Source organism: Rhinoraja longicauda, chromosome 1, assembly GCF_053455715.1.
Source record: "Rhinoraja longicauda isolate Sanriku21f chromosome 1, sRhiLon1.1, whole genome shotgun sequence".
Classification (NCBI taxonomy): Eukaryota; Metazoa; Chordata; class Chondrichthyes; order Rajiformes; family Arhynchobatidae; genus Rhinoraja; species Rhinoraja longicauda.
Window position 1 is genome coordinate 49,574,197 of NC_135953.1, and position 144,179 is coordinate 49,718,375.

The window sequence follows — 144,179 nt, forward strand, 5'->3', positions numbered from 1 at the left end:
TAGGCAGAGTCATTGTGCGGAGGAATTTCCAATTATGAAGCCAATGGTGTGGGAGGTGTAGGCTTTTGCAGACTCAGTCAGATGGGTGTGTGTGCACAGCTTAGCCCGAACCCGCACCAGAGCTCGGTTTCGCATAGATGAATGAACAACTTCTGTTCCAAAGTAGATTCAAGGTCAGGAATTCATGGAATGTTTGGATCTTCAAGGTGGATGATACTGTGGTTTAAAAAAAAAAGAACCTTCAAAATATATTCTGCCATTTTAAAGAGTAAATTGTAAAGTGTACTTTGCACGGGGAGGGGAACAATAAAAAGATGCAACCTTGACTCGAGTTTGAATTCCATGCTTTAAAATCTCCAAGACATATAAAATCTTTCAAAAATATCCTCAGTTGTTAGAACCAAGGTCGGCTTGACTTTGTGGCCTGGGGCACAACGATTGATTGAAACTGAACTGAAATAAAGAGAAAATGTCGACTATCATTGCAGACTGGAGTGAAGTGATTGCAACAGAAAGGAGTACCTGTCTCCTCTGATACGGGCTGATTTGAGGAATGTATAATTATACTCAGCATTTGACATCAGAAAAAGCAAAGAGTTGAACAAAGGAAGCCAGTGCTGTCATAAGGATGGGAAATGCTACCAGACAGTGATTTACTTTAGCCTTAAGATATTCTTACTTTTTAGGCTTCTGTGAAAATACTGACCAGAGCAATCTGAACCAATGGTTGCCTTTATCGATACCTCAAACTAAAGGGGCCATTCTGTTAAATGAATTAGTAACAAGGGGCATAGTTTCGACTGAATGTCATCAGCTTCTTAATGAAGAACTATGCACAATAAGCATCAGTACTCTCTTTGAATTACAAGAACCTGGCAAAGGCTATCCAGTGCGACTTGCCAAGTGATGCAGGTGTTGGGGAACTGTTTACTGAAAGTATCACAGCCATCACTACACTGCATCTCTTCAGCTGTTTTCATGGACAACAGCTATTGCAGGCAAAAGCATTCTCGAAGCCTTAATGAAAACTTTATCCGTTACTGCTATAAATAGAACCGTGTCTGGGCCTGGTGAGATAAAGAATAAAAGGAAGAGGAATTTATGGAAATGACAGGAAGTCAAACTAGCCAGCAATTTAATTCTGCCTTTGGGCTTTTTTTTTGGTGAATGCACATTTTTGTCATCAACTGTAGCAATTATCGTGCAGACTGAGACACATTTACTTGCAAAGATGAACTCTGCCACAGTGCCCATTGTACAAACGTTTTAGTGGATAGACATTTTTAGTTAGCAGGATGATACTTCACTTAAACAACCAAAAAACTGGTGAAAGAAAATTTTGGTTTCATCAAACTGAGGAGTATATTTGTTTAGGTTCAATATACTGAGATAATGTTTGAAAAGTCAATTAAATGAAGAAATGAACAACAGTATTACCAGTGAGAGTTCAGTCAGAACTTACCGCATGCCGTCACATTACCCTTTTAATAGTTTCCATACTGTAGGCTTGGGAATACAATCGCTCACACTGAGAAAATGATTGGTGATGAAATAGCATATATCTCCTCAGTGTAATGGTGCAAACTTCCTCACATGTTCTCAGTTACCTTGCATTATTATCATGTGGAAACAAGAAACTGCAGGTACTATAAGAAAATAACTGCAGATGCTGGTACAAATCGATTTATTCACAAAATGCTGGAGTAACTCAGCAGGTCAGGCAGCATCTCGGGAGAGAAGGAATGGGTGACGTTTCGGGTCGAGACCCTTCTTCAGACTGATGTCGGGGGTGGGACAAAGGAAGGATATAGGTGGAGACAGGAAGGTAGAGGGAGATCTGGGAAGGAGGAGGGGAAGGGAGGGACAGAGGAGCTATCTGAAGTTGGAGAAGTCGACGTTCATACCACCGGGCTGCAAACTGCCCAGGCGAAATATGAGGTGCTGCTCCTCCAATTGCTCCCCCTCCCCCCACTCGCAACAAGGACAGGATCCCCCTCGTTCTCACCTTCCACCCCACCAGCCAGCGGATCCAACATATCATCCACCAACATTTCCGTCACCTACAACGGGACCCCACCACTGGCCATATCTTCCGATCCCCTCCCCTCTCTGCGTTCCGCAGAGGCCGTTCCCTCCGTGACTCCCTGGTCCACTCGTCCCTTCCTACCCAAACCACCCCAACCCCGGGCACTTTCCCCTGCAACCGCACGAGATGCAACACCTGTCCCTTTACGTGCCCCCTCAACTCCATCCAAGGACCCAAACAGTCTTTCCAGGCGAGACAGAGGTTCACCTGCACCTCCTCCAACCACATCTATTGCATCCGCTGCTCTAGATGTCAACTTATTTATATCGGCGAAACCAAGCGCAGGCTCGGCGATCGCTTCGCTGAACACCTGCGCTCGGTCCGCATTAACAAAACTGATCTCCCGGTGGCCCAGCACATTAACTCCCCCTCCCATTCCCAGTCTGACCTCTCTGTCATGGGCCTCCTCCAGTGCCATAGTGAGGCCCGCCGGAAATTGGAGGAGCAGCACCTCATATTTCGCCTGGGCAGTTTGCAGCCCGGTGGTATGAACGTCGACTTCTCCAACTTCAGATAGCTCCTCTGTCCCTCCCTTCCCCTCCTCCTTCCCAGATCTCCCTCTATCTTCCTGTCTCCACCTATATCCTTCCTTTGTCCCGCCCCCCTGACATCAGTCTGAAGAAGGGTCTCGACCCGAAACGTCACCCATTCCTTCTCTCCCGAGATGCTGCCTGACCTGCTGAGTTACTCCAGCATTTTGTGAATAAACTGCAGGTACTAGTTTACACAAAAGGACAGAAAGGAACCTAAGTAACTCAGCAGATCAGGCAGCATTTTCTGGAAACTGATGACAAATCAGTCGGAAAAAGAGTCCAGACCCAAAATATCACCTATCCATGTTCTCCAGAGATGCTGAGTGACTCACTGAGTTACTCCAGCACTTTGTGTCTTTTTGTATTATTACAACACAGGTTAAAGCAGTGACTATACTTTGGAAATCAGCTTTTTCCCAACAACAATCAGCCTCTTGAACACTATTCAACACTAGGGCGGCACTGTGGCGCAGCAGTAGTGTTGCTGCCTTACAGCGCCAAAGACCAGGGTTCAGTACTGACTAAGGGTGCTGGCCTATGCAGTTTGTATATTCTTCCCATGACCACGTGGGTTTTTCTCTGTGAGTTCCAGTTTCCTCCCACATTCCAAAGACGTACTGGTTTGTAGGTTAATTGGCTTAGGTAAAAATTGTAAATTGTCCCAAGTGTGTAGAATAGTGCTAGTGCACAAAGATTGCTGGTTGGCACAGACCCAGTGGGCCAAAGAGCCTGTTTCCACACTGAATCACTAAACTAAACTAAACTAAACTAAACTAAACTAAACTAAACTAAACTAAACTAAACTAAACTAAACTAAACTAAACTAAACTAAACTAAACTAAACTAAACTAAACTAAACTAAACTAAACTAAACTAAACTAAACTAAACTAAACACTAACCTCAACTATTAACCATGGAATGTTTTTTGAAAAACTAAAAGACTTCAGACTATTTTGCAATAGTATTGGGGTTATTAATTAATTGATTTTTTTGTTTATTATATTTTATCTGTGCGTGTTGTGTTTACAGTTACAGTATGTTATGTTGCTGGGTAGCTTACACCCCAGCGGTATGAACATAGAATTCTCTAACTTCAAGTAGCCCTTGCTTTCCCTCTCTCTCCATACCCTCCCCATTCCCAGTTCTCCGACCAGTCTTACTGTCTCCGACTACATTTTATCTCTGTTTGCATTGTTGTTACCTTCTCCCAACTAACAATGATCTATTCTACATTTTCCTTGATCTCCATTCCCTTGGTTCAGTTTTCACACCTTACTCTTCCTTATCTAACACGTCCTTAACTATGTACCGCCCACTCCCCTGACATCAGTCTGAAGAAGGGTCTCGACCTGAAACATCACCCATTCCTTCTCCAGAGATGTCGCCTGTCCCGCTGAGTTACTCCAGAATTTTGTGTCTATTGTATCTTCGATTTAAACCAGCATCTGCAGTTCTTTCCTACGCATTGGAATGTGAACAATCCATATAATAAAATGACAGTGCCTCTCATACTCTTCTAGTAGCAACCAAAGAGAACCAATTCAAGATTTTATCTCCATTCCTGGCTGGCATTATTCATCGATGACTCCAGGGAAAATGTTAAATGCCTTCAGAATAGACTGGAAGCCTCAAGAGGTTAGTTAAATGTTGGCAGTGGAGTTTTATCAGATGTTATTAAATTCAAAAAAAGACACGATGTACTGGAATAATTAAATGAATCAGGCAGCATCTCTGGAGAACATAGATAGGTGATGCTTTTGGTCCCGACCTGAAACATCACTCAACCAAGTTCCCCAGAGATGCTGCCTGACCCACTCCAGCACTTTGTGTCTTCTTTTGCAAACCAGTTTCAGTTTAGTTTATTGTCACGTATACTGAGGTACAGAGAAAAGCTTTTGTTGTGTGCTAACCAGCCAGCGGAAAGACGATACATGATTACAACAGAGCCATTCACAGTGTACAGACACATGATAAGGAAATAACGTTTAGTGCGAGGTAAAGCCAGTAAAGTACAATCAAGGGTAGTCCAAGGGTCCCCGATGATGTAGATAGTAGTTCAGGATTGCTCTCCGGTTGCGGTAGGGTGGTTCAGTTGCCTGATAACTGCTGGGAAGAAATAGTCCCTGAATCTGGAGAAGCCAACAACTGCAGTTCCTTGTTTCTATATTATTACATTGAAATTAGGAAAAATCTCAAAACATGCAGTTATACACACAAGGAACTGCAGATGCTGGTTTACAAAAAAAGACACAAAGTGCTGCAGTAACTCAGCAGTTGTTTAGCTTAGATTGTTAATTACAGAAAAACATTCAGGTCATAGTAATTTAAATAAGAAAACCTTCTGGTTTTAACAAATTCTCCTAATGTGATGCTTAGTTGGAACATCCCATTATCAAAAGAAATGTATACATCTGTTTTGCTATTTATTCGTCTGTGCTTTTAACCTAGACTGTTAACTTCCCTTATCCTCCCCACCACACTCTTTTGCCCCCCCCCCCTTCCCTCCCCCCTTCATTTTAGAATTGCCTTTCCTGCAGCTTTGCTTTTGCGATTTATATATTTGTAAGCATCTCTCATTTTAGTTATTTGGTCTCACACTTCCGTTAAATAGCTTCATTAAGTCTAATAGAAAATAAATACAAATGTCATAGTGTAAGAATGAAGACAAAGTGACAAGTTGTGACCTGGAAGAAATGTTCTTGCTTCCAGCCATGCTCCTGGGAGAGATGTTGAGCTTCCACGCTGGCTGGAAAGAAATATTTGAGGTCAGATGGCAACTGACCTCACTAATACATCTCTACTTGGCTATTTATATATCAGTTTAGCTGCAGTCCTAGTGCACAAAGGTCACCCCTTTGCCTTCTCAATCTGGAAGGAAATAATTGTAAAACTGTGAAGAAAAATATAGATGTACAAAACACAATTCCGCTAAGAAGGTATTTCCCTGGAGAATAGCTTTAATTCACACTACTTGTAAATTAATAAGACATTTTTGAATATCTAAATGACTCCTTCTTTGAAGATCTATTATATGGCTCACATTGATATGATCCTATCTTTAGAAAAAGAGCTGGGTAATTCCTATCCGTCCTCATGTTGACCCTATTCATTACTACCCCTTGATCTTGCTGCAATCAGTGATATGATTTCTAACATATAACTTACTTATTTCTTGTCCCTTTCTTGCATTAAAGTGAGTTTGAATTATTTGGATAGTTGTCCCTCTTTAAACAACATATGGCATCAATTCACTTAAATCTTTAGACTGCAAAAAATAAACTGTTATTAATATAATTTTGTGTGGGATCTATTGCACGTGTCTCTCTCTGCAAGGCACTGATACTCCAGACAAGTTCATGTTGAGCTATATTTTTGATGTGTTTGAAAAATGTATTTCTTTGAAGTGGTTTTATCCAGCTTCAGATGCATGATATTATCCCAACTTTAATATATTGGCTTTATTTGAACAAAGCTTGGTCAACATCATCTGGATATCCTGTTATATAACTATAATGAAAACTTCTGGATATTTGTGCTGGAATAAAGAATTAATTAAAACAATATTTTTGTGTTATTCAAAGGTTGTAATAGGAGATTTTTGCTGACTTGATAAATGTAAACTAACCTTTGACTAATAGGTTAAATTCCAAATAGTGGTGATTACATTGATGGAAAAACTGGCCTGGTGGAGATGTGACAGAGTTGCTCCCTAAAAATGGTGCCCTAATGTACATCACTCATTTTAATTTAGTTTACAGATACAGCATGGAAATGGGCCCATCAGCTCACCAAGGCCACGCCGACCAATGATCACCAGTATCCTACACATTAGGGACAATGGGTGGCACAGCGATAGAGCTACTGCCTTAAAGGGCCAGAGACCCTGGTACGATCCTCACTGCGGGTACTTGTCTGTACGGAGTTTGTACCTTCTCCCTGTGACCTGCACGGGTTTTCTCTGAGATCTTCGGTTTCCTCCCACACTCCAAAGACGTACAGGTTTGTAGGTTAAGTGGCTTGGTATAAATGTTTAAAAAAATTGTCCCTAGTGTGTGTAGGGTAGTGTTAATGTGCGGGGATCACTGGTAGGTGTGGATTCGGTGGGCCGAAGGGCCTGTTTCCTCGCTGTATCTAAACTAAACTAAACTAAACTAAACTAAACTAAACTAAACTAAACTAAACTAAACTAAACTAAACTAAACTAAACTAAACTAAACTAAACTAAACTTACCGAAGCCAATGAATCTACAAACCTGTACGTCTTTGGAGTGTGGGAGGAAACCAGAGCACCTGGAAAAAACCCACACGGTGCAGGGAGAATGTGCGAACTCTGTAAAGACAGCGCTCGTAGTCAGGATCGAACCTGGCTTTCTGGTGCTGTAAGGTATTACCTCTACTGCTGGGCCACTGTGCCCACCCATTTTGAGGAAAGTTCAGTCAGCACAGTCTAAGCACATACCCTATTTTAATTTGACACCTAGTAAGTAAAACTGTACCTCTTGAGCGCAAAGGCTTCTGTTTTAAAGCGTGAATGTTCCCCTCAAGATTTCCACAGTGTCGGCAGGTTTGAATGAGTGATCGTTGCATTTGGGATGCAGACCCAGGGAAAGGTCAGAGTTGTGCAAATGCAATTACAATAAGGAGCCTGAAAAGAATGTCAAGCAGACCAGCAGGGTGAAGTGGAGTGAAAGAACACCAGCTCAGAAATTCTGTTTCCTCTGGGGATGGAATTCGGAGTGAAACATGATCGAATTTCAACCGAAACCTGTAAAATACATTGACACCAATGGAATTTGTAATTAATGGACATTCTTTAGCTTTCTGCTTACAGTGAAACCATAGTGCATTTTCTTTCCACCTTAACTCACAAATATGTTTTTCAATATCAAGTGCAAAGACAGATAGGTGAAAAAATTAGATAAATAGGAGATTTATTGTCTGGTTGCACAACCATGCACATTATTTCATAGATCCAACATTCCAAATTAACATTAGATTTGCACATCAGATTGCTATACCAAATGTTTTTGGGATGCCAAATGCCTCTACTTCAGTCATTAATCCTGAGCTTGAAGATGTCTATCAGCTCCTTGAGTTTCAAAGGATCAAAGAACTGCTATGTGCACTATACACTAACCTCATCTGAGTTCATCAGCCCAAACCATGCAGCTAAAGCACTGATTCCCTCTCTGCTCTCATTCTCTACAATTTTTGTGCAGTAATTAATCCGGCACTATGCTCTTTGTTGCACAAAACAAAATGAACAAAAATAGTACCAATAGATAATACAATCAAAATAGCAAGATGTTCTTTTAATTTCAGGGTATTTTTAAAATACGGTCTGCTTTAAAAACATAACCATGGAGGGAGCCATAGCAATAAGAAAGAATAAGTTGACTGTAGTAATATTGGACTGGAATTGTTGAAAACTTTCACCAAAACAACAGTACACATTGCTGCCTGTTCTTAGTTCCCCTGCTAATCCAGCGGCTGCACTGAATTACTGCAATTTACTGGTCACTGCAGTCCAGTGCATTTGCATTGTGTTTAAATGTTCTTGCTTTCACCACTAGTTTAAAAAGGTTAAAATGAAAATAACCAAATTATAAATGAAAAAGTAGAGTTAAAATATAATTAACGACTCTCTATTATATGCACCGTGGCACAGTGGTAGAGTTGTTGCCTTACAGCGCCAGACTATGGGTGCTGTCTGTACGGGGTTTGTACTTGCATGGGTTATCTCTGGGATCCCCGGTTTCCTCCCACATTCTGAAGACGTACAGGTTTGTAGATTAGTTGGCTTGGCATGATTGTAAATTGTCCCTAATGTGTGTAGCATAGTGTTAGAATGCGGGGATCGCTGGTCGGCATGAACTCAGTGGGCAGAAGGGCCTGTTTCCGCACCGTATCTCTAAACTAAACTGAACTAAACTAATTAAATGGCATCAGGGATTCACGCTGGACCCGATAGTAACCACACCGACACTCGCAGTAGGGTAAGCTCGCGTATATCTTTTATTTACAGTGGTAAGAAAGTCCAGGACCACATGGGGGCGCTGACCCTCACCATCAGGGAGCATGTGCGATGACGCTGGTTATCTCGGGTATGGCTCAGGACCTCAGTGCTGGTCTAGAAGGAAGAGGCGTGGTGATCTCCGGCTTCTCCCTGCAGTTCATCCTTGCCTCGAGAGGAAGTGCTGGCGGTCTCATGTTTCTTCCTGGCAGTTCAGCTTTGGGCTTGAAGAGGTGACACTGGAGGCCCCTGGATTATCCTGATGGTCAGTCTTTGACTCTGTGTGTGGATGCACTCCCTTGTTGTCTGACTGTGGGCAGGAAGAGGTTCTGGTTCTGGTTCTGGTTCTGGTTCTGGTTCTGGTTCTGGTTCTGGTTCTGGTTCTGGTTCTGGTTCTGGTTGATTACTGCGCAAACACCCCGTAAGTGGTTATCTCGGGCTTGCCCCGGCCACTCAGTCTTAGCCTCAGTGGAGGTGCTGGGACCTCTTATGTCCCTAAAGTGGCACTGGTGGTCTTGGGTTTGTTGCAGTCTTCCTCAAACATGACAGGGGAACACAGCTAGCAGGGAGGTGTCCCACTTTGTCTCCCGAACTAACTCTCTTCTTCCGTCCTTCTTCCATCCTTCTTCCGTCCTTCTTTCTTCTTTCTTCTTTCTTCCTCTGTCTCTTTCTCTTTTTCTTTCTCTTTCTCTTTCTCTTTCTCTCCTGCTTCTTCTCTCACCCTCTAACTTCTCCCTTCTGGCTAGAATGCCTGGGCTTTATTGGGAGGAGTCTGACAAGGTGCAAGCGGACAACCAGTATCAGCTAATTGGGCCACTGTTGTTCCCAACGATGCTGAGGATTGGCCTCTCCTGGTCAGTCAGCCAGTGATTGGGATCAGAGTGAAGTCCAAGGGAGAGGGCACTGTCACAACATTAATATATCGTGAAATATCAGAAAGTAAACAAAATTCTTCATTAGAACTTACCTTTTTAATGAAGGGAGTTGCTGGTAGTCTGTTGGCCATGTCTGGTGTAAAGCTAAGTGACCAGATGCAACCTGTAAAAGACCTCTTGGCTGAGTATACTCCAGAACTGTGTAAAATCAGGTGCAAACACAATTATGATTATTGATTGTAAAGCGACCAAGAATATATGATGAGCTTTTTTTGTACAGTTTTTGCTTCTTTAGCGAGAGAGGGTGGTGAATCAGTAGAATTTATTGCCACAGAAGGCTGTGGAAGTCAAGTTAATGGTTATTTTTAAGGCAGAGATTGATATGGCAGGGATTCCTGGGATGGCAGGACTTTCATATGAAGAAAGACTGGATAGACTCGGCTTGTACTCGCTGGAATTTAGAAGATTGAGGGAGGATCTTATAGAAACTTACAAAATTCTTAAGGGGTTGGACAACCTAGATGCAGGAAGATTGTTCCCGATGTTGGGGAAGTCCAGAACAAGGGGTCACAGTTTAAGGATGAGGGGGAAGTCTTTTAGGACCGAGATGAGAAAGTTTTTTTTCACACAGAGAGTGGTGAATCTGTGGAATTCTCTGCCACAGAGGGTAGTTGAGGCCAGTTCATTGGCTATATTTAAGAGGGAGTTAGATGTGGCCCTTGTGGCTAAAGGGATCAGGGGGTATGGAGGGAAGGCAGGTACGGGATACTGAGTTGGATGATCAGCCATGATCATATTAAATGGCGGTGCAGGCTCGAAGGGCCGAATGACCTACTCCTGCACCTATTTTCTATGTTTCTATGATAGATTCTTGATTTGTATGGTTGTCAGGGGTTATGGGGAGAAGGCAGGAGAATGGGTTTGAGAGAGAAAGATAGATCAGCCATGATTGAATGGTGGAGTAGACTTGAATGGCCGAATAGCCTAATTCTGCGCCTTTAACTAATGAATTTATGAGCTTTTACATATATTTATTTTATGAAAAAAAAGAACTGCCACTGGATTCAGAATTGCAACGCACAGACGTTGAAGTTACCAGGATTCAGGATATCAGTGGTGGATAGGTGAAATGCCACTCCTGTACAAGCTCAGTGTAATTCAATGCAACTCTCAGCACACAAGATAAAACACGCAAGAAGCTTAGCTGCAATTTATGCGTAATTTACGTATAATTTATGTTTTTGTGTGTTGTCTTAGTCTATGTGTCAGTGATGATGCTGCAAGCAAGATTGTTGTATTACCTCATCGCACGTCTGCGGATGACAATAAACTCGGCGTAATTTGTCCCGTAATTTGTTCCGTAGTTGTGCTCTCACTCCCCCTAGACGCAACATGGGCAGAGTACCCCTGGTTCTCATCTTTCCACCCACCTGCCTCCACAGCCAACACATTATCCACCGGCATTTCCGTCACCTCCTAAGGGATCCCACCACAAAGCACATCTTCACATCTCTATGCCTTTCCGCCTTCCCCAGGGACTGCTTCCTCCACAGCTCTTTAGTTCACTCATCCCTTCCCACCCATCCCACCACCCCCCCCAGGTATCTTTCTCTGCAATCACAGGAGATAGGTTTTGAGTCCCACTCCAGAAGCAAGGAAATAGATTGGAAATCCAGTGCAGTGTCGAGAGAGCCTTTTGGCTGAGACAATAAATTAAGGCTGTTTCTGGAGCCAAAAGTGACTCCACACAATCTCAATGGTGCTCAAGAATTCCGCAAGTATTTAGCCATTTGTCAATCACTGAACAAGATTACCTTCTCATTATCACATTCCTGTTTTTAGTACCTAGCTGTGTGCAAATTTGCTGTTATATTTCCCACATTGCTGCAGACTGTAGATAATATTGCAATTAGCTACAAAATACTTTGGAATGCTTGGAAATCATGAAATGTTCAGAAATCGTTCGAAGGATGGAGGGAGACAGCAACAGTGGTCACGAGAGCAAGGGCCAGCAAGAGTGTGAACTGCGGTCTGTGCGAGGCCCCCGTGGGGCACAAAGGCTGCAGGTGGACAGGCAAGTAGAGGAACAACAGTTCGCTGGATAATCCCAAAGGGGCAACAGTTGGAGGTCTTGCAGCGTCCTTGGGCTCTCCTGGATTGGATGCCGGTCCAGAAAACCGAGCGCGTGGACTGGACTGGACTTTGAAAATGGCGCCAAAACCAGACGACTCTTGCAAGACCGTTGCCCCATTGGGATTAACCAGCAAACTGTTGTTGCTCTACTTGCCCGTCTACACACTTCTACATACTTCGTGTTAATCGGGGATTGTGCTTAGTTGTGGCAATGCTTTACTGAATTGTTTGCAAAACAAGAATCTCACTGCACGTATGTACACTTGACAATAAAGAACCATTGACAATTGAGGTGTGTAAATCATTTTAAAGTCACAGAGTCAAACAGCACGCAAACAGGCTCTTTGGCTCAACTCATCCATGCCGTCCAAGATCCCCCATCCAAGCAGGTACATTTGCGTGCATGCAGTTGATATCCCCCTTAACTTTAAGGACCTTAAAGTGTCCTTTAAATTCTGTTAAATCTGCCTCAACTGCCTCCTCTGTCAGCTCTTTCTACATACCCATCATCATTTGTGTGAAAAGGTTGCCTTTCAGGTTCCTATTAAATCTTGCCCCTCTCACCTTAAATATATAACATTTTTCAACCTATAAACATTGAATGTTTTTCTTGTTTTCCATCAAGTCTTTGAGATTAAGATCATAATAAACTAAGATACTCAGGAAATGTTGATGTATCTTACAGGCAGATAAACTGATGTAAATTGAGGTGTATCCTGTCTGTTACATCATTTCAAGAAATTTCTAACTACCCGCTTCAACCTTTTGGCTCCAAATGAGCATGTTGCATATGTTTTTAGGTTTGTCTCGTGTATGAATGACAACGTCAAAAGAAATTCAACACAATTTTTAATATAGAACAAACAATTGACAAAAATTGGGCTGAAGGGCCTGTTTCCGTGCTGTATCTCTAAACTAAACAATACATACAGCGTGGAAACAGGCCCTTCGGACCATCTTGCCCATACCGGCCAACATGTCCCAGCTAGAGTAGTCCCACCTGCCAGTATTTGGCCCATACCTCTCCAAATGAATCAAAAGTATTTTATTTATCTAGTAGAGGATTACAAATATAATTTATTGCAACTTTGTATGTAATTTAGCTGGCTGCAAACCAATGACTGCATCAGACTGTTTAAACTATCCTTATTAAGCTTTCCAGTTTCACCCTTTGTTCAGAACAAATGTATGTTTCTGTCAAAGCAGATCATTCTGGGAGCAGTGCATCGTTATTTAGCCATTTGATTATAATTATAGGTGGGAATTGTGGCTCTGTAATAAATTAATGCTAATTAAATGAAGTGCTTAAAGTAAATAAAGTAGACGAGATACAGGTCCACCACCGATTTTCCGGGACCCTTGGTTCCTGAGCCTTGCTAGATTATCCATTTTACTGGAGCATTAGAGGTCACATTATATTGATGGAAAGAACCTCTGACCCACTAATTATACCCCCTCCCATGTCTCTAAAGTGCCTCGGACAGCTAGAAACATAAATAAAACAAATATTAAATGTAAATGTGCTTGTGCTTGACACCACTGTCACGTGGACCTTGCATTGAAGCCATAGCTAGGGTTAAATTTAAGCAAAATAAGCTAAGAATTGCACAAAACTGAGGGATCACCATGTACAACTGCAGATGTAAACAAATAAATCTTTTGGGACGGAGGGACATGTCCCAAAATAGTGCATACCACACACAGTGCCGCCTGCGGCCATCCTGGGAATGGTAAGTGTGCTCTTGTAATTTTGTCTGGATGAAAGGCAGTGCCAGACCATCAGTTGCTGGGAAATCAGTGAACCTTTATCACCAACAATCATTGATTTGTCCTCAAATTATGAACATTTGATTAAATAATCCTTGCAACAGAATTTTGTTTTTGAATTATGCTTATGGTATAGAGAAACATCATATTGCACTTTGCAGAGGTGTAATATACCATAAGAGATAAAATCATCAGAAAGGAGTATTTACTATGTGTGAACAAAAGATAATGTTAATGTTTTAGTAAAGTGTCACAAGGAAAAGGTGGATGAATTTAATGATCGAAATCTTGAGTGTCGGGTCGAGGAAAGTGGAATTTTGGTGTTTTAAGAGTAGGTAAAGATCTAGAACAGAAGCTAAGGGAAAATGAGAGGAAAATACATGAACATAGAAACATAGAAAATAGGTGCAGGAGTAGGCCATTCGGCCCTTTGAGCCAGCACCACCATTCAATAAAATCATGACTGATCATTCACAATCAGTACCCTTTAGAAGTAAATCTATCTCTTGAAAACATTCAGTGAATTGGCCTACACTGCCTTCTGTGGTAGAGAATTCTACAGATTCACAACTCTCTGGGTGAAAAAGTTTTTCCTCATCTCAGTCCTAAATGGCCTACCCCTTGTTCTTAAACTGTGACCCCTGGTTCTGGACTCCCCCAACATCAGGAACATTTTTCCTGCATCTACCCTGTCCAATCTCTTAAGAATTTTCTATGTTTCTATAAGATCCCCTCTCATCCTTCTAAATTCCAGTGAATACAAGCCCAGTCGACCCATTCTTTATTATACATAGCAGCCAGGCAGAATAGAATTTTGAGGCAGTTCATCCAGTCAATGCATTCATTGCTGCTCTGATCTTAGGCCTTAACCTCATGCTTCAAATCCACCAAACCATTGATTTTCATGTGATCCAAAAATTGATCTAGCTCTGCCTTGAATATGCTAAATGGTTCACCATCCATAACTCTCTGTGGTAGGTAATTCAAAAGATGCAAATCCCTCCTTTTTATAGCCTTATTTTGAGATTCAGTCCCCAACTCTAAACAACCTCATAGCATCATCCGCGTAAATCCTCCCAGAATTTTTAAGTGATTTACGTCATTCTTCTAAACCCTAGAGTTTAGACCTCCTAATCTCCTAGTAAACCCTCCCACAACCCCCTCTCTTTCTCCCCCTCACCCCACTTTTCTTCCCCCCACTCCCTCTCTTCCCCTGTGCCCCACCTAGACACCCACCTATTTCTCCCCTCCCTACGAGGGCATCTTATCGAAACATATAAGATTATTAAGGGGTTGGACATGTTAGAGGCAGGAAACATGTTCCCAATGTTGGGGGAGTCTAGAACCAGGGGCCACAGTTTAAGAATAAGGGGTAGGCCATTTAGAACGGAGATGAGGAAAAACTTTTTCAGTCAGAGAGTTGTGAATCTGTGGAATTCTCAGCCTCAGAAGGCAGTGGAGGCCAATTCTCTGAATGCATTCAAGAGAGAGCTAGATAGAGCTCTTAAGGATAGCGGAGTCAGGGGGTATGGGGAGAAGGCAGGGACGGGGTACTGATTGAGAATGATCAGCCATGATCACATTGAATGGCGGTGCTGGCTTGAAGGGCCGAATGGCCTACGCCTGCACCTATTGTCTATTGTCTATTGTCTACCCTCTCTATTCCTACTACTTTCATCCCTCTAACTTCGCAATTTGCTACTCTTCAACCTTGTCACACACCTGCTGCTTTTACATCTGGCCTTTGTTCCATTCATCTGCTTAACAACCTTGCCTGTGTCCTCCCATTATCTGCCATGCTCTATCCTGCCTTTCGCCCCCTTCTGGCTTTCTTCTACTCCAGCCCACAATCAATCTGAAGAAGGGTCTCAAGCCGAAACGTCACTTATCTATGTTCTTCTCAGATACTGCCTGACATGCTGAGTTATTCCAGCACTTTGTGTCCACAGAATATAATAATAATAATAATAATAATAATAATAATAATAATAATACATTTATTTTATATAGCGCTTTTCAAGATACTCAAAGACGCTTTACAAAGCAAACAAGACATAAAAACAAACAAACAAACAAAAGATTTGTCCTGACGGAGAAGCGGCGAACAAATAGCGCCAGCGTCCTCTCACATCAGGGTCCGGCAGTAAACAATAAAGAACACAAGACACACAATTACAATTTAACACAAACAACCATCACAGTGTTTGCTCCAGGCACACCCTCACTGTGATGGAAGGCAAAGAAAAGTCTTATCTCCTCCTCATTCTTCTCCCGCGGTCAGGCAGTCAAACTGCTGCCTCGAGGCGATCGAGGCTCCCGACTTTTGAAGCCCCCACCGGGCGATGGAAAGTCCGAGGCCGAGCTGAGACGAGCAGGCCGATGAAGATCCTAAGTCCCCACCGGGCGATGGAAAGTGCCGCGGCCGAGCCACGTAGGGCGATGAAGGGCCTGCGAGCGGGTCGATCGAACCTCGCGCTTCGGGGCGCTCAAAGCTGCTACGGCTGGAGCTCCCGAAAGCCGGTCGCCAGCCAGGGACCTGCGAGCTCCCGATGTTGCGGTCTGCAGGGCCCACGGCCGAAGCCTCTGAGATGGTAAGTCCAGGCCCTGCGACTGGAGTCTTCAAGGTCGACCCCAGCTGGAGGCCGCCAACTCCAGAGTATTAGGCCGTAGCGCGAACGGAGATATGACACGATAAAGGTCGCATCTCCGTTGAGGAGGAGATTAGAAAAAAAGGTTTCCCCCATCCCCCCACCCCCCCACCACCCCCCACATATACAGAGCTAAAAATAAACCAAAACATACATTTAAACGATAACAATAGACAAAGACAAAAAAGACAGAGAGACTGCCGGTGAGCAGTCCTTATAATCGCATTGTCCTTGAGATCCCCTGAAAATACATTGGGTTTAATGGCATGGTGTGCTGAAATGTTTATTTCAACACAATTCTGCATTAGGGACTTGCATGGACCCGGAGAGGAGGTGTTTGTTTCTTCTGTAGGCTTGCTTCTGAAGTCTGCAAAACAGAGTCTTTCATATTCAGTCCCTATTTTCCAAATTATTAATTCTATTTTTTGACACTTAAAATTAATCTTTTCAGAAAACAATGCGTAACTGATCCTCTCCTATTGAGATGCATCATAGACTTTCAACAAAACAGTCTGTGGTATTCCTGTTGTACCACAGTATTTTTGTGTTTTTGAGAAGCAATCAGCACATTGAGAATGAAACACATTATGATTCACAAAGGCTTTCCTCAAGGCAGACCATATAACAGCCCAGTGCTAAAGGGAGTGACAGAACTAATTATAGGCACAGGCACAATCAGCTGTCATTAGAGCTGGTCTAGAAGCACACAAGCTCATGCTGGTGTGGTCTATGTGTGTGGCAGAGGGTCAATGGTTCACTTGCAAGCCCTGGCTTTCTCTTTAGTTCTGGCAGCATATTACATTATGTTCAATTTGTTCTTTCATGGCATGAATGAAGAATCTGCTGAATAGTTAATGCTGAAAGTACACAGGTTCACCTGAGGGAATCTTAAATGTAAGTCAAGTGTAAATTATCTTTAAAAACATTTCGCTTTTTTCCAGGGTAACCAGGCTTCTTGTTGTTAAGCACGAGTAAATACCAAGGAAAGAATGCTGTTCTAACAGTTGATGGCTCTGTCCCTGTGAGGCCAATAACTTGAACTGGATAATTGGCAGTATATATAGGCAGTTCCCCTTCACCTCCTATATATTTCTCATCAGTAAACCAATGATTTACCAAAGTATAAAACATCAAAATATCTTTAAGTTGAATAAGAATCCAGCGCATTATTAATTGCAAAGATCTGCTGACAAAATCACGTCCTTCAAATTTCAGATCCGATTAGATCAGCCTGAGGTCCCATCACTTTCTGCCTCAATGTACAGGCAGAGATGCTGCTGGATGCCCGGTCTCAGTGCTCACACTGCCAGATCAGTGCTTCATAGATTATGTATTCAACCAAGCTCTAAGTTACTGGTTTCAAAGACTAGAGGGCATAGGTTTACAGTGAGGAGGGACAAAGTTTAACGTAGATGTACGGGGCAGGTTTTTGTGCGTTTGACAGCACTGGGCCTGTACTCGCTGGAGTTTAGAAGGATGAGGTGAGACCTCATAGAAACTTACCGAATAGCGATGGCCTCGATAGAGTGAATGTGGAGAGGATGTTTCCACGAGAGCGAGAGTTTAGAACTGGAGGGCACAGCCTCAGAATGAAAGGACGTGATGTTAGAAAGGAAATGAAGAGGTATTTCTTTAGTCAGAGGGTGGTGAATCTGTGGCTATGGAGGCCAAGTCATTGGGTATTTTTAAGGTGGAGATTGAGAGATTCGTGATTAGTATGGGTGTCAAGGGTTATGGGGAGAAGGCAGGCGAATGGGGTTGAGAGGGAAAGAAAGATCAGCCACAGATTGGGGAGGGTTGCTTGGAACGTGCTGCCAGGGGTGTTAGTGGAGGCAGACTTTCTGCAAGGCACATGGATATGCAGGAAATGGAGGGACGAGGATCATATACAGGCAGAGGAAGTTAGTTTAAACTGGCATCATGATTGGCGCAGTTGTTGTGGACTGAAGAGCCTGTTCCTGTGCTCCACTGTTCTGTGTTCTATGTTGGTCTGATTAAATGTTTGTAGAGATTCCCAGTGGTGAATATGCCTGTCGCTGTAAGTTTGCTATCTGGGGGGATAAGAATCTGCTTGTACTAGTCTGTGTGCAATGTATTCCTTACTGAGGCCAGGACTCCATTCTGATGTCCAAAGAAGGGTCCCGTATCGCAACATCACCCATCCTTTCTCTCCAGACCCGCTGAGTTACTCCAGCACTTAGTGCCTATGCCAGGACTCCATTCTTTGACAGCTCCATGTTTCCAGGAGAAGATAGACAGAGAGTGAGACAGCTCCAAATTAGGACGATGACTGGAAGTGAAAACAAAGACTTATTTTTATTATGATAATGATAGTCGAGGAAGTAGGATCTGTTGAACTTTAACTCTCGCAAAATCACTTTTTCATTGTTGAAAGGGATCTTGAGTTTAAAAATTGCCATAGCAAGTTAGGGAACATCCAGCTGTGAGATTGAGTAAAAGTTAAGGGAGAGGGCTTAGTTTTAAAGCGCACAGTGTTGTATATGGTGGTCAAAGTGAGACAAGATTAAAGTCAACATGCTGAATGATTTTATAATCACTTGAGCCAATTGCTCCTACTTGTCTCTATCGCGTCTTGCTCCCAATTAACATTAGCAACTGGTCTTGAATGTCTCAGGTCAACAGAGAGGCAGTTGCGGCTCTTGCCATCTGTTGCAAAGAGATCAGCCGCTACTATTGTAGAGCTGACACTCACATCGGATCAGTTTACGAGAATTATCTCAGAGATCATTGGGTTAACATATGATGAGTGTTTGATGTCACTGGGCCTGTACTCACTGGAGGTCTGGATAGAGTGGACATGGAGAGGATGTCTCCACTACTGGGAGAATCTAGACCAGAGGGCAGAACCTCAGAATAAAAGAACGTACCTTTAGAAAGGAGATGAGGAGGAATTTCTTTAGTCAGAGGCTGGTGAATCTGTGGAATTCATTGCCACAGAAGGCTGTGGAGGCCAAGTCAATGGATATTTTTAAGGTGGAGATTGATAGATTCTTGATTAGTACGGATGTCAGGGATTATGGGGAGAAGGAAAGAGGGATAAATCAGCCATGATTGAATGGCGGAGTAGACTTGATGGGCCAAATGGCCTAATTCTGCTCCTACAACCTATGAAAATTTAGTTTATTGTCATGTACGCCAGCGTGCAATGAAATTCCCTGTTCACATGAAGTTCACAGACTAAATGGTTTAATACAGTAATGATAAATACAACAATGAACACAAAACAGCAGAATGGTGCAACATTGTATTTCAAATTCCAGGTAGTGCACAAGAATATTGAAGTACCAAAATAGAATAACCAGTGAGGTAAAGTTAAGTTCACAGAAACTGTGTAATACCGTAATGGATGGAAGGGAGGGATGAGCCGGTGATGGACAGGGCTGTTTTCACCATCTCTGCAGGTTAAGGCAGTCAAGAATGAGCAGTTGCCCGACCCGGCTGAGTTATGTCCCATCAGAATGCTTTCTAAAGTACATCTATAGACGTTTGAGAAAATCCTTGTGGACATCCTTGCGAAACGTATAAGATTATTAAGGGGTTGAACACGTTAGAGGCAGGAAACATGTTCCCAATGTTGGGGGAGTCCAGAACAAGGGGCCACAGTTTAAGAATAAGGGGTAGGCCATTTAGAACAGAGATGAGATTAAAAAATTTCAGTCAGAGAGTTGTGAATCTGTGGAATTCTCTGTCTCAGAAGGCAGTGGAAGCCAATTCTCTGAATGCATTCAAGAGAGAGCTAGATAGAGCTCTTAAGGATTGCGGAGTCAGGGGTATGGTGAGAAGGCAGGAACGGGGTACTGATTGAGAATGATCAGCCATGATCACATTGAATGGTGGTGCTGGCTCGAAGGGCCGAATGGCCTACTCCTGCACCTATTGTCTATTGTCTATTGACATCCCAAATCTTCCCTGATGCTTAAGAAAGTAAATGTGCTGATGTACTTTCTTGATTCTTGCATCAGTGTGAAGGACCAGGTTAGGATGCTGGTGATATGGATGCTTTGGAACCTGATACTGTCGACCATCTCTGCAGCAGCTCCGCTGATGAGGACAGGGTTGTGTCCACCCCCTTGGTTCCTTAGGTCAACACCAACTCTGTTATCTTGCTGGCGTTTGGGGCAAGGTTATTGTCCAGACACTAGGTTTTCAATCTCTTTCTAGAACTTCATCTCATTAGTTTTGCAGATGTGGCCGACAATCATGGCATTGTACTTGGCTATTCAGTCAATGGTGTACAGGAACAGAGCAAGGGCTGAGCACACGACCTCGAGTGGCACCAGTGCAGCGGGTCAGGATGGAGGAAATGTTATGACCAATTCTAACCGTCTGAGGTCCGCTGGTCACAAAGTCCAAAAGGCAGTTGCAGAAGGAGGCACCAAGGACAAGGTCCAGAAGTATGGTTTAGTTTAGTTTAGTTTATTGTCGCATGCACCGAGGTACAGTGAATAGCTTTTGTTGCGAGCTAACCAGTCAGCGGAAAGACTGTACACGATTACAATCAACCCATCCACAGTGTACAGATACATGAGAAAGGGAATAATGTTTAGTGCAAGATAAAGTCCTGTAAAGTCCGATAAAATATAGTCCGAGTGCCTCCAGTAGGGCTGAGCTTATTCGGTATTATGATGTTGAAAGCTGAGCTATAGTTAATTAATGGAATCCTGACATAGGTGTTCCTATCGCCAAGGTAATCCAGGGTTGACATAGTACAAAAGACATGGCATCTTTTGCAGACTTATTCTTCCTGTGCTTGAATTGCAGGGGGTCTAGATTGTCTGGAAGACTGGCAGAGATGTCAGCCGTTGCTGTTAGGTTTTCTAGTGCATCTTGAAATGTACGTTTCGCTGCTGCCCTGCAGGAAGTGCCACTTCCAATTGTAGAGAAAGAACAGGATAAAAATCAACAGTAAATGAAAATCAGTAAATGCAGATGCTGGAAAACTGAAACAAAAGCAGAAACTGCTGGAAGCACCCAGCGGGTCAAGCAGCATCTGAGGAAGGAGAAATAGAGTTAACATTTCAGCGTCAAAGACCGTTTATCAGAACTTTAAAAGAGAGGAGACAAGACAGAAAATAGAAATCAAACCGTCTGACAAGATTGATTTCAGATATCCTAAAAGCTGAGCAGCACATTGGTGCAGCTGGTAGAGCTGCTGTTTCACAGCGCCAGAAACCCGGACTTGATCCTGAAATCTGTGTGAAGTTTGCACATTCTCCATGTGGGTTTCTTTCAGGTGCTCCGGCTTCCTCCCATATCCCAAAGATGTGCAGGTTTGTAGGGAAAGGATAAGAAAGTTTGGATAACATAGAACTAGTATGAGGTCCAGGACTGAATGGTCAGTGTGGGAATTGGAGGGGGAGTTAAAGTGTTTAGCAACCAGTTGGGGCCAGGGTTTCCCAGGAGTCAATGGGGTAGCACATCAGTATTGTAAATTGTTGATAATTTTCTGGGGATGAAAATCCCAAGGTAAAGTGATTTTAGTTTAGTTTAGTTTAGAGATACAGCACAGAAACAGGCCCTTCGACCCACTGAGTCCACGCCGACCAACGATCCCCACACATTAACACAAGCCTACACACACTAGGGACAATTTACACTTATACCAAGTATACAAACCCAAGCCAATTAACCTACAAACCTGTACATCATAGGAGTGTGGGAGGAAACTGAAGTTCTCGAAGAAAACACACGCGATTGTACAACCTCCATACAGACAGCCCCCGTAGTCGGGATTGAACCCGGGTCTCTGGCGCTGTAAGCGCTGTAAGGCAGCAACTCTACCACTGCACCAGTGCCTGATGGTAGCAATGTGCTCGCTCTTTAGACTCTTCCGCTGAGATTACTTCACGTCCTGTGTTATATGAGCCTATGTCCAAATGGGCTGACTATGTTAAGTAACACGAGAAGCCTGCTGGCTCATCGGACAAATCCTGATGTGATTCACTTGCTGCCATTGACTTGACTTGTATTCTGCATCACTTAATATATGGGAAAAAGGGCGAGGGTGCTGCAAAACATTTAAAATTATGTGTTTGAGCAAATATTGAAAATAATTGCCCTGGAAAATATACTCTGACTATCTGAATTTCATTGAAATTGCCTGCCTAGGATCAAAATTTGGTACTCAAGGCACAAGCGACGTTCAATTTATTGTGGTGCTTTTGAACAATGATTTATAAGACAGGTTGAAATAAAAAGGTTGCCTTGGTTTCAGTTGTTCCCAACTTTTAACTTCTCTCCTTCAGAAAACAGCCTCACCAACCCCAGCAGGAGAGGAATACCTAAACATATAACAATAACATATAACATAAAACAACTACAGCATGGAAACAGGCCTGTCCGGCCCTACCAGTCCACGCCGACCATTCTCCTTGACCTAGTCTCATCTACCTGCACTCAGACCATAACCCTCTAATCCCCTCCTATCCATATACCTATCCAATTTACTCTTAAATAATAAAATCGAGCCAGCCTCCACCACTTCCACCGGAAGCCCATTCCATACAGCCACCACCCTCTGAGTAAAGAAGTTCCCCCTCATGTTACCCCTAAACCTTTGTCCCTCAATTCTGAAGCTATGTCCCCTTGTTGGAATCTTCCCCACTCTCAAAGGGAAAAGCCTACCCACGTCAACTCTGTCCGTCCCTCTCAAAATTTAAAAAACCTCTATCAAGTCCCCCCTCAACCTTCTACGCTCCAAAGAATAAAGACCCTACCTGTTCAACCTCTCTCTGTAGCCTAAGTGCTGAAACCCAGGCAACATTCTAGTAAATCTCCTCTGTACCCTCTCCATTTTGTCGACATCCTTCCTATAATTTGGCGACCAGAACTGCACACCATACTCCAGATTCGGCCTCACCAATGCCCTGTACAATTTTAACATTACATCCCAACTTCTATACTCGATGCTCTGATTTATAAAGGCAAGCATACCAAACGCCTTCTTCACCACCCTATCCACATGAGATTCCACCTTCAGGGAACAATGTACAGTTATTCCCAGATCCCTCTGTTCCACTGCATTCCTCAATTCCCTACCATTTACCCTGTACGTCCTATTTTGATTTGTCCTACCAAAATGCAGCACCTCACACTTATCAGCATTAAACTCCATCTGCCATCTTTCAGCCCACCCTTCCAAAAGGCCCAAGTCTCTCTGTAGACTTTGAAAATCTACCTCACTATCAACTACTCCACCTATCTTAGTATCATCTGCATATTTACTAATCCAATTTGCCACACCATCATCCAGATCATTAATGTAAATGACAAACAACAGTGGACCCAACACAGATCCTTGGGGTACTCCACTAGACACTGGCCTCCAACCTGACATACAATTGTCAACCGTTACCCTCTGGTATCTCCCATTCAGCCATTGTTGAATCCATCTTGCAACCTCACTATTAATACCCAACAATTTAACCTTCTTAATCAACCTTCCATGTGGAACCTTGTCAAATGCCTTACTGAAGTCCATATAGACAACATCCACAGCCTTGCCCTTATCAATTTCCCTGGTAACCTCTTCAAAAAATTCAAGAAGATTAGTCAAACATGACCTTCCAGGCACAAATCCATGTTGACTGTTTCTAATCAGGCCTTGATTATCCAAATAATTATATATATTGTCCCTAAGTATCTTTTCCATTAATTTTCCCACCACAGACGTCAAACTAATAGGTCTATAATTGCTAGGTTTACTTTTAGAACCTTTTTTAAACAAGGGCACAACATGCGCAATGCGCCAATCTTCCGGCACCATCCCCGTTTCTAATGACGTTTGAAATATTTCCGTCATAGCCCCTGCTATTTCTGCACTAACTTCCCTCAATGTCCTAGGGAATATCCTATCAGGACCTGGAGACTTATCCACTTTTATATTTTTCAAAAGTGTCCGTACCTCCTCTTCTTTAATCCTCCTAATTTCCATCACTACTCTACTTGTTTCGTTTACCTCACATAATTCAATATCCTTCTCCTCGGTAAATACCGAAGAAAAGAAATTGTTTAATATCTCCCCCATTTCTTCCGGCTCAGCACATAGCTGACCACTCTGACTCTCTAATGGACCAATTTTATCCCTCACTATCCTTTTGCTATTGACATATCTGTAGAACCCCTTGGGGTTTACTTTTACATTACTTGCCAAAGCAGCCTCATATCTTTTTTTCGCTTTTCTAATTTCCTTCTTAAGATTCCTTTTACATTCTTTATATTCCTCAAGAACCTCATTTACTCCCTGCCGCTTGTATTTATTGTATATCTCCCTCTTTTTCCGAACCAAGTGTCCAATTTCCCTGGAAAACCACGGCTCTTTCAAATTATTATTCTTTCCTTTCCACCGAACAGGGACATAAAGACTCTGTACTCTCAAAATTTCACCTTTAAATATCCTCCATTTCTCTATTATATGCTTTTCATAAAACAAAAATTTCCATTTCACTCCTTTTAAATCCTTTCTCATCTCCTCAAAATTAGCCTTTCTCCAATCCAAAATCTCAACCCTTGGTCCAGATTTGACCTTCTCCATAATGATATTAAAACTAATGGCATTGTGATCACTAGACCCAAAGTGCTCCTCAACACATACCTCCGTCACCTGACCCATCTCATTTCCTAACAGGAGGTCCAACACTGCCCCTTCTCTGGTAAACCTAAACCTTAACTTGTAGTTTAGTTAGTTTAGTTTAGTTTATTGTCACATGTACCGAGGTACAATGAAAAGCTTTTGTTGCGTGCTATCCTGTCAGCAGAAAGACAATACATGATTACAATCGAGCCAAACAGTGCATAGATACATGATAAGGGAATAACGTTTAGTGCAAGGTAAAGCCAGCAAAGTCCGATCAAGGATAATCCGAGGGTAACCAAAGAGATAGATCGTAGTTCTGCACTGCTCTCTGGTTGAGTTCGGATGATTCAGTTGCCTGATAACATATAAGATAATTAGGGGATTGGACACATTAGAGGCAGGAAACATGTTCCCAATGTTGGGGTAGTCCAGAACAAGGGGCCACAGTTTAAGAATAAGGGGTAGGCCATTTAGAACGGAGATGAGGAAGAACTTTTTCAGTCAGAGAGTGGTGAAGGTGTGGAATTCTCTGCCTCAGAAGGCAGTGGAGGCCAGTTCGTTAGATGCTTTCAAGAGAGAGCTGGATAGAGCTCTTAAGGATAGCGGAGTGAGGGGGTATGGGGAGAAGGCAGGAACGGGGTACTGATTGAGAGTGATCAGCCATGATCGCATTGAATGGCGGTGCTGGCTCAAAAGGCTGAATGGCCTACTCCTGCACCTATTGCCTATTGCCTATTGTCTATTGCCTATTGCCTATTGCCTATTGCCTACTGCCTATTGCCTATTGCCTATTGCCTATTGTCTATTGTCTATTGCCTATTGTCTATTGTCTATTGTCTATTGCCTATTGCCTATTGCCTATTGCCTATTGCCTATTGCCTATTGCCTATTGCCTATTGCCTATTGCCTATTGTCTATTGTCTATTGCCTATTGTCTATTGTCTATTGTCTATTGCCTATTGCCTATTGCCTATTGCCTATTGCCTATTGCCTATTGCCTATTGCCTATTGTCTATTGTCTATTGTCTATTGCCTATTGTCTATTGTCTATTGTCTATAACAGCTGGGAAGAAACTGTTCCTGAATCTGGAGGTGTGTTTTTTCACACTCAACCTAAATCTAAATTTATTCTTAAACTTAACTTTATATTTTCTGAAGGGATAATTAAAATGGCAGACCACAACAGGAAATAATAGCAATAACTGCTGAATTCCACATGGTGCCAGCAATTCTATGTTTTTTTGTATTGGCGCAAACAGAAAATTATGAAAAGAATAACAATTTAAAAAGTTAAACGGAAATAGCCTCGTTGTTTAGAAGTGGTGGATGTGACTCCGAGCTGATGCAAGCAGCTTCAGGAGTCTTCCATTTAATATGTAGACGAGTTCTTTCAGCTGTTGTCTCACTGGAACTCACTGCGGGTGTGTTAATTAGGAACACTTAATTAGTATTTGTGCCAAATGTTTCAACATGCCGAGGCTTGAAAAACTGGAGTTAATCAATGGTTGTTCGTGCTGAAGCTTTGAAAGATCAAAGAAGCTATAGTGTTAACCTCTTCTGAGCTGCAGTACAACGTATGACTAACACTCTCTAATTCTCAGATATTGGTGAGCTAGACCTACACCACCAGACTGGGAGCGTCCTTAATCAAAGTCAAATTGTAAAATGGCAATATAAAATCAACTCAGTCTATTCCTGGCAAACAACATAGTTTTTAAATTCAGAACACAACCAAGGCCAGTGCTGTAGCCATATGGCATGGTCTACAATGGCTTGTGGCACTTTCCACCTGCAAGGGGTCACACAGTTGAAAGGCAACGTGAGCTGAGGTCAACAGCACCGGAGCTTGAGTCTCACACATACTCACACAAGTCCGCCAGTGTTACAGGCACCAAACAAAATATCAAATGAATGTGTTCCTTTATGTGAAGCCTGGCTAGCAAAACTGAGCAGAATGCACCAGTTTATACACAGAGAGCAATTCGCTTCTCCAACTGTATAGAATCAAAGGCAGATGTTACAACTTTTTTCCGATAGACTTTTTTGTGAATGAAGACATTGATAATGATGACTCATAATGCTTCTGAAAAGAAACCCTTTCCCTCGTTACATCCCTCAAGTCAGTAAATCTGAGACTTGTTTTGCCTGCTCATTTTCTAATCAGTTCAGGCCCTTTGTGAGTGCACAATCTGCTACATTCAAATTGGCAGCAGCATAGTGGAATGCATGGATGATTTTAGTCTTGGAACAACATAGAACAGAACAGCGCAGGAATGAGTCCTTCGACCCACAATGTCATGCTGAACATGATGCCAGGTTAATCCCCACTGCATGCACATGATCTATGTCCCTCCATTCCCTGCATATCCATGTGCCAATCTAAAATCCAATCTTTTAAATGCCACCACATTATCTGCTTCCACCATGAGAGCATGTTCCAGGCATGCACCACTCTCTGGGTAAAAACTGCTCTGCACATCTCCTTTAATTTTTCTCCCTCTGACCTTAAAGCTGTGCCATCTAATCAATAGACAATAGACAGTGGACAATAGGTGCAGGAGTAGGCCATTCGGCCCTTCGAGCCAGCACCGCCATTCAATGTGATCATGGCTGATCATTCACAATCAGTACCCCGTTCCTGCCTTCTCCCCATACCCCAATCATTGACAAGTCCACCCTGGGAAAAAGGTTTTGACTGTCTTCCCTACCTGTCTCTCATAACTTCATTTACTTCTAGCAAAACTCCCCTGAACTACAGACATTCCAGGAAAAGCAATCTAAGTTTCCCCAAGCTTTCCTAATAGCACATACCTTCTAATCCAGGCTGTGGGTAAATGACAACATCTACCTATTCTCTAGCATTGCACCTTCTGGAATCAGAAGAGCTGTAGCCAGTCAAAAAGAACGCCTCAGACAATCTGAGGATGAAAGACATCCCCTATATGACCACCCTTTGCTACCTCAGCGTTTGAAATCACGCAGAAGTTTCCTCTCTTCTGTCCATCCCCTGGACTGCAGTGCATCGTCCAGAAGGCTCAATCTCTGTGAAGAGAGACTAGAGAAATCTCCGGAAGACACTCACATGGCAATCGATCCCTCTGAGAAACTCCCACCAGGTTCCGACCAACCGTGGATAACCTGGCGCAGTCTCAACAGTCTGCGGACAGACTTGGGGAGGAGGAAATCGAACATGCTGAAGTGGGGATATACTGAAGATGTGGCAGACTGCGAGTGCGGACGGGGCCCCCAGACTATGGAACATGTCCTGAGCTGTGACATGCTGCATGGCACATGCACTGTAAAGGATCTTGCAGAGGCCAACGACGTGGCACTAAAATGTGCTCGCTATTGGCAAATAGTTGTGTGATGACACGAATAAATAAATAAATTCAGGCAGCATTCTAGCAAACCTCTTCTGCACCCTCTCCATAGCCTCCATATCCTTCCTATAATGCTGTGACAAGAACTGCACACAATACTCCAAACACATACTAAGCAAAATCTTATAGAGCTGCATGATGACTTCCTGATTCTTTTATGTCTAATATCCTAACTAATAAAGATGAGCATACCATACACCTTCTTTATCCCTCTAACTACTTGTGTTGCCACTTTCAGAGAACTATGGACTTAGACCCCAAAATCCCATTGCACCTTATTGTTGTTAAGGCTATTGCTATTAATGTAATTTTTTTGCTTATATTCGACCTCCCAAAGTGCAACACCTCACACATGCTTGGATTAAATTCCAAGGAGGATGGGGTTCTCCTATTTCAAGACGAGGAATATTGCTGATTATGATACACTTTATTTTAGGTTTAGGTTTAGACATTATTGGCATGTGTGCCGAGTACAGTGTAAAACATTGTTTTGCTGGAGTGGGGAGATGAGATTAGATAAACTTGAACTTGAACATCTTTTCTATAACATAGTGAGCAAAACTGAACACAATATTCTAAATGTCTTAATCAACTGATTCCGACCAGATGCGGGTTTTGCCTCTGTTTCCCATTGACTCTAGTTTTGGAAGGATTCCTTGATGCCATACCTAATTGTCACCCATTCCTTCTCTCCAGAGAAGCAGCCTGTCCTGCTGAGTTACTCCAGCATTTTGTGCCTAATCAAATGCAGTCTAGATGGCAAGGCCAATTACGCTCACTTCGCCTCTGTAGTTCAGCTCTTTTGTCCATATCTGGAACAAAGTAGCCATGAGGGGAAGAGTAGAACCCAAACTAAGGTTCTGTCAGCAGCTTGTTGCTCAGCAAGTGCCGGTTGATAGGACTATCCGTTTTAGCTTAGAGATACGTCGCGGAAACAGGCCCTTCGGCCCACCGGGACCACGCTGACCAGCGATCCCCACACATTAACACTATCCGACACAAACTGAAGTTTGCCCATCAGGAAATTGGGCAAACACTGCGTGGAGAAATACCCCCTGTGTGGGGTATCTTTTCCTCTGTGTTATTCAAACATGCAATGATACTGTCAGCCTGCACAACACTGATTTCCATAACTATGTCTTAAGTTGTTATTAAAATTTATCCTGTGACTCACTTATTGTCCAACAAGAAAGAACAAGCCACCGCTTACGCAATTAAAATTGGTGAGCCGGGGGTCAGCTGTTTGCTAATGGCAGAAAATAAACCCATCTCTGAACACACTTGTATTGAACATTTTATCCGTGGTAGTATTGTGCACTAAGCACTAAGCATTTTTTTGTGAGCAAACATATGCTGTTTACAGTACAAATGAATATAAAAAGAACTGGGTAGTTATTATTTATAAAGCTCCTGAACTTTTCCCCACTGTGAAAGTATTGCAGAAGACAAATCAATGCTGTTAAGCAGGTCAAAACTATGTCGAGGCAACCCAGCTGGTCCAAGAAAGCAATCACAGATTGTTCTGACATGGGGAATCAGAAACAGCAGCCAGGAATTTTGCTATAATTAAATATGATTGTGGCAACAAAAAATAAATGAGTTTTCTTCAGTTTAGTTTCCTTGAAGCAATTTATGCATTATGTGAAAATTGCTTTATCTATAATTAATCTACTGTGGGTTGTCACACAATAATGGATGGTTCGAAAAAGATATAAAATAGTTCTTACCAATGTCTAAGTATTTTTAAATTTTGATTATTTTATGTTGCTTATTCCCACTCCTGATTCCCCCCCAAATGATTGCAGTGGGCCTTCTCCTTGAACTGATGCAATCCTCATTCAGATGGTGCTCCCATGGCAGTACTTTATATTGTAGACCTCTGCAATTTTATAATGTATTACATTTGAAACCATATCAGAAACAAGTAAGAGTGGCATGAGCTGTGTGGGACTGGAATCACATTTCTGCCAGGCAGTGCAGACAGACGTCTCCCTTCTCTGAAGAACAATTGGAAGTGATTCTGGGGTGAAAACGTGTTCGGTTTTTGGGAGCGTAACATTTGGCACATCTTTCTTGCTGAATATTTTGGGGCCTGAGGAGGTTATCACCAAATAAAAAAGTACAATGCTTCAAGATATAAAGACAACTCTATGCTTGTATCAACATGCACATTCTCTGATGTTTATGCCCTGCTGCCAATGTGATTTAATGCACACACTTCTCCAGAGTAGATTTATTTGGAAGAATAGCAACAAAGAGTATGTTATTTGTTTTCTTGTAAAAAAAGACCTGATATATTTGGCAGTGTAGCAACCTTGCAATCTATTATTCTTGGTTCATTATGGAGCAGATTCTACAGTCTGCCCTGATCATTCCCATACTGATGCAGTCTGAAGAAGGGTCTCGACCCGAAACGTCACCCATTCCTTCTCTCCCGAGATGCTGCCTGACCTGCTGAGTTACTCCAGCATTTTGTGAATAAATTCCCATACTGATAGCCTTTTGAAGGCTAGCTTTAAGTATCGCAATATCCACTAAGCTGTATCATATGCTGTCCACACACTTCCAGTTGTGTCGGGAACAAGAACAGAATTGCACAGACAGTGATCACACTGACAGTATTCCCTCTCATGGAGGTTATGCATCAAAGGCTGATTCAGGTCACACATTAAAGTATTAGTAACTAATGGTCTGACTGCAGCTGTTGCATAAGCTCCAAGAATTTTGATTGTTTCACCATCATCACAGCTGATAAGGTGTTAGGTCCAATAGTTAAAGTTTTGCTTTTTCCAAACGGAGTTGCACTTGAAGGGATCTAATCACTCTCTTCCCCTTCCCCTTCCCAGATCTCCCACTGTCTTCCTGTCTCCACCTATATCCTTCCTTTGTCCCGCCCCCCTGACATCAGTCTGAAGAAGGGTCTCGGCCCGAAACGTCACCCATTCCTTCTCTCCTGAGATGCTGCCTGACCTGCTGAGTTACTCCAGCATTTTGTGAGCAAAAATAACAATCATTTCTGTGATTTCCTTCACATGTTTACCAATCTTTCTCCAAAGGTTTGATAGGAGATGCTTTTGGAAACTCAGGGTCAAGAGAGAGCTGGATAGAGCTCTTAAGGATAGCGGAGTCAGGGGGTATGGGGAGAAGACAGGAACGGGGTACTGATTGAGAATGATCAGCCATGATCACATTGAATGGCGGTGCTGGCTCGAAGGGCCGAATGACCTCCGCCTGCACCTATTGTCCACTGCCTATTGTCTATTGTCTATTGTCTATGCTTGACTTCCATTAACTTTACAGCAACACCAATGTTTTGTATCTCATAGTTTCAGCAATTTCTCCTCTTTAGTTTAGTTTAGTTTAGAGATACAGCGCGGAAACAGACCCTTCAGTGCACTGAATCCACACCGACCAGCGATCCCCACACATTAACACAAGCCTATGCATACTAGAGATAATTTACACTTATACCAAGTATACAAACCCAAGCAAATTAACCTACAAACCTGTATGTCTTTGCAGTGTGGAAGGAAACCGAAGATCTTGGAGAAAACCCATGTGGTCTCGGAGAGAACGTACAAACTCTGTACAGACAGCACCTGTAGTCGGGATTGAACCCGGGTCCCTGGCGCTGTAAGGCAGCAACTCTACCGCTGCACCACCGTGCTGCCCGTCTATTTCTCCTCTATTTTCATTCATCACTTTCTGCTTACATCCTTTGCAGATCCACAACCAACACCACCTCCACTTGTATCATTTAATTCATCTTAGTCCCCACCCTATTACAGACATTCCTTTTGTTATCTTCAACCTTTCTCTCCAACATGTTTAATTTTGATTTTGAAAGTCCATCAACTTTAAACGTTCGAAAAGATGCACAAAATCCTGATGTAACTCCACGGGTCAGGCAGCATCTCTGGAGAACAAGGACAGGTGACGTTTCAGGTCGAGACTTGTTTGAAGAAGGGTCATGAAATGAAATGTCACTTAGCCATGTCCTCCAGACATGCGGTCTGACTCACTGAGTTACTCCAGCACATTTTTGGTAAACCATCACCTGCAGTTCCTTTTGTCTACACACAACTTTAAACTTTCACTTGGTTTCTCTCTCCACAACTGTTGTCTGACCTGCTACATATTTCCAGCAAAATACAAAGTCAGCATCTGTGGAGGGAATGGTCAGGCGATATTTCAGGTCAGCACCTTTCTTCAGATTTCCAGTATTTTAAGCTATCACCCGCATGTGCAAAGTTGGGTTTGATGGTGAGTTTTATCATAGCGGTGATCTGGAGCTGGTAAATGGCCACAGGTCGTAACTTCATTTGAACCAAGCTACTAGGAAACGGAAGCTGGTTGATATGAAAGGCATAGAGTCATAGAGTGTGGAAACAGGCCATTCGGCCCACAATAACCAACATGTCCCATCTCCACTAGTCCGACCTGCCTGTCTTTGGCCCATTTCCTTCTAAAGCTGTCCTATCCATGTACCTGGCCAAATGTTTCTTACACATTGCTATACTACCTGCTTCAGTTACCTCCTGAAACTTTATTAATGACCTTTAATTAATCTGTTTTCCTAAAGCATCTTATGGGATATATTAGGACATGAATAAACACATGAAATGAAAGCAGGTCTTATATAGACATGAATAATTTATTCTGATTTCACAATTTTTTTGCAGTTATTCCTTTGCCTTTCATTATCAAAGAGGTCATAATCCATCAATTTTGTTCCAATAGACAGAGATTTTAATAATTGATCTAGAAAAATAAATTCAAAACACACCAAAGCTTGAAAAGAATTGAAATCCTTGGAAATAAATAAATCTTGAATGAGTAACAGATTTCAGTAAAATCTCATTTGGTCCATTAATGTCCTTCAGGGAAGGAAATCTGGCCTCCTTCCTAGTCCGCTCTGTATCTGACTTCTGACCATCGATGTCAATGACTCTTTGCAGCCTCCACAGGAGCAATTAGAAATGGACAATGAACTTCTCTTCTTGAATTGCTGTAATCCTTTTGGTGATGGCACTCTAACAGTACTGTTGGGATTAGAGTTCCAGGATTTAGACTCAGCAAACATGAAGAAGTGACAATATATTTCCAAGTCAAGGCCCTCAGTGTAATGTTCTCATGGCCTTTTTGGTAGATTGATGGTAGTTTGGGAGGTGCTGTTGGAGGAGGAGGTGTTGGCAATGTACTTATGAAGTGTTGCGATTAAATCAGTCTTAAAATCCTTTTTTACCACATCATAAAGTTGAAACGTGGACCCACACAACAAAGTCAGCATAACACTAACCTGCAAAAAGCAACAAGTTCATTTTGTTTCCAATATTCATCTTTAAACTTTATATCTTGTTCAAGAGTCAAGACAAAAAAGTTTTATTGGCATATGTCTCCAACAGGACAATGAAAATGTTCCTTGCAGCAGCACAACAGAAAATGTAAACATGGTACTCTATAAACAATATAATAATCGTAAAAATCGTAAAAAATGCACACACTGAACTATTTTTTCCATTTATTATATTAATTATAGATTCTATCTATCTATCTATCTATCTATCTATCTATCTATCTATCTATCTATCTATCTATCTATCTATCTATCTATCTATCTATCTATCTATCTATCTATCTATCTATCTATCTATCTATCTATCTATCTATCTATCTATCTATCTATCTATCTATCTATCTATCTATCTATCTATCTATCTATCCATCTATCCGTCTGTCCGTCTGTCCGTCTGTCCGTCTGTCCGTCTGTCCGTCTGTCCGTCTGTCCGTCTGTCCGTCTGTCCGTCTGTCTGTCTGTCTATCTATAAACAATAGAGACATACAGTGTGGAAACAGGCCCTTCGGCCCAACTTGCCCACATTGACCAACACCTCCCATCTACACTAGTCCAACCTGCCTGCATTTGGCCCACATCCCTCTAAACCTGCCCAATGCATATTCCCATCCAAATGTTTCTTAAACATTGCGATACTACCTGCCTCAACTAACGTCTCCGGCAGTTCATTCAATACACCCACCACCCTCAGGTGAAAAAGTTACTCCTCAGATTCCTATTCTATCTTTCCCCCCTCACCTTAAACCTATGTCCTCTGGTTTTTGATTCTCCTACTCTGGGCAAGAGGCTCTGTGCTGATATCGATCTATTCCTCTCATGATTTTGTACACCTCTATAAGATCACCCCTCATCCTCCAGCGCATCAAGAAATAGAGCCCTAGCCTGCTCAACCTCTCCCTCTTGCTCAGGCCTTCGAGTCCTGGCACATCCTCATAAATCTTCTCTGCACCCTTTCCAGCTCGACAACATCTTTTCTATAACATGATGCCCAGCTATCTCCTGTCCCCTTTTTGCCTTTCTGATTTCTTTTTTAACTTGCTCCTCAGTTCCCAAAACTTCTCCAGGGATACACTTGGTCCCATCTGCCACTACCTGTCTCATGCCTCCTTCGTACTCTTGACCAAAGCCTCAATTTCCCATGTCATCCTTTCATTTGCCCTTCACTCTAACAGGGACGTGCATGTCCTGAACTTTTGTCAGCCCACTTTTAAAAACATCCCACTTTCCTGATGTTCCTTTTCCTTTAAACAACCTACTCCAATCAACTTGAGCGAGTTCCTGTCTCATGCCCACAAAGATGGCCTTGCCCCAACTTAGCATTTTAACTGGTGGGCCTGCTGTGTGTCTATCCATAACTATCTTAAACCAAATGGAGCAGTGGTCGCCGGTCCCAAAAGTCTTCATTCATCAGGAGAAGCAAGTATTCTCTTCAGTAGACTCGTTCAGTAGAGTCTCCCAGACTCGAAGCACATTGTTTTTATAATCTTAAAATCAAATTCAACAGTAATTAATTCAATAGAAGTTCAATTACTGCAGTGATGTTATTTACTTAGATATTTTGAGTCTGACAATGGTTTCATTGAATTACCCATTTACAATGGGAGCACATTGTAACTGACATGCCACTCTGACTGTTCAATCACCTTTGCTGAGTAGTCTCAAGGCTTCTGTGGACAGGGAACCCAAACAGCCAAAATTGCAGTTCCTTCTTACATAGCCAAAATTAATACTGTGAGGACTGACTCTCTCGAGTACATAAATGCCCCAATTATGGATAGACAAACAAATATCCCATGTTTCATGTGCCAAGTGACAAAATAAGTCTGGTCTGGAACTTAACTTTATCTCTCTTGAGTGTTGAAGGCTGAAGGGAACCTTATAGGGGTTTATAAAATCAAGCAAGGCCTACGTCAACCACAGGAATATTTCAAGGGTGGGGGAGTCTAAAACTTAATTTTAAGGTGAAAGGGGAAAGATCTGAAAGGGAGTTGGGTAGAAACTGTTTCAAATGGGGAATAGTGGAGAATAGTGTGTATATGAAGTGAGCTGCCAGAGGAAGTGGGTGAGGCAGGAACAATTATGACAATTTAAAAGACACAAGCATATACACAGATAGGAAAAAGGAAGGGTCTTGACCCGAAACGTCACCCATTCCTTCTCTCCAGAGATGCTACCTGTGTTACTCCAGCATTTTGTGTCTATCAACCTTTGGAGGTATGTGGATTAGGTGTAAGCAAGTGAGATGAGGTCAGTGTGTGACTTTGTCAGCATGGACAAGTTGGGCTGAAAGGCCTGTTTTTATGATGCATTGCTCTATGACTCCAGTATCACTCTGATGACAGTAATGTATAATATGCATTATGATAATAGCCTGATGTTGCATGACATTCTTTGAATACGATCTTAAATTGTGTCTTTGTTTCTTTCTGTCTGTCTGTCTGTCTGTCTGTCTGTCTGTCTGTCTGTCTGTCTGTCTGTCTGTCTGTCTGTCTGTCTGTCTGTCTGTCTGTCTGTCTGTCTGTCTGTCTGTCTGTCTGTCTGTCCTAAAACTCTGTCCGTGTGTATGTGTGTATGTGTGTTTGTGCATAACTTTGGTGCTTCGCACATCCAAAACGGTACACCATAGCGCCACAATTTTTGCACCACCTTACTCGCCATTAGAAGGGGAGGGGAGGAATAGGGCTCACTCAGTGACGACACCCTCTCCCCTTCCCTGTTCCCCCTCTACGAAGAATGGGCCCAATTGGTCTAGTATATTCTAAAATACTGGTATTCCGAACACGTAAGGTCATAAGTGATAGGAGCAGCATTAGACCATTTGGCCCATCAAGTCTACTCCGCCATTCAATCATGGCTGATCTATCTCTCACTCCTAACCCTATTCTCCTGCCTTCTCCCCATAACCCCTGACACCCAGATGGCATTGGGGTAACTCATTGGGTATGATGGCATGGGGTAACTCATTGGGTATGATGGGTTGAGGGAAGAATCGAGCAGGGCAATAGAAACATAGAAACATAGAAAATAGGTGCAGGAGTAGGCCATTCGGCCCTTCGAGCCTGCACCGCCATTCAATATGATCATGGCTGATTATCCAGCTCAGTAACCCATACCTGCCTTCTCTCCATACCCCCTGATCCCTTTAGCAAAAAGGGCCACATCTAACTCCCTCTTAAATATAGCCAATGAACTGGCCTCAACTACCTTCTGTGGCAGAGAATTCCACAAACTCACCACTCTGTGTGAAGAAATGTTTTCTCATCTCGGTCCTAAAAGACTTCCCCCTTATCCTTAAGCTGTGACCCCTGGTTCTGGACTCCCCCAACATCGGGAACAATCTTCCCGCATCTAGCCTCTCCAACCCCTTAAGAATTTTATATGTTTCTATAAGATCCCCCCTCAGTCTTTTAAATTCCAGCGAGTACAAGCCTAGTCTATCCAGTCTTTCTTCATATGAAAGTCCCGCCATCCCAGGGATCAATCTAGTGAACCTTCTCTGTACTCCCTCTAAGGCAAGAACGTCTTTCCTCAGATTAGGAGACCAAAACTGCACACAATACTCCAGGCGCGGTCTCACCAAGGCCCTGTACAACTGCAGTAGAACCTCCCTGCTCCTAAACTCAAATCCTCTTGCTATGAATGCCAACATACCATTCGCTTTCTTCACTGCCTGCTGCACCTGCACGCTTGCTTTCAATGACTGGTGCACCATGACACCCAGGTCACGTTGCATCTCCCCTTCTCCTAATCGTTCACCATTCAGGTAATACTCTGCTTTCCTGTTCTTGCCGCCAAAGTGGATAACCTCACATTTATCCACATTATATTGCATCTGCCATGCATTTGCCCACTCGCCTAATGTATCCAAGTCACTCCGCAGCCTCCTAGCATCCTCCTCGCAGCTAACACTGCCACCCAGCTTCGTGTCATCCACAAACTTAGAGATGTTGCATTCAATTCCCTCGTCCAAATCATTAATATACACTGTAAATAACTGGGGTCCCAGCACTGAGCCTTGCGGTACCCCACTAGTCACTGCCTGCTATTCCGAAAAGGACCCGTTTATTCCTACTCTTTGCTTCCTGTCCACCAACCAATTTTCTATCCACCTCAACACTGAACCCTCAATACCGTGTGCTTTAAGTTTGTACACCAATCTCCTATGTGGGACCTTGTCGAAGGCCTTCTGAAAGTCCAGATATAACACATCGACTGGTTCTCCCTTATCCGCTCTACTAGTTACATCCTCGAAAAATTCTATAAGATTCGTCAGACATGATTTGCCTTTTGTAAATCCATGCTGACTTTGTCCGATGATTTCACCACTTTCCAAATGTGATGCTATCACATCTTTAATAACTGACTCTAGAATTTTCCCCACTACCGATGTTAGGCTAACTGGTATAAACCCATTCCATTCAGAGTGTGACCCTGTGGGATAGAGGGAGAGGGTGGGAGGAAGGCGTTATTTCAATGTACCATCCTCCCAAGCTTTGGTAGAAATATCTTTGTAAATCCAATAAAAAGGAAAGATATGAATGTGTTAAACTAGATTCTCAAAACATTCATCATTCAAAAAATACTTTATAAAGAAACTTTATTAAGTCAAGTCAAGTCAAGTCAATTTATTTGTATAGCACATTTAAAAACAACCCACGTTGACCAAAGTGCTGCACATCTGACTAGGAAAAAAAGAAACATACAGTGGCAAACACAACGGCGCGGCCATCTTGAACAAAATGTTAATTCAATCACCCACAGTCCAACAATAAAAGCACTAAACAGGCACCCAAATTACCCAACCCCAAAAACCCCCCAAAACACAGTCCAACAATAGACTGCCTACTGTTTTACTTTGTTGATTTTAAATTGAAATTATTCATTTCCACCATTATATTTTATCTGCCTGAATGTTTCTATATTTATATATACAAATTAAAGCAGCGTGCTTTGTTTTGAGTAATTTCAGGCAATCTTCGTCCTGATCATCACCACCACCACAAGCAACATGTCTTTCTCTGGTCATTGTTTGGTTAATGTAAGCATAATGAGGGTGAAGTTGCTCATGAACATTTATTTATATACTACAATAAAAGAAAGGTTTAAGTAGTCAAAGCAGAATAAAAACAAGTTGGTATTTATATCCAACCATAGAACTTTTTGAATAAGTGTAAAAGGCATGAGGGTTGAGAGTGGCAGACACAAGGGTGGGGGAGGGAAGACACAGGGTGAGGATGGTCAGGCGTGGAAGATTTGAGAGTAGGTAGCAGAAGGTATGAAGTGAGGGAGCTGAAGGTATGGGGGCAGGGAGTGGCAGGTATGATGGTGGGGGGAGCAGAAAGTAGTGATTGGCAAGTGAATTCATGAAAACAGAATTATTAATAATGATAATAATAATATTACTGCATGGAGACAGACAGCACGGTGGCACACTAGTAGAGCTGCTGCCTCACAGTTCAATCCTGACCTCGGGTGCTGTCCGTGTTTGGCTGGGTTTGCTCATCCTCCCTGTAACTGTGTGGGTTTACTCCGGGTGCTCCAGTTTCCTCCCACATCCCAAATACGTGCGGATTTGTCTAGTAATTGGTCTCCATAAATTGCCCCTGGTATTTAGGGAGTGGATGTAAAAATCGATGGTTGACATGATACAATAGGTGCAGGTGTAGGCCATTCGGCCCTTCAAGCCTGCACCGCCATTTAATATGATCATGGCTGATCATCCAAAATCGGTACCCCGTTCCGGCTTTTTCCCCATATTCCTTGATTCCCTGAGCCCTAAGAGCTAAATCTAACTTTTACTTGAAAACATCCAGTGAATTGGCCTCCACTGCCTTCTATGGCGGAGAATTCCACAGATACACAACTCTCTGGGTGAAAAAGATTTTCCTCATCTCAGTCCTAAATGGCCGACCCCTTACTCTTAAACTGTGACTCCTGGTTCTGGACCCCCCCCAACATTGGGAACATTTTTCTATAAGATCCCCTCTCATCCTAAATTCCAGCGAATACAAGTCCGGGTGACCCATTCTTTCATTATATGTCAGTCCTGCCATCCAGGGAATTAACCTGGTGAACCTACACTACACTCCCTCAATAGCAAAAATGTCCTTCCTCAAAGTAGAAGAACAAAATTGCACACAATACTCCAGGTGCAGTCTCACCAGGGCCCTTTACAATTACAGTAGGACCTCCTTGATCCTAAACTCAAATCCTCTCACAATGAAGGCCAACATGCCATTAGCTTTCTTCACTGCCTGCTGCACCTGCATGCTTACTTTCAGTGACTGATGCACAAGCACACCCAGGTCTCGTTGCACTTCCCCTTTTCCTAATCTGACACCATTCAGATAATAATCTGCCTAGCTGTTCTTGTACCAAAGTGGATAACCTCACATTTATCCACATTATACTGCATCTGCCATGCATCTGCCCATTCATCCAACCTATCCAAGTCACCCTGCAGCCTCATAGCATTCTCCTCGCAGCTCACACTGCCACCCACCTTTGTGTCATCCGCAAACTTGGAGATGTTACATTTAATTCCCTCGTCTAAATCATTAATAGATATTGCAAAAAACAGGGGTCCCAGCACCGAGCCTTGCGGCACCCCGCTAGTCACTGCCTGCCATTCTGAAAAGGACCCGTTAATTCCTAATCTTTCCTTCCTGTCAGCCAACCAGTTCTCTATTCATGTCAATACCCTACCACCAATACCATGTGCTCTAATTTTGCCCATTAATCTCTTGTGTGGGACCTTATCAAAGGCTTTTTGAAAGTCCAGATACAACACGTTCACTGGCTCTCCCTTATCCATTCTACTTGTTACATCCTCAAAAGATTCCAAAAGATTAGTCAAGCATGATTTCCCCTTCATAAATCCATGCTGACTTTGACCGATCCTGTCACTGCTTTTCAGTGTTGGTGTGGTGGTGCTGCGCAGCAGCTGCGGCTCACCTGCAGTCAATAGACAATAGACAATAGGTGCAGGAGAAGGCCATTCGGCCCTTCGAGCCAGCACCGCCATTCAATGTGATCATGGCTGATCATTCTCAATCAGTACCCCGTTCCTGCCTTCTCCCCATACCCCCTGACTTCGCTATACTTTAGAGCTCTATCTAGCACTCTCTTGAATGCATTCAGAGAATTGGCCTCCACTGCCTTCTGAGGCAGAGAATTCCACAGATTTACAACTCTCTGACTGAAAAGGTTTTTCCTCATCTCAGCTCTAAATGGCCTACCCCTTATTCTTAAACTGTGGCCACTTGTCCATTTGTCTTTTTGTGTTTTTTTTGTTATTTGTCTTAATTGTAAGTGTTGGATGTGATGTAGTCTTTTTTGTGGTTGTGTACTATGTGTGGAAGGGGGGGAAACTATAAAAATTGTCTCTTCTAAACGGAGACGCGACCTTTTTTTTCTGGGTCGTATCTCCGTTCAAGCTGCGGCCTACCATCGGCCAAACACCTGGAGCTGGCGGCCTCCAGCTGGGACCACCTGGGGCTCTGGTTCGCAGAGCCCGCGGACTGTACTCACCACCTGCGGAGCTGGCTGTCTTCGGAGTCTGTGGTGGCGTTGTGAGTGCGGCTGCGACTCGCCTTCGGAGGCTTCGAAGGCTTCGGCCGTGGGCCGCTGGCCCTGTGGACGTCTGAAGCTTGCAGGTCGCTGGGTGGGGGCCCCGAATCACGAGACTTGGGTCGGTTCACCGCGGACCTTTTACCGTCCGGCGCGGCCTGGAATAGGCTGCGGGATTTCCACCGACAGGCGGGGACTTCAATGTTGGGAGCCCCGACTGCCCCGACATGGCAATTTCGACTGCCCGACCGTGGGAGAAGACGGCAGGGAAGAGGGAAGACATTCTGGCCTTCCATCACAGTGAGGACATGACTGGAGGAGACTCAATGTGATGGATGTTTTTTGTTTTATGTTGGTTTTTGTGATTGTGTGTTTTATTGCTTTCTTTTTATTGCCTCTCATTGTTGACTGTGGGTAACATAATTTCGCCCAAAAACATGTTTTTGGATGGCAATAAAGGCTATTTATTCATTCATTCATTCATTTATTCATTCAAATGCTCTGTTATAACATCTTTAATAATCAACTCCAGCATCAATCCCACTACCGATGTAAGGCGAACTGGTCTATAATTCTCCATTTTCTCTCTTCCTCCTTTCTTATATGTGGAGTTACATTGGCTACCCTCCAGTCCACAGGAACTGATCCAGAGTCGAGAGAACATTGGAAAATGATCACCAATGCATCCACAGTTTCTAGAGCCACGACCTTGAGTACTCTGGGATGCAGATCATCAAGCCCTGGGGATTTATTCGCTTTCAATCCCAACAGTTTACCTAACACCATTTTCTTACTAATGTGAATTCCCTTCAGTTCCTCCCTCCCACTACATCCGCGGTCCCCTAGTATTTCCCGGAGATTGTTTGTGTCTTCCTTAGTGAAGATAGAACCAAAGTACTCGTTTAACTGTTCTGCCATTTCCTTCTCTCCCTTTATAAATTCACCTGTCTCTGACTGTAGGGGACCTACATTCTTCTTCACTAATCTTTTCTTTTTTACATACCTAAATAAACTTTTACAGTCAGTTTTTATATTCCCCGCAAGCTTTCTTTCATGCTCTTTTTCCCTCTCTCAATTAACCCCTTTGTCCTCCTCTGTTGAGTTCTAAATTTCGACCCGTCCTCTGGTTTGCCGCTTCTTCTGACCAATTTATATGCCTCTTCCTTGGATTTAACACTTTCCTTGACTTCCCTCGTCAGCCACGGTTGAGCCGCCTTCCCAGTATTATTTTTTCGCCCACACAAGTTTGAACAATTTCTGAAGTTCATCCATGCGGTCTTTAAATCTTTGCCATTGCATCTCCACTGTCAACTCTTTAAGTATAATTTGCCAGTCTTTCCTAGCCAATTCCCATCTCCTTTATTCAAGTTCAGGACCCTAGTCTCTGAATTAACCATGTCACTCTCCGTTCTAATGCAGAATTCCACCATATTATGGTCACTGTTGCCCAAGGGGCCTTGCACAACAAGATCGCTAACTAATCCTTCCTCATTACACAATACCCAGTCTTGGATGGCCTGCCCTCTAGTCGGTTCTTCCACATATTGGTTTAAAAACCCATCCCATATACATTCCAGGAAATCTTCCTCCTCAGCACTGTTACCAATTTGGTTGGCCCAATCTATATGTAGATTAAAGTCACCCATGATAACTGCTGTACCTTTGCTCCACGCATCCCTAATAACCTGCTTGATGCTATTCCTAACCACCCTACTGCTGCTTGGTGGTCTGGTTACAACTCCAACAAGCGTTTCCTGCCCTTGGCTATTTCACAGTTCTACCCATACCGATTCTACAGCATCCAACGTAACGTCGCTCCTTGCTATTGCATTAATCTCTTTAACCAGCAATGCCATCCCACCTCCTCTTCCTTTCTGTCTGTCCTTCCTGAATATCGAACACCCCTGCATGTTTAGCTCCCAGCCTTAGTCAAGCTGGAGCCATGTCTCCGTAATTCCAACTATATCATATTCCTTAACTACTAACTATACATTCAATTCCTCCACCTTATTATGAATGCTCCTCGCATTGTCACAAAGCTTTCAGGTTAGTTTTTCTTATCTCCCTCTTACCTTTTGCTTCTGTCCTCCTTTTATGGCCCTTCGTCTCCTTGCATTGGGTCCCACCCCCTTGTCCTGTTAGTTTGAACGTGACCTTTCCTACACTCTCTTTCCCGTTAACTGCACGCATGCGCATCCATGTTGTTGACTCCACCCCCCCCCCCCACTTTTTAATTTAAACCCACCCGTGTAGCACTGGCAAACCTGCCTGCCAGAATGTCGGTACCCCTCCAATTAAGGTGCGACCCGTCCCTTTTGTACAGGTCATCCCTGCCCCAGAAGAGATTCCAGTGATCTAAAAATATAAATCCCTGCCCCCTTGCGCCAACTCCTCAGCCACACATTCAGATCCACTCCAAAGATGTACAGGTATGTAGGTTAATTGGCTGGGAAAATGTAAAAATTGTCCCTAGGGTGTAGGATAGTGTTAATGTGCGGGGATCGCTGGGCGGCGCGGACCCGGTGGGCCGAAGGGCCTGTTTCCGCGCTGTATCTCTAAATCTAAAATCTAAAAATCTAAATCCCCTATCTCCCTGTTCCTACCCTCACTAGCACAAGGTACTGGAAGCAACCCAGAGATAACCACCCTAAAAGTCCTGCTTTTCAGCCTCCTACCTAGTTCTCTCTACTCATGTTACCTCCTTCTTACCTACAACTACATCCGGCTACTCACCTTCCCTCTCGAGGATGTTCTAAAGTCGGTCTGAGACGTCTTGGACCCTGGCACCAGGGAGGCAACACACCATCCTCGAGTCTCGCCTGTTGTCACAGAATCTACTGTCTGCCCTTGGACAATGCAATCACCCACCACTGTGGCTCTGCCTGATGTCGGTCTCACCGGTAAAGTCTCAGCGCTAGGATTCAAGTCACAGACCTGGAGGCACCGTCTGCCCCGACAGCTCCCAAGAGGATGTACCTGTTCGCAAGAGCTACTTCCACTGAGGTCTCCTGCACTCGCTTCATCCCCTTCCTTTATTTTTTTTTATTTTTTTAATTTTATTTTTGAAAAGCATATGTACAAATAGAAATAAGAAAAAACACATTTGTTACAAAATTCTTACATAGCTTCAATTTTTAAATTTTTGAAGAGAGAAAGTAAAAATAAAAATATAAAACTATAAACTTGGGGAGAGAGAGTAAGAGGGTTAAAAAAAAAAAAAAAGGATCTAACAATAAAAATTAACGGGAGTAGATCCGGGAGACAAAAACCACAGCTGTACATCCAACCCCCAACTCAAGTTTCAACTTTTAATTTAAAATTTTTTATTTTAGTCCTGTGCCATACCCATTTACTTTTCTAAAAATTCAATAAATGGAGACCATATTTTTAAAAATAACTCAGGTTTGTCGATTAAGGCAAACCTTATTTTTTCCAAATGCAGGGTCTCTGTCATTTCCATAGTCCACATTTTAATTGTGGGGGTTATTGGTTTTTTCCAAAATTTAAGTATTAATTTTTTCGCAGTTATTAGACTGTAATCAAGAAAATGTACCTGACTTACTGTAAAATTTGTAGTATGTTCTGATAATCCTAATATAATTAATTTTGGGTCCATATTTAATTTTTTATTAATAACTTTAGAAACTATTTTAAAAATCTCCAATCAGAAGTTTTGCATTTTTATACAAGTTACGAAAATATGAGTTAAATTAGCTTCTTGAAATTGACATTTATCACAAATAGGAGAGATACTAGGAAAAATCCTATTTAATTTCGTCTTCGAATAATGTAATCTATGTATTATTTTAAATTGTATTAAGGAATGTCTAGTATTCAATGAACATTGATGTATATGTTGTAAACTTTCATCCCATATATCTTGCATTATAAATTGATTCAATTCGTCCTCCCATGCTCGTCTATAAGATTCTGATGACGGAATGTCAATGTCAAGGAGAGTATTGTAAATAAAAGATATTAATTTATTTGAGTTATAATGTCGATTCAGGCATACATCAAGTGTTTCTGGACCTCTAAACTTATATTCTTGCATGTGTGATTTTACATAATCTCTAAGTTGTAAATATCTAAAATAATTATTAACATGTAATCCGTACTTCTGCTGTAACTCCTGAAACAATAGACAATAGACAATAGACAATAGGTGCAGGAGTAGGCCATTCAGCCCTTCGAGCCAGCACCGCCATTCAATGCGATCATGGCTGATCACTATCAATCAGTACCCCGTTCCTGCCTTCTCCCCATACCCCCTCACTCCGCTATCCTTAAGAGCTCTATCCAGCTCTCTCTTGAAAGCATCCAACGAACTGGCCTCCACTGCCTTCTGAGGCAGAGAATTCCACACCTTCACCACCCTCTGACTGAAAAAGTTCTTCCTCATCTCCGTTCTAAATGGCCTACCCCTTATTCTCAAACTGTGGCCCCTTGTTCTGGACTCCCCCAACATTGGGAACATGTTATCTGCCTCGAAAGAAAAGTTCCCTTATGATAAAGATCTCCCACCCTTTTGATTCCATAACTTTTCCATTGAGCAAAGCCTCTATCTAAGACAGACGGTTTAAAAGAAGGATTATTCGCAATAGGAAGGAAAACAGATAATTTACTCAATTTTAACGTAAGCTTTAATTGTTTCCAGGTACGGATAACACTATGTATAATGGGATTACCTCCATATGTTTTTTTATTTAAATTTATTGGAGCTAAGAGGATCGCACCAATATCGAATGGTAAACAATCCTCTTTCTCCATCTTTAACCAATCCGGTTGTTGATCAGAATCATCCAACCAGCAGGTTATATTTTTAATATTAACCGCCCAATAATAAAATAAAAAGTTAGGTAAAGCAATTCCTCCATTAATTTTAGACTTACATAAATGTCTTTTATTTATTCTATGAGTCTTGTAGTCCCAAATAAAATTAGTAACAATTGAATCAATTTAAAAAAAAAACTTTTTTGGAAGATAGATCGGAATTGCTTGAAATAAGTATAGTAGCTGTGGAAGAAAGATCATCTTTATAGCATTACTACGACCAACTAATGATATAGGGAGTGTTTTCCAAAATTGGATATTTCTGTGTAATTTAGCAAGTAAAGGAGGAAAATTTAAATAAAGAAGTATATTTCCTAGTCACGTAAATTCCAAGATATTTAAACTTTTCATAGGCAATTTTAAAAGGAAATTGTTGAAGTATGGCCGGATTGTGCTCCATTATTGGCATAATTTCACTTTTATACCAGTTAATTCTATAACCTGAAAATGAACCAAATTGAGTTATGAGATTTAATAAATTCGGAATGCTAATTTCTGGCTTTGTAATATATATTAATACATCATCCGCATATAAAGAAATTTTATTGGTTGTATGAATATCTGAATTTGATCTAATACTCTCAGCAAGTGGTTCTATAATAAGGGCAAATAAAAGTGGTGATAGTGGACATCCTTGTCTACAACCCCTAGCTAAATGAAATTTAGATGACAGCATTTGATTAGTTAATATTCTAGCTGTTGGGGATGTATATAAAAGTTTCACCCATGCACAAAAATTTTCACCTAGTTGAAATTTTTCCATCACTGAGAAAAGATAGGGCCATTCTACTTGATCAAATGCTTTTTCAGCATCTAGCGAGATGATTGCTAAATCCCCTTCCTTTCTATCTCTACCCGTCGCACCTCCTGCACTTTCGGAGTGACAACCTGACTGCAGGTCCTGTCCAGGGAGCTTTCATCGTCCCAGATGGACCGCTGGCCATCCAGCTGCTGCTCCAGTTCCCTAACTCAGTCCTTGAGGAGCTGCATCTGGACACAGTTGCCACAGGTGTAGTGGTCAGTGACACCAGCAGAGACCCTGACTTCCCACATCCTGCAACAAATGCTCTGCAATGACATTCAACAAGGCCGCTCCCCTAGGCCTGAACTTAATTTTATCTAATCAAGTCAACTATCCACACAACTAATTAGGATGTCTCAGCCAATCCACTCCCTCGCTGGTCTGGCTGCTGCTCCTCTGCAATCTTCAAGGTAATTGCCCCGAGCTGACTCTTGGCGCTCTTTTTAAACCTCCCGAACTTTACTCACCTCGGGGAAAGCCTTCCTTCAGCCAATCCACTCACTCGCTGGTCTGGCTACTGCTTCTCTGCGACCTTCAAGGTAATCTTCAATAAAGGACTCTGTCTGAAAATATGCATCAAATTTATGAAAATTAGTAGAATAACATTTGTTCAATACCCTTTTAACACAATTGGGTTGCCTCAAATGCCTCTGATACGTCCTACTCACAATCACTATCTTCTGGATAGTTTACAAAACGTTCAATTACTATAGGGCCCCTCAGAAACCAAAGTGGTCAAAGTGGTCAAACCACAGTGGTGCAGCGGTAGAGTTGCTGCCTTACAGCGAATGCAGCGCCGGAGACTCAGGTTCGATCCTGACTACGGGCGCCGTCTGTACGGAGTTTGTACTTTCTCCCCGTGACCTGCGTGGGTTTCCTCCGAGATCTTCGGTTTCCTCCCACACTCCAAAGACGTACAGGTATGTAGGTTAATTGACTGGGTAAATGTCAAAATTGTACCTAGTGTGTGTAGGATTGTGTTAATGTGCGGGGATCACTGGGTGGCGCGGACTCGGTGGGCCGAAGGGCCTGTTTCCACGCTGTATCTCTAAATCTAAAAAAAACATCTGTGTGGAGGCACAGAAGATAAGCAAGGACCTCAATGATTATTTATCTTTGGTTTTTATTGTGGAGAAAGATATGAAGACTGGGAATGGAAATGTCAGTCCGTATTATGGTCAAGCAGATGTTGAACATCCTAAGATGTATGAAGGTAGATAAATCTCCTGGGTCTGATCAGATATATCTGAGGACACTGTGCAAACCCAGAGAAGAAATTGCAGGTGCCCTGGCTAAGATATATCAGTCATCATTAGACATGGTTAGGTACCGGAAGACTGGAGGGTGGCAAATGTTGTGCCTCTATTTAAGATACAGGTGAGAGGAGTTTTTATTGGCAGATGGGTTGACAAAGGCTTGAGATGAAAGGGAGACAAAAGCATGTAAGATAAGGAGAGATGAGGAGTGAAGTGTGAAGACAGGAGGGGGAAAGGGGAGAGGATCGGGGGAGAAGTTCGAGTGTGGAGAGGGGAAAAAAAGGGTGATGAGATTGTTACCTAAAATTGGTGAATTCAATGTAGAAAACTTCCTCAAACTCAATTGCAACAAATCTGAAATCATTATCATTGGTCCAAAAATGCTCACCAAATCCACCCAAAACTTCATCCTCAACATTGATGGTCTCCCAGTATCCACCTCACCTCACATCCGGAATCTTGGAATCATCCTTGATCAAACCCTCTCCTTCGACAAACACATCAAACACATCACAAAGACAGCCTTCTTCCACCTCAAAAACATTGCCCGTCTCCGTCCATCCCTCTCCTCCACAGCTGCAGAAACCCTCATCCACGCCTTCATCACCTCCCGTCTGGACTACTGCAACAGCCTCCTCTATGGCGCACCCTCAAAAATCCTCAATAAACATCAATACATTCAAAACTCCGCTGCCCGTCTACTCACACACACCTCGATCCGTGACCATATCACCCCCGTCCTTTATAAACTCCACTGGCTCCCCATCCCCCAGAGAATCCAGTACAAAATCCTCCTCATAACCTACAAAGCCCTCCATAACCTGGCCCCATCCTACCTGACCGACCTCCTCCACAGGCACACTCCCACCTGCACCCTCAGCTCTGCCGCTGCCAATCTCCTATCCCCCCACATCCGGACTAAACTCAGATCCTGGGGGGACAGGGCTTTCTCCATCGCTGCTCCCACCCTATGGAACTCACTACCCCAAACCGTTAGAGACTCCCCCACACTCACCACATTCAAAACGTCGCTGAAGTCTCACCTGTTCAGTACTGCCTTCAACCACTGAAGGTCACCTCACCTTCTGTCTCCTTTCTCTGTTCATTTATTTATTTACTTATTTATCTATTTATTCATTTCCCCTATGTTCTCAAAATCTCTGTAAAGCGTCTTTGAGTATATGAAAAGCGCTATATAAATAAAATGTATTATTATTATTATTATTATTATTATTAATAAGCTAAATGGTGAGAAAGTCGAGGTGAATACAACAAGAGGGGAGGTTTAAAATTTGAGCGAATCTGTTTCCGTTTTTTTCAATCATAATTCAAACATTAGGATTTAATAATGCAGCCGCACAAATCAGGTTCAGGTCACCCATCTATAGGAAGGATGTCATTAAGTTGGAAAGGGTGCAGAGCAGATTCACCAGGATGTTACCTGGGCTTGCGGGCTTGAGGTATAAGGGGGTGTTGGTTAGGCTGGGACTTTATTCTTTGGAGCATAAGGTGCTGAGGGATGACCTTATCGAAGCGCGGAAAATCAAGAAGGGCATAGATGAAGTGAATGCTCACAGTCTTTTTTCCCCAGGGTAGAGGATTCCAAGACTAGAAGGCATAGGCTTAAGGTGAGAGGGAGATATTTAAGAAGGACCTCATGGGAGAACTTTTCACTTAGAGGGTAGCCCATATCTGGTTTGATCCGTCAGTAGGAAACTATAAAAGCGGATACAATTACAACTTTTAAGAGACATTTGTACAGATGTATGGAAGGAGTTTAGAGGGTTATAGGCCAATTGCAGAAAAATGGAACATGTCCAATATACCAAATTCGTTAGCAGGGGCAGGTGGGCCAGTGGACCTGTTTCCGTGCTATATGACACAGTGACAGATGATGATTGCAATGTGGAATTCTGTCCGCAACATTGAAGAAGTATGTGGGTGAGCACATGAATTGCCAAAGCATAGACCTCGGAGGACCATAGACCGTAGACATGGACCTAGTGCTGGTAAATGTGATTAGTATAGGTGGGTGGTTGACATCACCTTAGGCATGGTGAACCGAAGGGCTTGTTTCTGTGCTGAATAACTCTATGACTCTAATTATTCCTCATAATGAGAGCTGCAGAGCCAATATGCTTTGCTGTAAGGCTCTAAGCCATTTCTTTGCCCACATGTTTTGTGCTATTTAATACAGTGGAAAAATGCACTGCCTGGAGTCCGAGCACAAACGATGGCCATTTAGATGATAATCGTTGGTGCTTGTGGAATTGTGTTTTTCCCACAGACAAAGAGTTAGAAAAAATAATAACGCAACTATTTGAAGAATATTATTTAAACAAATGAAAGTAATAGCAATATCGGGACTCGACTGGGATTGCCTCAATCTGACAGAAGCTGGATGAGCTTATGTTACTTTTGCAGTATTTCTGCAACGCATCAGCTATAGTAGCAGCGAATAAGAGCGAACACTCTCAGGAATTCAACGCCATTAAGCTTTGGTCAACTGCTGAACAACCAGCTTTTTAACAGGTGGGAGCAATCCCTAGTCACAAAATAGTTCTGGAGGAGGAAAACCACAGCACAAACTGGTTTTCACAGGAAGAAGCACAACAGTTTTTAACGTCAATTATCTGGCTAATACAGCTGTCTCCTTTTCCTTCCACGCTCACTGCCAAACCAAAGGGAAAAAATGGTGTCTTAGCTCGTTTTACATGACCTGACCTCCGACTGCCGTTTTTGTGATTTTTTTTCTGTCAGGAAAGAGTGAAGAAAAGAAAGAGAAAGGAAGGGAAACACTCTCTGAATGGGGAAATTCCTTTCTTGTGCTGCTCTTGGGCAGAAAGCAGTTAGCTGAGCCATGATTTGCAGCCATCAAGCAGACTCAGCACAAAAGCAACAGAAAGAAGCAGTACAAAAGCTACTGGTACAAGATTGGCAGATCATTAGTGTCCATCTAAAGGCAGGTCAATTTAAGTGACAGGGTCAACCAGGCGGCTATACCAAGGTTAGCATTACAAACACATAACTTTTGGCAACATTGCACCAAAGGAATATATATTTTGGGACACTATTATTTTTTTTAAATGTGGGACTGGTTCCTGAAATATATCTAAATATCTTAGGTGAATCATTGAAAATGTATTTTACATTGTTGATAACCTGAAATAATGTAGGCAAATAAGTCATGTAGGCGTTTGGTGGGCTGTATAATCTCCCATGGTCAGACACACATTGTTCTCTTGTCAATAACAGCCATCTAGAACTGGCTTCACTGTCTGGAACTCATCCAGGATAAACAAGTCCCCTCCCTGATGTAGACTCTGCCGCCGCCCAGTATCGAGAGACAGCCTAACTCTTGACATGCCAAACTGAAGGATGAGAATTGTTAGATAAACTATTTTCAATATTATTGAAACCCAGCGGCTGTTTTCGAGAGGATCCGATGCTTCTTTAGTAAAAGCTACTAATATTTTTTGCATATACTAAGCACATGTACTTCAAAGAAATATCCCTAAGCTCCTCAAAGTCATTTGCACCCGTGTCATGCACAAGAACTTGCGTGGAATTGTAAAAGTTGAATTATAGCAGAGCTAGAAAAAAGTACACGAGGTATTATTCCTCTTTTTATGCCGTGGAGCGTTCCACTCAGGGGTTAAGTCGCACTTCCTGATCAAACTTCAAAGGCCATGCAAGGTTTATTGGCATAACCGTCTGCAGAAACATGCACCAACAAAATAATCAGTCGTGACACTATCAGCTTTTTGTAAACAAAGTCAGTGATTATGGTTTTCCTAACACTCCAGTTATAAAAAGAATTTGCACATCCAATAAAATAATTAATTGGTTTAAGTGTTAGTTATCTTTGTTTGTGTCGTGGTTCTTTGCTGCAGACTGAACCATGACTTACATGCTTTACTTTTCCCCTCCCCATCACAAAATGCAAACACTTTGTTGGATAAACTAAATCTCCATTGTGACTCAAAGCTCCTCAGACTGAAATGGAACATGTGATTCCTTAATCTCTTCCAGCCATGACAGATATAATGGTTCAGTATGCTGTATCAATAATACAAAATAAAAGCATCAAATCATGACTTACAAATTTACTACGAGAAGCAGCTCATTTAATATACTTAGTAGCTTATTACACAAAAGAACATATAAAGCATTATAAAACACATTGGGATTGATTAGTTATACAACACAGTTCATTTCAATGAAGCTGCTTCTCTGGAAAAAAACCAATCTAAACAATGTAACTTTGCTGAAAGTATGTCCAAATCTAACCAGGAGTGTGTTTCACCACATTTAAAATTTAGCCTGAACATTACATTTACGTTAACTAAGAAGTAACTGTTTACTTGAAGATTAACCAAATTTATCTTGGATCCAGCTAAAGTTGAGTGGAAATTTTCAGCAGGTCAGACAACTTCTGCAAAGAGAGAGAGAGAAATTTCAAGTTGATGCTCCACCAACGGATCAGTTTTGCTGAGTCCATCCAGCATTTTTAATTTGCATTTCAGATTTCAGACAAAACCTCAGGATTTTGTTTTTGTAAGGATGAATGGAGCCCTATTCACAATCCACTATCTCCCTTTCCCCAAACCAGGGAATGCAAACAACTCACACAAAACAACTCACTTTGCTGACCACTTTGCTACATTCCTGGAGCAACTATCAATATAACAACAGTGTGAGAATCTTGTCCTGGAACAGGTACAACCTGGTAATAACAATATAATCTCCTCAAATAGTAAGCAATGGTTTCCTTACATATGGAAGATAGACACAAAAAGCTGAAGTAACTCAGCGGGACAGGCAGCATCTTTGGAGAGAAGGAATGGGTAACATTTTGGGTCGAGACCCTCTTCAGACTGGTTAGGGAAAAGGGAAACAAGAGATATAGATGGTGATGTGGAGAGATATCTGTGTCTATCTTCAGTTTAAACCAGCATCTGCAGTTCCTTCTTACAGGTTCTTATATATGTTCCCTATTCGTAGTGAAAGCAGAATGAAATCACTTGAACGATTTTAATGAATGATATCGAAGGTAGACACAAAATGCTGGAGTAACTCAGCGGGTCAGGCAGCATCTCGGGAGAGAAGGAATGGGTGACATTTTGGGTCGAGACCCTTCTTCAGACTGATGTCAGGGGAGGGGGTTGGACAAAGATAGGATAGAGACAGGAAGATTAGTGGGAGAACTGGGAAACGGGAGGGGATAGAGAGGGGAAGCCGGGACAACTTGAAGTTAGAGAAGTCAATGTTCAATAAATGATATCAATCACTTGAATGAAATCACAGAATGAAAAAAAGTTGACTAAACTAATAATGGTTATTTTAGACAATTAAATTGTCATAGAGTTATACAGTGTGGAAACAGGCCCTTCAGCCCATCTGGCTCACACCGAGCAACATGCCCCTTCTACACTAGTCCCACCTGCCTATTTGTGGCCCTTATCCCTCTAACCCTAGATTGGCAGCTCGTTCCATAAACCCACCCCACTTTGTGTAAAAACATTGCCCCTCAGGTTCCTAATAAATCTTTCCCACCTCACCTTAAACCTGTGTCCTCTGGTTCTTGATTCTCCCACTCTGGGTAAAAGACTCTGTACATTTGTACGCTATCTATTTGTACTCTGTACCCTATCTATTCCCATCATGATCATGTACACCTCTAGAAGATCACTCCTCGTCCTGCACTCCAGGGAATCAATTCCTAGCCTAATGGTCACAAGAAACTTTAAAATTCTCTATTGTTCTACATAAATCCAGGGTTGATTGCTGTTCTAATTGCACATCTGTAATTAACTGTGCCATTAGTTCAATGTTATTCATCTTTTTACCTCAGAAAACCCTGAAAGTACTCTGAATCTGTCATAGTGTTCTGATCATCTATAGCAGTGGGAGAATGCAGCGGAAGAACTAAAGGTATCAATAGGTCTGCTAAAGCTCACGGTTTGTTCTTATATTACCAGTGGTATTGTGTGTACATATTTTTAAAAGTAAAAAGTACATTTAATATGCAATTACATGTGGCATTTTATTAATCAATTATTAATAAATCATGGTATGAGAGGAATGTTGAAGCATTGAGAACAATTACTTGATGGAATTAATCTGAAAGTTATTGTGGTCTCCTGAACTATATTGCCCTAATAATTTATAATTTATAATTTAATATTGTAATTTATCTTGTCTCAATCCAGCTCCGTTAGCATCCAGTGTTCAATTTAATACTGTGATCATATAACTAAAGATAATCAATTTGGTACAACATTATGCTTGAACTAAGATAATGTAACCCCAATAAGATGCAATCCATTGTGAATGTCTTTTCATTTTTATAAATGACGTATATTTTATGCGCTGAAGTTATCTGTATACCTGGGATTTCAATTCCAAAGTATACTTTAGTTCACTGACATCTGGTGAGCCAAAACCCTGCACTGTATTAAATACTTAAGTAGAAAACAATTGAATACATTTAAAGTTGGAAACTCATTTACATCTAGTTTCTCTAGAAATCATTGTGCAGAGCTGAAACCTCAATGTGCTAATCAAAAATACCTGACGGCATTTTCCCACTTAAGACATCTCTTGGCATGCTGACCTATTGTAATGACAACTAAATGCCTCATAAATCTTTTTGCCTAAATAAATCAACCATGTTCACTCTTCAACTAAGCCAGGGACTAATTCTGGAACACTCCATCCTGAAACAGATTTTAATGTGACAATACTTTAAGTCTAATCTGCAAAAAATACCTCCAAGTGGTACTGCTTCAAGACGGTATAAAAGTTATGAAAGATAGACTTATAGATGGTATAAAAGTTATGAAAGATAGATGCTGGAGTAACTCAGTGGGACAGACAGCATCTCTGGAGGGAAGGAAAGGGTGACGAGACCCTTCATCAGACAGTCTTAATCAGGAGTCTGAAGAAGGTTCTCGACCTGAAACATCACCCACTCCTTCTATCCAGAGATGCTGCCTGTCCCGCTGAGTTACTCCAGCGTTTTGTGTCTATCTTCGGTGTAAACCAGCATCTGCAGTTCCTTCCTATACAAGTTATGAAATGCCCATAATATTTTCTATTGCAAGCATTAACCATAGTGTGAGCCTGCAGCAACAGTTGTAGTGTTATGCAAGTATTGAGTTCTGCAATTTGGTGCCACAGTGCTACCATGTTAAGGAAGGTTGTTCTACATACAGCTCAGAAAATATCAGATACAAGCACTAACAAAAACTAAGGTGTCTCAATGGGCAGAGCAGACAAAACACACACAGTCATGTATCAGGCAAAACACACACAGTCATGTATCAGGCATTTCATTGTTATTAATATCATGCAACACCATGTGGGTTAGTTTATTGTAAGAATACATTCTTTTTATTGGTAATCTACTTTTACAGTATAATAAAACAAAACTTTATTAATGACCTTTATTGAATCTATTTCCCTAAAACATCTTATGTGATATATTAGGATGCAAACAAACACTTGAACTGAAAGTAGAAGTCTTTTATAGATATGAATAATTTATTCTGATTTCACAATTTATTTGCAGTTATTCATTTGTCAAAGAGGTCATACTTTTTTTAAAAAAAATTTGGGGGGAGATACAGCGCAGAAACAGGCCCTTCGGCCCACTGGGTCTGCGCCACCCAGCGATCCCCGCACACTAACACTACCCCTACACCCACTAGGGACCATTTTTACATTTACCCAGCCAATTAATCTACAAACCTGTACGTCTTTGGAGTGTGGGAGGAAACTGAAGATCTCGGAGAAAACTCACGCAGGTCACGGGGAGAACGTACAAACTCCGTACAGACGGCGCCCGTAGTCAGGATCGAACCTGAGTCTCCGTCGCTGCATTCGCTGTAAGGCAGCAACTCTACCGCTGCGCCACCGTTCCAACAGACAGAGATTTTAATAATTGACCTGGAAAAATTAATTCAAATCATACCACAGCTTGAAAAGAATTTAAATTCTAGGAAATAAATTAATCTTGAATTAGTAATGGATTTCTGTAAAATCCCATTTGGTCCATTAATGTCCTTCAGGGAAGGAAATCTGGCCTCCTTCCTAGCGTGGCCTCTGTATCTGACTCCTGACCATCGATGTCAATGACTCTTTGCAACCTCCTCGGGAGCAATTAGAAATGGACAATGGAGCTGCCTTCTTGAATTGCTGTAATCCTTTTGGTGATGACACTCTCACAGTACTGTTGGGATTGGAGTTCCAGGATTTAGACTCAGCAAACATGAAGAAGTGACAATATATTTCCAAGTCAATGCCCTCAGTGTTATGTTCTCATGGCCTTTTTGGTAGATTGATGGTAGTTTGGGAGGTGCCGTTGGAGGAGATGTTACCAAAGTAGTTATCAACTGTTGTGATTTAAACAGTCTTGAAGTGTAGCCTCTTTTGCCACATCACAATGTTGAAACGTGGACCCACACAAAGTCAGCATATCACTAACCTGCATAGAGCAATAAGACCATTTGGTTTGCAATACTCAGCTTTAAACTTTAAACTTTATATTTTGTTACAGTATGATATTTGAAACCAATGCTGAAGAAAGCAAAGACTAATCAGAGGGGCATCCCTCAACTCAGACTCCTCAAGCAGTTGTCGCAGGCTACAGCAAGCTTTGTTGTGTCAAAAAAGATAATGGTTGTGGGCCAGTGGGCAGCTGGGTATTAGAGATCCAAAATCTCATTTGCTTACATGCATAAATAGCTGCAAAACGTGACATATTCACATGACCCAGACTCCATTTCACTGGTTGTTAGGCCAATAAATCTCACAAATGCTGATCATACCCCATTACTGCAGATGGTCTAACCTGACCCTTGTTATTTAGTTTTTTTAGTTTAATTTAGAGTTACAACATGGAAACAGCCCCTTTGGTCCACCGAGTCCGTGCCTACCAGCGATCTCAGTACACTGGCACTATCCTACATACTAGGGACATTTTTACCAAAGCCAATTAATCTATGAACCTTGACACCTTTGGAATGTGGGACAAACCAGAGCACCCGGAGAAAACCCACGCCGGTCACGGGGAGAATGTGCAAACTCCGTACAGTCAGCACTTGTAGTCAGGATCAAACCCGTGTCTCTGGTGCTGTTATGCAGCAACTCTACCGTGGTACCACTGTGCCACCTCCCACTGAACCTTATTATCTCACTGCCTCACTGCCAACCAGTAATTCCAACCATTGTACCATCTCCAATGCACTCCCTCCTTCTCCCTACAACATTCTACTGCGGTAACCCAGAACCTACCTGGTCCCTCAGCACACTGAGTGGAGGAAAACATCTTTATTCTTATTTAACCAGCAAGATCTCTTCTATTATCCACAATACCATCACCAACCCATACATAAATTATCAGTCATTTAGTGGCCTGAGGCATGCCAATTATTTAATGCATCCTTTCTAATTTCCAGCATTCAGCAAATTCTTAGCAATTTTTTTTCACTCTGATTTTTAAAATTTTTCTCCTAGTTTTCTACAGTGACTACAGTTAGAATAGAGAACAGAACAAGACCTTAGACCCACATTGCTTGTGCCGAACATGATGCCAAGACAAACTCTTATCTACCTGCACATAATCCATATCCCTCCATTCCCTGCATATACAGGTGCCTATTCAGACCTTCAGTCTGAAGAAGGGTCTCGACCCGAAACGTCATCCATTCCTTCTCTCCTGAGATGCTGCCTGACCTGCTGAGTTACTCCAGCATTTTGTGATACCTTCGATGTGTGCCTATCCAAACCTCTCTTAAACGCCACTATCATATCTGCTTCCACTACCACCCCTGGTAGCATTCCAGGCACTCACCACCCTCTGTGTAAATAAAACTTGCTCTACACACCTTCTTTAAACTGTCTGAGGAAGGGTCCTGACCCCGAAACATCACCTATCCAGGTTCTCCATAGATGCTTCCTGACCCACTAAGTTATTCTTGCACATTGTGACTTTTGTCCTTTAAACGTTGCCCCTCTCGTCTTCTTTTATTTGATATTTTCATCCTGGAAGAAAAAGATCCAACTTTCGACCTTCTCAATGTCTCTCATAATTTTATCAATGTCTCTCATAATTAACCTCCGGCATTCCAGAGAAAAGAATCCAAGTCTATTTAACCTATCCTTGCAGCAACACCCTGTAATTGAAGCATCATTCTGGTAAACCTCTTCTGCACTCTTTCCAAAGTCTCCACATTCGTCCTGCATTTGGGCAATACTCCAAATGCAGCCTCACCACAGTCCTATAAATACTTCCTGACTTTTATACTCAACGTCTCAACTAGTGATGGCAATCATATACCATACCATACCATATGCCTTCTTTACAACTCTATCCTCTTGTGTTATCACTTTCATGGAGTTATGGACTTGGACCACAAGATCCCTCTGTACTTCAATGCTGTTAAAGGTCACAAGTTCACAAGTTTACAAGTTCACAAGTTATAGGAGTAGAATTGGGCCATTCGGCCCCATCGAGTCTACTCTGCCATTCAATCATGGCTGATCTCTGCCACCTAATCCAATTTTCCTGCTTTCTCCCCAAAACCCTTGACAACTGTTCTAATCAAGAATTTGTCTATCTCTGCCTTAAAAATATCCTCTGACTTGGCCTCCACAGCCCTCTGTGGCAATGAGTGCCACTGATTAACTACCCTCTGACTAAAGAAGTTCCACTTCACCTTTTTAAATGAGTGCCCTTTAATTTTGAGGCTATAACCTCTGATCCTAGACTTTCCCACCAGTGGAAACATCTTTTCCACATCCACTCTATCTATGCCTTTCATTATTCTGTAAGTTTCAATGAGGTCCCCCTCAACCTTCTAAACTCCAACGAGTAGAGGCCCAGTGCTGTCAAATGCTCATCATATGCTAACCCACTCATTCCTGGAATCATTCTTGTTAAACTCTGAACCCTCTCCAGACCCAGCCCATCATTCCTCAGATACGGGGCCCAAATTTGCTCACAATACTCCAAATGCGGCCTGACCAGTGCCTTATAGAGCCTCAACATTACATCTCTGTTTTTGTATTCCAGTCCTCTTGATATAAATACTAGCATTGAATTTGCCTTCCTTACTACCGATTCAACTTGCAAATTATCTTCTTGCGAGTCCTGCACCAGCACTCCCAAGTCCCTTTGCACCCCCGATTTCTGGATTCTCTCCCCATTTAGAGAATAATCTAGGCCTTTATTCTTATTACCAAAATGCATGACTCCGCACTTTGCTACACTGAATTTCATCTGCCACTTCTTAGCCCACTCTCCTAACCTGCCCAAGTCCTTCTGCAAAGTCCTTGCTTCCTCTACACTGCCTGCCCCTCCACCTATCTTAGCATCATCTGCAAACTTGGCCACAAAGCCTTCAATCCCCTTATCCAAATCATTAATGTACAACGTGAAGAGAAGCGACCCCAGCACCGACCTTTGCCGAACTCCACTAGTCTCTGGCAGCCAACCTGAAAAAGTGCCTTTTATTGCAACTCTTTGCCTTCAGCCAACCAGCCAACCCGCTATCCATGTTATCCACTGCGATTTCTCTTCGAGGTATGTCCACTTTGAAGAAGTTCTCCTCCTCTCTTCGACGAGAGTTTAGCAACATGCTCTCTCGCTGCTCCCCCTCTGTGATTTCTCCTGCCCTCCTACTCTCCCAGATCTCCCTCTATCTTCCTGTCTCCACCTATATCCTTCCTTTGTCCCACCCCCGACATCAGTCTGAAGAAGGGTCTCGACCCGAAACGTCACCCATTCCTTCTCTCCTGAGATGCTGCCTGACCTGCTGAGTTACTCCAGCATTTTGTGAATAAATCGATTTGTACCAGCATCTGCAGTTATTTTCTTATACCGCTATCCATGTTAGTATCTTTCCTTTAATACCATGGGCTCTCATCTTCCCTAGCAGCCTGACATGCGGCACCTTATCGAAGGCCTTCTGAACATCTAGGGAAACAACATCTACAGCCTCCCCTCTGTCTGTCCTATTATTAACTTCCTCAAAGAACTCCAGCAGATTCGTCAGGCAAGATCTTCCCTTAGCAAAACCATGCTGACTTTGGCCTATTTTATCGCGACCTTCCAAGTACTGCATAACCTCATCCTTTATAATTCACTCTAAAATCTTACCAACCACCGGTCAGGCTAACCGGCCTATAGTTTCCGCTCTTCTGCTTTGCTCCTTTCTTGTACAGTGGGGTGATATTTGCAATTTTCCAATCTTTAGGAACCACTCCTAGCTTTAGTGATTCTTGAAATATCACAACTAATGCCTCCACAATCTCTGAGGCCACCTCCTTCAGAACCGTGGGGTGCAGTCCATTCGGTCCAGGTGATCTATCCACCCTCAGACCTTTCAGTTTTCCGAGCACCTTCTCCTTAGTAATCGCCACTCCACTAACTTCACCTCCTGACTCTCTAGGATTGCAGGCACACTGCCGAAGCTCCACAGTCTTCGAAGGAATCTAACTTTTGATTTGAAGGCTTCAAGACAATAGACAACAGACAATAGGTGCAGGAGGAGGCCATCCTACATCAATAAACCACGCTCGGAGGGCCGAGGTGGTGGGATTGCCGTAATTCACCGACAGGACTTCAAGATCAGCCTCATCTCCATCTCATCTGCTCCTTCATTTGAACACCTGGCTTTCAAACTCTCTGGCCACACACAATTAGTCATGGCAGTTGTCTACCGCCCTCCCAAACCACACCCATCATTCCTTTCTGACTTCTCTGACTTTCTGACCCAGTTCTGTTCTCTCTCCCCCTCAATCCTCCTCCTCGGTGATTTCAACATCCATATGGACTCCACTGACTCCACAATAACCGCTGACTTCACTGAAATACTCAACTGCTTTAACCTCACTCAACATGTCAATTTTCCCACCCATAACCGTGGGCACATTCTGGACCTTGTCTGCTCCACTGGACTAAATCTACATCACCTCTCTGGCTCCGACCCCATCCTCTCTGATCACTTAGCCATCACCATGTCTGTCAACATTCCCACCCCAGCTCCAAGGCAAAAACGCAAAATCAACTTCCGTAAGCTGAACTCTGTTTCACCAACCTCGCTCTCATCCTCCCTCTCTGAAATAATGTCCGCCTCTCCCTTCGTTGACCTCCACAGCCTCTCTGACCTCACTGACTACTACAACCACACTCTCTCCTCCTGCCTCGACCAGCTTGCACCTACAAAAACCAAAACAGTTTCCTTCACCCACTCTGCTCCCTGGTTTACCCCCGAACTCCGCATGATGAAAACTCATGCCCGCCAACTTGAAAGACTCCGCAACAAAACAGGTCTCACAATTCACTCCCAAGCCTACAAAGACCACCTGCAGCGCTACAAAGATGCCCTCTCCCGTTCCCACTCCACCTACTACTCTCAAATAATTCACTCTGGCTCCGGAAACCCCAAAACACTCTTCTCTACAATAAACAAACTCCTCAGCCCCCTGGACACCATCTCCCAATCATTCACAGTTGACAAATGCACCACTTTCCTTTCATTCTTCCAAAGCAAAATAGACAGCATCTACAGCACCTTAACCACCAACGCACCTGCTCCCCCTCAAACCACCTGCCCCCCCTTATCCTGTCAACCCCTGCCTCAGTTCTCCCCAGTCTCCACCACCGACCTCTCTGACCTCTTCACAGGAATAAAAACTGCCACCTGCTCTCTGGACCCCATCCCCTCCAGCTTTGTCAAGGCCTGCCTTCCTGCTCTCTCTCCACTTATCACTGCAACAATAAACTCCTCCCTGTCCACTGGCATCGTCCCGCCATCCCTCAAAATCGCTGCTGTCACCCCCATTCTGAAAAAACCTGGTCTCGACCCTGACACCCCAAACAACTTCAGACCAATCTCCAACCTACCCTTTCTGTCCAAAGTTTTGGAACGTGCTGTAGCTTCCCAACTCAAATACCACCTCTCTACCAATAACCTGTATGAAACTTTCCAATCCAGATTCCGCTCCAACCACTGTACTGAAACTGCGCTCCTCAAAATCACAAACGACCTTTTCCTCTCCTCCGACGTTGGCAACCTCAACATCCTCATCCTACTTGACCTCAGCGCCGCCTTTCACACCATAAATCACTCCATTCTCCTCACCCGACTTGAAACCTCCTTTAACATCACCGGCACAGCCCTATTCTGGTTCAAATCTTACCTCTCTGACAGGCACCAGTTCATCTCCATTAACAACTGTAAATCCCCCACCGCTCCCCTCCCCCAAGGTGTCCCCCAAGGCTCAGTCCTTGGCCCCCTCCTCTTCATCCTCTACCTGTTCCCCCTTGGTCAATTAATCCGCCGTCATGGTCTCAACTTCCACTGCTTCGCCGATGATATCCAGCTCCTCATCTCCACCAAGTCAATCTCCACCACCACACACTCTACACTGACAAACTGCATCACTGAAATAAAATCTTGGCTTCAATCAAATTTCCTCAAACTCAACTGCAACAAATCTGAAATCATCATCATTGGTCCAAAAACGCTCACCAAATCCACCAAAAACTTCATCCTCAATATTGATGGTCTCCCAGTATCCACCTCCCCTCACATCCGGAATCTTGGAATCATCTTTGATCAAACCCTCTCCTTCGACAAACACATCAAACACATCACAAAGACAGCCTTCTTCCACCTCAAAAACATTGCCCGTCTCCGTCCATCCCTCTCCTCCACAGCTGCAGAAACCCTCATCCACGCCTTCATCACCTCCCGTCTGGACTACTGCAACAGCCTCCTCTATGGCGCACCCTCAAAAATCATCAGTAAACTTCAATACATTCAAAACTCCGCTGCCCGTCTACTCACCCACACCCCGATCCGTGACCATATCACCCCCGTCCTTTACAAACTCCACTGGCTCCCCATCCCCCAGAGAATCCAGTACAAAATCCTCCTCATGACCTACAAAGCCCTCCATAACCTGGCCCCATCCTACCTGACTGACCTCCTCCACAGGCACACTCCCACCTGCACCCTCCGCTCTGCTGCTGCCAATCTCCTACCCCCCCCATCCGGACCAAACTCAGATCCTGGGGGGACAGGGCCTTCTCCATCGCTGCTCCCACCCTATGGAACTCACTACCCCAAATCGTCAGAGACTCCTCCTCACTCACCACATTCAAAACATCACTGAAGTCTCACCTGTTCAGTACTGCCTTCAACACTGAAGGTCACCTCACCTTCTGTCTCCTTTCTCTGTTCGTTTACTTATTTATCTATTTATTCACTTCCCTATGTTCTTTAAATCCCTGTAAAGCGTCTTTGAGTGTATGAAAAGCGCTATATAAATGTAATGCATTATTATTATTATTATTATTCGGCCCGTCGAGCCAGCACCACCATTCAATGTGATCATGGCTGATCATTCTCAATCAGTACCCCGTTCCTGCCTTCTCCCCATACCCCCTGACTCCGCTATCCTTAAGAGCTCTATCCAGCTCTCTCTTGAATGCATTCAGAGAATTGGCCTCCACTGCCTTCTGAGGCAGAGAATTCCACAGATTCACAACTCTTTGACTGAAAAAGTTTTTCCTCATCTCAGTTCTAAATGGCCTACCCCTTATTCTTAAACTGTGGCCCCTTGTTCTGGACTCCCCCAACATTGGGAACATGTTTCCTGCCTCTAACGTGTCCAACCCCTTAATAATCTTATACGTTTCGATAAGATCTCCTCTCATCCTTCTAAATTCCAGTGTATACAAGCCTAGTCGCTAGGCGTAAAATTTTGCATGTTTAGGATGCAACTGCTCTTAACAGCTTTAGTTTGGAATGGGTGTACAGGAGAGATGGAGCTTAAAGATGGCCTATATTTAAAGTCCGCAATTTAAAAAAGTAAAAATAAATTGTTGTACAGAAATGCATCACCAATTGCTCTTTTGTTCAGCTTAATTCTGTATCAATATTCGAGATAAAAACATTTTGCAAAGAAGTAACAAATACAGGAAAAGATTTTAATTGTTTTTCATGAGTTAAATTTGTTGTTAAAAAAAGAAACACATTTTTTCAGTGTTGATTATATCAGGTCTCCACACAATTCAGGAATATATGGAATGACAAATGGACGAAGTCCCCATGATGTGTTTCATTTTTAGTGGTTTAATCATTCATTCCCAAAGCCTGTATACCATCAATTCAAAAATAGTGTTGAAATGGTGCCAATTGTACTCTTTGTTATTCATTAGCACATAACTCGAAAATGCTAGGAATGGTGAGACCCAATTCTTTTTTTCTAAATGTGCAAAAAACTTGTTTAATTTGTGCTGTTCAAATTTTGGTTTTGTGATAGCAAGATGTAGCTGAGTGCTTCCTCATTCAAATGTATTGGGGTACATAAATCATTTGAGTTTGCATTGTAGATATGAATTGAATAATTAATAGAGACCTTGGGATCCATATCAGTGAACATTCTGGACACTGTAAGCTAATTGCAAGTGCAAAATCAAAGTTTTTTTCAGGTTTTAATTGTATAATTATTTAAATTTTTTTAAATCTTATTCTTTTGTTTCTTTTTTAATTCCATTTTTTATTCCCTCTCTTTGTGCTTGTTTTGCTATTGGATCTATTGTTCTGACACACATTTCCTTGTTTGAACTTCTGCTGTAATTTCATCGTCTTTAATTCTTATCGGTTATTTGCCCACCTCACTAAGACATAGAAACATAGAAAAATAGGTGCAGGAGGTGGCCATTCGGCCCTTCGAGCCAGCACTGCCATTCAATATGATCATGGCTGATCATCTAAAATCAGTACTTCGTTCTTCTTTTTTCCCATATCCGTTGATTCCTTCAGCCCTAAGAGCTAAATCTAACTCTCTCTTGGATACATCCAATGAATAGGCCTCCACTGCCTTCTGTGGCAGAGAATTCCACAGATTCACAACTCTGGGTGCAGAAAATTTTGCTCACCTCAGTCCTAAATGGCCTACTCCTTATTCTTAAACTGTGACCCCTGGTTCTGGACTCCTCCAACATCGGGAATATTTTTCCTGCATCTAGCCTGTCCAATCCTTTAAGAATTTTATATGTTTCTATAAGATCCCCTCTCAAACTAAATTCCAATGAATACAAGCCCAGTCGACCCATTCTTTCATCATATGTCAGTCCCGCCATTCCGGGAATTAACCTGGTGAACCTACACTGCACTCCCTCAATAGCAATAATGTTTTTCCTCAAATTAGGAGACTAAAATTACACACAATACTCCAGGTGCGGTCCCACCAGGGCCCTAAACTCTGGTTTCTCCTTGCTCCTAAACTCAAATCCTCTCGCAATGAAGGCCAACATGCCATTAGCATTCTTCACTGCCTGCTGTACCTGCATGCTTACTTTCAGTGACTGATGTACAAGTACACCCAGGTCTCGTTGCACCTCCCCTTTTCCTAATCTGACACAATTCAGATAATAATCTGCCTTCCTGTTCTTGCCACCAAAGTGGATAACCTCACATTTATCCACATTATACTGCATCTGCCATGCATCTGCCCACTCACCCAACTTATCCAAGTCACCCTGCAGCCTCATAGCATCCTCATCGCAGCTCTCACTGCCACCCAGCTTTGTGTCATCTGCAAACTTGGAGATGTCACATTTAATTCCCTCGTCTAAATTGTTAATACATATTGTAAATAACTGGGGTCCCAGCACCAATCCTTGCAGCATCCCACTAGTCACTGCCTGCCATTCTGAAAAGGACCCATTAATTCCTACTCTTTGCTTCCTGTCTGTCAACCAGTAACCTACCCCCAATACCATGTGCTCTAATTCTGCACACTAATCTCTTATGTGGGACCTTGTCAAAACTTTTTTGAAAGTCCAGATACACCACATCCACTGGCTCTCCCTTATCCATTCTACTTGTTACATCCTTAAAAAATTCCAGAAGATTAGCCAAGCATGATTTCCCTTTCATAAAACCATACTGACTTTGACCGATCCAGTCACTGCTTTCGAAATGCGCTGCTATAACATCTTTAATAATTGACTCAAGTATCTTCCCCACTACAGTTGTAAGGCTAACTGGTCTATAATTCCCTGTTTTCTCTCTCCCTCCTTTCTTAAAAAGTGGGGTTACATTGGCTACCATCCAATCCACAGGAGCTGATCCAGAGTCGAGAGAACATTGGAAAATGATCACCAATGCATCCACGATTTCTAGGGCCACCTCCTTGAGTACTCTGGGATGCAGACCATCAGGTCCCGGGGATTTATCTGCCTTCAGTCCCAACAGTTTACCTCACACCTTTTCCTGACTAATGTGGATTCCCTTCAGTTCCTCCCTCATGGTATGTGGTGTAATGGTGTACATTTACAATATAGCGTATCTGCAAATTTACCATGATTTAAGCTGACAAGAGATTTACTAATATCGCATAATTTCCGAGCATTTTAAAATATTATTTTCATCAAATGTAACACCTGCATACTCCTTTTTTTCCCCCAATGTTAGCTATAATTTGCCATCTGGTTTCTTGCCAATAATTGCTGTGGAACAAAAAGGAAACATCTGTCAAGGGGAAGTTATGAAAAACCAACTATTAGATCCCTGCACAGTGAAGTGGGAGGTGCTAACATATTTAAGCACCAAGGTAGTCTTTCGCTGCCTTTTATTTACATTAAAAATTGTTTTCTGGAAGGCATTGTTTACTTTCTTTTCTTCACAACGACAAATGCTGCTCCAGGAACATAACTGAGAAGAGATCTCTTGTTTTTTCCCCTTTATTTCATGCTCCAAGCTGATCTCCCCTCTTGCTTTGTGTAGGGGGCAAAAGGGAATGGATCTATTTATGCTGGTCTTTTAAACACGCACAGCCTTGCAGCCTCACAACACACTGGAACATTTTTCATCACACACCACCCTCCACCCCCACCCCCACCCTGTCCAACAGAGTAAACAGACTCATGAACATAAAAGGAGCCCTTTTAGATTATTTCAAACTCTCAAGGCAACTAGAAAGCTTTAATGGGATAGTCTTTTTTTCCCCTCCTGGAAACAATTTTTGTCAGTGTGGACCTGGCATCAGTTCAGCGTTGAGATTTTGTTTTAAGTTTCAAAGGTTAAAAAACTTGGCCACCAGTTTATGTTTGATTTAAGGGCACTTTTCAGTGGTGCTTTGTTAATTGTATTTTTTTATGGGAGAGTGTTTTTTTAAAAGAAGAAAACTCTTTTGTAGTATGCAATTATCATCAAACTGCCACAATAATTTACCCTACATTTCCCACATATAAACATTAACTATCTAGGCAGAGGGAAAATTCAGTACACACCACATCTCCTCAATTAAGTTCCACATTGAATCTTCAAGGAAAACACATGTTCATCATGGAATATTAATTCCATTTAGCTAAAGGTGTAAACTGCATGTTTAGTTTAGTTTAGTTTAGATTAGTTAAGTTTAGTTTATCATTGTCATGCGTACTAAGGTAAGCTTCTGTTGTGTGTTATCCAGAGAAAGAAAAGGCTACACGTGATTACCATCAAGCCGTCCACGGTGTACAGATACAGGATAAAGGGAACAACATTTAGTGTAAGATAAAGTCCAGAACCAGGGGACACAGTTTAAGAATAAGGGGTAGGCCATTTAGAATGGAAATGAAGAAAAACCTTTTCAGTCAGAGTTGTAAATCTGTGGAATTCTCTGCCTCAGAAGGCAGTGGAGGCCAATTCTCTGAATGCTTTCAAGAGAGAGCTAGATAGAGCTCTTAAGGATAGCAGAGTCAGGGGGTATGGGGAGAAGGCAGGAACGGGGTACTGATTGAGAATGATGAGCCATGATCACATTGAATGGTGGTGCTGGCTCGAAGGGCCGAATGACCTACTCCTGCACCTATTGTCTATTATCTATTGTCTATTGATTTGAGGTAGATATATTCCCTCACCACAAAAATGCTGCTTCTCCTTCATGCAATGGCTTTGATTCTGGTTTAGGAATCATTCCCTTTTGTGCTGGGAAACCTTACTTGAAATGGGAGCAGCCGTATTTAACAAAGTAAATAAACTGCAAAGGTATTTCCAACTCAACATAAATCTTTGGAGAAACCAAATATTAATAGTTAGAACTGGGTTTTGTACTTACATAAAATACAAACACAGAGCATTGATCTAAAAATATACCAACTTATTGCCATGGGCAAATGGTTTCATTTTTTATAATAACTAACAACATTTTTGTTATCAGTAGGTTAAAAGAATATGAAAACATTCTATCAGAACAGCCATAAATATTTTCAGTGCTCGGGGTGAATAAGCTGCTCTGTGCCAATGTGTTGTTTTTATTGTTTTTAATTCCACAGAAACTGCCATAACAGGCTATCAATCCCCGCTGCTGTGGTATTGCACTCTTAAGTAAAAAACACATTCCCACTCTAATATGAGCTGGACTCCCATGCTGTGACATGAATAAGGAAGCTACATATTATAATGCCCTATGAATGTGTTTAGTGGTAACAAGCAGCAATCATGTGAGAAGATTACAGCTTGACTACATATAGACTACAGCTCTGCCTTTAATACCATTATACCATCCAAGCTTATCAACAAACTAGCGGGACTTGGTGACTGCAACTGGATCCTCGACTTCCTGACCAACAGACCCCAATCAGTTTGGATTGAGCACAAATCATCCTGCACGATAATCCTCAACACAGGGGCTCCGCAAGGATGCATTCTCAGCTCCCTTCTTTACTCCTTGTGCGCCCACGACTGTGTACAACAGCCATGTACAAACCTAATTCAATTTTCAATTTCACAGACGACACCACCATTGTGGGCCGGATATCAAATAACGATGAGATGGAGTACAGGAAGGAGATTGGGAACATCATGTCCTGGTGTCAAGACAACAACCTTTCTCTCAATGTCAGCAAGACAAAGGAGCTCGTGATCGACTTCAGGAAGCGAAGCGGTACACATACCCCAGTTTGCATTGATGGTGCTGAATTGGAGATGGTCGAAAACTTCGAAATTCTTCGGAGTCAATATCACAACTTCTCCTGGACCACCCATATTGCATCACAGCTTGGTTTGGGAACAGCTCCATCCAAGACAGCAAAAAATTGCATCGAATTGTGGAGGCAGCCCAGACCATCACACAAACCAACCTCTCTTCCATTGACTCCATTTATACCTCATGCTGCCTTGGCAAGGCCAGTAGCATAACCAAAGACGAGTCGCACCCTGGCCACTCCCTCTTCTCTCCACTCACATCAGGCAAAAAACATAGAAGTGTGAAAATGCACACCATCAGATTTGGGGACAGTTTCCTCCCAGCTGTTATCAGGCAACTGAATCATCCTACCACAACCAGGGAGCAGTGCTGAACTACTATCTACCTCTTTGATGACTCTCGGACTATCCTTGATCAGTCTTTGCTGACTTTACGTTGCACTAAACGTTATTCCCTAATCATGTGTCAATACACTGCGTGGAAACAGGCCCTTTGGCCTACCAACCAGCAATCACCTGTACACCAGCAGGATCCTGCACACTAGGGATGATTTAGAGAAGCCAATGAACCTATAAACCTTTGGAATGTAGGAGGAAACCAGAGCACCTGGAGAAGATCCACGTGGTCACAGGGAGAACATACAAACTCCATACGGACAGCACTTGTAGTCAGGATTGAACCTGGGTCTCTGGCGCTGTAAGGCAGCAACATTACCATGAGCATCACTGCGTTCCCCTAAAGGTTTGACATTCTATGAAACCCAGCTTAACACCATGGTGGCCCTCAAAGCATTTGACCCATAAAGATAAAACGACTGAGAAAAGAATCTTGGTTGCAAAGAAAGTTCAAGTTTGTTTCGTAAAACAAAATTGTTCACAATGGAAAGATTCGTTCAGACATTCAAATCATTGGAAACTATATGAACTTTTAGCAAGCCCGTGTCAAGTTCCACTCTCCACTATTTTAGTAAGGTTTGTATTTTGAACGATTGCATGCTGCTTTTAAAATCAGAGAGAAGAATCTTGTACCAGTGCATGAAGTCGTGACTCAGTAACATCATGCACAACATTCTCCGCATCTAAAAATAGATGTGGAAGTAGAAATATGGGCCAAATTGCGGCCAGCGGTACTAAATGGAGCTAGTGACATTCATCTATTCAGTATGAAGAAAGGTCAAGGATTCATGCAACTGCTCTGAAAGTACGGCACAACCTTCACCAGCTCAGCCCCTAAAGGCTGCCATTCTCTCTAAATAGAGTGGGTATGAGTGTTCTTCCAGTTGTTCATAGAGTTGAAGAATCACAGAACTTTGTAGTAAAAAAAGACAGTGTTGGAGTAACTCAGCAGGTCAGGTGGCATCTCTGAAGAGCTTGGATAGGTGACGTTTCAGGGCGGGGGCCTTCTTCAGACTGATGTCTATTTTGTAATGTCTATTGTGTCTATTTTGTAAACCAGCATCTGCAGTTCCTTGTTTCTACATCTGAACTTTGTAGTAATTGGCCTACTCTATGATGTGCTATTTTGCAAAATAGCATTATTTACTTTAATCTCTTTCCTTGGGTTGTAGCCATGCAGATTCTGGCCCTTCATGGATGTTTCTTAAGTGTGATGAGGTTCATGTCTCAGCCACCCTAATAACAGTGAGTTCCAGATCCTGACCATTTTCCTGGTTTCCTCTGCAGAGCTCACTCAGTGTGTTTCATGTGAATACATGGCCATGTTGGTCAGAAGAGTGTCAATTCACTAATCGCCCCCGTCAACAAATTTACAGCAGCAACAATGGAAGTGCACAGATTGATGGCCATAGAGTGATACAGTGTTGAAACAGGCCCTTCAGCCAACTTGCCCTCACCACCAACGTCCCAGCTACACTAGTCCTACTTGCCTGCGCTTGGTCCATATCCCTCCAAACCTGTCGTATCCTTGTCCCTGTTTAACTGTTACTTAAACGTTGGGATAGTCCCAGGCTCAACTACCTCCTCTGGCAGCTTGTTCCATACACCCACCACCCTTTGTGTGAAAAAGTTTCCCCTCAGATTCATGTTAAATCTTTTCCCCTTCACCTTAAACCTATGTCCTCTGGTCCTCAATTCCCCCTCTCTGGGCAAGAGATTCTGTTCATTTACCCAATCTATTCCTCTCATGATTTTATACACCCCTATTAGATCACCCCTCATCCTCCTGCACTCCAAGGAATAGAGACCCAGCCTACTCAACCATTCCCTGTCGCTCAGACCCTCTAGTCCCAGCAACATCCTCATAAATATTCTCTGAACCTTTTCAAGCTTGATATTATCTTTCCTATAACATGGTGTCCAGAACTGAACACAATATTCTAAATGTGGTCTCACCAACGTCTTATACAACTGCAACATGACCTCCCAACTTCTATACTCAGGTTGATTAAGCAGTACTCTAGCTTTGAGACATTCAATAATTCTGCTGGACCTATGACCTCTGTAGGTACTATCGCAACGTTCAAGCAGGTACAAGCACAACGTTTAAGAAACATTTAGATGGGTTCATGGATAGGATGGGTTTAGAGGGTTATGGGCTAAAAGAACTAGTGTTGATGGGGCTTGACGGTCAGCACGGGCAGGTTGGGCTGAAGAGCCTGTTTCCACACTGTATGACTCGATGACTCTATGACCCATAGCATCAAAACAAACAGTGACAATTTCTCAGCCATTGCCCATTCCTAGAAGAGGTGCCGCACATCATAACTTTCTTAAGAATTTCCCGTCATGTTTGTGTAGAGTTAACCTGCGATTGTGTCTTTCGAAGGCGCAGTGCTCTGAAAGTCATCCCATGCGTGAAACAGAGGACAGAAAATCGCTGATCCTTGAACCATATCTTTGGTGTGATCCATGGTAACCTGGCCAAGTCAGGCTAACAAGAACATTCCATCAAAGTACACCTTGATGATGATGTACGCTGAGCATTCAGCTAGGGTTTTATTCAGCAAGTAGGAACTTGTGTCAAAAACCTTAACAGCCACAGTGTTATTACTATGTGGAAAATTAACTATGGGAAAGTGCAGAAAAGGAAGCTGTTTTTTCAGCAATCAAATGTTTTGAAACACAGCAACCCAAAGTATTTTTCCATGCAGGTGTGGCTCCAGATATGCAGCATACTAGGATAAGATAACTGGTCTGAACTAAAGTGCAGCATGCATTTCAGTTTCGGGTAATTCACCAGAACCCTTGGTGTCTCAGGCTCCTTAAAACTACAGGCTCAGCGGAAAAAAGTAATGTTACATTCCAGAAACTGCATTGTGCTGCTTAATCCTCCCACTCTCTCCTTTCATGTCCTTGCCTGCAATAAATATTTTCTCCCACTTATGTTGTTCCCCGGGCATGGCCTCCCACTTCACTCCCTCATCTCCAAAAGGTACGGATAGATATCTGACTTAGTCATCGATTGTCGACTCTGGCAAAAGAAAAGTACATCACATGCTGAGAACCGAGATAAAAACAGAGAACAAGAAACGCTGCTAAATCTCAGCAGATTAGACAACATGTGTGCAGAAATAAACAGTTTATATTTCAGCTCAATGATCTGAAATGCAAGTGTAATGGAGTCTCAGTCCTGCTGGCAAAAATGACCCACAATTTCAAGACCACCTGGAATGAAAAAATAACTCCCAGCCTCTTCACTCTGTTACCATCTCATAGAGATAGAGTGATACAGTGTGGAAACAGGCCCTTTGGCCCAACTTGTCCACACTAGCCAACATATCCCAGTTGCACTAGTCCCACCTGCCTGCGCTTGGTCCATATCCCTCCGAACCTGTCCCATCCAAGCACCTGTATAACTATTTCTTAAATGTTGGGATAGTTCCTGCCTCAACTACCTCCTCTGGCAGCTTGTTCCATACACCCACTTTGTGTGAAAAAGTTACTCCTCAGATTCAATAGACAATAGACAATAGACAATAGGTGCAGGAGTAGGCCATTCAGCCCTTCGAGCCAGCACCGCCATTCAATGCGATCATGGCTGATCACTCTCAATCAGTACCCTGTTCCTGCCTTCTCCCCATACCCCCTCACTCCGCTATCATTAAGAGCTCAATCCAGCTCTCTCTTGAAAGCATCCAACAAACTGGCCTCCACTGCCTTCTGAGGCAGAGAATTCCACACCTTCACCACTCTCTGACTGAAAAAGTTCTTCCTCATCTCCGTTCTAAATGGCCTACCCCTTATTCTTAAACTGTGACCCCTTGTTCTGGACTCCCCCAACATTGGGAACATGTTTCCTGCCTCTAATGTGTCCAATCCCCTAATTATCTTATATGTTTCAATAAGATCCCCCCTCATCCTTCTAAATTCCAGTGTATACAAGCCTAATTGCTCCACCCTTGCAACATACGACAGTCCCGCCATTCCGGGAATTAACCTAGTGAACCTACGCTGCACGCCCTCAATAGCAACTATTAAATCTTTTCACCTTAAACCTATGGTCCTTGATTCACCTACTCTGGGCAAGAGACTGTGTGTCAACCCAATCTATTCCTCTCATGATTTTATACACCTCTATAAGATCACCCCTCATCCTCCGGCGCTCCAAGGAATAAAGTCCCAGCCTGCTTCCAGAGCTTCCACAAACTCCTTTTCCCTGGACTTTCCATACTTGCCTCGAGTAGCAAGTGCTTGTTCATTTTCCACATAATAATAACACCGTGGCTGTTTAGGTTTTTGATACTTGCTTTGATTCTATACTTGCCTCGAGGAGCAAATGCATGACAGATGCCTCAGTCTGGTTGAATGAGATCGTCTGTTCCAGCTTGCCCTCTTCCCCTGGACTGGGTTCAGTAACACAAAAGTTAAATTACACATGTAGTCATCCATTTACCTGGACCAGTGATCTGGAAACATTCACATGAGTAACTGGGGAACTAAAATCAAAGTAAATTAAGAAATCTGTATCTGAGACCATGAAACCATTGGATTGGAATCTGCTTTTCTAATGCCACTAAGAAGGAAATCTGCCACCCATGGTCTGGTCTGGTCAATTTGCCACCTCAGATCCACAGAAATGTGGTTCACTCTGAGCTGCCCTTTCAAATGGTACACTGCTCAGGGTATTTAGGATATGTGATTAATGCCTGCATAAGGGTAGTGCCTGTGTCCTATTTAATCCTCTAGTAATTGGCCTTCCCTACTCCATAAACATCAGCTCATGCAAAACTATTCCACTTGTGTAATCAACCCTGTGGTAATGGCAGGAATATATTGTGTAACAGATTAATGCAAAAACAGCAGCGTAGATAGGCAAAACCAGCTGCCGAACAATGTTCCTGTCCCTGTCAGTTAAATAACAGATGCATATGAGTAGCAAAAACAAAGTGCTGGAGGAATTCAGTGGGCCAGGCAGCAAATTTTAGTTTTTTTAGTATTAGAGATACAGCATGGAAATAGGCCCTTTGGCCCACTGAGTCCACATTGAACATTGATCACCCATTCACATTAGTTTTTTTATTATCCCATTTTCTCATCCACTCCCTACACATTGGAGGTAATTTTACAGAGAACAATAAATTGAGGCGGCACAGTGGTGCAGTGATAGAATCGCTGCCTTTCAGCACCAGAGACCCGAGTTCGATCCTGACTACGACTGCTGTCTGTACAGAGCTTGTACGTTCTCCCCGTGACTGCGTGGGCTTTCCCCGGGTGCTCCGGTTTCCTCCCACACTCCAAAGATGTACAGGTTCTTAGGCCGACACAAAATGCTGCAGTCACTCAGCGAGTCAGGCAGCATCTCTGGAGAAAAGGAATAGGTGGTGTTTTGAGTCAAGACCCTTCATTAGACCCAAAGCGTCACCTATTCTTTTTCTCCAGAGATGCTGCCTGACTCGCTGAGTTACTCCAGAATTTTGTGTCTATCTTTGGTGTAAACCAGCATCTGCAGTTCCTTCTTACACATGTTTGTAGGTTAATTGGCTTCGGTAAAGATAGCGAATTGTCCCTGGCATGTAAGATAGTGCTAATGTAAGGGGTGATCGCTGGTCGGCATGGACTCAGTGGGCCGAATGCCTCTGTATCTCTAAACATTAAACCCTAAATAAATGTATAAACTTGCACGTCTTTGGGATGTCGGGAAAAACTGATGCATCCGTCTGTCAAGGGAATGGAGGGAGTAGTATCCATTTTAAATTGGAAAGAAAAAAAACAGTACATTATGGAAAGGCGGGAGTGGTTGATAGAGGGTGAATGGGGAAACTGCTTTGGGTCATGTACATAAGTTAGGTAATGGTTATTTTTGTACTATAATTGTGCCTGTTCACCAGGTCAGCCTGGCCTCAAATTTCCAATTGCATAATGTCTGATATATGGACACGGCCATTATGAGTAATCTGGCTTTCCAGATTGAGTCCATTGATTTAGATTAATTGTTCCAGATCAAATAGTCAAATTTAGAGTCATTGAGTCATACAGCACAGAAACAACCCATTCAGCCCACAAGATCCATGTTCTTTTCAAATGACATAGTAATTCTTGGTGCACAAGCCTATCTTCAGGCATCTTTGGAACATTCATACAAAAGGCATTTCAAGCCTCTTTCAGCATGGACAACCACAGAGTTCAATATTTTAAGGGGCGTGGCTGTGTTCTGCAGCTGCGGCTCACCGGCAGTCTCTCTGTCTTTTTTTTGTTTTTTGTCTATTGTCATCGTTTAATGTACGTTTTGTTCTATTTTTAACTCTGTGTATGTGGGGGGGTGGTGGGGGGGTTGGGGGAAACCTTTTTTTCTAATCTCTTCCTCAACGGAGATGCGACCTTTACCGTGTCGTATCTCCGTTCGCGCTACGGCCTAACATCGTGGAGTCGGCGGCCTCCAGCTGGGATCGACCTTGAAGACTCCGGTCGCAGGGCCTGGACTTACCATCTCGGAGGCTTCGGCCGTGGGCCCTGCAGACCGCAACATCGGGAGTTCGCAGGTCCCTGGTTGGAGACCGGTTTTTGGGAGCTCCAGCCGTAGCAGCTTCGACCGCCCCGAAGCGCGAGGTACGATTGACCCGCTCGCAGGCCCTTCATCACCCTGCGTGGCTCGGCCGCAGCACTTTCCATCGCCCGGTGGGGGCTCAGGACTTTCATCGGCCTGCTCGGCTCGGCCCTGGGACTTTCCATCGCCCAGTGGGGGTTCAGGACTTTCATCGGCCTGCTCGGCTCGGCCCTGTGACTTTCCATCGCCCGGTGGGGGCTTCAAAAAGTTGGGAGCCTCGATCACCTCGTGGCACCACGGGAGAAGAATGAGGAGGAGATAAGACTTTGCCTTCCATCACAGTGAGGGTATGCCTAGAGCAATCACTGTGATGGCTGTTTGTGTAAAAATTGTATCTGTGTGTCCTGTGCTCTTTGTTGTCTACTGCCGGACCCTGACGTGAGAGGACGCTGGCGTTGTTTATTTGCCGCTTTTCCGTCAGGATAGTTTGTCTGTTTGTTTTTATGTTAATTGTTTTTGTAAAGCGCTTTGAGCACCCGATAAGGCGCTATATAAAATAAATGAATTATTATTCTTATTATTATTATTGCAAGAACCAGTTCCAAATAGGTGTAAGAATGAAAGGATTGTGGCAGGAGTGAAGGTTAAGGTCATAGAGCAGATTCGAGCAGAATCTTTCTGCAGTCCTGGCTTTTCCTATCGATGCAAAGGTCCAAACAAAGCTGAGCTTCCGCACCCGAGAGACAGAGTGGGCTCTGAGGTTCTTAGAATGGATATTGCAAGATTAAACTTTCTATTGTCATTTCCTATTTATTAATAAAAAACATAGCTCAAGGAAATAATATAACTAAATATCCATTATGGGTCTGTTGGCAAGTATACCAAATAGTGTGCAGTACGATGGCAAGAACAGGAATGGGAGATTCCTTCTTTGTTCTTTGGCTGTGGATGCTGATAAGAGAAGGGCTGTAACTGGGGAATGCAGTTCAATCAGACAGAGCACTAGCTCTGATCAGATAGCACTGATATAACACAAATATCTTGAGTATGGAAGTTAGGAGTTCATGTCACAGTTGTATAAGCCATTGGTGAGGCCACATTTGGAGTATTGTGTTCAGATTTGGGCACCATGTTATAGGAAAGATGTTATCAAGCCGGAAAGGGTGCAGAGAAGATATACGAGGATGTTCCCAGGACTCAAGGGCCTGACCTACAGGGAGAGGATGAGCAGGCTAGGACTCTGTTGCTTGGAGCGTAGAAGGATGAGAGATGATCTTATAGAGGTGTACAAAATCATGAGAGGAATAGGTTGGGTAGAGGCACAGTGCCTCTTGCCCAGAGTAGGGAAATCAAGAACCAGAGGACATGGGTTTAAGGTGAGGGGGAAAGAATTAATAGGAACCTGAGGGGTAACTTTTTCACACAAAGGGTGGTCGGTGTATGGAATGAGCTGCCGGAGGAGATAGTTGAGGCAGGTACTATTGCAACATTTAAGAAACATTTAGATAGGTACATGGAAAGGACAGGTTTAGAGGGAAATGGGCTAAATGCAGGCAAGTGGGGCTACTGTAGATAGGACATGTTGGTCAGTGTGGGCAAGCTGGGCTGAAGACCCAGTTTCCACGCTACAACACTCTATGACTGTATGACTCTATGTATTATGTTCAGCATAGTCCCACACACTCAATCAGATGTTGTGAATAACACTGTAATCCATTTAAAGTAGAATGGAGTTCTTCTGAAATTACCAATTCATATCCCTTTAGTAACGTAAAAGAAACAAGCTATCTATTCCTTCATCTTGATAGAGCTCTTAAAGATAGCGGAGTCAGGGGGTATGGGGAGAAGGCAGGAACAGGGTACTGATTGAGAATGATCAGCCATGATCACATTGAATGGTGGTGCTGGCTCAAAGGGCCGAATGGCCTACTCCTGCACCTATTGTCTATTGTCTATCTCAATCATTTTCATGGAGCCTTGCAATGCAAATCGATTTCCAAATTTCCCTATTTTATAGCAAAGGAAAAACTTTAAAAATACTCACTCACTCAGGTAAATTTAAGTTATCCTCGGGCTTGAAAATCTGCCACGTTGGTTCAGGGTTTATATTCCTTACAAATCCAGATAGAATGCCTTGTGCAAACATTAACCTTTCGTCCTTTAAAGATAATGCATTCTGATTGTTACATCTGTTCATCTGTTCATTCACTTTATTTGGAATGTTGAAATCTATCATTTCCTCTGCTGGAATTTTCAAGCATCTTTCCAATTTATGAGACATTGTGCTCTGATCAGTGCTAATAGACATCAACACCACAGGAACATAATCTTCGTCAAAGTGGGTCTAAAATGCCTATGGTGTGCTACAAAATATTTCATTAGCAACATCCCAATTTTGCTGTGCATGGCTGGTTGGAAGTCTTGAAAAGGCAACCTCATTGAGGTCACAGCACAAATCCTTTGCTTCCACCATTCAGCTTTGAAGCTAGTGGACATTCCAAGAAATGTTTTTTCTCCATAGTTGTGATATTACTGAAATTTCTACACATTAATGTGATGTTAAAATATTGTGCATGATTGCAGAAAATTGAACAGTACAGCACAGGATGAAGCCCTTTAGACCACAATGTCTGTGCCAAACATGATGCCAAGATAAACAACCTAATCTCATCTGCCTGCACATATCTCTCCATTCCCTGCTTATCCATGTGCCTATCTAAAAGCTTCTTAAACGCTACTTTTGGGCACAAAGCAGAGCAGAATGTAGTCAAAGACATGTGAGAGAAATCCTGGATTGCATCTTGGCCATCCACACAGCTTGCTTCCACAAAGCATATCTGATTCATTGGTTTGTGAGAAATGTCACACTCTTGCCCGTGCATCCATCTAACATATTATAAATGCATTAGTGATGATCTTCCCACACATAAGGGGGAAACTAAAACTAGAGGGTGTAGATTTAAGATGAGAGAGGAAAAATTGAGACTCTGAGCTATACAACATGGAAACAATCCCTGTGGCCCAACTCATCCTGCTGACCAAGTTGCCTAACCAAACTATGTTCCAATTGCCTGTGCTTGGTCCATATCCCTCCAAACATTCCCTATCTGCCCAAGACTAGCTTACCATGCAGTACCTTGTCAGAGTTCCTTGCTAAATTCTATGTAGACAACATCTACTGTTGTCCCTTTACCTGCAAACAGCCTCCTGCCATCCTGAGGAGAAATATTTTCACATGGACGATGATCAGTAAATGAAACAAACCATCAGAGAAAGCTGCAGAGTGAGCACAATGACAGCATTTGCAGGCATCTGGACTGGTGTATGAAGAGGAATGATTTAGAGGGTCAACTAAGAGGTACATGGGTTAAATGCAGGCAAATGGACCTGCTCAGATAGACATCTCTATTGGCATGGATGAGAAGGGACAAAGGGTCCATTTTGGTGCTGTATAACTATGATTCTCTGACATACAAACATGGATTCAAGTGTCGTTCAATTGCCTTTATGTTTATTATCCCTCTAACTTTAGTCCCATTTGACTCCCTGTTTACCAATTCAACAGTAATGATGAACGCCTTCCTGACCAGATGACCTTTACAATCCATTAATTACTTTTGTTGGGAAATCGCATTCACAACTCTGTAAAAAAAAAAACTGACTTCTTCTAATTAAAAATCTGTTTGAAAATGTGTGTCCTCCATTTCTGCACTCGCAGGTTCGAGTCACCTTCATGCCATTGCCAACAATTTGTAACTACGAGTAGCAAAGAGCAGTTGCCTGGGCTGTAACATTGTTCATTGTTTGGCTCGGCTGATACCACTGTGCCAAGTTTCGATTGCAAGCAGTCCCGGTTCAGGGCATTTTGTAAAGTACTTAATTTTAAAGCATGATTCTATTTTTAGAAATGATCTACAAGAATAACAGTTGGAATTTGTTTGTTGTTTTACTTACTAACTTTTCAAGTGCCTGTTTTTCAACCTGTTATTCTTTTAAAGTAAGATGTTTCAGTTTTTACCCTTGGTGCAATACATACAGTGGACGTAGCAGTACTGACCTATTTTCAAGCCTGACTTTTGAACAAGCGGAGAGAAATTAATACATATCAGTGATGATTGTTCCCCTACCTTCTGTGTTACTGCTGTCAGGCTGACAACTTTTTTTTAATGCAAAGCCAGCTGTTCAGAGAGGAAACAAGATCACTCGATGCACCACTGTTTTTTCCTCAAATGCGTGAAGCTAAGGTCTGAAGCTATGGGAGCTGGTGTTAGGAAAATTGAAATTGTTTTTGTTATATTTTTTATCATAAGATATTTACATTTTGCTCTTTCTATTCTGATGTCAAGCACGTGGATACCAGAAACAGGGATAAGCTCTGTTCTGTGAAGCCATGTAATTTGAGCAAATTTAAAAAAAAGACATTTGCTGCGAAGAGCAGAAAATGTTTTTTGCCCCTAGCGTGTGCACAAGTGACTGTATTGTTTTTGAGCTGGTGATGGCGTACATTTTGTTATAATGGAAAATTCTATCACAATAGCGAACGGATACTGTAAAATGTGGAATGGACAGCTGATGATGCCGGGTTTTTTATGGTTTACTCTCCTAATACTGCTCTCCCACACTGGTCTGTGAGAAAATGAGTGGAGGTTCTTAATATTACTGACATAGGAGCAGATAAACTGATCCCTTTTCCAGCTTACTCACATATGAAATGACTGCTCAATTTGTCATTATAGCTGGTCAGCTGTACAAATACAAAGGTCAGCAATTCCTGAAAATGTGCCTACAAAATGTATAGACTTCAGCAGCAACTATTTCTTCATTTGAAGCATAATATTGGAAATATTTACAGTCCCAATTAATGTCTTGCATTTAATGTCCATTATTTCTTTGATTAGTATGGGTGTCAGAGGTCATGGGGAGAAGGCAAGAGAATGGGGTTAGGAGGGAGAGATAGATCAGCCGTGATTGAATGACGGAGTAGGCCTGATGGGCCAAATGGCCTAATTCTACTCCTATTCCTTATGATAAGATATGACTGATTCTAAACATTATTTTATGGGCTCCCTTGATGGCTTGATGGATAAAAGTATGGTACTGAGCCACTCAAGGAAGGCATATCTAAGGTTTGATTCTTGGTGAATGGTGCATGATTTGCCGACAAGGTAGCAAGAATGATGCCACACTTTATCTTGTGTTACATGGTTCAGGGAAGGAGGAATACAATTAGCCAGCACTCTTACTCTAACTGGAAAAAATGTATAGAATTCAAATCTTCAGGAAGAGATGGGATTCAGCTGTGAAAACACCTACATTGAACACAGAACATAGAACCATACAGCACAGGATCAGGCCCTTCAGCCACAATATCTGTGCCGAACTTTATGCCAAGTTAAACTAATCTCTTCTGCCTGCATGCGATTTATATCCCTCAAATCCCTCATATCCATGTGCCCATCTAAAATCCGCTTGAATGCCACTATGTTGCCAGGTCTTAAGGGCCTGAGCTATGGGGAGAGGCTGGGCAGGCTAGGACTTTATTCCTTGGGGAGCAGGAAAGTGATGGGTGATCTTAATATAGACAATAGACAATAGGTGCAGGAGTAGGCCATTCGGCCCTTCGAGCCAGCACCGCCATTCAATGTGATCATGGCTGATCATTCACAATCAGTACCCCATTCCTGCCTTCTCCCCATACCCCTTGACTCCGCTGTCATTAAGAGCTCTATCTAGCTCTCTCTTGAAAGCATCCAGAGAATTGGCCCCCACTGCCTTCTGAGGCAGAGAATTCCACAGATTTACAACTCTCTGACTGAAATTTTTTTTCCTCATCTCTGTTCTAAATGGCCTACCCCTTATTCTTAAACTGTGGCTCCTGGTTCTGGACTCCCCCAACATTGGGAACATGTTTCCTGCCTCTAATGTGTCCAATCCCTTAATAATCTTACATGTTTCAATAGGATCCCCTCTCATCTTTAGATGCATATAAAATCATGAGGGGAATAGATAGAATGAATAGTCTTTTTCCCAGAGTAGGAGAATCAGGAACTTCTGAAGAAGGGTCTCGACTCGAAACTTCACCTATTCTCTTTCTTAGGAGATGCTGTCTGACCCGCTGAGTTACTCCAGCTTTTTGTGTCTATCTTCAGTTTAAACCAGCATCTGCAGTTCCTCCCTACACAGGAACCTGAGAGTGTAGGTGTAAGGAGAGAGGGGAAATAGTGCATAGGATCCTGAGGGGCAACGTCTTCAACCAGAGGGTGATGGGTATATGCAACGAACTGCCAGAGGAAGTAGTCGCAGCAGGTACAATAACAGCATTTAATAACAACATTGGCCTCACCAAGGCCTTGTACAATTGTAGCACAACATCCCTGCTCCTGGATTCAATTCCTTTCAGCCAAATATGTTTTCTTAATTGTCTGCTGCATCAACTGGTGCAGAAGGAGCCACCTAGTTTCTTTGCACCAATCTCACACCATTTAGATTGTAATCTGCCTTCACAAAATGTGGGTAGCCTCACATTTATCTAGATTAAATCTGCCCATATCACATTGGGGCCTCTCTTCATTCTCCTTGCATTTCATAAGTTCATAAGTACATACGTTCTAGGAGCAGAATTTGACCATTCGGCCCATCAAGTCTACTCTGCCATTCAATCATGGCTGATCTATCATTCCCTCTCAACCCCATTCTCCTGCCTTTGCCCCATGAACCCTGACACCCATACTAATCAAGAATCTGTCAATCTCCGCCTAAAAAATATCCATTGACATGGCCCCCACAGCCGTCTGTGGTAATGAATTCCACAGATTCGCCACCCTGTGACTGAAGAAATTCCTCCTCATCTCTTTTCTAAAGGTATGTTCTTTTATTCCGAGGCTACGGCCTCTGGTCCTAGACTCTCCCACTAGTGGAAACATCCTCTCCACACTCATTCTATTCAGGCCTTTTGTTATTCGTTAAGTTTCAATGAGGTCCCCCCTCATCCTTCAAAACTCCAGTGAATATTGGCCCAGTGCCTTCAACCGCTCATCATTTTTTAAAATTCCCTCCCAATTTATAAGTTTCAACGGCATCCTCTCTTGGCATCCTTTGGCCCATAAGTAACGGGAATGGGGATGTGCAATGTACAATGATTTCCATCTTCCCGATATTTTGTTGGAGGAAATCGTTGCTGATCCCAAACAGGATGTTGGATAACAGTCCGACAATTCAGTCAATGGAGTGGTTGAAACAGGCCGCTGCGCAAGTGGTACATACAGATATGATGTTCATGTTTTCAGATGATCTGACTGGGTGCACCACACAGATGGGAAATAGAAGGGGGTCAACGATAGATCTTGAGTGAATCCCCAGAGATAATGGTGTGGAAATGGGAAGACCATTACACAGACTCTCTACTATTCCTGCAGCATCTCTCATCTCCACCCCTGCTTCAACTTAATCTGGTGTTAAAATTCCCACTCTTGCTACCTTCATCATTGGCTGGTGGTGCTCCTTTAAATGGGCCTCTGTTCTATCCTTCTTTAACTGTGTTACTCAGGCTGTAACCTGTACGAACCTCCCGTCTTTATATTCACTGGCCCACTAATCGCCTCCAATCTTTGAATAACCCAAATTTAAAACTCTCATGACTAGTTTTCAAATTCCTCGGTGGCCTCACAATACAAGTTTTTCTGTGTCTTTCACAAACCTCCAAAACAGTGGTATTCCTGCAACTCTTGGCTCTTGTAGGCAGAAGCCTGCACTGGAGTGCAGCACTGGCTTACAAAAGAAGGACACAAAATGTTAGAGTAACTCAGTAGGTCAGGCAGCATCCATGGAGAACACAGATAGGTGTAGGAAGGAACTGCTGATGCTGGTTTAAACCGAAGATAGACACAAAATGCTGGAGTAACTCAGCAGGACAGGCAGCATCTCTGGATAGAAAGGATGGGTGACTGTTCCGCTGAGTTACTTCAACATTTTGTGTCTATCTTCGAACACAGATAGGTAATGTTCCAGGTTTGTACCTTCTTCAGACCTTTCATTCGTCTCTTGAATGCCCCCAATGGTCGTCATCACAACATTGTAATCCAATGCTTTCAGCTGTCCAGCTGTTAAGATCAGGATTCCTCTCTGAAACTCTTGAACTTTCAACATTTTAAAACATCTTTGTCCCTTTGCTTGGTCAGAGTTTTATTTGGATTACACATCTGTGAAAGGTTTACTTGTTTTGCTGCAGTAATTGCACTTTTTGACTAGATCTTGCTATTATTGCAGGTAGAAGATCTGCAAGTAAATAACATAAGGCTTAGGAATAATGAGTTTGGTGAGGTGTAAACAGAAACATCATTTCAACTAGTACCAATCATGAAAAATGGGTAAACAAACTGTTTACCTTTGACTGGTCAGTTTCCTTTGAACTGATTCCTTTGATCCTTTTGAAGTGTTCAAAGTAAGTAGTATCTGGTATTAAGTTATAAAGTCATTCATTTACAAGACAACTAATAAATACCTCAAGATGGCTGTATTTTAACCAAAAATGGACTAGTACTAAAAATGCAAAGGCCAAAATGGAAAAGATGGTTTACTTTAAAGAATGCATTTGTTGTTTGACACAATAATAATATCTCTTGTTCCTTTAAAGTTATTGTGCCACTTGGTAATCTGTCATATCAGAACTCAGAACAGAGTGTCAAGATTCAAGAAAATAATTAAAACTTCCTTCAAGAACTGCACATTCCCAGTGATGCACTGGATCCTCTGTCCGAAGACCACACAGTGTGTAGGAGGATCATTTGGAAATGACATTTACCAGACTGCTTTGACCCAACTGACTGGCGCAGCAGAAGGCAATATCAACGAATACACAGACTCTGTGTCTTAGGCTACATAAGTAAGTGCATCGATGATGTGGTTCCAAAAGCCACCATCTGCACTTAAGCAAATCACAAACCCTGGGTCGACGGGAAATCCGTGCTAAACTCAAAGCACGGACTACTGCCTTCAACTCAGGCGACCTCAACGCCTACAATATGACCTCTGGAAGTCCATCAGGAAAGCCAAGTGAGACTACAGAAACAAAGTGGAATCTAACTATTACAGCTCGGGCGCCAGACGCATGTGAAGTGGATTACGCTGCGTCACAGACTACAAAGGGAAAAACAGGAACACTGTTCAGCCTACCGCATCGCTCTCGGACGAGCTTAACACCTTTTACGCCCGGTTCGATGTAGACAACACAGCGCCCACCATGAGTCCACAGTTGTGCAGGGGGACTACCACACTGTCCTTACAAATGGCAGACGTGAGGCGGTCCTTCAAAAAGGTCAACGACCGCAAAGCTCCAGGGCCAGATGGTATTCCAGGGCGGGCTCTCAGAGTGTGTGCTGATCAACTGGCAGAGGTGTTCACCAACATCTTCAACCTCTCTCTGAGTCAGTCTGTGGTTCCCACCTCCTTCAAAGCATCCATCATCGTTCCTGTTCCAAAGAAACCAGTAACCTCCTGTTTAAATGACTACCGTCTGTCGCACTGACATCAGTCATCATGAAGTGCTTCGAGCGACTAGTCAAAACTCACATCTGCTCCTCTCTCCCTGACACCTTGGACCCTCTTCAGTTTGATAGACCAAACAGGGCTACAGACTATGCCATCGCCATGGCAATACATACTGCGCTCACCCACCTGGACAAAGGAAATACATATGTGAGAATGCTCTTTATTGACTACAGCTCGGCATTCAACACTATTATTCCCTCAAAACTTATCCCCAAGCTCCTTGATCTTGGACTGGAGACCTCCATCTGCGGATGGATATTCGATTTCCTGACGGGCAGGCCCCAGGTGGTGAGAATTGGCAGCCACACCTCTTCCTCACTGATCCTCAACACAGGCACACCACAGGGCTGTGTGCTCAGTCCTCTCCTGTACTCCCTTTCACGCACGACTGTACTGCTAAACACAGCTCAAACATCATCCTAAAGTTTGCTGACGACACGACCATCTTGGGCCTCATCACAGTCAACAATGAGACGGCTTACAGAGAGGAGGTAAAGGCACTAAACAGCTGGTGCCAGGAAAATAACCTCTCTCTCAATGTCAGCAAAACTAAAGAGATGATCGTGGGCTACAGGGGACAGTGGGGGAGTGGACACCTCCCCATCCACATCGGTGATGCTGAGGTTGAAAGGGTCAGCAGCTTTAAGTTCCTCGGTGTGCACATCACTGAGGACTTTTCTTGGACACTGCACACGGACACAATAACAAAGAAGGCCAACCAGCGCCTCTTTTTCCTGAGAAGACTGAGGACGTTTGGCATGAACGCCAGCATCCTCAGAAACTTCTACAGATGCACCATCGAGAGCCTGCTGACGGGCTGCATTACAGTCTGGTACGGGAACTGTTCTGCCCACAACCACAAATCACTACAGAGAGTGGTGAAGACGGCACAGCACATCACTGGCAACTGTCTCCCGGCCATTCTGGACATTTTCTACCGGCGGTGCCTGCGGAAGGCACGCAGCATCATCAAGGACCACAGCTACCCAACAGGCTGTTCTCCTTGTTACCGTCAGGCAGACGATACAGGAGTATGGCTGCGGGTACCACCAGACTTAAGAACAGTTTCTGCCATCAGGCCATCTGGTTTCTGAACTCATAAACACATTTCACATCATATATGTTGATTATTTTAATATTGTCTTATTACCTTACTAATGTCATTTTTATCTTATTTATCTTTGGAATATTACTGCTGAGGTGACCCGTTGTCTTGTCAAATACATTTCATTGTATTGTTGACCCTCTGCCAACCTACATATGACAAATAAATTATTATTATTATTATTATTATTATTATTATTATTATTATTATTATTATTATTATTATTATTATTATTATTATTATTATTATTATTATTATTATTATTATTATTATTATTATTATTATTATTATAATAATTATCATTATTATAATAATTATTATTATTATTATTATTATTATTATTATTATTATTATTATTATTATTATTATTATTATTATTATTATTATTATTGTTATTGTTATTGTTATTGTTATTGTTATTGTTATTGTTATTATTATTATTATTATTATTATTATTATTATTATTATTATTATTATTATTATTATTATTATTATTATTATTATTATTATTATTATTATTATTATTATTATTATTATTATTATTATTAAAGTGCCAACACAAGTAGGTATGGTGGTAAAGAAGATGTATGGCATGGTAGACACAAAATGCTGGAGTAACTCAGCGGGACAGGCAGCATCTCTGGAGAGAAGGAATGGGTGACATTTCGGGTCGGGACCCTTCTTCAGTCAGTAGACATTTTGTATCTACCTTTAATTTTAACCAGCATCTGCAGTTCTTTCCTACACAAGATGTATGGCATGCTTGCCTTCACAGCTATATGCTGACAGGGTTGGGGGGGGGGGGGGTGGCCTCAGACATAATAGTGGCATTTCAGAGGCTGTAACATAGGCACATGGATATGGAGGGAAGGAAGAGATATGGATTACATGCAGGCAGAGGTGATTAGTTTAACTTGGCATCCTGTTCAACACACACATTGCGGGCCAAAGAACCTGTTCCTGGTGCTGTACTTTCCGATGCGCTGTGAAGCTTCAAGACTCAGATTGTAACACCAAATCTGCAAGAATCAATAAGGTTTGTCTTGAGATGAATTCATCACTAATTTTATCTCAGTGACTGGTATAAAATTCAGAATGTAGACTCAAGCTAAATATGAAAACAAAAAATATACATATTGGCATAATTATGCAAATCCTTTGAATTTCCTTTTGGAGAGAGAGCCATTGACCTGAAATGTTAAATCTGCTTTTCGCTCCGTGGATTCTGCCTAACCTGCACAGTATTCAAAACATAGTGGCACAACTAGTAGCGTCACTCCCTCGCAGCACCAGAGACCCAGGTTCAATGCTGACCTTGGGTACTGTCTGCGTGGAGTTTGCACGTTATCCCTGTGACACTGCAGGTTTTCTTTGGGTGCTGGTTTTTTCCCCCACATCCCATAGGTTTACAGTTTGGTAGATTAATTGGCTGCTGTAAGTTGTCCCGAGTGGATGGATGAGTGCTAGGATCTTGGGAGAGTGGATAAGAAAGTGGGATTCATGTAGGATTGGAGTAAAAGAATGGTTGATGATTGCTGTGAACTTTGTGCACCAAATAACCAGTTTCTATGCTGAATCAGTCTGAAGAAGGGTCTCGACCCGAAACGTCACCCATTCCTTCTCTCCTGAGATGCTGCCTGACCTGCTGAGTTACTCCAGCGTTTTGTGAATAAATACCTTCGATTTGTACCAGCAGCTGCAGTTATTTTCTTATACTATAAGTTTCTATGCTGTAACTCTCTAAGACTCAATGACATTTCCTGTTTTTATTTTGAATCGTTAAAGATGATTTTATGTGAGTGTGGACCAACCAGGTACTATCACAACTTTTAACAAACATTTCTTAAATGTTAAGAAACAAGGTGCCGGGTGCAGCGTTAGAGATGCTGCCTCACGGCGCCAGGGACCCGGGTTCAATCCTGCTCTCTGTGGGGAGTTTGCACATTTGCACATGTGACTGCGTGGGTTGTCTCTGGGTGTTCCGGTTTACTTTCACACTCAAAAGACATACAGGTTTGTCGGTTAATTGACTTCTGTAAAGTATAAATTGTCCCGAGTGTGTAGGATAGTGCTAGTGTATGGGGCGATAGATGGTAGCATGGATTCAGTGGACCGAAGGCCCTGTTGCCATGTTGTATGTCTAAAGTACAATCTAAATTTAGACAGGTACATGGAAAGGATAGGTTTTGCAGGATACGGGCCAAAAGCAGACAGGTGGGATGAGTGTAGATGGGGCATGTTGGTCAGTGTGGGCAACTTGGGCCAAAGAGCCTGTTTCCATGCTGCATGTATCTCTGACTCTAATACTATCCCTTTTCACCAGGGATGCTGTCTGACCCGCTGAGTTACTCCAGCTTTTTGTGTCTATCTAAGGATTAACAAATGTAGTTTCCATTCTTGTATTGTTTAAAGAGGATTACAGTTCTTCCCTACTGTTCTACAGGCTGTGAGGAACTTATGCTCGCTGGTTATTTCTTCAAGGGCAAATGTGTGTCCTCCTCTTTCTTTCAATTCATAGCAATTGCAGACCCATTGTTTCCATGTTGTTACCCATTCCCCCGTCACCTGCCCTCAGCATGCTCCACTATAGAGTCATCCGCCTCTGAGCAATTAGCTGAACACTTGGAAGAGCTGTGACTAAAGTGAATCACAGTCAGTCCAGGGAATGGGGACCTCTATATGGAAGAGGGAAAGGTTACTGTTCTTTTTTGAAGAGGGATTAAAGAATTTTGTCGGCCAGAAAGATTTGGAATTATCTCATGCTTCAGTGTTGCTGAACACCAGGGAAACACGATGGTTGGGAAATTATTTCAGCATCAAGGTACAGGCTCCACTGAGGAACTGGTGGCGTCTGGAGCGACAGATTTCAGTACATCAACTCATATCTTAAACAGAATGTTTCCACCAGATTTCCACATTGGAAGTATTTAAAATTTAATAAAGAGAACGGAGATGAGGAAGAACGTTTTCAGTCAGAGAGTGGTGAAGGTGTGGAATTCTCTGCCTCAGAAGGCAGTGGAGGCAAGTTCGTTGGATGCTTTCAAGAGAGAGCTGGATAGAGCTCTTAAGGATAGCGGAGTGAGGGGGTATGGGGCGAAGGCAGGAACGGGGTACTGATTGAGAGTGATCAGCCATGATCGCATTGTATGGCGGTGCTGGCTCGAAGGGCTGAATGGCCTACTCCTGCACCTATTGTCTATTGTCTATTGTCTAAAACACGAGCAGATGGCAGATCTAAGCCTGTCACAGCATCTACTAGCTGTGAGAAATTGACCCAAATGCTCCCTTCTCTGATGAACATGACAGTGAGCCTGTTTTCAAAATGCTTGCACAGATGCCTTTATGTGCCAAGTCTTCAGGCATGGGTCTAGCACACTTGTAAGAGCCTGTTTGTCAGCATTGTAAGTGCCTAGAATGCAGAGATCACTAATCCTCTAGGAGAGCCATTCCAAGCATCCAGCAGTCAATCCCAGTTCACTCACCAAATATGCATAAGAGTATTATTCAATTCTTTTTTGAAAATAGACAATTCTGTCAATTGGCACTTATTTCAATTTGAAATTGTCACATAATCACTGCTAGTCATCTCATGAAGTAGTGATTTGGAGCAAAGATAGAGCCATAGATTCTAGGACTTGTCATAGCCTCAGAATTAAAGGATGTTCTTTTAGGAAGGAGAGGAGGAGGAATTTCTTTAGTCAGAGGGTGGTGAATCTGTGGAATTCTTTGCCACAGAAGGCCTTGGAGGCCAAGACAGTGGGTATTTTAAAGCCAGAGATAGATAGATTCTTGATTAGTACAGGTGTCAGAGGTTATGGGGAGAAGACAGGAGAATGGGGTTAGAAGGGAGAAATAGATCAGCCATGATTGAATGGTGGACTAGACCCGATGGGCCGAATGGCCTAAATCTACTATCTGGGGGTTTTAGGGTGTGTGATTTGAATGCCTATTTAATGCTTCTATTGTTGGACTGTGTTTTGGGGGGTTTTTGGGGTTGGGTAATTTGGGTGCCTGTTTAGTGCTTTTATTGTTGGACTGTGGGTGATTGAATTAACATTTTGTTCAAGATGGCCGCGCCGTTGTGTTTGGCTGCCTGCCACTGTATGTTTCTTTTTTTCCTAGTCAGATGTGCAGCACTTTGGTCAACGTGGGTTGTTTTTAAATGTGCTATACAAATAAATTGACTTGACTTGACTTGACTACTATCACTATTTTATGGTAGATTCATACAGATTCATACTACTATCTGCGATCTTATGATAGATTCATACAGCATGGAAACAGCCTCTTCGGTCCAATGTGATCATGCCAACCAAGACGCTCCGTTTACACCTGCTCGTATTTGGTTCATAATCTCTAATCCTTTCCCCTCCATGTGCCTGTCCAAATATCCTTTTAATGTTGCTTTAGTACCTGCTTCAAATACTTGCTCTGGCAGCTCGTTCAGATAAGTTGCCCCTCAGGTTCCTATTAAATCTTTCCCCTCGCAACTCTGGTTCTTAATTCCTCTAATGTGGGTAAAAGATTCTGTGCATCTATCCTATCTATCCCCCTCATGATCTTATACAGGCATCTAGGATGGAAGAATTAAAGAGGTGGCATAGCTTTATGGACTGCAGAATCTCCTGTGCTAGTTTTAAGGCAATGATCTTTACTAATGTTCTAACTTCTTATACATTGAAGCCAAGGGGAGGAAATTTGAACAGTTTTCTAGTTCTCTGAAGATCCACTTTCCCAGGCCGAGAAGCTGAATATCTGTGCCAATTACTTTGGATCCTTCCAAACAGATTGGAGAAGTGAAGGCATCATTTGCCTAAGGAGTTAAGTCAGAGTATTTGTAAATTGTCCTTGGTCAATCAAATCATGACAGCTGGGAGAGAGAAGAGTTAGTTTATTGGTTTGATTTATTAATAGTGTTTCTGAGAATGAGAAGTCAGTGCCCCAATAGGTTGCTGATCCATTCCATTGAACCTGCAGAATTTGGCCTTCCCTCTGATAATATTTTTTTATTTTGTTTTGTCTGAAAGAAGAACATATTTTGCATTCAAATATGCCCCATCAACATGGGATGCTATTAAAAATTTGAAGACAGCAGTGCTCTCAGTAATAATTCCAATATGGTCTGTCGTGCAGTTTTTTCCATTGAAAATGTGTCTGTGCCAGGTGTCCAATATGAGAGCTGAAAGAGTAAGGCCAGTGGAGTATTATTGCCACCAGGAATATTATAAATAATGGACAGCTGTAACAGGCACTTCACATAATTCACAACTACCAAGTATAACTCTCAAACAAAAACACAGGTTGAACAAATCAAGATTTGTTATCAATGTCAAATACATTGCTCCACTAAGGTGATTGTTCAACATGAAATGGTTATGGATTCTCCAAGGACAGCACTGTAACACAACTGATAGAGCTGTTCTTCAGTAACCCGAGTTCAATCCTGACCTTCGACACTGCATGGATTTTACACATTCTCCGAGTGATCGCCAGAGTTGAAGAAGGTGCTTCGGCTTCTTCCCACAGGCCAAGATATGCAGTTTGGCGGGTTATTTGGCTACTATCAATTGTTCGTTGTGCAGGCGAATGGTAGATTCTGGGGGGAAGGGGAGGAGATGATGGGAACGTAAGCAAAATCAAATGGAATCAATATAGCATACGACTACTATAATAAATGGAGGCTTGATGGTTGGTGTATTTCCTTAGCCTTCGGCTCTTTAGCCACCCATGGATCTGGCACCAGGGAGACAACATATCATCCTGGAGTCACATCTATTGTTGCAGAATTGCGTGTCTATCCCCCTAATTTATGAGTCACCCATCACTATTACTCTCTCCTCTTCTTCCTCCCCCTCTTTACAGCTGATCCAGTTGCACTCCTTTGACGGCACTTTCCCAAGGAACCATCATCCCCAATACTATCCAAAAGGGAACATCGATAAGACAATGAGATTGTCTCAAACATCTCCCGCACCTCCTCATCTGTTTGATGGTGATCTCTACTTGTTCACATTTTTTAAGCTGTGGCATGACCGCCGCCCTGACTGTATCACCTCGGAGGTTCTCGGCCTCACTGATGTTCCCCAGCGCATTCATCACAACTCCATAATGTGGAGCTCTCCCTACTGCAGCTGGAGACACTTCCTGCATTGGTGGCCATTCAGGAACCTGGAGTCATCCACTGGCCCCCATATGGTGCAGGAAGTCCATTCCACTTGACCGAGCTGCCTGCTGTGTGATATCCTATTAATAACCTACAAACCGTAAAACTATCAGAAAAGGTTCACCACATGGATACCTGACTGCATCAATGCATTTTATTTACCTCATGGTTGCTGTCTTTTCACATATATTGTACGAAGGGCACAGAGGGTGGGGGCAGGCTTAGATGCAGGGGGATTGTTACTCTGTCATCTTCACTCATATGTCTTCGGTATAGGAATGAAACCACATTTTCTTGATCATGGGACTGTGCTGGCTGCCAGCATTTAGTTGTAAATAGTTTCAACTGCAAGATCACTTGCAGGCAGAATACAGGGCCTCTTTCATCCTGTTGCTGGTTAGCTCTGCTCTGGGAGGTTGCCTTAAGCTGAGAGTGTTGGCAATCTGTTTGAATCCACCTCTGCTGACTGTTCACAAATGGCATTGCTTCCTTTTCGCTGATTGGTGCTGTATTTTAAATGGTGAGCAGAACTTATAGTTAACATCCCAGAGGCATAATGAAGATAGCCTTCAATGTCTAATTATTTGCCAAAGATAGAGAGGAAAGGAGTAGGTATTAATTCACAACTAGTCAAAATCATGTGCTTCTGATCACTACTCAGCCTATCAAAGTCACAAATTGGGATTTTTGCCCTCTAGTTTATATTAAACCCACACCTTGTGAGTAGTGTTCCAGAAGTGACTGTAGTTTATGACACTTGTTTAATCCACAATCCAAAAAAGTTGAGTTACTTTTACCAAAGGACACAAATTGCTGGAGTAACTCATCGGGTCAGGCAGGATCTCTGGAGAACATGGATAGGTGACGTTTTGGGTCGAGTCCCTTCTTCAGTAACTTTTATCCTTCTGGAGAATCACAGAACGGAATTTAACATTCAGTATATTGTAACTTCGCGCTGCAAGGATGTGGGAATGTACCCAGGATATTTCTTCTGCTTCAAATCCATATATTGATGTTAGACTTATGTATAAAATTATACATGTCACAACAATTAAATATTTAGATCTGCAATCCAACATCTTTCATATAATTTTATGATTGTCTTTTTTTGACAGGGGAAACTGGCCCAGATAGAAGCAGGTGTGGAGGATACTGAAACAATTATCTGAGCATGAGATTAGACAAAGGTTTCTGACCTGCTGTGTGGTCCGTGGAAAATAGTCTGAAGAGCACCACAGGATGCTCGGGATAATGAAACAATGCAGAGTCTCACAGTTGGCAGTATAGTGATTAATATTGTTTGGAAATAGAACTTCATGATTTATTGCTGTCAGGAGCAATGAGGCTCACTGTGCTAATTATTTCCATTAGTGCACTTAGAACAAGATAGCAACACTGAAGCACAAGAGCCTGACAACGGTCTGACAACCATTAATATGGTTAAAGTATCTGAACTCTTTGACAGCACTCTCTGTAGTGGAACTCGCATACACATATAGTCATCCCGATTGGTCTCAGGATAGTTTTTGCTAATCTCAATTAAATAATAAGGGCTGAAAATCAGCTATATCATAGGAGATTAATTATCTGACCTAAAATGTACAGTATATCACATATTTTCTTCCATTCCTCCTCATCATGTTTATTTTTTTAAATGCATGTGAATTATTTTTAAATCTATACTGAATGATGACTGATTCTTCACAGATGAATCCATTGAATGACTTAGACACTAATGGTGCTGCAAAAGTAGTAGACTAAATCTTGTGGAAGGTCATGTGGATAAAAAGAGAGCAGAATTAAGAGACTAAGATCTTTGGACCCTCTTGTATTTACTTGATAACAGCTATCTGAAGGTTGCTGAGCACCAAGATCAAGCACTGGAATAAACAGGTTAAGTACTTCCTTCAGGCAGCACAGTGGTAGAGTTGCTGCATTACAGTGCCACAACCCGGGTTCGATCCTGACTACAAGTGCTGTCCATACGGAGTTTGTACGTTCTCCCTGTGACAGCATGGGTTTTCACTCGATGCTCCAGTTTCCTCCCACACTCCAAAGACATATAGGTTTGTAGGTTAATTGGCTTCAGTAAAATTGTGAATTGGCCCTAGTGTGTAGGATAGTGTTAGTGTACGGGTGATCACTGGTCAGCGCGGACTCAGTGGGTCAAAGGGTCTGTTTCCACGCTACATCTCTAAAGTCTAAAGTCTGCTTAATTGTCTGCTCTTCAGCTTGTTGTTGAGGTGCAACAGAATTTCCAACAGAGGCCTAATTCAGTGTTGCAGTCTAAATGTTAAAGAGCTACACATTTATCACGGACCCAGCACATGTGGACAACTGTCATCTTGATCCACCTTTACAAAGATAGATTGGATTACCACTCCCCGCGCTGCTTTGTGAAAACGGTGAGCAAAGAAATGTTCCCCTGTTGCTTCATGTCAACAAATTTCTGTATATGTTTTCCTTCCATACTCCAATCTCGTAGTTATTTTTCATATGATCCTCAAGTTAAACTGCTTTGTCCAAAACTATTATTTTGACAGCATAGACTATAACAGAATTTACTGTAGAACTGCGAGAGGTAGCGGGAGGGCGGCACGGTGGCGTACAGTAGAGTTGCTGCCTTACAGCGCCAGAGACCCGGATTTGATCCTGACTATGGGTGCTGTCTGTACAGAGTTTGTACGTTCTCCCTGTGACTGCATGGGTTTTCCCCGGATGCTCCGGTTTCCTCCCACATTCCAAAAACGTACAGGTTTGTAGGTTAATTGGCTTGGATAAAGATTGTAATTTGTTCCCAGTGTGTAGGACAGTGCTAGTGTATGGGGATTGCTGGGCGACAGGGACTCGGTGGGATGAAGAGCCTGTTTCCACACTATATCTCTAAACTAAACTAAACTAAACTAAACTAGAAGCTTGACTTTATTTGCTTCATTGACCAAATATGATCATATTGAATAGAGGGACAGACTTGAGGACCAAGATGACCTACTGCTGCTCCTATTTTCTAACGTCAAATACTAAAAATATGAGGTTCCTTAGTTTAGTTTAGTTTAGTGTAGTTTAGTTAGAAACAAGCCCTTTGGCCCACCAAGTCCACACCGACCAGCGATCCGCACACACTAACACTATCCTGCACACACAAGGGACATTTTACAATTATACCATAGCCAATTAACCTACAAACCTGCACATCTTTGGAGTGTGGGGGGAAACCAGAGCTCCCAGAGAAAACCCACGCAGGTCACGAGGAGAATGTACAAACTCCGTACAGACAGAACCTGTAGTCAGGATCAAGCCCAGGTCTCTGGCACAGTAAGGCAGCAACTCTACCGCTGTGCCACCGTGCCTTAGTTCCTTGCCTTAGTTCCTGGCAAAAAGAATAAATAACTCAACCATTGAATCGTTACTGAAATCAAATGAAAGGGGTCACAGCATGAACCTTGTGTGCCTCTTGCATGGGGTCAAATGGGAACAGGTTACCTCCAGTAGTGAACAATATAGCCCCAAGCTGTTGCACTGTCTTTAGCAACTATTCAAATTCCTGATCTTGGTTCTAAAATCTAAAAACAAGTTAAAAGATATATATATATATATATATCTTTTAATTTTTGCTTTGAAATTCTGCACAGGCACTTGTGCTTTGTTGTCATGACTTCCCAGTGACGTGCCTTGAGTGACTATTCATACAGTTCCAGATTTAGAAGGAGTGAGCAGAACCTTTTGCAAGGCCTTTTGATTTCTGATTCAGTCTGCAAGTTTGCACAGGGTTCGTTGGTCCCGAAATTGAACATGCGCTTCTGGTCCCATGGAATTACAATGCAGGAAAATGGAGCTCTGACCAGTCACCATTGAAAGTTTTTGTCACCGCATCTCTCCTGCTTTCCACCCGGTCATATGCCTTCCCCTTTGTTGTTTTCTTCCATCCCTACTTCAAACTTGCTGAAAAGTGAAGCAGCCACATCTGGCTAGAACTGCTAGCCACTGCTTGAGCAAAGACAAGACCGGGCCTGCCAGGTATGCAGAAGGATGTCAGGGGGGGCGGGATAATGGAAGGATATAGGTGGAGACAGGAAGATAGAGGGAGATCCGGGGTTCCTTCCCAGATCTCCCTCTATCTTCCTGTCTCCACCTATATCCTTCCTTTGTCCTGCCCCCCTGACATCAGTCTGAGGAAGGGTCTCGACCCGAAACATCACCCATTCCTTCTCTCCCGAGATGCTGCATGACCTGCTGAGTTACTCCAGCATTTTGTGTATAAATCGATTTGTACCAGCATCTGCAGTTATTTTCTTATACAGGTATGCAGAAGGACCGTGTTTCACAGTAATCGCTTCGTATACCTTCGATTTGGTAAACAATGGCTCACTCATTATTATCTGTGTGGCTGAATGTGAGAAACGTCAGAAATAGGAGGAGTAGAGTTTTTGGCCCATCAAACCTGCTCCACTATTCAACAAGATCACAGTTGATCTTCTCCGAGACCTGCCCTGTCCTGCCCCCATATGCGGGGATTAGTATAGTATTCAGACATCTATTCATCGCTGTTTTAAATGTAGTCAGTGATTGAATCACTGTGGTCCTCCGGGTCAGAGGATTCCAAATATTCACAACCCACAGAATGAAGCCATTTCATCCAATTTCAATCCTGAATTTGAGATTGTGACTCCTAGTTCTAGACTTTGTAGACATGCAGAATATCCTCCTCTCACCAGCCTGAAGGGCACTCGAACAGGTCACCTCCTATCATTGTAAAGAATAGAGGCCTTGACAATGCAACTTCACTTGATAGGACAGATCTGCAATCCCAGGAACAGGTCTGTCCAATCTTCGTTACTCTTGCTATACTAGCTATCCTGACTTTAGATGAGGAAACCAAAATATTGCACATACAACGAGCGTAACCACTATAATTGTTGAAAGAGATCACTGCTCTTGTATTCACATTTCCTTGTAATCAGACCAACATTAGTTGCCTTCATAATTGCTTGCTTTATCTACATGTTACCTTTCAGTGATCTAAATATAAGGATCCTCTGACCTCAGTCACAAGGCACAAGCCCATTGGCCAGCTTCTGCTCTTGGCCTCAAGGGGGCACTGGCATTTACATTACATATACATCACATCTCCCCCTTTACTTTAATTACATCACAATGGTGAGAGGTTCTCATTCAGCCAGGAAGCCTAGTGGTGTGCCTCAGGGAGGGCCCATTGCTGTTTGTGGTTTATATCAACGATTTGGATGAGAATGTAGCAGGCATGATTAGTAAGTTTGCAGATGACAGTAAAGTGGGTGGTATCGTAGATAGTGAAGAAAGTTTAGACTTTAGAGGTACAGCTTGAAAACAGGCCCGATGGCCCACTGAGTCCATGCCAATCAGTGTACCAGCACTATCCCACACACTAGGAATAATTTGAAGCTAATTAACCTACAGACCTGTATGCCTTTGAGATGTGGGAGGAAACCCAACCACCCAGAGTGATCCCCATGCAGTCACAGGGAGAACAAACTCCCTACAGACAGCACCCATCTGTAGTCAGGATAAAATCCGGTTTTCTGGCCACTGTGCCACCCTTGGGTGTTAACGGAGTTTAATGCAGGTAATTGTGAGGTGTTGCATTTTGGGAAGTCAAACCATGGCAGGACTTTACAGTGAATGGCAGGGCCCTGGGAAAAGTTGTAGAGCAGAGGGATCTGGGTGTGCAAGTACATAGTTCCTTGAAAGCAGCATCACAGGTAGATGAGTAGTAAAGAAAGAAGGCTTTTGATACATTGAGTATTGAGTAGAGAAGTTGGGATATCATGTTACAGTTATACAAGAGGTTTGTGAGGTCACATTTGGAATATTGTGTTCACTTTGGTCACCCTGCTATAGGAACGATGTCGTTAAGCCGGAAAGAGCGCAGAGAAGATTTACGAGGATGTTGCCAGGATGCGAGGGGCTGAGCTATAGCGGTAAACCTAAGAGATTTAAGCACACTCTGTGGACTTTGTGATCTGTCTGTGTAGCCTGCAATTAGTTGTGAGGTTTAGTTTATAGATACAACATAGAAACAGATGCTTCAGTCCACCGAGTCCACGCCGACCATTGATTACCCTTTCACAATTATTCCCTTTATCATGCATCTGTGCACTGTAGTTGCAATCATGTTTTGTCTTTCCGCAGACTGGTTAGCATGCAACTAAAGCTTTTTACTGTACCTCGGTACATGTAACAATAAACGAAACTAAACTAAACAACAGCTCTATGTTCTTCCACTTTTTCATCCATTTCCTACACCCGGTGCAATTTTACATTGGCCAATTAACCTGCGGACGTCTTCGGGATGTAGGTGGAAACCAGCGCACCCAGAGGAAAACATGCACATTCAGGGAGAACATGCAAACTCCACGTGGACAAAACACGAGGTCAGGATCGAACTCAGGTCTTTGGTGCTGGGAGGCTCTTTGAGCTGCAATTGATGTCAGTATGAATGGGGATGGACAATGCATGTAATTTGGTTTACATCTGAAGCTTGGAAAGCGCTAGTTATGCTTAAGCGGAAATGCACTGTCCATTGGCACAACTGAAGTATAGAGAGACGGAGCCTTTTGAAGTGGAAGAAGTTCAAAACTTCTGGACGAAATATATTTTAAATCAGTATTTTTAAATCATCAGCCATTACTTGAATCTTTTAATTTGTCAGTGAAAATAAATTGGTGATTTATCTGCATGCACACAACACCTGAATTACTGAACATTTAAAAACCTTTTATGTTGTTTTGTAAAATAATGTTTATTGATCTTTGTAAAATAAACCTTGATTCTTGAGTGCCTTGTTAAATAATAGGCAGCCTGACGAAAAGGGAAAGTTCATTCAGGTCGTAGGTTGTTTCTGCTCTTTTCAGAGCATAAAATTCATATTTAATCTGAACAATTTTATGGTAAATGTGATATCATTTTTACTTGCAGTGCATTTTGAAATCCCACGTGATCGTACACTTCATTTTGCATTATTGTCCAGCTTAAGTCACCTACCTTAAGCTCCGTTTTCCAATTAGTACCTCGTAGTTTGGCCGTCGAGTATACCTGAAAAAGCAGATACTTGTACACGTTAAATTTTGCTTTCTTTTCAATATTGAAGAGACTGAATTTCTAATCAGGGAAAAACATTTGAGAAACCTTCCTGTTGAGAAAATATACCTATGGAGGTAACAAAATGTGTTGTGAAATGACAATGTGTGGTGTCATTTTCTAAAGTTGTTTGCCAAAATTCAAATTAAAAACAGTCCCCATATTGTAAGTCAACCAAAACAGAGCAACATTTCAGTTACTCCATTGTTTGTTGACGGTTCATTTTTCCCTGTTTATAAATGCCAATTTCCTTCCTTGAGTTCCATTCCATTTATTTTCACTGGGTCACACCTATCTATTACATTAGAGATGCAAATCAGCCAGAGAACTTTCCCAAGAACAATACAAATCTTTCACTGTAAGCCAAAAAAGGTACCAACTATTCTTGACATTTCATTCGCAACATATAAAACAGAAAATATTACTTTGATTTTTCATTAACCATAATTCTTTACGCATGAGTATAACATTGCTCTGCTTAAAGAACCATAATTTCTTTGGGTGACTTTTTTCAATAGTTTTGAACATTTTCAAAATCCATTTCAAAGTATTAGATAATAGAATTTGCATGAACTTTATCATTAATGTGTTTAGATTGTTTAAGGTTATTTTGCAAAATCAGCTAACATAATAGTCAGAGTTATCAAACATTTGTTTAATAAGCAAGTTTCATATGGCTGTATTATAAAAAAGGAAAATAATCATATCTATCTTGTTATATTCCACACAAATAATAATATGAGGAACATGTATTTAGTTGAGTTTAGTTTAGTTTAGATACAGCATGGAAACAGGCCATTCGGCCCACTGAGTCCGCATCGACCAGCGATCCCCACACATTAACACTATCCTACACATATTAGGAACAATTTATATATACCAAGCCAATTTATCTACATACCTATACGTCTATGGAATGTGGGAGGAAACCAAGGATCTCGGAGAAAACCCACGCAATCATGGGGAGAACGGACAAACTCCATACAGACAGCACCCATAATCGGGATGGAACCCGGGTGTTCGTTGCTGCAAGCGCTGTAAGGCAGCAACTCTACCGCTGCGTCACCTTGCCGCCGAAGGTGCTTGATGGAGTCCGCCCTGCAGCTGCGGCTCACCGGCAGTCTCTCTGTCTTTTTTGTCTTTGTCTATTGTTATCGTTTAAATGTATGTTTTGATTTATTTTTAGCTCTGTATATGTGGGGGGTGGTGGGGGGATGGGGGAAACCTTTTTTTCTAATCTCCTCCTCAATGGAGATGCGACCTTTATCGTGTCGTATCTCCGTTCGCGCTACGGCCTAACACTGTGGAGTCGGCGGCCTCCAGCTGGGATCGACCTTGAAGACTCCGGTCGCAGGGCCTGGACTTACCATCTCGGAGGCTTCGGCCGAGGGCCCTGCAGACCGCAACATCGGGAGCTCGCAGGTCCCTGGCTGGCGACCGGCTTTCGGGAGCTCCAGCCGTAGCAGCTTCGACCGCCCCGAAGAGTGAGGTTCAATCGACCCGCTCGCAGGCCCTTCATCGCCCTGCGTGGCTCGGCCGCGGCACTTTCCATCGCCCGGTGGGGGCTTAGGACCTTCATCGGCCTGCTCGGCTCGGCCCTGGGACTTTCCATCGCCCGGCGGGGGCTTCAAAAGTCGGGAGCCTCGATCGCCTCGAGGCAGCAGTTTGACTGCCTGACCGCGGGAGAAGAATGAGGAGGAGATAAGACTTTTCTTTGCCTTCCATCACAGTGAGGGTGTGCCTGGAGCAATCACTGTGATGGTTGTTTGTGTTAAATTGTAATTGTGTGTCTTGTGTTCTTTATTGTTTACTGCCGGACCCTGACGTGAGAGGACGCTGGCGCTGTTTGTTCGCCGCTTCTCCGTCAGGACAAATCTTCTGTTTGTTTGTTTGTTTTTATGTCTTGTTTGCTCTGTAAAGCGTCTTTGAGTATCTTGAAAAGCGCTATATACATAACCTGGCCCCATCCTACCTGATTGACCTCCTCCACAGGCACACTCCCACCTGCACACTCCCACTCCGCTCTGCTGCTGCCAATCTCCTGTCACCCCCCATCCGGACCAAACCCAGATCCTGGGGGGACAGGGCTTTCTCCATCGCTGCTCCCACCCTATGGAACTCACTACCCCAAACCGTCAGAGACTCCTCCTCACTCACCACATTAAAACAACACTGAAGTCTCACCTGTTCAGCACTGCCTTCAACCACTGACCGTCACCTCACCTTCTGTCTCCTTTTTCTGTTCGTTTACTTATTTATCTATTTATTCACTTCTCTATGTTCTAGTAATCCCTGTAAAGCGTCTTTGAGTGTTTGAAAAGCGCTATATAAATGTAATGCATTATTATTATTATTATTATTATTATATAAAATAAATGTTTTATTATTATTATTATTATGAACATTTTCTTTTTGCTGAAATTAATATTATCTAAAAAGTTGGAACATTTTCATTTATAATATTTGAAGAGCCTTGGATAAAGCCATCAGATAGCATTCATCCACGTTATAAGTGAAGTGAACTTCCTCAATCAAAATGCAATGACGAATAAAAACATATGTCCAGAGCCACAAAGGGAAAGATTTGTACAAGAAAATTCACAAGACCAAGAAAATCATGATCTAATCAGCTGAAAAAGCCCCCATCATGGAAGAGGTAGAGATGTACATCATCAACTTGTGTTTCAAATCAAGGAATGGATTCAGCAAAAGTAGCCAGCATGCTCAAATCACAAGTGCTGAAGTGTTTTTTTCTAACTGTATCAGCCATTTCCTGGATTTCAGCGTTTGTTTAATATTTTTGCTGCACAATTATACATATAAATTTTTATAGACTGTCGTCTGCTTTGTGACTCTGTCCAAGTCTTTGAGAAATAGTTCTACAAATTTATAGCATGGTTTACAGGGTTTAATAAACTTGCATTGATAACAAGACCGAAGAGAAACATTCAGCGCATTTGGGTCTGTGTTAGCTCAATAGACAATAGACAATAGACAATAGGTGCAGGAGTAGGCCATTCAGCCCTTCGAGCAAGCACCGCCATTCAATGCGATCATGGCTGATCACTCTCAATCAGTACCCCGTTCCTGCCTTCTCCCCATACCCCCTCACTCCGCTATCCTTAAGAGCTCTATCCAGCTCTCTCTTGAAAGCATCCAACGAACTGGCCTCCACTGCCTTCTGAGGCAGAGAATTCCACACCTTCACCACTCTCTGACTGAAAAAGTTCTTCCTCATCTCCGTTCTAAATGGCCTACCCCTTATTCTTAAACTGTGGCCCCTTGTTTTGGACTCCCCCAACATTGGGAACATGTTTCCTGCCTCTAATGTGTCCAATCCCCTAATTATCTTATATGTTTCAATACGATCCCCCCTCATCCTTCTAAATTCCAGTGTATACAAGCCCAATCGCTCCAGCCTTTCAACATACGACAGTCCCGCCATTCCGGGAATTAACCTAGTGAACCTACGCTGCACGCCCTCCATAGCAAGAATATCCTTCCTCAAATTTGGAGACCAAAACTGCACACAGTACTCCAGGTGCGGTCTCACCAGGGCCCGGTACAGGGAAATCATTTCATTCCCTCCCTGTTATTTCCCGGTTTCCTTGCAATTTATCATTTTCTATTTGATCTTTTTTTGCCATTTACCTACCGTAATGGGTTGTAATATTGGTTTCCGTTGGTGGAAACAAGAGGAACATAGTAACTGCATGGTCAAAGAGAGACCATGCAAATTCCGCACAAACAACAATCTTAATCCCACCTTGACAATGGTGGGAACACTATGGTCCACCTCAGCCACTACAATGGACCTGGTTATATTACCATTGTATTTTGCACTAATGTCTTGTTTTTTTGTTGTACGGTCTTCTTTTAGAATATTTACATGTAATTTATGTCTAATTTGTTTCAGCGTGTTTGTGTGAGTCGGTGCATATAGTGTCGCCGCAAGAAAGATTTATTATATCATTTGTATCTCACTGTACTTACGCATATGACAATATACTGGACCTGACTTAAATTTAGGTCATGAGGTCATAAGGTCATAAATAATAAGAGTAGAATTAGGCCATTCCATTCATCAAGTCTACTCCACCATTGAATCATGGCTGTTCTATCTCTCCCTCCAAACCTCTTTCTCCTGCCTTCTCCCCATAACCTCTGACACCTGCACTAATCAAAAATCTATCTAAGATAGACACAAAATGCTGGAGTAACTCAACGGAACAGGCAGCGTCTCTGGAGGGAAGGAATTGGTGACATTTCAGGTTGAGACCCTTCTTCAGGCTGAGAGTCGGGGCAAGGGAAATGAGAGATATAGACGTTGATGTCGAGAGATTTAGAAAAAATGAATGAAAGATAGGCAAAAAAGTAATAAAGATAAAGGAAACAGGCCATTGTTAGCTGTGTGCTAGGTGAGAACAAATACAGACTATGAGACTCAACAAGATGACTTTGAATGCTGGAACTACTTCGCTGGGGGAGGGATGGAGAGAGGGAATGCAATAGTTATTTGAAGGCAGAAAAATCAATATTCATACCTCTTGTAAGTTGCCCAAGTGAAATATAAGATGCTCTTCCTCCTCCAATTTGCATTTGACCTCACTCTGTAAATGGAAGAAGCCTAGAACAGAAAGATCAGTGTGGGTAGCCACAAAATGCTGGAGTAACTCAGCGGGATAGGCAGCTAAATACTACCGATTCAACTTGCAGATTAACTGTTTGGGAATCCTACACCAGCACTCCCACGTCCCTTTGCACCTCCAATTTTTGGATTCTCACCCCATTTAGAAAATAATCTACACCTTTATTCCTACTACTTGAATGCATGACTCCACACTTTGCTGCACTATATTCCAAGTGCCACTTCTCTGCCCACTCTCCCAACCTGTCCAAGTCTTTCTGAAAAGTCCCTACTTTCTCTACACTACCTGCCCCTCCACCTATTTTTGTATCATCCACAAACTTTGTCACAAAGCCTTCAATCCCCTCGTCCAAATCATTAATATACAACGTGAAGAGTATCGGCCCCAGCACCGACCCCTGCAGAACTCTGCTGGTCACTGGCAGCCAACCAGAAAAAGCCCCCTTTATTGCCACTCTTTGTTTTCTGCCATCCAGCCAACTTGCTATCCATGTGATTATCTGCCCTTTGATACCGTGGGCTCTCGTCTTCCTAAGCAACCTAACGTTTGGCACCTTATCAAAGGCTTTCTGAAAAGGCTTCAGGTTAACATCGTGAGGAAGCAACACCAATTGTCACGTCACCATGCTGCCCCACATTGTGGATACTTCGACATACTTTGACATACCGTCTCCTTCACTACATGTAGCTAGTCCATGCTGCAAGCCACTGCAAGATGTGAAGCATGGTAGATACAGTTCAGATGGACACAAGGTGCTGGAGTAACTCAGCAGGTCGGGCAGCATCTCTTGAAAACATGGATAGGTGATGTTTTGGATCAGAACCTCCCTTCAGGCTGACAGTGTCCTGCCCCCTCCTCTCTTCTACCCTTCTTCCCCCCCACCCCTGCCGCCACAATCAGTCCCAACCCTGAAACATCACCTAACCATATTCTCCAGGGATGCTGTCTGGCCCGTTGAGTTACTCCAGCACTTTGTGTCCTTTTATGTAAACTAACATCTGCAGTTCCCTATTTCTACAAGTGATACAGCTGATTAGGTATAGATTAGGTTTATTACTGTCACATGTACCGAAGTACAGTGGTAAACTTTGTTTTGTGTGCCATCCAATTAAATCAGATATCACTAAACATAACTGAAATTCAAACAAAAGTTAGAGTGAAGGAAAAGATACAGAGTGCAGAATACTCAGCTATGTAGCATGTCAGTCCCAAGGCCAAACCAGCACCTCCATCACCACCTCTCTATTCCAGCCTTCTTTCCCCCTACTGCAATCAGTCTGAAGAAAGGTCCGAACCCGAAACACTGCCTGTCCATTTCCTCCACAGATGTTGCCTGACCCACTGAGTTGCTCCAGCACTTTGTGTTTTGCTCCATTTGTGTTGACTGATCCTTTTGCTCAGTTGAGTCTGGGCCTGCTACACTGTGACCCATTTTACCAGCCTGTTTAATTGCATTTCCACCAAACGGATCCCAAGGAACCATCTGAAAGGAGAGGGATGTCTCCTTTTTATAACGGTCTTGAAACACGTTTTCCCAAGTTGTTCAATATATCACTGGAAGGAGATCAAATCGTGGTATAATTAGGGGTACCAACTATCTCACTCCAAAATACGGCACAAGGTGATGACACCGCCGCGTCCTCACCCAGCCAGCAGCCACGTGCTCCTGCTCAACCAATGGCGGCTGCCCGGGCTGGGAGATGGGTTGCTATGCAACCTCCGTTAGGCAGCGCCGGGGCCTGTCTGGAGCTAAAATGTTGGAAACCTAGAGTGTCGGGAGCTAAACTGTCGGGACCTACGGCCTACAGCGTCCGGGTCTACAGCGCTCCCAGGGCCAAATATGGGTCAAGGGCGGTCCCGTACGGTAGAGTTGCTGCCTTACAGCGAATGCAGCGCTGGAGACTCAGGTTCGATCCTGACTACGGGCGCCGTCTGTATGGAGTTTGTACGTTCTCCCCGTGACCTGCGTGGGTTTTCTCCGAGATCTTCGGTTTCCTCCCACACTCCAAAGACGTACAGGTATGTAGGTTAATTGACTGGGTAAATGTAAAAATTGTCCCTAGTGTGTGTAGGATAGTGTTAATGTGCGTGAATCGCTGGGCGGCGTGGACTCGGTGGGCCGAAGGGCCTGTTTCTGTATCTCTAAAAAAAAATCAATTTAGCCCAAAATACAGGATGTCCTAGCTAATACGGGACAGTTGCCAACCCTAGGTATAATAAGCCTCAGTAGCTACCTTGCAGAGATTTATTTCCCTCCTGTTTGCCCTGTTCTTCCCAAATCGAGGTGTATATGTTTTACTACATGCAATTTTCTCTCTGATGTAAATACTAATATACCCTCTTTATTTCCATTATTATTTACATATCCATTAGATCTTTTAATTTTCCAAAACACGACCATATACCTGTTTCTTTAAAAGCACGGACCGTAGTTTTGTAATTTCATTGTATGGGAAATGAAACCTTATCTGTATTTCTATGTGACCAGAAGCTACTGCTTTTGACCAGCCAAATTCTATAAGATATCAGTACAAATCTTGATAACAAAACGCATGTTTATACTCCCAATAGTTTCAGATTATATTATAAACCTTCGAGTCTGATTTTCCTCAAATAAATTCCCTGACAAAAAGAAAGTCCCTCAAGGGTAATTAGTGATTGACAGGCAGAGACAGAACAATAAACCAAAGATTGTCTGGAAGACTCATGCACTTACTCATGCTATTCATTCAAACATTTAGACCAGACATTTGTATCTACCCAACAATTACTATACGTGGTTTAAAGAAGTGCTTGAGGCTTTCTTAGATCCCACTAAATGCAACAAATGGAAGCAAAGACAAAGTTCTGAAGTTTCCATCACATTCATAAGGAAAATTAATCTTTTTTTCCAACAGTATCTTGTTGATTTGATTCATTGTAAAAGCCATTCATTTAGCAGTCTATTGCATGTATACATTTCTACTTGCAAAAGAAAGGCAGAAACCATAAGGAGTGCCATGAATGCTCTAAGCCATCATGGTCTGTGGGTGGAGGTGGGGTTGAATGAGGGAGTCAGACTGGTGATGAGAGAGTCCTACAGAACAAGTTTTAGTTTTCTTTACATGAAATACAGTAGCACACCTTAGAAAAAGATCCGGATTAAAGTTCTCGTGTTATCAGCAGAAGTTGGAAAGTTTATATGGCCTGGCATAGTCTGGAAGAACCAATGCCTGTCCACATACTTTTGGTATCCCACATTGGAATTCTCTGCCTCAGAAGGCAGTGGAGGCCAATTCACAAGATGTTTTCCAGAGAGAGTTGGATTTAGCTCTTAGGGCTAATGGCATCAAGGGGTATGGGGAGAAAGCAAGAACAGGGTATTGATTTTGGATGATCACCCATGATCATATGGAATGGCGGTGCTGGCTCGAAAGGCCGAATGGCCTCCTCCTGCACCTATTTTCTATGTCTCTATGTTTCTATTGCTGAAAGGGAAACCAATCAGATGTTCGGGTCAGCAATCCAGCACTAGGGGGAAATGCCGACAGGTGTCTCTTACCACAGATGCCGCTTGACTCGCTGAGTTCTTTCAGCATTTCCACTTTAATTTCAAATTCCAGCATCTGCAATTTTAGTTGTTTTGGATTTGAAGCGAAGCTTGATTCGGTGAAAATGATTCTCTATTTTGCATATCCTTTGAACCTGGCTGCATATTGGGAGAAAGGTTTGATGAAATTACAATCTTCATTCTTTGTGCTAGTCATCTATTAGAGGTTTACAGTAACTAGACGGTACAATTTTACAGGAAATATGTGGAGCCAATTCCTGTCCATCCACCTCAATGTTTATGCAAGTTTACGGCAATGCCCTGGTAACTTCCAGTAATGTTAAGAATATTGTTTAATGATTACCAATTGTTCTGATTCTTTTGGTTTCTAAGGGACATTAAGATCCAGACGGTTAAGGTAATAAACTAAAACAAAAGGTGGTCATGAGTTATCCCTTTTAGAAATTAATTTTAAATATGTTAGATTGCCCTCTGCATACTTCATTCCCATTTTAAACAGCATGTTTAGAAAATGAGGGCCCTTGCAGTGTTTGTCAATGATATCATGAAGCAAATAATAGCAAGAAGTCACTCAGCCTAGGAATGCAGAGTGCTAAGTTATACCAAATTGCACAATTATTTCTTTATGTCTCCATGTTTTAACAGTGTGCTAATTTCAACTGTTGTTGCTAGTTTCGTTTGGTCCCTTGATGCTGCTGGCTCGGTCATTTCCATGATAAACTTCCAGTCTGCTTCTTAATGAGGATATGATCATTTCCTGTAAACATAATTGTACCAACGGCGATAGCATCTCGTACGTGAATGTTATTGCAATCTAAATTGAAAACAGGTGACATTGAGGAAACGTATGTTGCAGGGATGCTCTTCAATTAATGCTTCATTACAGTTTACACTTAAAATTATTATTTGTACCTAACTACATACCATATGTTTTTTTTAAACCAAACATAATAGGTGAAAGAGTGAAACCAGAAACATTGCTATTTCTGAGACATTAGATCAGCATATTTATGGAAAAGGATACAAAATGCTGCAGCAGATCTGGCAGAATCCAAGGTTAAATCCAAGGAAGAAGCATTTAAATTGGCCAAAGGAAGCAGCAACCCAGATGACTGGGAGAAATTTAGAACTCAACAGAGGAGGACAAAGAGGTTAATTAAGAGGGGGGGGAAGAGTATGAAAGAAAGTTTGCGGGGAATATAAAAACTGTCTGTAAAAGCTTCCTTAGATGTGTAAAAAGGAAAAGATTAGCGAAGACAAATGTAGGTCGCTTACAATCAGAAACAGATGAATTCATAATGGGAAACAAGGAAATGGCAGAACAGTTAAATGAGTACTTTGGTTCTGTCTGCACTAAGGAAGACACAAACAATCTCCCGGAAATACTAGGGGACCGAGGATCTAGTGGGAGGGAGGAACTGAAGGGAATACACATTAGTCAGGAAATGGTGTTACGGAAACTGTTGGGACTGAAGGCAGATAAATCCCCAGGGCCGGACGGTCTGCATCCCAGAGGACTCAAGGAGGTGGCCGTGGAAATCGTGGATGCATTGGTGATCATTTTCCAATGTTCTCTCGAATCTGGATCAGTTCCTGTGGACAAGAGGGTAGCCAATGTAACTCCACTTTTTAGGAAAGGAGGGAGAGAGAAAACAGGGAATATATCGACCAGTTAGCCTTACAGCAGTAGTGGGGATGATGCTTGAGTCAATTATTAAAGATGTCATAGCAGCGTATTTGGAAAGCAGTGACAGGATCGGTCAAAGTCAGCATGGATTTATGAAGGGGAAATCATGCTTGACTAATCTTCTGGAATGTTTTGAGGATGTAACAAGTAGAATGGATAAGGGAGAGCCAGTGGATGTGGTGTATCTGGACTTTCAAAAAGCCTTTGACAAGGTCCCACACAAGAGATCAGTGTGCAAAATTAGAGCAAATGGTATTGGGGGTAGGGTATTGACAGATAGAGAACTGGTTGGCAGACAGGAGGCAAAGAGTAGGGATTAACGGGTCCTTTGGGACTAGCGGGGTGCCGCAAGACTCGGTGCTGGGGCCCTAGTTATTTACAATATATATTAACAATTTAGACAAGGGAATTAAATGTAACATCTCCAAGTTTGGAGATGACACAATGCTGAGTTGCAGTGTGAGCTGCGAGGAGGATGCTATGAGGCTTCAGGCTGACTTGGATAGGTTGGGTGAGTGGGCAGATGCATGGCAGATACAGTATAATGTGGATAAATGTGAGGTTATCCACTTTGGTGGCAAGAACAAGAAGGCAGATTATTATCTGAATGGTGTCAGATTCAGAAAAGGGGAGGTGCAATGAGACCTGGGTGTGCTTGTACATCAGTCACTGAAAGTAAGCATGTAGCTACAGCAGGCAGTGAAGAAAGCAAATGGCATGTTGGCCTTCATAGCGAGAGGTTTTGAGTTTCGGAGCAAGGAGGTCCTACTGCAGTTGTACGGGATGCTGGTGAGACCGCATCTGGAGTATTGTGTGCAATTTTGGTCTCCTAATTTGAGGAAGGACATTATTGCTATTGAGGAAGTGCAGCGTAGGTTCACCAGGTTAATTCCCGGGATGGCGGGACTGACATATAATGAAAGAATGGGTCACTGGAATTTAGATGAGAGGGGATCTTATAGAAACGTGTAAAATTTTTAAAGGATTGAACAGGCTAGATTCAGGAAAAATGTTCCCGATATTGGGGGCAGTCCTGAACCAGGAGTGACAGTTTAAGAATAAGGGGTGGGCCATTTAGGATTGAGATGAGGAAAAACTTTTTCACCCAGAGAGTTGAGAATCTATGGAATTCTCTGCCACAGAAGGCAGTGGAGGCCAATTCACTGGATGTCTTCAAGAGAGAGTTAGATTTAGCTCTTAGGGCTAAAGGAATCAAGGGATATGGGGAAAAATCAGGAACGGGATACTGATTTTAGATGATCAGCCATTATCATATTGAATGATGGAGCTGGCTCAAAGGGCCGAATGGCCAATTCCTACACCTATTTTTCTATGTTTCTATGCTTTTATTCTTTGGAAAACATGGAAAGATGACGTTTCTGGATGGGACCCTTCTTCAAACGTTTTGTCTGAAGCATGGTCTCAACCTGAAATGTCACTTATCCATATTCTCCAGAGATGTTGCCAGATCTGCTGAGTTACTTCAGCACTTTGTGCCTTTTTGTGTACTAACCACATCTGCAGTTCCTTGTTTCTGCAGTATATTTATGAAATGCGCAGATTTATTTTCCTTTCATTCACAGGGCTTCAATGGTGACACCAGAAATTATTGCTCATTTTAAATCTTCTTTGAGAATTTGGTGACATGCTACCCACCTGATCTGCTTGAATCTGTGTGGTGAAGGCATTCTTACAGAACTGTTAGATGGGAAATTACTGGACTATTGAGCCAGAGAAGGTGGCTTGGTAACACATTTATAATTCAGGATTATGTATTACTTGGAGGAGAGCTTAAAATTGGTGGCCTGGTTTTTGCCCATGTCTCCGTTGTCCTTCGGAATGGTAGCTGTCCAGTTCTAGGAAGGTGCTATCAAAGATGTCTTGGCATGTTCTGGATTACATCTAGTGAAATTATGTGCAGCAGCCATGGTTTCACCATAATAAAAAAAGTAAGTGCTTGGGATAGAGGGCTGAGTTCCAGTTAGAACATAGAACAGTACAGTACAAGAACAGTGTTGGTGCTGAAAAGGATGTTGAGTTTTGTCATGGATGATGTCAAGCTACAGTCTTGCTAAAGGTGCCCTCATTCAGACAAGTGGGAAATTGTCTATTTTACTCTGACATGTGGGTCAGGGGATAAGCCTGTTTTACATATAAAATTATTAAAGGATTGGACACGCTAGATGCAGGAAACATGTTCCCGATGTTGGGGGAGTCCAGAACCAGGGGCTACAGTTTAAGAATAAGGGTTAGGCCTGAGATCAGAAAAAACTTTTCCACACAGAGAGTTGTGAATTTGTGGAATTCTCTGCCTCAGAAGGCAGTGGAGGCCGATTCACTGGATGCATTCAAAAGAGAGTTAGATACAGCACTTAAGGTTAGCAGAATCGAGGGGTATGGGGAGAAGACAGGAACGGGGTACTGATTGTGGATGATCAGCCATGATCACATTGAATGGAGGTGCTGGCTCGAAGGACCGAATGGCCTATTCCTGCACTTATTGCCTATGTATCTATGTATCTATGTAAGCCATGCTATGTAATATCTACCCATTGATGTAACCATGTACTTGTATTGCTGGTCAATTTAAGATTCTGAACATTGATATTGATAGTGGTGGACTTAACAATAGCAATATCATCAACGTGAGAAAGATAATTAGATGACTCCTTATTGAAAGTGTTCATTGCCTTGTATTAGCATTACATGTGTGTTGAGCTCTAATCTACTCTGTTGGTTTAAGATTCACTTAGCTGTGCCATTACCACTCTGATTCTGCTGATATTTAGGTGTATCTGATGCACACCTGCCATTCTCTTTTTATATTCCTTATTGAATGAGGATTGATGCACTCAAACCGATGTATTTGGTAGTCATAATAGAGGTTGGAATTTATTGGACTATGGTTTAGAGTACATAACATAAATCAGATCATCACCTTTAACCATTCTGCCCACCCACAAAGTAAATAATAAAGTAATGTTTGGTGGGCCAAATCTTGCTGGCTTAATGGACCCTTAAGAAGTCCAACTGTAGTTTTACCTTCTCCCTGGCCTTCAATCGCAGAGTCCAGTGGTGTGGTCTGAACAGTGATCGAGCCTGAAGCATTGCAATGTTGATGGTCCAACCCTAAGAAATTCATGACAGCCTTTTGTAATTTGCAAAGCTAGGGAACAGACCTTGGCAGCAGAAACAATCTGTGCATGTTTTAATTCCTTTTCAAGTATCTCAGGTACTCAAAGACGTGAAAACTAAAAATGGAGAAATTTAAGAAATAAAGCATATTAAAAGATCTCCATAAACTACTAATAAGATAAAATAATTTAAAATTATGAAGTAGAATAATGTTTTTTTGTCTCCTGTCCTTTGTTCTACAAATTCCATCAGGAAGTGCAGTAGCAGAGGAAACCAACAGATTCCACTTTCAGATTCTCTTAATAAATTCCAGATTCCAGGTTTGAAAGCAAATGCACGGAAGTCCAGGTCTTCCTGCCAATTCAATGGCTGACAGCCACCAATTCCATTTGGAGCTGCCAGCGATAGCCAGCAAGGTCTGGCCCAGAGCGTGGAACCCACCCCATTCCTCACAAAGCCTACACTGGTAAAAATATGCTGAATTAGTTCAATGAATTCAAGCTGCCAGAGGAGGTAGTTGAGGTAGGGACTATCCCAACATTAAAGAAACAGTTAGACAGGTGCATGGATAGGACAGGTTTGGAGGGATATGGACCAAATGCGGGCAGGTGGGACTAGTGTAGCTGGGACAAGTTGGCTGGTGTGGTGTGATCTTGTGCTTTAAATATTAAGAAGACATTATATCTAAATTTATGGGGAAGTCATTGTCATAATAGACTAAGTACCACTAAGTAAGACCGCAAGAAATTGCAGCGAACTGTGGACGCAGCCCAGCCCATCACACAAACCAACCTCCCTTCTATTGACTCCATTTATACCTCACGCTGCCTCGGCAAGGCCAGCAGCCTATTCAAGGACGAGTCGTGCCCTGGCCACTCCCTCTTCTCCCCTCCCCATCAGGCAAAAGGCATAGAAGTGTGAAAACGCACACCTGCAGATTCAGGGACACTTTCTTACCAGCTGTTATCAGGCAACTGACTCATCCTACCACAACCAGAGAGCAGTGCTAAACAACTATCTACCTCTTTGGTGACCCTTGGACTTTTCTTGATCGGACTTTGGCTGAATTTACCTTGCAGTAAATGTTATTCACTTATCATGTGGTGTAAATGGATCGCTTGTAATCATGTATTGTCTTTCTGCTGACTGGACAGCACACAACAAAAGCTTTTCACTGTACATGTGACAATAAACTAAACTGAACAGAACTGAACTTATGTACCTCCAATGACCTTTCACCGTCCGGCGTGGCCTAGAACCAGCCGCAGGATTTTCTCTGCCCGGCGGGGGCTTCAATGTCGGGAGCCACGACCGCCCCGACGTGCAGCGACAGCGTCAGCGTCTTCGCCCGCTCCGGATTGCGGGGCTTGGGTCGGCCCGCTGCGGACCTTTCACCGTCCGGCGCGGCCTGGAACGTGGCAACTTCAACAGCCTGACCGCGGGAGAAGACGGGAGAGCGGTGAAGTGGTGAAGTGGCGGGAGAGTGGTGAAGGTGTGGAATTCTCTGCCTCAGAAGGCAGTGGAGGCCAGTTCGTTGGATGCTTTCAAGAGAGAGCTGGATAGAGCTCTTAAGGATAGCGGAGTGAGGGGGTATGGGGAGAAGGCAGGAACGGGGTACTGATTGAGAGTGATCAGCCATGATCGCATTGAATGGCGGTGCTGGCTCGAAGGGCTGAATGGCCTACTCCTGCACCTATTGACTATTGTCTATTGTCTATTAAGACGGCAGGGAAAGATAAAATACATTCTGGCCTTCCATCACAGTGAGGAGGTGACTGGAGGAGACTCACTGTGATGGATGTTTCTTTTTTTTTGTTTTGTGTTGGTTGTGATTGTGTGTGAAATTGTTTATTTTTATTGCTCTATTGCTGGACTGTGGGTGACCTTTCATTTCACGGCACATCTTGTATGTGTATGTGACAAATAAACTTGACTTGACTTGACTTATGACAACACCTCTGCCACAATAAATCTCAACACCGGTAACCCACAAGGCTGTGTCTCAGCCCCTTCCTATTCTCCCGAAACACATGTGAATGTGGCTAAATTCTGCATTAACTCCATTGATAAACCAATGACGAGGAAATACAGGAAGGAGATAGAGAGCAGAGTAACATGGTGTCAAGGGAACCATTCCCTCAACGTTAGTAAACTAGAGGAGCTGTTCATCGACTTCAGTAAGCAGGATGGAGTTCACATCCCTGTCTATTAATAGTGCTGGAGGAGAGATGGTCGAGAGCTTTAACTAAATATCACCAACAATTTATCCCGGTCTAACTGCATTGATGTTACGGCCAAGAGAGCACACCAACATTTCTACTTCCTCAGAAGGCTAAGGGAATTTGGCATGTCTCCAATAACTCTTACCAATGTCAACAGATGCACCATAGGAAGCATCATAGAAAATATAGAAACAGAGAATAGGTGCAGTAGGAGGCCATTTGGCCCTTCGAGCCAGCACCGCCATTCATTGTGACCATGGCTGATCTTCCACAATCAGTAACTCGTGCCTGCCTTCTACCCACATCCTTTGATTCCGTTAGCCTCTAGAGCTCTATATAACTCTCTTTCAAATTCATCCAGTGAATTGGCCTCTACTGCCTTCTGTGGCATCCTACTAGGATGCATCACAGTTTGGCAAATGCTCTGCGCAAGACTGAATGAAATTGCAGTGAAAATGTGTCGGAAGGAACTGCAGATGCTGGTTTATACCAAAGATAGACACAAAATGCTGGAGTAACTCAGTGGGTCAGGCAGCATCTCTGGGAAAAATGAATAGGTGACGTTTCAGGTTGGGACCCTTCTTCAGACTGTTTGTGGTGGGAAGGGGAACTGGAAGCAAGAAAAGACGAGGACAAATCAGGGCCAGCAACAGATTATCTCAGGCAACGAGGTTTCCCTGAGTGACCCGTTGTTAGCTAGGGACAGTGTGATCCCAAGAATAATACATCGGCAAGAACTGTGAAACTGGTTAGTTGTGGAAGCAGCCCTGTCCAGAATGAAAACCAGCTCCCACCCACTCCCCTACCACCCCCATTAACTCCATTTACACTTCATGCTGCCTCAGGAAAGCAGTCAATATAATCAAGGACCATTCACATTCTGGTCATTCCTTCTCCTTGCCTCTCCCATTGAGCAGAAGGTATAAAATCTACAAAACACACACCTTAAGATTCAGGACTAGCTTCTTTCCTGCTGTTATCAGTGTTGTACTTCATGGTTCGGTATCTGTTATACCTTTGTTATGACTCTGGACGGACCACAAGTACACGTGTTTAAAAGGTTTAAAGGCTGGAGCTTAAATCCAAGCTGTTTATTCCACGGCCACCTGGAACCAGAGTGACCGCCAAATCACCCCATTCTCTTATATACACGTTATCACAAGGGCAAACAAAATAGTCCTTGTAATACAACAAAATAGTCCTTGCAATACCACAACAATTAGATTTTCATATGCTAAGGATGAATTCCTGATCTTCAAATCTATTTCATCGCAGTGCTTGCACGATTTTTATCTGCACTTTCTCTCCAGCTGTAACATTACGTTCTGTGTTCTGTTTCTTTTTCTCTCTTACATCACCTTCATGTATGGCATGATTTGCCTGCATAGCACACAAACAAAGTTATTTTACTGTTTCATGTTACACGTGATAATAATAAACCAATGAAACCAATGAAACCATTGTTATGTTGGACCTCACGAGCTGCTGCCTGAAACCATCATTAACTTCGTCAAGTATAGACTTGAATTGGTTAGAGCTTTGCACTTCTTTCAAGTCTCATCTGTATTAGTCATGAATGAGTAAGGGACACGCATGCAGGCAAACTCCAAATGGCTGACCAACGCTAATAGGGACGAGAGTACATTTAAATTGTCTTTTTTACCCACTCATTCTGCTTCCAAAGACAACCCTCCAGGGCTCAGCCTCTCAACCGGACTAAATTGTGAAGAAAATGAGCAGTTGGTACCAAGAGTTCCTTATTATAATTAAAATTAAAAAAACATTGCTTGCAATTCTTCACACCATCCTGGAGCTCTGGGGTCATTTTTACACTCATCTGGCACCTGAACTTTGATCAAAATTACTTTCACAGCATCAGCAGAGAAACAAAGTCAATGTAGATTTTGGAAACCTGAAATTAAAACAGAAAATCCTAAAAGGATGTTAGGGCGAAACAACAGAATTCTATTTTACATAAATAATATTTATTCACAAAATGCTGGAGTAACTCAGCAGGTCAGGCAGCATCTCTGGAGAGAAGGAATAGGTGACGTTTTGGGTCGAGACCCTTCTTCAGCCTGATGTCAAGGGGGCGGGACAAAGGAAGGATATTGGTGGAATCAGGACGATAGAGGGAGAACTGGGAAGGGGAGGGGAAGAGAGGGACAGAGGAACTATCTAGAGTTGGAGAAGTCAATTTTCATACCGCTGGGCTGCAAGCTGCCCAAGCGAAATATGAGGTGCTGTTCCTCCAATTTCCGGTGGGCCTCACAATGGCACTGGAGGGGGCCCATGACAGAAAGGTCAGACTGGGAGTGGGAGGGGGAGTTGAAGTGCTCAGCCACTGGGAGATCAGGTTGGAGGAGGTACAGGTGAACCTCTGTCTCACCTGGAAAGACTGTTTGAGTCCTTGGATGGAGTTGAGGGGGGAGATAAAGGGACAGGGAACGGTCTCTGCGGAATGCAGAAAGGGGAGGGGATGGGAAGATGTGGCCAGTGGTGGGGTCCCGTTGGAGGTGACGTAAATATTGGAGGATGATTTGTTGGATACGCTGGCTGATGGGGTGGAAGGTGAGAACGAGGGGGATTCTGTCCTTGTCACGAATGGGGGGAGGGGGAGCAAGTGCGGAGCTGCGGGATATAGAAAAGGCCCTAGTGAGAGCCTCATCTATAATGGAAGAGGGGAAGCCCCGTTTCCTGAAGAATGAGGACATCTCTGATGCCCTGGTGTGAAACACCTCATCCCGGGCGCAGATGCGGCGTAGACGGAGGAATTGGGAGTAGGGGATAGACTTTTTGCAGGAGACAGGGTGGGAAGAAGTGTAGTCCAGATAGCTGTGCGAGTCAGTGGGTTTATACTAGATATCAGTCACTAGTCTGTCTCCTGTGATGGAGATGGTGAGGTCCAGAAATGGTAGGGAGATGTCGGAGATAGTACAAGTATATTTAAGAGCAGGATGGAAATTGGAAGTGAAGTGTATAAGTGTATGAAGTGTATAAGTGTATGAAGTTACATAAATAATATGTCATCAAAACAGCAGTTCTGGCCAGAAGGAACAAGGAACTTGTACAGTAACATCTGTTCATTTCTCAAGCCTGCAATCTCTGTTTGTACCATACTTCAATCTTAGAGGGGATTACAGTGTCAACCTGAGCAGTAAAATATATCATCGATAGATGTAGTCTGCATTTACCCTGCACTGCCCTAACCTCAAATATCTCACTAGGATTCTAAACTGAGCTTGGTTAAAATGAAAAGCAGCAGTCTGAGATGGCAGATGCACAGTGCTGCCATTGTGGACACAATGCACTCTGTGCTCAGCTCAAACATATTTTCATGAGTGTGCCATTGTTTACGGCCAATAATTTTGTTTGCTGCCTGAAAGATATAAATGGTTGGTTGGTCTCACAATCAAAATACCTCTTTCACCATATTTAACTCAGAAAGAAGTGAAGAGGTCAGAGAATGGAGACTGTGGTGCAACTAGTTAAGTGCCTTTGTCTCCATGCTGAATGGGAGCCATAATCAACTGATCATATTTTACTCAGTCATCAAAGCTCTCTCATGGCATTTTATCGAGCATACCATAATAAAAATAGTTATAGGCTGAAACATTATAAAAATATTCTATTCTAATCTCAAAGGTGATGAAAAGAATATAAGAAGAAGCCTCCCTTAAAATTAGATTCAGCTTCAATGAAAACCCTTATCGTGGGTTTTGTAGTTTTAGTTTAGTTTAGAGATACAGCGCGGAAGCAGGCCCTTCGGCCCACCGAGTCCATGCCGATCATTGATCCCTGCATATTAACACTGTCCTGCACACACTAGGGACAATTTACACATACACCAATTAATCTACGTACCTGTGTAGGAAAGAACTGCAGATGCTGTTTTAAATCGAAGGCAGACACTAAATGCTGGAGTAACTCAGAGGGACAGGCAGGATCTTTGGAGATAAGGAAAAGGTGACGTTTTGGGTCGAGGCCCTTTTAGAAGCGTCTCGACCCGAAACGTCACCTATTCCTTTTCTCCAGAGATGCTGCCTGTCCCGCTGAGTTACTCCAGCATTTTGTGACAACCTTCAACCTACACACCTGTATGTCTTTGGAGTGTGGGAGAAAACCGAAGATCTCGGAGAAAACCCACGCGGTCATGGGGAGAATGTACAAACTCCATGCAGACAGCACCCATAATCAGGATCGAACCCGGGTCTCCGGCGCTGCAAGCGCTGTAAGCACTGCAAGGCAGCAACTCTATTGCTGTACCACTGTGCTGCCCTATATACATATAAAAGATAAAAATTGCCAAATTAGTCAGAATGAAACTCCAAATAACCAATTCATGGAAAATAGAGCTGCAAGTACGACTGAACAAAAAGTTTATGGTGGGGCTAGTTGAGTGACTGAACTCTCTTAGGCTATTGATCTGAGCAGCTAAGAAATTTATAATTCAAGTAAAGAATTTAATTTGGTTTAGGTTTATTATTATCACGTGTACCAAGGCTATCACGTGTATCAGAATTAAAGGACATTCGTTTAGGTAGATGAGGAGGAATTTCTTTAATCAGAGGGTGGTGAATCTGTGGAATTCATTGCCACAGAAGGCTGTGGAGGCCAAGTCAATGGATATTTTTAAGGCAGAGATAGATAGATTCTTGATTAGTACAGGTGTCAGGGGTTATGGGGAGAAGGCAGGAGAATGTGGAAAGATGGATCAGCCATGATTGAATGACGGAGTAGACTTGATGGGCCAATTGGTATAATTCTGCTCCTATCACTTATGAAGTTAACAAGTCACTGAATGTAAAATTTCCTGACATCCTTCATCACTTTACCTTTTACCAATTTTTAATTGGGTAACATTTTATCAGAGGTATGCATAATATTTGGCTACATTAGTCAAATTCATACATTGGACTTCACTTCTGAAATGTAGTCGCAGATACACTACTAATTGAGCAGCGGCCTTCCAGCTTCAGTGAGTTGGATATGATCCTGATCCCCAGTGCCATCTGTGTGGAGTTTGCATGTTCTCCCTGTGACTGCGTGAATTTTCTCCGGGTGCTCCAGTTTCCTAGCACATCCAAAAGTATCTGAATCAATAGATTAATTGACCACTGTAAATTGAACCTTGCATTGAGGTGAATGGTAGAGTCTGAGGGGAGCTGATGGGAATGTGGGGATAATTAAATGAAAACAAGATAGGATTCATGTAAATGATTGATGTTTAGTGTGGCAGAGCCTTTATGATTATTAAAGTCAATAAAGTCAAATTTTGGAAACATTGTTCAACATTCTGCTTTTAATAGATGCGACCAAAGATGTGTTTCTGTTTCCTTACACTTGTCTCATTTAATGAAAGTAGTATGATGGTTTTAAAATTTGATTCTCCTAAATATCATATACAGGCCGCTATTACAATTCCAGTCTGACTAGCCCAAACTTTTGCAGTCTGTCATTGTAACATTGTACTTATGACCCCAGGGATCAATCTTCTGTGCATTATGTCTAGTGGTTGAATGCTCCCCTTGTGTTTGAAGGACCAGAAGGAAGGGGCACTAAAGATGTGATCTGACAAGACCATTGTTAAGTTTGATCATAGCCTCATCTGACTTGCACTCTCCTTTTTCGCCTGTGTACTTGCCATGCTTTTGGTTTAGTTGGTTACCACTCTGCTTTGTTTGGACATGTGTTGTGTTATTAAAACTTCTGGATCCCTTTTCCCTTTATTATTTGCAATGTCAGGACCACTGACATGATATACGTATACTGAAGACTGATAATTTACCCTTCCTGTATGCACTAATTTACACTTGCATGCATTGTTTCATCCACAGCCAACATATGTTTCTGGAATACAGCTGTATTTTCCAATCATACTGTCTCTTCCACTTCAGGATGATTTGCAAATTTGCAAATTTTTGCACCGTCTTTCTGAAAGCAGATCACCTGTGAATTGCAAACATTGTTGAATCCTGAGCAAGTCAGACAGATTGCACAGGTAATCCTCAGATTGTATTCTTGATAATAATTTCTCCTATTTGTGTGGATGAATGTGATGTTAATAGATTAGCAGCTGCTTTTGTCTCGGAATAGGAATAGGAATAGGAATACTTTATTGTCACATGTGGCTCGGCACGGTGAGATTCTTTGCTTGCATACCCAATGTATACAAATAGAAGCCACCTACGGCGCTGACAAAGTTACAAAGCATGGCGGCTCCCCCTTTTGTCCTCCCCCCCCCCCACAGTTCCCCCATGCCGGATCCCCATTGTCCTTTGTCCTGTCGCCCCCCCCATTGCCCATTGTTCTCCCCCCACCTCCCTCACGGTGGTCCCTCCACACCGGGGTCTTCCATTGTTCTTCCCCATCTCCCTCACGATGGTCCTCCACGTTCTCATCGACCGGTGACCGCAAGTTGACCCGCGAGGCAACGCCGCCGCCGCGAGGCTTCACTGCTGCCGCTGCTGAGGCCTCACCGCAGTCGCGCCCCACTTCACGCCTCCATGGTGCCGACCCGGGCCCCAGCTGTGGGCTCCGTCAGCCACTCCGCCAACCCGTGCGGCCCCGGCCGGGCCCCAACCCGGACATCTACGCGGCGATCCGGGAGGCATCGAGACCGCGCGCCATGATAAAGGCCTCTGCATGCATTCCCAGACCACGGCCGCGGCCCGTCGGGAAGCTTTCTGGTTTACACTGAGCATAACTAGAATGTCAGTGGTGGGGATGTTGATCTGGAAGAAGACACATGTTGGTCTGCTTTCCTTTTATCTTAAACCAATGTTCTCTGGTTCTTGATTCCCCTTCCTGGGGTACAAGACTCTGTGCATTCACCCTATCTATTCCCCTCATGATTTTTTCATAATGTATTCAGATAGACTTTAATTCTATAAATGGATAAGAGTATGGGTGCTGACTTATAATTCACCAAAAATGAATTTCAGAACTAAGTGTAGTTAACAGTCGTGATTTTCAAAAGCAGTTCTGAACAGAAATTTTCCAAAGATGCCAAACATGAATAAAAAATGCTGGAAGTTCATTTTAATATGCTAGTTGTCCTTCAAGTCACTGTATTCTATGCAAATCAAAATTGTTAAAATGTGTTTGTAATGCCACAGATTTATTCAAGAACATGGGACCTATGTTGTGCCTTTTGTATTTTGGGGTCAAGAATGAGAATTTTAAGTTTGAGACTGAGGGAAACAAATAGTTAATGTGTAGGAAAATAACTGCAAATGCTGGTACAAATCGAAGGTATCACAAAATGCTGGAGTAACTCAGCGGGACAGGCAGCATCCCAGGAAAGAAGGAATGGGTGATGTTTCGGATCGAGACCCTTCTTCAGACTGATACTCGTCAAATAGTTCATGTGGATCATTGACCGTGGAGTTAATGCAGTTTGGTACGAGATAGGAATCAGCCAGCAGATTTTTAGATGAGACAGAATCTTGAAAAGTGGAAAGGTCTTCCAGGGTGGAAGGAAAACAAGCAAATCTCAAAATTACAAAGTCATGTCTGTGCAAATCATATGGTTGGACTGATAGCTCAGAGTCTCTTGAGTTTTGGAATCCAAAGAAAAACTTACAATCATTTATTTTGGAGGCGTATCCCTTTCATTCATTCATTAGTCTTCCCAAGGAAACAGATGCAACGTTTTGCTTTTCTGAAAGTCCCAACGCAAAACCATGTTTTCTGAGCTCCCTGGATGCTCAGGTTTGTCAGAATTTGTGAAAACTAAAGGACGACCAAACAGTCATTCAAAACACATTTGTTTGAATCGTGTTGAAGTGTCTCAGCGGCCATTTTACATGTCTGAAGAGAAAACTCTGTGAACAGGCACAGCTGCAGAGTATGTAATCTCTGTGAGAATTGGAAGAAGGGCTCAGAAGGCGTAAAGAAAGATTTGCAGATCAAGATCTTAAGATTGGAGAAGATGTGGGTGGTCTGGCAGCCTGCCCCAGTAAACAGCTTTATACTTTCTGCAAAAACCTTTGCAATATCTTCTTCAGTTTCATTGGTACGGAGAGGATCCAACGTGTGCAGTGTACTGGGAAATACCTGTAATAAATAAGGATAAAGGCATTCAGAGGACCGCCAATATGCTGGCCATGGGATGGCCATGGGGTGTTGGGTCAGGAAGCTGTCCAAAGTGGAAGGAAGAGGGAATGAGTAATGTGATAGCACATTTGAGAGTCCTGAATAGTACATTGTATCCCAAATGGTAGGCAAACCAAACAATCTTAAACTGTCTTGAAGAACTACGAAAGGAGATAGTTACTCTGATTTTAAATTGCATGAGAACATTTGCCCTTCTAATTGCTTGTAAATTGCACATTGTTTTGAAGTCCTGAACTACCATCTACCTCATTGGAGAGCCTCGGATTATCTTTGATTGGACTTTACTGGAATTGTCTTACACAAAACGCTTTTCACATTATTCCCTTTATCATGTATCTGTACGTTATGGATTGAAATCATGGCTTGATTATAATCATGTATTGTCTTTCTGCTGACTGGTTAGCACGCAACAAAAGTTTTTCACTGTACCTCGGTACACGTGACAATAAACTAAACTCAAACTCATTGGGCTTCAGCAAATTGTGTATTATATTCCTATTAAACATTATTTATTCAACTGGGATTAATTATGTTATGAACAATTTCATCTGAGGACAGCACCAGTAATAATCCCAACACAATGTACACCCAGTACTCTGAACTTCATTGGCACATGTGTAACCTCATATTACTGTAGAATCATGGAGAAGCAGGAGGAGGTTACTTGGCCTTTTGCTTCTTAGACTGAAAGGGGGAATTGCTCTGAACTACAATTCCCCAATTCTCTCTTTCACTCTTAGATCTCAATGTTTAAGAGTACATTTTTGAGTAGAGTGAGTTGAGGCAGGGGACATGTAAGTTCTATTTTTAGTTTTACAAAGAAACGATATGCACTTTCTTTGGCCTGTTGTGACATGGGCTGGCTAATTGAGACTGCTATAGGGACTCCTTGCGCAACACAACTTGCTGTTGAGAGACAAAAGGACACAAAGTGCTGGAATAACTCAGCAGGTCAGGCAGCAGCTCTGGAGAACATGGATAGATCAAGACACTTCTTCAGAGAGAATGGCTGTTGAAAGCCATTGAACATTCCAGATAATTATAAAGATGAACCCTGACCCTATCAGATGTTCTCATATTCCATGCTCATAACTAGCAAATTCCCCAACAAACAATGCAACACACCTGCCTATAGTTTGCTGGGGTGATAGAGTACTCCTCATCTCTCATCTAAGCCATTCCAGCTGCCTTGCAGTTGGGTGGATGGGGAGATGGCTATCTTTTCAGATTGGCCTAGGTTATTCTAAAGATCTAGGATTTTATGATTGACCACTTGAAATTATTTCATCTTGAATTAAATGGGGTATATGGAACGAGCTGCCAGAGATAGTTGAGATAGGTACAATAACACTTAAAACTTGGGTAGGTACATAGATAGGAAATGTTTAGAGGGATATGGGCCAAGTGCAGGTAAATGGGACTAGATTAAAAGGAGCATCTTGGTCGGCATGGGCGAGTTGGGCCAAAGGGCCTGTTTCCATGCTTTATGTCCCTATGACTGTATAACATTGAATGTTTTCCAACATTATTTCAGGTAGGTTGCTTCAATGTTTTGGTCCCTTGTGCTGTGTGTAGGTGGAGATGTAAGACTCAGTTAACCTTGAGCCACACACGGAGAGAACAGTTTACTCATGCAGTGGGTGGTGGAGGGTTTGCTGCCAGCAATGTTGTCAGAAAAACTGTTTCCCTACTCAGTGATACCCTCCAAATAACACATGCAATAATCTGTACGGCAGAAATGGTGAACTTCCTCATATTTATTTGCCGGTAACATTGGAGTGCAGCCTATCTCAGCAATAACATTTGATTTAGCTTTTCACATCCTGCTCTGGTATGTATACATTTATTGCCATGATTTCTTATTATCATGAACACTAAACATTTGGCACTGTAAACATGGCCCACAATTGGTTTTATTTTCCTCTTGCGTCAATTAGAACGTAACAGCGCTCAGCAGCAATGTTATTGCAGCTATTTTTCCATTTATCTCCCAGCTGGTTGTATTGTGACAGATCTGAGCACGCAGAGTAAAACAGCTTTTTTGGAAAAATGGTAAACCTTAAATAACTCATTCACCAGACACAACAGAAATCTAATTCTCTCCAGCTCCATAACCACAGAGTTAATGTTTCAGTTTGACGACTTTCCATTAGAACTTGGAACAATCGGAGATAGTACAAACTTTAAATAGGGGTGGGGGTGGGGGAGTGGGTGCAGTGGTGATGGTAATGGACTGGAGGGGAAGGGGCAGTCTGTAATAGAGTTGAGATCATGAGAGATGAGATGACAAGTGGTGGTGGTGCCAGCTTAATGAGGGTGATGAATTGTGTCTAGGCCAGGCATCACACTGAGCAGGCCATTTTATTCTCTGTTACTGAAGATTAGTTTTATTCTGTCCACATAACTGCTTGAAGTTCTGAGTTTAATTAATAAAAGATGCTATGGAAACAAGCAAGGAGCACATTGAACATCTTTAATGCACTAATGGTGCTATATAAATGCAAGTGTTTATTATTGTTGATGCTGCAATATATAACCATGCTGTGCACAGTGCCCAGTTTGGCAATTAATCTGATCAGAACTATTTTTCCTCCCGTCTAAGGCAGAAATGCTGAGGCTAATCTAACAGACTAGTCCTGAAGTGAAACCATGGAACTTTGCTGCAGCATTAAAAACTTGTTTTACTTTTTCCATTATTTTTATGTGAACGAATACAGATGCTGGAGCGAGAACAGGACAAAACACTACAACAACTCAACAGGCAAGGCAGCATCAGGCGAGGTAAAATGTGTAGGTTGATATTTTAGGTCAAGACCCTGCGTCAGGACTGGAAGGAAATAGGAAGGATTACCTTGTTTGGAGCAATAAGAGGGAGTTGGAAGGAGTTGGGTTGAACCAGATGGGGAGGGGATGAGGGGCAGATGGACCCAGGTTTTGGGAGGGAATGGAAGCAATGGAGCAAGCGAGAAGAGAACTAGGTGGACACGTGAGCATGTGTGGGAAGAAACCACTGGAGGTGTGGTTGACCTGAAATTGAAAATTCAGTATTCATACCAATTGGGTTGGACGCTACCCAAATGGAATATGAGAGGTTGTCATTTTAATTTGCATTTAATCTCCCTGTAACAATGGAGAAGGCTGAGAGATGACAAGTCAATGTGGGAGTGGGAAGAAGAGTTACAATAACGTGCGACCAGGGGCTCGAAATAACTGTTGTAGAGGAGTCCAGGTGTTCCGCAAAATGATTACCTAGTCCTTGATTGGTTTCATCAGTGAAGAGGAGAACGTATTGTGAGCATTGAATATAGTCGACTAGGTTAGAAGAGGTGCAGGTGACAACTGCTTCACCTGGGAGGACTATTCAAGTGTGTAGGGAGGAACTGCAAATGCTGGTTTATACTGAAGATAGACACAAAGTGCTGGGGCGGATCAGGCAGCAACTGGAGAAATGGAACAGGTGAGTTTTCGGGTTGGAACCCTTTTTCAGTAGAAAGGGGGGGGGGGGGAGAGCAACCGGAGGAGGAAAAGGCCAGAACAAATCAAGGCTAGCAGCAGATGACCAAGGATGGGTGGAGCCCATAAGGGCCCATAGTTGACTTGCAAAGAGGTGATAACAAAAGGATACAGGGATGTAAACAGTGGAACTCATAGGATGACCAGAGTGGGAGAGGAGGGGGAGAGAGGGAATGCACGGATTACTTGAAATTAGGGAAATCAATGTTCATACCACCGGGTTGTATGCTGCCTAAACGAAATACGATGTCCCTGGAAGGTGTTGAGGGGACAAGTATTACTCCTTCTTCATTCCAGTGGAAAGTGCAAAATCCACTGAGGCTGCCTAGCCTGTGAATTCCCCAACATTTTGAAATGTTCTGGCCTATAACACGTTTCATGAGTGAAACCAAACTAACCGTGAATACCTCACATGTATATTACCACTCTGAACTTGGAGTTCTAAACTTATACAGTGTCATTTATTGTTTACTTCAGGTAAGCTACTTTTTGTTTAAAAAAAAAGTAACCACTGGTTAGATTTTTCACCACTGGTAAAGATTTTTTGTGACTAAAAGAGTCACGAGTCAAGAGTGTTTTATTGTCATATGTCCCAGATAGAACAATGAAATTCTTGCTTGCAGCAGCACAACAGAATAGTAAACATAGTACACTGTAGACAATAGGAGCAGGAGTAGGCCATTTGGCCCTTCGAGCCAGCACCACCATTAACTGTGATCATGGCTGATCATCCACAATCAGTATCCTGATCCTGCCTTCTCCCCATTTCTCTTGACTCAGCTATCTTTAAGAGCTCAATCTAACTCTCTCCTGAAAGCATCTAGAGAATCGGCCTCCACTGCCTTCTGAGGCAGAGAATTCCACAGATTCACAACTCTCTGGGTGAAAAGTTTTTCCTCATCTCCATTCTAAATGGCCTACCCCTTATTCTTAAACTGTGGCCCCTGGTTCTGCACTCCCCAAACATCAGGAACATGCTTCCTGCCTCTAGCATGTCCAATACCTTAATCATCTTATATGTTTCAATAAGATCCCCTCTCGTCCTTCTAAATTCTAGTGTAAACAAGCCTAATCGCTCCATTCTTTCAACATATGACAGTCCAGCCATCCTGGGAATTAATCTCGTGAACCTACGCTGCATTTCCTCAATAGCAAGAATGTCCTTCCTCAAATTTGGAGACCAAAACTGCACACAATACTCCAGGTGTAGTCTCACCATGCCCCTGTACAACTGCAGAAGGACCTCTTACACATAGAAACATAGAAACATATGCCCTCTTAAAGCAGGTGGGAACCTCAGACTTCAGTAATGAGAGGTTGAAAATGTCCACAAAAACTCCAGCCAGTTGACCATAACCGGGTATACCATCAGGTCCAGACGCTTTCCTGCAGGTTTCACACCCCAGAAGGATCTTCTGACTTCGACCACTGTGACTGTGACTATAATATGGGGGCTCGGGAAGGCACATCAGTGTTCTCCCTATCAAAGCATGCATGGAATGCATTGAGCTCGTCGGGGAGTGATGCTTCGCTGTCGCTTGAGCTGCCCCCTGGTTTCACCTAGTGGAAAGTGATGACATTCAAGCCCTGCCACAGTTGCCAAACATCCTCCTCATCCTCCAGCTTTGAGCGAAAGTCCCTTTTGGCCGTTTTGATGGCCTTATCAAGGTCATATCTGAACTTCCCTGCGTCACCAGACCTGAATGCCCGGGATCCGGTCTTCAGAAGAATGCAGATCTTCTGGTTCATCCAAAGCATCTGGTTAGGAAATGCTCCGATGTTTTTTGTAGGAACACAGTCCTCCACATATTTACTTATGAGGTCTGTAATGACTGAGGCGTATTCATTCAGGTCCATTGCCGAGTCCTTGAACATTGCTTAGTCTACTGACTCCAAGCAGTCCTGTAGTCGCTCAGTCCTTACTGCTGGGGGTGCGCTCTTCAGTTGTTGCCTATTTGCAGGAAGAAGCAGCACCGCTGAATGGTCGGATTTCCTAAAGTGAGGGCGAGGGATGGAGCGATCGGCATCTCTGATGGTCATGTACCAGTGATCAAGGGTGTTTAATCCTCTGGTGCTGCAGGAAGCGTGTTGGTGGTAGTTACGGAGTGATTTCTTCAGGTTAGTTTTGTTGAAGTCCCCGGCTATGATGGTAAATGCTTTGGGGTACACTGACTGGTGTTTGTACCAAATGCATCAAGTCAAACATAAAAGGTGAAAGGTGTTCCGTGCAGTTTGGTCAAATTATGGGAGTAGCGTCTTTGAGGAAATTACTTCACTGTTTTGTAATTCTGTGCTACATAATTATCTTAATTTGCAGAAGTCTAAAGTAATATCAACACTAGTATCAAGACCAAGGAGCCAAAAGCAATTATACTATTTTGAGGACAAAATTATAACTAACAATGTCATTTATTTTGCACATGCATGCAAAGCAATCATGCAGTTTTCTAAAACACAGAGGATGAAAATTTCCTTTCTTGATGTGAAAATTCGTTTTCCTCAATGTATAAAGATACCGCATAACCTCCATATTTCTTTAATGCAGTCTTCTTGCATGGTTAAAAATAATATTTTTATCTCACTTCAGCAGATATTTCCAAGTTAAGTAAAGAAAGAATCAAATTGCTGCCATCACAAGCATGCACATAGCTCTGACCATTGTCACATCTCAGTGCTGAACATTTACTGCATTGTGAGACCTGAAATCATACCTGTTGAGAACTTCTCCCCATACTTCCACTTTACCCACTCCACTCTATATTATCCATTGAGTCAGGTGGGAACGCTGCCTCCGGAACTCCTGTGGCAACCTCCTGGGACTGGGATGTCTGGCCTCACAAATATAACAACTATCTTTCTTTGTGCAAAAGCATGATATCAACAATCAAATTGATTTTCCCTTCATCTCACTCCCACCACACTGCTGATCACCCAAGTAATGATTTGTTTCCCTGGCAGCTGATAGTTTTAACATTTCTCGTTCCTCAGGTACTGTCTCGCTCTCCTACAGAGTCATACGGCATGGAAAGAGATGCTTCTATATTGTGGCTGCCATGGTTAGTGCATGGGCCCATCTCCCAGCAACCATTGCAGGAATGATGTGGCAGCTGCAAACTCGGCACACTGCTGCAGTGAGGAGACGTTGTGCATTGTATTAATGAAAAAAATAGGTTCACACTACCCAACAACCTTTTGAAGACTATATATCACTAAGCTATTGGTTTTTATTTTGCAGAGGAATTGGTTATTAGAGCTAAACACGAGGCTCACTAACACACACAAAACAGTGAAATCCGTTTGCTAGGCATCAATGTGCTCCCAGGTGCTTCAGGAGATGTAGGGAACTCAGTTGTTTTAGTTGTCAGCCTGAGTCCTGTGAGCCAACATTTTGCTTTTAAAAGCAACATTATCTATAAAACTAACTGAAAACTATGGAGAGAATTGCATGTAGACTAAATATATCGGGGCAAATTCCAGAACCATGAAAAACATGCCACCAGTGGATTTTAACGCATGGTAAAAATGTAAAAGACTATTGATAGTTAAGTATTCATGTCAGGCTATTGATAACTAGAACTTTTGTCAGTGGAACCAAAGGAATTCTTTGAAGTCAGGATGGTTGAGAACATTAAAGAAGATATTTTCAAGTTGCTCTTGGCAAGAAAATCCTTCAAACTATCTGCGTTGGCTTTCATTTGATGAACTGGTTCAGGGATTTGAGACTGAGCTTGACAACTCCCTGACCTCTTTGCTGTTACAATCAACAGCTGAAACAATCTTGCAAGGAAGTCACTGAACAGGATCTTCCACAGCATTCAAAACAAGCCGGGCGATTTTGTGCAGGATGTCACAGATTTCAGGATAGAAATTCAGAGATTTCCTTTAATACAAATTATATGTAATGCGATGTGTGATGCTCTTACCAAGCAGATTAATCATAGAACATAGAACATAGAACAGCACAGCACAGAAACACGCCCCATAGCCCACATTATCAGTGCTGGACATGATTCCAAAATAAACTAATCCTTTCTGCCTACACATGATCAATATCCCTTTATTCCCTGCATATTAATATGCCTATCTAACAGCCTCTTAAATGCCACTATCATATCTGCATCCACCCCCACCCCTACCAACACATTCCAGACACCACCCACATTCTGTGTAAAAAGACTTGCCCCGTACAACTCCTTTAAACTTCCCTCACCTTAAACATATGCCCCTTAACATTTGACATTTCCACCCTGGGAAAAAAGACTCTGACTTACCTTATCATTGTATCTCATAATTATATAAACTTCTATCAGGTCTTCCGTTAGGCTCTGATGCTGCAGAGAAAACAATCCAAGTTTCTCCTAAACCTCCACATCCTTCCTGTAATGTGACAACCATACTCCAATACTCCAAGAGCAGACAAGCAAAGGTTTATAAAGCTGCAACGTAACTTTTTAACTTTTATGCTCAATGCCAAGGCCAATGACAAGTACATTATACCCCCATTTTTACCACACCATCTGCTTGTGTTGCTACTTTCAGGGATATATAGACGTACCCCAAGATCCCTCTGTACATCAATAGACTGTTAAGGCTCCTGCCATTAAGTGTATATATTCCCCTTACATTTCACCTCCCAAAGTGCAACACCTCACATTTTTCCAGATTAAACTACATCTGTTATTTCTCTGCCCAGATCTGTAACTGGTCTCTATCCTGCAATATCCCTTGACATCTGCCTTTACTGTCCAGAATTCCACCAACTTTTGTGTTGTCTACAAACTTACAAATAATCCACCTACATTTTCATTCAAGTTATTCATATATGTCACAAACAACAGAGGTCCCAGCACTGATCCTCGCAGAATATCCCTGGTCACAGACCGTTATCCAGAATGATGTCCTTCCACCACCACCCTCTGACTTCTAGGTGTAAACCAGTTCTGATTTAAAACAACCAAATCACCAAGAATCCTATGTATCTTGATCTTCTGGATTAATCTACCATGAGGGACCTTGTCAAATGTCTTACTGAAGATGAGGTGGACAACATGCATGGCCCAACTGTCATCAATCACAATCACATAATTGGACAAACCTGGATTGTTTTCTCTGGAATGGCCGAGGTTGAGGGAAGACTTGATAAAAGTAGATAATAATGAAAGGTATAGATCGAGGAGACAGTCAGAACCTTTTTCCCATAAGTGGATTCGTCAAAGATTAGTGGGGACAGCTTTAAGGTGAGAGGTCAAAGTTTAAAGGAGAAGTGCGGGCCAGGATTTTTACTCAAAGGGCGGTGGGTGCCTGGTACAAGCTGCCAGGTCGGTGATGGAGGCAAATTTGATAGTAACATTTAAAGGCTTTTAGATAGGAACATGGATGTGCAGCAAATGAAGAGATAGGGATCATGTGCAGGGAAATGAGTGCAGAATCATATTATTGGGGTTTTCTCTATATAATACCACATTGTGCCATTTTCAGTGTGACGATAGCCTGTTTGATCCATTGCAAGTTTCACAGCCACCAGCACTTAACTGAGCAGCTGCTATCTTCATCTGGCTCTTCTAGGCTCCTCGCAACACAAATACCACTCTCCCAGCTAGATACTTCAATGATGGGAAAGGGATGGGAGAAAAATGTGAAATCGTCGGAGGGACATGGGCAGGCTGTTGATGAGCAGTACCTGCAGAGGATATATTCTTTATGTATTGGTGCAAAAAGGACCTTCCAGGAAATTCTCTAAAGCCTTCTCTTCTCGAGTGTGAAGTTCGGATGACATTGAAATCCTGCAGTTATTAACAAATTGCGAGATGCTACAGAAATAATCAACAGCAGTCTGGAATGACACTGGGACCAAGAAGCTTAGACCATGACCTTCACCCCCATGGGAAAACCCGTTCACGCACACACACATGAAACTACATATTACGTTGCAGGAGGTCATGGGTCTCATTAAGGATTAAAATTGGGAAGTGAGTCCTTTAAACAGCAATGTTTTGTGAGAAACAATTTAATTAAGGTTATAGTTTCCATGAATAATAACGGTTATTGTTTCTCAGACCAATTAAGTTGAAGTTCAAGTGAGACACCAGGAACTTCAGTTGCTGGAATCTTGTGTCAAACACGAAGTGCTGGAGTAACTCCAAAGGGACAGGAGGCATCACTGCAGGAAATGGATAGGTTATGTTTTGGGTTGGGACACTTCTTCAAATTTAGATGTTGAAAGTCAATCCGGTGATGAATCTTGGGCATTGCATTCTCGATTGCATTATGAGAGAATGATTTACACCAAAAAGAGAATGCTTCCCCATACAAAAATGATGTCGAAAAATCTATAGTCAAATATCCCAACATGCTCTAAGATGCCCAGAAATAGGGACAATATTTACTGGAGCAAAAACCAAACTGCTGGCAGAACTCAGTGTGTTGACCAGCATCTGTTGGGGGGCAAAGGAACTGACAACTTTTCAGGAAGAGACCCTGCCTCAGGTCTGGAGCCTGGACCTTGGGAATGCTTCGGGGAAGATCCCCAGAATGCTTCTGGGGAAGGAACGTACAATATTGTTTGAAGGGGTTCCAGTAATTAGACCCAACAACAATACAAGAATGTGCACATATTTCCCAGTTAAGATGAGACTTGACAAGGAGGAAATTCTACAGGTGAAGGTGTTTCCGCTTTTGCCCTCGTCCTTCTTGATGGTAAAAGTAACAGGTATATGAGGTGATGTTGGTGTAACCTGGACAGGTAACTGCGTTGCTTTGATAGCCCTGTTTGTGTTGATGGAGGAATTGAATGTTTAGGGTGGTGGGTGAGATACCAATCATGAAGACTGCTTTGTACTAGATTGTGTTGAGTGTCTTAAGTATAATTGTGGGTGCACTCATCCAGGTAAATGCATAATATTCCTTCCTTATTTGTGCTTTGTAATTGCTGAAATGGTTTTTGTATGCAGAATACCAAAATAAATGTATTCCATTCCCATCTTCTAGGGATCTAAACAGTCCATCTTGATGAACCAGGCATGATTTACATTTCTTCCAATCTTCACAATGCAGTTTTCTCGATGTTTATTTCAATATACACAAGGAACTGCAGATTACCAAAAAAAGTGCTGGAATAACTCAGCGGGTCAGGCAGCATCTCTGGAGCACATGGATAGGTGACGTTTTGGGTTTGGACCCTTCTTCACTCTTGTATTTTTTAGTTTAGTTTATTATTGTCACATGTACAGAGATACAGTGAAAAACTTGTTCTGTGTGTTATCCAGTCAAATCATACCATATATGAGTACAATAGATCCTCTTTTGGAACATGGTCCGGAGCCATCTTGCAATGTCCAAGTCATTGAAAAGTTCAATCTTGGCCTAAGAAGATATGCAATTCTGCAACTCAACTAATCCTAGCATTTATTTCAAGGGGGCTTGTAGACAAAAACAGGGACGTAATGTTGAAGCTCCACAAGGTGCTGGTAAGGCCGCATTTGGAATATTGTGAGCAGTTTTAGGCACCATATCTGAGGAAATATGTGTTGGCTCTGGAGAGGGCCCAGAGGAGGTTTACATGAATGATCCCAGGACTGAGTAGGTTAACCTATGATGGGCATTTATCACATGTACAGAGATACAGTGAAAAACTTGTTCTGTGTGTTATCCAGTCAAATCATACCATATTGTGATGATATGATTGTGTATTGTGATACAGGCACTGGGCCTGTATTCACTGGAGTTTAGAAGAATGAGGGGGGACCTCATTGAAACATACAGAATAGTGCAAGGCTTGGATACAGTGGATGTGGAGAGGATGTTTCCACTAGTGAGAGAGTCTGGGACTAGAGGTCATAGGCTCAGAATTAAAGGACGTTCTTTTAGGAAGGAGATGAGGAGAAATTTCTTTAGTCAGAAGGTGGTGAATCTGTGGAATTCCTTATCACAGAAAGCTGTGGAGGCCAAGTCAGTGGATATGTTTACGGCAGAGATAGATAGATTCTTGATTAGTACAGGTGTCAGAAAGTTCTGGGGAGAAGGCAGGAGAATGGGGTTAGGAGGATGGATCAGATATGATTGAATGGCAGAGTGGATTTGATGGCCGAATGGCCTAATTCTACTCCTATTACTAATGACATGACCGTAATTCCTTATATTCTCACTTTAAGGCCCCATGTGCAGATTAAGCAGTGAAGTGGAAGTAAGATCTTGCCTCTGAAATTTTAGGCAGAATCACAAAGAATGATCCAGTCCAACAACACCATGTTGTTAAAGAGATGGCTCTAACAATGGTGACAAACTATAATTCTGTATAAGGGTGAACTAGAAACCCAGAAGGGCCCCCTGAGCTTTAATTATCAGTATGATCTTTGTAACTGTCACATGCTTTTGTTGGAGCTGTAATCTCTCATCTATAATTATAGTACTTTTGCCATTGGTGCAATTTCTCATGAATTTTTATTAAAAATCTTGTCAGCTGAACCGTATTAGAATTACATGGTGCATGCAATTTGACATTCGTTGACATGAAAATATCATTGTCATGAAAATAACACATTTTGTTATGCTTACAACTTTGCAGGGTTATAGCCACTCTTAGCTGGAGTTATCAGTGCTTAACATTTACTCAATAGCCCGAAAAATTATAATGACTAAACAATCTGGCAAAGAAAACCTAATAAATATTGTCTGGGTTCATGGATCTCAGTGAAATAGTGTCTCTTGACAAGAGCATTGAGACTAAGATGACTTTGGCATGTTATGTGTTGTGTTAGCTGCAAAACACCATCTTTCCTAACAGGCAATCAGTTAATAGCTGGGTGGGATCGTTCCATTGTTCATGGTATGATGACCGGGGAAGTGTAAAAAAAATTAAATATGTTCACTTGCTGCAGATTTGTACGGCTCGGTGATCTCCAGCTGTAGGATTACAAACTAATTATCGTCAGCAGTCTGCTGAAGCAAGCTTATCTGTTAACCCTTTTCAGAAGGGATAATACTGAAGCTATTTATTTCTGTTCTGCAATATTCAAAGGAGCATAATATATTTAATAATGTTGTCGATGTCTGAAAGCTGGACTAAAGTTATCATTAGTTAATTTAACATAAAAGCAATAAGAACTGAATGGAGCTTGGCAGTAACTGGTGAACAAAAAAATGTTTAATGCTTTGCCAAGCACAAACATGGCCAACTAGGTTCATGTATTTAATTAAAATGTTTCATTTTAATATCGATTTAATTACGTTGGCTATATAAATGGAGGTAATTTTCAGCAAATAATTGGGATGATTTTCCCTTTGTTCGTGCCTGGGAAGCAGTTCTGGATTGTGCACAAAGTATACAAAACATAGGGGTAGAGAGATGAGTCACGTTGCCACGTTGCCACGTTGCCACGTTGCCACGTTGCCACGTTGCCACCCTGCTTCCTTTGTCACAAGCCAGTGTTTTCTGAGCTGCTCAATACAGTGGGTGTCAACTGGATTTCTAACAGGTCCAGGAATTGGAAAAGATTTGGAGAGAGTTATTCGTAGTTCTCACCATCTTCATCTTCATCTTCGTTAGTGGAATACCCAATAATTGACCCCAAAAGCTAGCATTAAGCTTTGCACTGCAAACATCTTGAAAGGTTAGTAGGCATGAATGACGTCGGGAGGAAGAGGAAGGAGGTACTGCAACGTGAGTTTAGAGAGTTGGGAAGAAGACTGAGAAGTAGGACTTCGAGGGTGGTTATCTCTGGATTGCTTCCTGTATCTCGTGCTGGTGAGGGCAGGAACAGGGAGATCGGGGATATGAATGTATGGCTGAGGGGCTGGTGCAGGGAGCAGGGATTTAGATTTCTAGACCACTGGGATCTCTTCTGGGGTAGGAGTGACCTGTACAAAAGGGACGGGTTACACCTTAACAGCAGGGGGACCAACATTCTGGCAGGCAGGTTTGCTAGTGTTACATGTGTGGGTTTAAACTAAATGGTGGGGGGGGGGGGATGGGTTGACAAATTGGGAGTATAAAGATGGAGTTAACGAGAAGCAAATACAGGAGAAATTGCAAAAGACTCTCAAATAAATGGGAAGGAAAGTTCTAGATGGGATAAGAGAGTATGGTCAGGGTCAATGGTGACCAGTGTGAGAGGGGAGGTAAATACCGAAGTTAAAGTGTTGCATTTAAATGCGCAAAGAATAAAAAATAAAGTGGATGAGCTTGAGGCTCAGTTAGACATTGGCAAGTAAATTTGCCAAGGAGGATTGTGGAGTGCCTCCAAGATGGATTATTAGAACAGCTTGTACTGGAGCTTACCAGGAAGAAGGCAATTCTGGATTTTGTGTTGTGTAATGAACCTGATTTGATAAGGGTACTCAAGGTAAAAGAGCCATTAGGAGACAGTGATCATAATATAAGTTTTAATCTACAAATTGAGAGGGAGAACAGAAAATCGGAAGTGTCAGTATTACAGTACAGCAAAGGGGATTACAGAGGCATGAGGCAATGGAAGATGGTGGAATGGCAATGGCAGGTATTCCTGGGAATAATGCAGAAGTTGCAGGATCAATTCATCCCAAAGAGGAGGAAAGATTCTAAGGGGAGTAAGAGGCACCCGTGGCTGACAAGGGAAGTCAAGGACGGCATAAAAATAAAAGAGAAGAAGTATAAGATAGTAAAGAAGAGCAGAAAGCCAGAGGATTGGGACTCTTTTAAAGAGCAACAGAAGATAACTAAAAAGGCAATACGGGGAGAAAAGATGAGGTACGAGAGTAAACTAGCCAATAATATAAAGGAGGATACTAAAAGCTTCTTTAGGTATGTGAAGAGGAAAAAAAAATTAAGGAAAATGTGGGTCCCTTGAAGACAGAAGCAGGGGAATTTATTTTGGGGACAAGGAAATGGCATTCGAGTTGAACCGGTACTTTGGATCTGTCTTCACTAAGGAAGATACAAACAATCTCCCAGATGTTCTAATGGCCAGAGATCCTAGGGTGACGGAGGAACTGGAGGAAATTCACATTAGGCAGGAAATGGTGTTGGGTAGACTGATGGGACTGAAGGCTGATAAATCCCCAGGGCCTGATGGTCTGCATCCCAGGGTGCATCAAGGAGGTGGCTCTAGAAATTGTGGATGCATTGGTGATCATTTTCCAATGTTCTATAGATTCAGGATCAGTTCCTGTGGATTGGAGGGTAGCTAATGTTATCCCACTTTTTAAGAAAGGAGGCAGAGAGAAAACAGGAAATTATAGACCAGTTGGTCTGACATCAGTGGTGGGGAAGACACTGGAGTCAATTATAAAAGACGAAATTGCGGAGCATTTCGATAGCAGTAATAGGATCATTCTGAGTCAGCATGGATTTATTAAGGGGAAATCATGCTTGACTAATCTTTTGGAATTTTATGAGGAATTAACTAGGAAAATGGACGGGAGAGCCGGTGGACGTAGTATACCTTGACTTTCAGAAAGCCTTCGACAAGGTCCCACATAGGAAATTAGTGGGCAAAATTAGAGCACATGGTATTGGGGGTAGGGTACTGACATGGATAGAAAATTGGTTTGCAGACAATAGACAATAGACAATAGACAATAGACAATAGACAATAGATGCAGGAGTAGGCCATTCAGCCCTTCGAGCCAGCACCGCCATTCAATGCGATCATGGCTGATCACTCTCAATCAGTACCCCGTTCCTGCCTTCTCCCCATACCCCCTCACTCCGCTATCCTTAAGAGCTCTATCCAGCTCTCTCATGAAAGCATCCAACGAACTGGCCTCCACTGCCTTCTGAGGCAGAGAATTCCACACCTTCACCACCCTCTGACTGAAAAAGTTCTTCCTCATCTCCGTTCTAAATGGCCTACCCCTTATTCTTAAACTGTGGCCCCTTGTTCTGGACTCCCCCAACATTGGGAACATGTTATCTGCCTCTAATGTGTCCAATCCTTTATCTGCCTCTAATGTGTCCAAGAGGGGGGATAAATGGATCATTTTCAGTATGGCAGGCAGTGACTAGTGGGGGAATGCAAGGCTTGGTGTTGGGACCGCAGCTATTTACAATGTACATTAATAACTTGGATGAAGGGATTAAAAGTAACATTAGCAAATTTGCAGATGACACAAAGCTGGGTGGCAGTGTGAACTGTGAGGAAGATGCTATGAGGTTGCAGGGTGACTCGGAAGATAGAGGGAGAAGCCATACTTCTCCAACTTTAGATAGTTCCTCTGTCCCTCCCTTCCCCTCCTCCTTCCCAGATCTCCCTCTATCTTCCTGTCTCCACCTATATACTTCCTTTGTCCCGCCCCCCTGACATCTGTCTGAAGAAGGGTCTCGACCCAAAACGTCACCCATTCCTTCTCTCCCGAGATGCTGCCTGACCTGCTGAGTTACTCCAGCATTTTGTGAATAAATCGATTTGTACCAGCATCAGCAGTTATTTTCTTATCCTTCTAGCTGTTATTATTTATCCAGCAGGAAATAGCCAGAACTACAAACAGAGTCTGTTTTGTAGCCTCAGATGCAAGGTCCAGCCAGGAGATAAGTACAATTTAGAGAATTGTGTATTGGGATAGAGAGAGTGCAGAAGGGATTCATCAAGACATTGGCTGGAGTGGTTATAAGGAGAGATTGTATAGTTGGGGTTTTGACACTGAAATGCAGGAGGCTGAGAGGTGACCTTATTGAGGTGTATAAAATTCTGAGGGCATAGTATGGGGAAATACACTGGAATTTAGAAGGATGAGAGGGGATCTTATCGAAACGTATAAGATTATTAAGGGATTGGAAATGTTAGAGGCAGGAAACATGATCCCAATGTTGGGGGAGTCCAGAACCAGGGGCCACAGTTTAAGAATAAGGGGTAGGCCATTTAGAACAGAGATGAGGAAAAGTTTTTTCAGTCAGAGAGTTGTAAATCTGTGGACTTCTCTGCCTCAGAAGGCAGTGGAGGCCAATTCTCTGGATGCTTTCAAGAGAGAGCTAGATAAAGCTCTTCAGGATAGCAGAGTCAGGGGGTATGGGGAGAAAGCAGGAACGGGGTACTGATTGAGAATGATCAGCCATGATCACATTGAATGGTGGTGCTGGCTTGAAGGGCCGAATGGCCTACCCCTGCACCTATTATCTATTGTCTATTGTTAGCTAAGAGAGGTGCAACAAGTAAAGTTCACTCTTCCCCAGCCACCAAATTCCTTCTGGCTGTTATTATTTATCCAGCAGGAAATAGCCAGAACTACAAACAGAGTCTGTTTTGTAGCCTCAGATGCAAGGTTCAGCCAGGAGATAAGTACAATTTAGAATATTGTGTATTGGGATAGAGAGAATGCAGAAGGGATTCACCAAGACATTGACTGGAGTAGTTATAAGGAGAGATTGTATAGTCTGGGTTTTGACACTGAAATGCAGGAGGCTGAGAGGTTACCTTATCGAGGTGTATAAAATTCTGAGGGCATAGTAAGGGGAAATAGTCAGAATCTTTTCCCAAGGAAAGGATGTCTTGTACTAGAGGGCACAGAGTTAAGGTACAGTAAGAGGGAGAATTTTAAGGGAGATTTGAGAGGCAGGTTTTTCATTCAGAAGATGGTGGATATTTAGGTCAGACCGCCAGAGGTGTTAGTGGAGGCAGATAATATTACTACATTTAAAACACATTCAGACAGGTACTTAGCTAGGAAATGAGGAGAGGGATATGGGCCAAATGCAGGCAAATGGAACTAGCGTAGATGGGTCAATAGGCATTTGGCACAAGAAGAGCTTTCCCTGACAGTTTGATCTGTAGCAAGCTTGGCTGCAAATTGCTACAATTGGACCTGATGCAATTTTAAAAGGCAGACTGCCATGCAAATGTAACATGTGTTTGATGAAAATCAGACTAATTGTTCTCAGTGGAACAAGGGTATGCTGGGTTATGATAAAGCACAATGGCAGGGTTGGAAGTGAGGGTACTGGAATCACATCATACCAAAATTCTGTTAATAAAAGACCAAAGCATGGATACATTCTCCACACAAATGTCATCAATCTAGATAAAGTAAATTAAGCAGTCATGATAATACGTCTGACTGCTATTGGGGAAGATATTTCCCAGTAGGTGGACCAAAGTGTTATAAGTTAATGATCTGGATGATGGAATTGATAGCTTTGTGGCCAAATTTCAACGGTTTCAAAGGTCTTTTATTGTCACACATACCAATTAAGGTACAGTGATATGCAAATTACCATACAGCCATACAAAAAAAAGCAACAAGATACACAACTACATAAAAGTTACCATAAACATCCACCACAGCAGATTCCCCACATTCCTCACAGTGATGGAAGGCAGAAAATTCCAGCCTTCTTCCTCTTTATTCTCCTGCAGTCGGGGCAGTTGAACCATCTGTCGGGCGGTCGAAGCTCCTGCGGCTCAGAGTTCCCGAAGTCGGTTTCTGACCAAAGACTGCGAGCTCCGTGATGTTAAGTCCACAAGCACCTACGGTTGGAGCTCCGAGGTCAATCCCTGGCAAAGGGATCGCGGGCTCCGCGATTTTAAAGTCCCGTAGGCTCCATATGGTGCAGCTCTCAAAAATCATTCTCTAGCAAAGGCCGCCAACTTCTCGATGTTAGGCCGCAGTGCAGACGGAGATACGATACGGAAAAAAATCGCATCTCCGTCGAGGTAAGAGATTAGAAAAAGTTTCCCCCAACCTCCCCACCCCCCCCCCCCCCCTCACATAAAACAAGCTAAAGAACACTAAAAACATACATTTAACACATACTATTAAAACATAAAGTTTGCCAATGATATGAACATAGGTAGAGGAGCAGGTTGTGTTGTGGAAGCAGGGACTCTGCAGAAGGACTTGGACAGGTTGGGAGAGTGGGCAAAGAAGTGGTAAATGGAATACAGCTTGGCAAAGTGTACGGTCATGCATTTTGGTAGAAGGAATAAAAGCTTGGACTATTATCTAAATGGGGAGAGGATTCAAAAAGGCACTAGTTAGACCATATTTGGAATATTGTGAGCAGTTTTAGGCCCCATATCTGAGGAAGGATGTGTTGGCATTGGAGAAGGTCCAGATGAGGTTTATTAGAATGATCCTGGGGATGCTTGTGTTAAAGTATGAGGAGCGTTTGATGGCACTGGTCCTGCACTCACTGGAGTTTAAAATGATGAGGACGGATCTTATTCAAATGTACTGGATAATGAAAGGCCTGCATAAAATGAATGCGGAGAAGATTTATTCACTAGTGGGATAGTCTAGGACCAGAGGCCACAGCCTCAGAATAAAAGGACGTTCCTTTAGAATGGAGATGAGGAGGAATATCTTTAGCCAGAGGGTGGTGAATCTATGGAATTAATTGCCACAGATGGCTATGCAGGTCAAGCTATAGGGTATTTCTAAAGTGGAGATTGATAGGTTCTTGTTAGTAAGGGTGTCAAAGGTTTACGGGGAGCAGGCAAGGGAATGGGGTTGAGAGGGTAAAATAGATCAGCCATAATCAAATGGCGGAGTAGACTTGAGGGCTGAATGGCCTAATTCTGATCCTATGTATGGTCTTGTGATCTTAAGACAAAGGTGATTGAGCTGTTTTACACATGTACCTTGGCAGGAACCTTAGCCACAGTCCCTGAGAGGTACCAACCAAAGCACTGACTGGAACATTTAAGTTTGGCACACAAACGTTCATTGTGCTTATCCTACATGGGACATCTTTCTTAAAACTGAAGGTGGAACTATTATACTGGAAAAATCAGGCCATTGCAGGTCAGCTTAATGGTGTCAGCATCCATCCGAAAAGTAATCTGCCCATTGATTCATTTCTTTCATATGATATGGTCGCCGTTTCCCTTTGCAGCGCAGAATGCTTCCTTGTGGACAATTGTCACAAATGGGCTAATCAAAATTGCTAAATCACACACCATCTCATTGTTTATTGCTTGCAAAACCTTACTGTTTCTGAAAGGTTCAACAAGTTATTGAGTCATAAGTTTTCCAGATAATCAAACGAAGACACCATCTTGGCAATATAACCTCAGTTTTTGTTCTTAAAGCCAGCCACCTGTGGGAAAATCTGATACCCAAAACAGGAGTGATTCTTCAGAGAGCACAGCTTCGCATTTTCACTCTTATGTTCATTGCAATGAAGCCTGTTCTGAAAATGGAGTGCCAAGGCTAATGATAACAATCTAGTTTTCACAGACCACCAACTGAACTGGAGAGAGCTTTTTGTTCTGTATCACAAACAGCATTCACTTCAAAAGTTACAAGATGACTTGAGAAAAATCTCGTTCCAAAGGGAATACCGTTGTATGTAAATGCCAACAGGATCTTTTCAATGTGTCACGTTACCTGAGTTTCTTTACATCCATCTCTTTAAATGTACAATGTGCTGTCTGAAGAAGGGTCTCGACCTGAAATGTCACCCATTCCTTCTCTCCAGAGATGCTGCCTGTTCCGTTGAGTTACTTCAGCATTTTGTGTCCATCTTCGGATTAAACCAGTATCTGCAGTTCCTTCCTATACAATGTGCATGCTTGGTATCATTACATATTGTAATATTCTTGAAAATATTACTTTGTTTTCTCAGATATTTTTTCACCATGTTAAAGTTGAATTCAAAGAATGTTTTTGGCATAAACATTATTCCAGTGATGGTTTTCCCTTTTTGTTTCCAGTGATGCACGGATACATTTAAATACACACGGTCTCTGAAGATATGGGTTCTTTGTTTGCAATTCAACATTGTAGGTCATGAAAGAGGTAACAATATTTCCTGCATTTCGTCGTAATTTCCCATGGACATTTTTCACAAAATAATTTCTCACAAAATAATTTCTCCCGAACTTTACTAGGAAAGCTAATCAGTGGAAAATGTCATCAAATACAGCCAACTTATGGAATAAACTTCACTCTTGGCATTCCATTCCAATGAAAAACATGAGAAATTGTTGTTTGCCAGCAGAAAATCTGGGAGCATAGGGTTTCCCAACATATGTTTTCAGAGAACATAATTTTGTTTTACCAGTGGCATCAAATGCTATAGCTAGCTATCGATCACAATGCACCTGAAATTATGATCCCAGAGGCTGAATGAGCCTCTTAAACTGGGATAAACCAGCTGGTGTAAAAAAGTTACCCTCAGGTTCCTATTAAATCTTTCCCCCCACCCTCAGCTTAAACCTATGTCCTCTGGTTCTTGATTCCCTTTCTCTGGGCAAGAGACTCTGTGTGTTTACCCAATCTATTCTTCGGATGAGTTTGCACTCCTCTATAAGATCAACTCTCATGCTCTTGCACTCCAAGGAATGGAGTCCTAGTCAACGCAACCTCTCCCTATAGCTCAGGCCCTTGAGTCCTGGCAACATCCTTGTAAACCTTCTCTGCACCCTTTCCAGCTTGACAACATCTTTCCCATAACACGGTGCCCAAAACTGAACACCATCCTCTAAATGTGGCCTCACCAACATCTTATATCGCTGCAAAATTACCTCCCAACTTCTATACTTAACACTTTGACTGATGAAGGCCAATGTGCCGAAATGTAAACACATCCTCAGTCTTCATATATGGATTCTATTATTCCGTCAGTGGGTTTAGAGGATCTTGCAGGGAATTAGTAGTTTTTCCCCAGTGCTTTAAATGCC